This window comes from Pinus tabuliformis, chromosome 1_1 (genome assembly GCF_031772625.1).
Source record: "Pinus tabuliformis cultivar Carrire ecotype Pingquan chromosome 1_1, CPIR1, whole genome shotgun sequence".
Taxonomy (NCBI): domain Eukaryota; kingdom Viridiplantae; phylum Streptophyta; class Pinopsida; order Pinales; family Pinaceae; genus Pinus; species Pinus tabuliformis.
In genome coordinates this window covers 286,043,969-286,188,147 of record NC_142297.1, presented here as the reverse complement: position 1 = coordinate 286,188,147, position 144,179 = coordinate 286,043,969, and the positions used below count along the sequence as shown (strand labels likewise).

Sequence of the window (144,179 nt, the reverse complement as noted above, 5' to 3'; positions counted from 1 at the left end):
ACATAAACTGAAGCAATAGATGTTGAGACTAAGTGTTGCAATGGAAAGATCTAGAAAAATTAGGCTGGTTCAAAAAACACGGCTCTGAAAATAGCTTTCGAATGAAGAAGTTATGGCTTTTTGAAGAAAATTTGATGAAGATGCCGACGAAGTGCGTGAATGTGCGGAAATGAAAAATCCGCCCCCACAAAAAGGAGACTTGAACTCAAGACCTCTACTCTCATAAATTAGCTTTGGACCAAGTGAGCTAAACAAAAAGTTAGAGAGAGAGAGAGAATTAGCTTTGGACCAAGTGAGCTAAACAAAAAGTTAGAGAGAGAGAGGGGGGGGGGGAATGTTTTTGATTTTCTGAGATCACACTAAGGCGCAGCGGAAAAGAGCATACGCATGAGAAAATCCTTCCTTTCTATTTCTTATTTGCCCAGATCGCACAGAGTCGCAGCGCAAAGAGCATACGCAGAAATGAAAGGTATAGATCTGGTAATAAAAAACAAAAAGCTAAATAAACCGAAACCGAAATAAACAGAGAGAAATTAACTGTAAACTGCAAATAAATGTTGTATACCTCCAGATCTTAAAAATGACGTAGCTAGGGCTACCGAAAACCTTTTCGCGTGAAACGAAAGGGGTTCCTCACTGGAACAGATTCTCCCAACACAATAGAGCAGTCCTCTCGGCCCAAAGGTAGTCAGAAATAGTAGATCTAGGAAACGACAGTCAGATGCAGTTCTACCAGCTTCAGATTTGGATCAGCAACGGACGCGACCCTCAAATAGCTTTGATACCATGTAGGAATTTACAGGGTAAGTTCCTCAGACATAACACCAAAGGACACCGCTCACACATAGATCACAGATCAATACACCAATATTTTGATGTGGTTAAAACCCTCAAAGAGGGAAACAGTCCACGGCTTGAGCCAACGTGGCCACTTCAGGCAATTTATTAATAAAAGAATGAAAATTTACATAAGCTTCTCTCATGGATGGTTAACCTAAAAATGACCCTCCATGCTCTTTAAATAGAGATCATGGACCAATCGGGTGTTAAGCCACGGATCAAGTGTCAGTAATACCGAGGAGAGAATGAACCATTGGATCACTACATATCGTGACCGTCAGATTGTAAGTTACAAAATGTACATAGTAAAGAAACACACTTTACCTAAATTTATACTAGAACAAGGTCTACTTAACTATTTCCTATGTGTCAGAATATCCTAACAGATATTATGCTTGTCTTTACTATGTGCAGGTTTTGATCTGGAGATAGCTCAGGGATCTTCCACCTAGCTATATTGCACTCTCCAACAACACCACACTAAGACCAGAGGTAATAAGTCCTTCTTTCTTTGATATTCATTTGTTAAACATAGATATTCATGCATATTTTTGAGAGATGCAAGTAATCTGACTGTCTTCCAAGGATCTCGGGAAGATCCTTAAGGGTTTTTACATCACCAAACACTCGTGCATTAATCCTTATAGCGAGGAGAACTGTGGAAAGACATAGCATACTCAGGAAATATTTTTCCATGGAAAGTATTATAATTCTCCATTGGTCTCGCATCTTTTTGGTGCTCACGAAGAAATTATGCATACACTTGGCATAACTAGCTCTTTCTTTCCATAGTAGAGACAGAATTAAGCCCTTTGCATCCTACATAGGCAATTGTATATTCCTTAAAACTTTCAAGTAAACATATTCTAGATATACTGGATCATAATTATGAATTTATGTCAAATTTTAGGCGTATATGTCCTAAATAAGCATAGAAAGCACGTATTTTTCAGACACACAAGTTCCACATATATCAGTTATCAGCATATGAACAATGACAACCAAATTATTTATCTATTAAGCGGCTATAAAAATTTCATAGGATTGGATTTCCTCCCAGCCATAGGCACCACATTATGTAGGTGCCACTTCTACGTTAGGCAATGAAACAACAAGGGAAAATTTTTTGGTTTTGACTCTGGTATTTCTCACTCTATTCGTCTTCCATAAATTGCTGACAATTAATTCATATTGCATACTTTTCTAGTCATAACAATCCAGCACAACCAATTGGGCCCTTGGGCTATCCCCCTTATCTCCAATGCTCCATTGTGGATTAGCCAAGGAATTTCCATTGATGGGAACTAGGTATTTGTAGTTGTAATTAAATTTTCCTTGGCTCCCAGCATTTTCCAATAACCATTCTTTATGGTTTACACATTTTTGTTAAAGCCACTCTTTATCAATTTAGACTTGGCATCAAGGTATGTCAATATTCAAAGAAGTATATACTATAATGGGAGAATTGCGAATAGGAACAACCATAAAAATAGCCAACCCAACATCCCTTAGCTCTGATGCAATCTTGGCTTCGGTTGCAGTGTCTCAAGGTTCCCCAACGAGGCAATATTTTGGTTCTCTGACATACCCAACCTCATTTCATGCATGAAATGACTACCTTGATGGCTGCATGATTGAATCCCCTCTTCCCAAGAGTTTGTTTAAACCATTTTTGCAACTTACTTACCACGCTTGCTATTTTGGCTTTACCAACCTTATTATGTTGCATGCTTGAAATCTGACCATCTTGTGAATGAGCACTAGTTCCTCCTTGTACACTTGAAGCATTAATTCATGCATCATCTTTAGGGTTTTTCTATTATATTCATGTCCCCTTAGAATAACATTTTCATCAATGTAATTTTTTAGTTATATCAATCATGTCCCAATTTCATAATCATCCACAACACTTGCACAATTCCTTTCTTTGTAAACTCAATCCCTTAGGATATTTAACCTATCCAATGTGATGCCATCAAAACGAGTTTAGGCCTTCAGGGTTCTCTTTCGAATTTTGCAACTGAAGCCAATTCTCACCATTTCTTCTCTCTCGACAAATTCATCATTCCATCCATGTCATATACATATGACAATATGAGTGATCTTCTTAGATTTCAATAATAATTTAAATGGATTCATTATAATAATAAGATTCAGATAATTATATGACATCCTTAGGTTACTTAGTGTTAGACTTGATTGCGGTAATCTTAATCGTTCTTAGGGGCTTACTTCCATTGTCCATCCCTATGTTCGGGAAAATTATACATGCATTTTGTCCCTTCTGACAGAGTCACCATCACATGAATTTTCTTGGTAACCTTCATTCCTTGGGAGATCATGGTTTCCAGTGTCACTAATTCTGGGAACTCATCCATGGTTTCCATGCTTTAGCATTGCATTCAACACAGATATGTTCCTCGTGGAGCGAAAGTATGAGTGTAGAGTAAGTGGTAAGAGTGGGAATGATACCTATTCTTTCCATAGCATCAAATCACCTTCATTGAAAGCTACAATGGTTTTTGAATTAAATATGGCCTCATGAGAAGTAGTGGCATCGAATTCCATTTATGTGCACAATTTTAAATATTCATCCAAACAACCTTATATGCAATGTGCATTGGTCGTTGATTATTATTGTGTAAGCCACTTCAATTTCCACAATTACCTTATTTAGTGTTGCCCTTAAAAGGCTTGTATGATTTTTTCACCTGACCTTTTTGGCATAGTAGATTGGTGACAGTTGGTCAAGTAGAGGGAGTTGGAAATATGGGGTTTTCCTTCATTTCAATATAAAGGTTTTGATATTTATATTCTTAAAAGCTTGTATGATTCTTTCTGTTAGGGTCAGCCTTTGAAGCCATCCATTAGTGAACAAATATGCTCTTACAAAGTGGTCTCAGGGTGTCAAAGTCAAATTTTGTCATTTCAATTAGTCTTTAAGTAAAATTTGGTTACTAGGTATTAGGTCTAGGGTTGTTTTCACTCCTTCCAAAGTCTTCCAAGTATTGGTCCATGTCACCATTCAGATTAGTGTACCATCATTCAAAGAGTTGTCATCATCATTTCAGGTTCCAATGGGTCATTTTACACCTTGTTCGTGCTTCAGTTGTACTTGGGTAAGCCTCATTTCCCTCTCCTAAGGTTTTGAAGGTAATTTTTCTTGGATGGTCAAATCATCAACAAAAATTGTATCCTTATTCTCATACACCTTCCCTTATCCTTAATATACCTTCTTAAATGCTTCCCATCACACATATCCCTCAAATTCATCATTTTCCCACAAACCCTAGTTTATTGCTACAATTTGATAATTTTCTAGGCTAGGTTTGTGTTTTGACCTTTTGGACCCCTTCCCCTCACTCATTATTTTAAATTCCACTTTCCCCTAATTCCTAACATCCCCCCGTACTTCCTAAAATTTTCTCAAGAATTTAGAAGTCCCTTATCCCCTTCGTTTCCCTTCATTTCCACAAATCCCCTGTTCCACTCAGCGGGATAGGTTTTATTCAAATGTTGTTTCTGAGAAAGAGAAGATTAATTTGACAAAAGTGAGATAGATTTTTGTCAATCATTGTCCGAAGAAGAAAAACCTTTTTCATTTTTTACACAAGTTTCATGGCGTGGGAGAAATGTCGAAAATATCATTGGCCTCAGGAGTATTGATGCACTTCTAGAGTGACATTCGGAAAATCAAGATTTCACCTAGCTGGGATGTTTAAATTACTTTCTTGATGATTTAAAAGTTATCTAGATAGAGACATATTTCCAGTGAGATATCATGAGCTTAATTTGGAGTTGAGGAAGACCTTCAAAAGTTGACTGCAACATCACTCTGCATTCAGGCAGTCTCATTCTGCACATTTTGACTAGTCCTGAGAGATTTGACTTTTGTTAGAGAAAATGAGCTCCAAATTGAAAAATTAAATATGTTTTGGAAATTAGACTCAACAACATTTCCAACGAGCTATTGCACGCCCAATTTGGACACCGGGAAGGCCTCCAAAATGTGTCTGCAAAATGGCACTGCGCATTGGGAGCTTGGCACTGCTCATCAGGCAGTTTTCTCCTATGTTAATTTACACTGGTGCTGCGCATTGGTGAGAAGGCGCTACACATTGGCTAGTAACACTTCAAAACCCTCAAACTTGACCTCTAATCACCATCATTGCTACATTTCTCTTCCAATCAAGTAAGTAACCTCACTTTTGATCTCACATAGGGTTTTTATGCTATAATTGTGGTTTTAGCATATTAAAACTCAAAACCCTAGTTGTCTCCTACCAAATTTCTCACCATTTCTAGCTCTTGTCACTTGTCTTCATTTTCCCATTATCATTTGCCCTAAATCTACCCCTTGATCCCATTTTCCCTAACCTATTTTCCCTTTCCCTATTTTCCCTAAGAAACTAATCCCTTTATGAAACCCTAAGCTCATACATCAAAACCCTAGGTCCTCTATCCATCCCTCTCACTCCCCTACCTCACCTCATCACTATTGTTCCTTTCACAAATCTCTTCATACTCATCTTTTTCCCCCATCTATTATCCACCATTCACCATATCATCACCACATCATCCCATAGAGACAAGCATGGAAAGAGAGAGTGACCCTGATTTTGAGGAGGACACCCTAAGTGACAGCGCTAGGGAAAGGAATTTGCAGCAGGTAGATAAAGGGAAAGGAAAGGTCCCAGGAGGAAAGCTTGATGATGATGTTGAGATGGAGTTTTAGCTTGAGGAGCATGATGATGATGTGCCACCTCATCACACTCAGGTAATTGATGTTGAAAGCCTATCATTAGATCAAAGCATGCTTTTGAAAGAGAAAGAGGCTCATATTCGCATGTCAAATGACAAGTTTGCTAGAGCTAGATATATTATCAATTACCTAGAGCAAGAGAATAAACAGTTAGAGGGTAAACAAAGCCAAATGGAGTTAAAGATGCTAAAATTTCAAAGGCAAAGCAACAAAGAGAATATGGTTCCCTTAACTCCTATTGAACAAGAAGTGGAGCATGATAGAGATAAATGGCTTGAAAGAATTAACATTCATCATGAGGGGCTTCTAAAGCAAACAAATAGATACAACAATATGCTAAGGCATATGGCCCACCATTATTTGACCAGGAATAGAATATGCATCAAGAGGATCAAGCACCTTAAAGCAAGATTAAGGAGGGCCTTAAAAGGAAAAAAGAAGGATGAAAATCTCAACATTTTGGCTGATGTTACTTTAGCCCAAAAAAGTAACCCTTGATGTAGCTTTCAGCCAAAATTGGGCAAATTTTGAAACAATTTTGTCATTTTCCAATTTTTCAATTAGGCAACACAGGAAATTCAGGCTGATGCACAGCGCCATTGGCACTGCGCATTGAATTGGTGCATCCTCCTGACAAATGGCTTATAGATTTGGATTTAGCATCAAAAAATAAGAAAACCTAGAAAGTTTCATCAATTTTGGAGAAGATCTGGGCCACCAAAAGGGTAATAAACACCCAAAAAATGCCCTCTCTACTACTTTTTGGACACACACAAACCATCCTTGGGAGAATCCACTTTTGAAGGGGCAAATGACCTCAAAATCAAAAAATTCAAAGTGTTCCAAAAACTAGACAGGCAGGGCTTTCCAGCAAGCTATCTTGGGCCTAATTTGGATGAGTGGGAAGCCTCCAAAAGTAGCCTTGAAGCAGAACTGCGCATCAGGCTCAGGGAATTGCGCATCAGGCAAATTTTGTCAATTTTGTCTACAAGTCAAATTTCGCCTAGTCTCTTCAGCATTTGACTTTTTCTTCTTTCTTGGTAAATTTTGCATGGTAAATGATGTAATATGATGTAAAACACTTGATGGGGTAGATACATCAATGAAAAAGTGATTTTAAACTAAATGTATCAGTTTTCTTAGTTTTAAAGGCAAGCTGTTCCACTGCCTATTTTCTTGTTCCTAGTTTAGATGTTGTTGAAACAGTTCCTTGACTCATGGATTCGACCCCTGATGTATAGCTCAGATGGTTTTGAGGTCTATATGATGTCTTTTCTCAGTCATTTGAAAAGGTTGGACTCTTTTGGAAGTGGTGCACTCATTGTATACTTGTATCAGCAGTTTGGCAAGGAATAAAACCAGGTTTTGCAGCTGTTTTTGTGGGATTCTTATGACATTGAGTTTATGTATTGTTTCTTCTTTGTAATGAGTTTTTCTTATGTTTTATATGTATCCAAATATCTCTTTCTCTTCTAAACTAAATGAATCAAGGTGAATAGGCAAAATACACTAAGCTACACTGCTATGTCTTGGGAATGCATTTGGTTTTCTATGTTTTCATCAGTTTGAAGAGGATTCATGGTTTCTGCATGCCCTCCTTAACTCCTCAATAGTGTTAAATCTACCATCTCATCCCATTTCTAGTACATAAACCCCTGTGTACCTTGCCCCACAGAACATGTCTACATCCCTGATTTGATTTCCCGGACCTAAACTGCCTGCTCCTTTTGATCCAGCAACCAACCATCTAAAATCAACCAAAAACCCTAAAGCTACTATAATTAGCCTAAAATCTACATTAAATTTAGTCATCTCAAGCCCTAATTACCAATATCCTAATTGAGATTGACATGGAGAGAGCCCTCTCCCGACCTAGCTACCAGGTTAAGCATGGTTTGATGTTACCCTAGACCTATCTTCCTTCAGCCTGAGGTAGATCCAGGCTCTAACACTTTCACTTGAATTTTTTTTCATGGTAAACTACGAACAACTGATCAATTAGAGGGAGTTGGCAATCTCGATTTTTATTATAATTATAAGGAACCCCCAATCTTAACACCCTTGAATTATTTTTTTCTCTTTGCCTCCAATAAAGGCCTACTCAAACCTTTAGCCATAGTGAGGAAGAGCAACAGTGACAAGGGAAACTTTGGCTTAGCCCCTTGCCATTCCTAAAGAAAGAAATCGTTGAATCATTTATCAAGACAAAAAATAAAAAATAAAAAATGTGATAAGAAAACGTTTTCTTCAAGGATAAGAAAAACTTGATAGAGGGCCAGTGCTTCAACTTTGTTTTTTTTGTGGATATGCCTAACCCTTGAGCATAATTATGTTCACAGTTGGGGTTTAAGATAACCCGCTCACCCCTTCCTCATGTACATCTCTAAAATATGTATAGGTATTGGAATATGCATTTTCAAAACTTTAGAACAAAAGCTAATAGTGACAACTGGATGGTCAAGCTTAGATATTATAGATCCATGTTAGCACATACAATTTGGATAAGATTTGACACCGTTGAAACACTAACCTCCAAAAGTCAGGTCACTCATTTGAGCTAAATTTGAGACCTGATATCTATCTACCATCCATCTGACTATCAAATGTGGGAAACAATAGACCATTAAGTTTTGAAGGTTGTGATCTTGACCACTTAGAAGAAGAATAATCACCTTTGATGGTATTTTCATTTCAGACTCTTCCATCGGATTTTTAAATGTTTGATTCTGAAAAAGGTTTAGGATGTAGTTTTAATCTTGCACTTGAAGATAGATTTATTCAACTCAAATCGTTTTCTTTGAGTTAAATTCATTCAACACATTTTTTTAAAGGGTGCTAGCTCAATGGAAGAGAAAATATTTTGCAAAGAGGAGGTTGGTGGTTTGATTCCATCATGTCCTAACATGAATTAATCTCTAAAGAAACACAAATATTCATATTCTATATTTTGTTTCTAAATAGACCTTTTTATTGTATCTAAAGAGACAATAACGGGGATTAAAGACATATTGTCTCTATAAAGACAATAATTGGGATTTAAGACATATTGTCTCTATAGAGACAATATATCTTTAATCATAGCTATTGTCTCTTGAAAGTAAATTGCCTTAACTTGTGTCAAAAAAGAAATTGGAAATTGTATTAAATATTGTCTTTAATAGGGTGTCTCAAATTATTGTCTTAAAAAATTGTCTCTATAAAAACAATATAGAACACAAGTATTATTGTCTCTCGAAAGACAAAAATGAATTGTCTTTCAAGAGACAATAATACTTGTGTTCGATATTGTCTTTATAGAGACAATCTTTTAAGACAATAATTTGAGACACCCGCTTAAAGCCAATATTTAAGACAATTTTCAATTTCATTTTTGTCTCAAGAAATTATCTTAAATATTGTCTTAAAACCCCTTTATATATAATAGTGTTATCATTTATTTCAATGGCATATTCTATCTAGTTTTGCTAATTAAAAAACTTATATATTAATTATTAATCATTATATAAAAGGATTCGGATCACATGTATTTAATCAACATTAAATATAACCGTGGAATCTTTTTCTTTTTATAATTTTGGTAAATAATAAGAAAAAAGGGAAAATAAGCTTTAATCCTCTTATTCTTCGAGAGAAAATATCCAAATTTGAACTGAGAATATATCTTTGGATATGGTCGTATATTCATGTAAATATATATAGGTTCGTGGTTATGCTGTGCTACGGAACATAATATATTAGCTACTAAATCTTCCAACGTAACATAATAAATATAGCTATTATTTAGTTAGATCAATATTATAATGTACGCATGAGATGATATGGATATCGATGTACCTTAGTTTAAACTACAACGTACAGTTTATCTAACATCTAAACATTTGATGCTTTTTCACCGTTAAAAGCATTTATCAACAATGTCTGCTATGCAAAAGGAACGAGCATAGTTATATTTTATCCCTTTCGGTGAATGTCTACTATCCACATCAAAAATTTTCTATTGGTTCATACCTGTTTATCACAATAATAAATTGTTTTCTCTACCATTCTAATGCATATTATTTCCTTCCATAAATAGTAGAGCAAAAATCTGACAATGTTCTCCGCTGAGTGAATGTTATCTGAATGTACCTGCAAATTTTCAATGGCCAATAATATTAGACCTTGCACTACGACTTAAGTTTAATTGGAAATTAATAAACACTCTTTCAAATATTTATTTAATCTGATAATCTACTTATAAATATAAGTACATAAATGATTTAGATATAAGCATTCTCTCCATTAATTAGAGAATCTACTTTGATCATATAATCAATTAGTAAAGCAAAATTATAAATATACGTACATAAATGATTTAGATATAAGCATTCTCTCAATTAATTAGAGAATCTACTTTGATCATATAATTAATTAGTTAAGATAAATTATAAACATTATGGCAATTTAGGAATCTAGTTTATTAGAGAATATCCCTCCACTAAAGTAAATCTAACTCTTAAATAATAAGAACATACTTGATGCGGGAGGATTTTCTCTCAACGATCATCTTTGCAAACCCCAAAATAGGTCTTCTAAATTTTACCAAGAGAGTTCATTCCCTTTATCTCACTCTTTAAATTATAATATTTTAAATTAGAAGAATTTGTATACTTAGGATGTTATGCTAAGACATCCTTAAGGGACAAATGTTCAAAGTTCGTTAAGATAGAGTGGCTTTTCATGAACGATTATGATAACATATAAAATGAAAAGCATTTAAAGGAAAGTGTGTGAGACCAACAAAGCAATTTGTCGAGTGAATAAGTCATGGTGAAATTTTTATTTTAGATTTTGGTGGGTTAATTCAAACGGCGAAATTTTGAGCATATTGAGGGGACATTAAGGAGAGCTTCAAGTAAAAGTTTCAAATATTACTTGACTGTACTTTTAAATACATATTCTATGGAAGTAAACATTTGTGATTGGTCCTAAAATTTGCTTCAAACAAGTCGTCTTGGAATTTTTGCTATAATATTTCATGACATTATGTACTGTGCATTTTTGACGAGATGTAGGTGAGATCTTTGGACACTTTTCATCAAAATTTTAGGCATTGCTTCACTATACTTTTGGGTATATGCTCTATAGAAATCAAGGTTTTTAATAGTCCTAAAATTTGTTTCAAATAGGTAAGCATGATTAGTTTCAAAGAATTCTGGAAACACATAGAAATACCTCAGATAAATTTCTTATATTTTGGTTCACTATAATTTCAGAGACATCCCCTATGGAAGTGAGGGATTTTGAGTGATCTTGAAATTTGTTTCAAATAGGTTAACTTAGAATTTTTATGTAACTTTTTTTATCATACTTTTCAAACCATGAATTTTTCATAGATCTTAGGAGAAATATAGAAGTACATAAACGGAATTTATTACTTTTACGTATTATAATTTTGGATATATTTCGTATGGAACCGATGATTTTTGAATGGTCTAAAATCGATTTCAAATAGATGAGCATGTCATTTATTCTATAACTAGTTTTTCAAGACATTTTAGACTATGAAGATTTTAGAAATGTAGGGAGACTTTAAAAAGTTCCTCAAGTAATCTTACAGGAAGTTACTAAAAATTACATTTGGAAGCTCAAATTTTAGATAGACAAATGAAGGTAGAAGGAGTGAGTAGACCCAATTAAGGAATAAGTAACAAGTAGTCCCAGTGAATGTAGAAGTAGAAATAAGGCTCAATGAAGGTGATGTGAATGCTATCATATTTTGAAGTTATATGCACTAAGGAAGAATTCTAATGAGGGTTTTTGCTCAAGCATGGGGATTGGTATCTCTTGTTAAGTTGGTATCTCGCGTTGGTAATTGGTGCATACTAATATTTGAAGTGGTGGGGATTGGTGTCTCCAATAGGTTGGTCCCTACAAATATTTGTAATAGTCTGAATTGGTACCTCTACAAGATTGATTCCTACACGTATTTTTAGTATTGAGGATTATTGTCTCTATTAGAATGGTGTTTATAAATATTTGTAGGATTAGATTGGTGCCTATAGGGATTGCTTTGTACATGAGGTTGGTGCCTACAAAGAATTGTAAAAATATTTTTATAGCTTTCTCTCAAAAAGGGTTTCCACGTAATCTTTGTTCCATGTTATCCAATTGATACATCTCATATGTGATTTTTCTCTTATTGTTCATGAAGCCTTAGATAACTAAAACTTATTTTATACTAATTCACCCCGCCTCTTAGCATAAGTGTGAGATCAAAAATTGGTACGGTAGCATGTTCCTTCATAAATAATCTAAACATTAGAAGGTATAGCTGAGAAGCCCACATGGCTAATCAAGAATGTTCATTTTGGAGCAGAAGGATGTGAACACACTGTTATAGACATTTTTGTGCCTTACAACTCTAAGCATGAAATTTCCATAAGCCAAGGGCTCCTAAGTCCCTAAAAGTGTTGTTCCAACCCCTAAAGGAACAAGGTCAACAAATTACAGCTTCTCCCAAAAGTTCTCCACCAAAAACTGCTCAGAATAAGTCAAAACAGGATCATTTCAGCTGCTCCACTAGCTAAGTGCGTTGCATAGCACCTAAGTCCACTATCTAGATGCGTTGCAACGCACCTAAATGCACTACCAGGGTGCATTGAGCGGGAAATGACAAATGGCGTGTCATTCCGCGAGGTGGAGAGACAATGGAAGCTTCCAGAATCTTCTCCAATGACACTTGCCTCACTGAATTCGACCAAGGATGAGTAAGAGGCTTTCAGTCTCCAAGTGGAAGCAAGAGCTGAAAGAGAGAAGCCACTAATCAAATCATGAGCTGACTCATCCTCCTTGCATACATCTATATATGGATCCCTGATCCCAGAGATCCAGAGGCTGGAATTTTTCACATTGTAAGGAATTGTTATTGGTTTTGAGATACATATCAGAGAATTGGGTGATCTATGCTTTGTTGGGGTTGAAGAAGGGACTTCTTTGCTGGGAGGTTGATGCTGGGTCAGGAATCATCGGTTGTAACTCCTCCTGGATCTTCTTGTATATCAATAAAACTATTTGAGTTTCTTCTCCATGCTTGTGTTCCATTGATGCTTGTTACATTTGTATGGTTAACTTAAATCTGATCCTAAGTTATTTATGAATATAAACCCATGTCTTTGTATAGTTTCCTTCTTCTATGATCTTACAGGTACTTGGTGAAGCTGGACAAGTAAGGGAGCAGGTAGCTGGAAGCTGTCAAAGAGGAGAGAGACTGGATCGAAGGAATAACGCAAGACACAGGTCGGTTCATCTTATTCCTCTTTGTTTATAGTTCATAAAGAAGAATACAAAAGTAGTTTTCTCTGTTTGTTTCTAAGGTAGCTGTCACACCTTAGTGGGATAGAGCAGTTCTAAATAGACACTTTTCCCGATAACAAAATGGCGACTCCGCTGGGGATCATTTCTATTTAGTTTGTTTGTGTTTCTCTTGTTGTTTGTTTCATAAACTTATAACTAGCAATCGAACTGCATTTGCCATTAACAAATGCAAAGTAGACACCTGCTACTTTAGTCCATTCACTCGATCTGTTTATGATTTGAACAGCTGATTCATGGACTAACTGATTGCCCTTGTGATAGCTCTTAGATCCCCCTTTAGATCTATCTCTGATTGTGCATTACTGATTGCTTTTACTCAGCCAAAAACCAAAGATTAAACTGCAAACCGTGACCCAGAACCCGGATAGAACTCTCGTTTGTGCCCCAGCGCAGGCTCTGTGAAGAGGTTCTGCATTTCAATGCACTTCCCGAGAGGGCTACCTGCGCTGCAATGTAGTTTCTCTGTGTAACAGGTGCGCTGATCAGCCTAGCCCTGTCCAGCTGAGGTTCTTTGCTTCATTCTTTCCAGTTTTGTCTCTGATTTTTACAGCCTGTGATCAGTATTTGACTGTTTCAAACCCCTTTTCCTTACTGATATTCTGCCTCATTTGTACAAAAGAACTGTAGATGTTTTTATGTGTTTGTTGAGTCGTTTACAGTTTTCCATTGCAAAAGTATAATAGTTGTACTATCGTCCTTTGATTTAGATCTGTCACAAGTGTCGATTGTGATCATAGGATAAAGTTCATTTGCTGTTGATAGTCGATTATGCTTCTACTTTTTCCTTTGGTTTGAATTTGTGACTTTCTAGTGTCGAAACGAGTATTTATTTCAAAATCATAAAGTGTTGTAATCATCTCTACCTTTTGATTTCGAAAAGAAGCTTGTTTATGTGTGTCGCTTGAAAGCAAATTCAAATTTGTACATCAACTTTCTTTTTAGGCATCAATATTAAGAAAGTGAAAAAAAAATACATGCACGTGCATTTGCATATTGACAGTCTATTTGGCTTGATTTAGGAAAGTGCATTTACAGTTTGCTCTTTGCTCTTTGCGAAAATATTGTGTCTTTCTTTTCCCCTAGTAGCTAGGATTTTCATTGCTGAAAAGAGATAAAATTTTGTTTATCATCTTTAGATTGCATTTTAGGAATTACATCTACATCTCGTGGTGATCCCAAAAGGCAAACTTCATAAGAAATATCAACTTAAAATAAATTCAATGAACCTAACAACGCTTTGGAACTTAACGCACAACATTTAGAGGTCTAGGCTAGAGATGTATTCCGGCGTCGTAAAGCCTGGTAACTGTTGTCCTCACTGATGGTTGGGTGATTCCTCCACTTTGAGACGATAAGTACCAGTACAGACTTGTGCTCCCACGTACCATCGAGTATATATTGGGAGACCCTATAGGCTTAAATCCTTTATCCATAGGAAGCCGTGTCGGCCGCCCTACTGATCGCAATTCACCGAACACAGCATTCGGGAAGATTGACTGCCGTACCGTAAAACGTATTCTGCAGTTTTGCGATTGGTTTGGTACTCCCTCTACCTAGACCTCTAGAGCAGTCCCTTTCGTTCCTTTTCAGACTCTTTAATGGAAAAGGTCCATCTGAGCACTTTTCACTTCAGGCTCATTAAAAATCAAAGGCGACTAGAGTCATATTTTGTTTTTTCTCGACTCTTAAAAACTGAAAAAACAAGTTGTGTCAAAGCGTGTTAAAATTTATTTTAAACGGAATATTCATTACCCTTTTCCTACGTTGATCTTGGGTTGAGAAAATGGAGCCTACCAACCAAGGAATTCCCCTTGGTGGAAATCCTAGTCCCTTCTCCTCTTGGGGACATGTTGGTGTGCCCCATATGGCCACATTGTCTCTTCTAGGACTGACAATTGGTTTGCCTATATGGCTCTTCTCAACCTCTGTCGTTCAGAACACCACCATTCCTGAATAATCGAATCAACAATTAGACGATTCCAGAGTTGCCCACCAGCCTTCTACTTCCTCTAATTCTTCCTCTCCTCGTTCCTCTTCGCTTGGTGGAGCTGGTAAAGCTAAAAGCCAAGTTCCTAAGGAAAAGAAGGAAAAGAAGAAGAAAGAGAAGAAGAAGAAGGAGCCAAAGGCAAATGTGGGAAAACGAGTGTCATCTAACGAAAATCCACACACTGCACCGACCAGGCCTAAATCGCCATGTGTCATTTGCAAAGGAGACCATTTTCACAGAGATTGTCCTTGCATCCCCCGGATACTAAGGGAATGGTCTCCTCGTTTGCACAACTCGGTGTCGTCAACCTCTGATGATCATGTTGAAAGTACACCGTCAACTAGTGAAAGTGAAGCCCCAGGACAAAAAGGGAAAGCTAGATTTCCTTGTAAACTGTGCGAAGGCAATCATGCCGTCCACCGTTGTCCCTTCTTAGATGAGGCTAAAAGAGTTTTGGATGATCGTCCGGTTTCACCGTTACGACTTCCTCCTGGTTATAAAAAACTCTTGTCGAGTCCGTCACTAGTTGAGAATTCGACTGGCCCGCTCAGGTTGCCGGCTGAAGCACCTATCATTGAAGATAAACCAACTGAATCCATACTAGACGAAAGTCAAAAGGTAGAGGCGCAAGTTGACCCGGTCTTGCCTTCAGAGGTTTCATCTTCAAATGATACAGTCACTGAAGAGAACAAGGATGACACTGTCCAAATTCTCTTCATAAACACAGACTCCGACGAACACTGGGGAAATTTACCCATTCCTTTACCGCAGGAAGGAAGTTCTTCCGAGCCGTACCCGGCCGTCTATTCGATCCCACCTCCAAGCAACCTAGTTGTCTCCTTCGACCGGAATCAACTAGGCAGACCCCATTTACCAGCAAGTGTACCATTCCGAATTATCGTTCAAATATATAGAATGGTTATGGCTGGTACCATCATAGATGAGGGGGCTTCTGTGAGTATCCTTTCCTCAACTACTTGGAAAGCGCTTGGTTCGCCATCACTTTTGCCTGAGATGAGAAATCTGACAGGATTTGATAAAGGAACCAGTCGACCTTTAGGGATCCTTCTCGATGTGCCCATAACATTGAGAAGGAAGACAGTTCGCATGAACGTAATGGTAGTTCAAGGACCCTTAGATTACAATCTACTCCTTGGACAAGACTATATTTATTGCATGGGAGCGATTGTCTCCTCACTCTTTAGAGTAATGTGTTTTCCGCATGAATGAAGAGTGGTCAAGCTCATGGACCAGCTTTCATTTCCCGGATCACGCATAGCAAATAGTCATATACCATCCCTAAATGGTCTTTTCACGCAAGAAATGTCTCAATCTCCAGTCCGTCCTCCCGATGAGTGCAAGTAATTCGGAGAGATATGACTGAAACCCAGGGGGCATGCATCCTGGTCTGCTTCGGCAGGAAAACTTCGGGTATAGGGTAGGTTTCCGCGGGAGAATATGACTAGTCTATACCCCGTCCGTGGTTGGAAGAGGGGTTATTCTAGAAAAAGATTCTTTTGTCAAAGTTATGTGAGTTGGCGGGCATCGTCGCTCACCTTTGTTTGTTTCGATAGACATCGTCGAAGAAGTTTTTTGTTTGCAGTGTGAATAGAACAATCTTTGGGTAACCTGTAAGAGGTAGGCCTCTCTCGGTAAAACAAATGTTTTGGCGGAAATGAAGTAGAGGTAACCTTGAAACTCTGTTTTATACCTGGGGGCATGCAAACCTTTTGGAGCGCAAGCAAAGAGTGATTATTTATCTGTTTTTGGATTAGTCGTTTCCTAACTTTCATAAAGAAAGGATGTGGGGAAAAACTCTAAAAGTTGCCATTTTTATGAGACATTCTTATCATATGACTGGATTAATCGAGCAATGTTACCGCAAGGTTCAAGTTCGTTAAAAAATAAACCCGCACCGAGCAAATGTTTCCACCCGCGTTTAAGCTCGTTAAAAAATGAACTATCCTCTGGTAAATAACCACCGTGAATGTAGCACTTCAGCCATTAAAGCCTTGGTCGTGTTTGCACTGTCACCTCCACTTTTCCATTGGCTGATCATTCACATCCATTTGATTGTTTACCCATTTTGAGGAACAGCTACGAAGAGTGATTTCACTAGCCATCCTTGTGACACTGCCGTGATTGGAAAATTCCAAACCTTACCTGGAATCAGCTGCTTCCCATTTTGTCACTAGTTCCTCAAAAGATGAGTCTTCTTTAAGCTCTTTTCTGACTCATAAAATATGAAAAGATTGCCAAGTTTTGGCCTTCCAGCTCGTTAAAGCGATGGGGAGTGCTATCCCTCCTCTAGATTTTAATCTTTTTGGACCTGAGGTATTATTTCACAAAAAGATCAAGCGCTTGTTTTGTTCGGCTCGTTAAAGCTAATCGAAAATTCATCCCTTCTGTATTGTTTTATACTTTTTCGGACTTAAGGGATTAGATGACGAAAAGGGAATTTTGGAGTTACCTTTACGTACCTTTTCAAACTCTCTAAAAATGAAAAGGACCAAGTTATCTTTTTCGTTAGACTCGTTAAAAAGATTAATAGCGACAAAATTGTCTTTAGACGAGAACGAGTTTCACTATCGCTAGGCTCGTTAAAACATAGCGATGGGTTTGCTCGAAGGGAAAATTATAGAACAAGCATATGTTATCCTCCTCAAGCTTGACAAAAATAAAGAGGTACTGGTCAGCAATGACTGGGGAAAAATTGGGAAGAAAACTCAAAGAATCTTTATTGGTAGCAAGTCGCTCTTGAACATGACACTTCCACTCCGTGCTCGAGTCGGGTTGGGTTGTTTCATTCACCGGTCACATCGCCATGGTCTCACCATACCATCCTCATTTGGGGTTAATGCTACCAATCCATCACATAAGTGTCACCAACATGTTCAAGAGAAGTCATCCAGAAAAGCCACCTGTGTCCCGCCCACTACCATACATTATACTCCATTCTTTCATGACCGCGACCCTGAACCATATATCATCAGATCATTTTCACCTCCATCAAAATCATTTGCTCTGTTCCGTGTCATTGATGTGGGATTCATTAAGGCCCTCCTGTGATGGATCACTTCTTGTCAACATCAGCTCATTATCCAAGAAGTTGATCTAGGAACACCCCATTCAGTACTTTGAAGCTTGCATGCCTCAATGGCAAGTTTCTCACTTCCAGCGACAGGTTTACATCAATGACCTTCGACCGAAAGATTTTGCATGGTGTTCGATGCCAAGTCCTTTATTCACACCACGTGAATTGTACTGCAGTACCTTGAGGGTCATTATCACTATCGGTGATTCCTCTCGCGCTTGTTAACAATTTACATCATTGACTAGTAATCAAGCGATGTCTTTCCATGTTCGACTTCAAAACATTTTTCACATGGATCGGCTTGTACTTCGGGTGAAGATCAGATGAGATTGAAGACCCCGGATCTAGTTTCATCCATCCGGGCTGCAATATATATTCAGGAAAATAAAGACATTGAAAAGGATGATGACTCTATCAGAATCATCAGTCTACCATCAGACGATTGTCTGTCCTATGTACATGAAAATGAATTTATAAAGCTGAGCATGGGAATGCCCGCCTTAGCTAGATCATGAAAAAAGTATGAAGATAATGTATTGTATTGTATCTTATTACAGGTCTTCTCCCAGCATTGAAAGAACTTCGGATCCTCCTAATAAAGCATTTCACCCGATAAACAGCCTCATACTTTAGGGAGCAACTGTTATAGACATTTTTGTGCCTTACAGCTCTAAGCATGAAATGTCTATAAACCAAGGGCTCCTAAGTCCCTAAAAGTGTTGTTCCAACCCCTAAAGGAACAAGGTCAGCAAATTACAGCTTCTCCCAGAAGTTCTCCACCAGAAACTGCTCAGAATAAGTCAAAACAGGATCATTTCAGCTGCTCCACTAGCTAAGTGCGTTGCATAGCACCTAAGTCCACTAGCTAGGTGCGTTGCAATGCGCCTAAATGCACTACCAGGGTGCGTTGAGCGGGAAATGACAAATGGCAGTGTCATTCCGCAAGGTGGAGAGACAATGGAAGCTTCCAGAATCTTCTCCAATGACACTTGCCTCACTAAATTCGACCAAGGATGAGTAAGAGGCTTTCAGTCTCCAAGTGGAAGCAAGAACTGACAGAGAGAAGCCACTAATCAAATCATGAGCTGAGTCATCCTCCTTGCATACATCTATATATGGATCCCTGATCCCAGAGATCCAGAGGCTGGAATTTTGCACATTGTAAGGAATTGTTGTTCGTTTTGAGATACATATCAGAGAATTGGGTGATCTATTCTTTGTTGGGGTTGAAGAAGGGACTTCTTTGCTGGGAGGTTGATGCTAGATCAGGAATCATCAGTTGTAACTCCTCCTGGATCTTCCTGTATATCAATAAAACTATTTGAGTTTCTTCTCCGTGCTTGTGTTTCATTGATGCTTGTTACATTTGTATGGTTAACTTAAATCTGATCCTAAGTTATTTATGAATATAAAATCATGTGTTTGTATATTTTCCTTCTTCTGATCTTACAGGTACTTGGTGAAGCTGGGCAAGTAAGGGAGCAGGTAGCTGGAAGCTGTCAAAGAGGAGAGAGATTGGATCGAAGGACTAACGCAAGACACAGGTCGGTTCATCCTATTCCTCTTTGTTTATAGTTCATAAAGAAGAATACAGAAGTAGTTTTCTCTGTTTGTTTCTAAGGTAGCTGTCACACCTTAGTGGGATAGAGCAGTTCTAAATAGACACTTTTCCCGATAACACACACCTAATAGCTCTTGAGTTTGATATTCAGAAATAAATATGATTAGTTATAAATCTCCAACAACTCCACCAATGGATAGAGATGGAAGGAGGGATAATGAGGATAACGTAAAGTCCATGAATGATATCCTATTTTATCTATAAGAATATGTGTTTGTCAAAGTGATGCATTTTAGATCGACAAAATATTTTTGGGACAAAATTCAAAATATCTATGAATTTAAGGGCATGGTTATGAAGGAAAATCTCCAAACTATTTTAAGAAAATTGTAGAGTCTAAAAATGAAAGACAAATAAAACTTTGTATCATATCTCCTTTTTATGGGTGAAATCGTCAACACCATCAGAGGAATAGGAATTGGTGAACAAGTTAAATATTTAGTGATTGTAAACATGGTTTTAACTTCAATTCCATTAAGAATTTATGTCAGGGTATTTTATATTAAATAAATGAAGGAACTTGATGAGTTCAAAATATATGAATTGCATGGGATTGTCATGGAATGTGAAATGAGGACCAAGAAGGAGATACCATTAGAATAAGAAGTATCACTCAAAGCCTTAAATAAGAGAGCAGAGGTCATGAAGCAAGCAAAATCTTTAACCATGAATAAGATATAAACGAAGTATGTTTTGTAAGATAAATAAAAAACACATATGGAAAATACAAAGTTAAGAATCCATATCTGAAGGATGAAATTAGTGATGATGAAGAAGACCATACTGTAATCAAAGGACATAAACATCATCAACAAAAAATGGAGAACCATGAAAATAATAAAGTTCTTATAAGAAGACGAAGATCCTCTACCTAAATGGAAGCAGGGACATGTCTAAATAAATTAGTAAGATTAGCTCTGATAGTGATTGAGAAGAAACTCTATGGTAATAAAAACAAAGATCTGTGAAGAGATAGTAATCTAAACAAATATTTGTGAATTCTCAGGGGCATCTTTTGGAAGAGTTTCCTCACTGTTATTATTTTCATCCATAAGTTCTCCATTTTCCATGATGAAATTATCTTAAGTCTGTTGGGTTTTCCGTAAAATCATTATAACTTAACAAATTAACTAATCCATGATGGATTACTACTAAAAAAGGTTATTTAGATTTTCCAACTCTAAGTGCAGTGTCATGCAAAATAGATTTCAAGAAGAAGGGAATGTTTAGAGATACCTTATGTCTCAAATGTGCCATTATCTTAAGGTGGCCACCTCAAACCATGTTGAATCTTCCATCACAAGTAATATATATTTGAATTATTTCTACTAGCTCCTTCCACGGTTCTAATAACAAATTGGCATTGTATCCCTTCCCCTTCTTCGCTAGTTTTTCTCTTTCATCTAAAAATAATAGAGTTGTGTTTTGTAGTGAAGTGTGTGGTTCATAACACTTCTCTCCTTCCATCGTCAACCCTATGACCTTAGCTATAGCCTCCTCATTCACTTCAACCTATAAACATTTTAGCATCCTCATTCTGTTATCCAAGTTTTGCATTAACTCCAACATTATTTCTCTGTCAAACCCCTAAATCATTCTGAAATAATAGATCCATATTATGTGCTTCAAAATGTTGTGTGCCTCATATGTGGCTCGTAGGTGGCTTATCTCATATCCAATAAATTGACCCTCCATTCTTAGTGCTACAACTTACTCTGGTTGTTCAAAATTGGCCACAATTCTTCATAATACTAAACTTGAATTTTCTAGTTTCTCGCATTCATAATCGATTTTACATAAAGACTCGCGAATAATTGCAAAAAATATGGGCAAGGTGATAGAAAATACTTACACATTATACCTCCACCCCCTTAATGACTCTAATGATCGTCCTCGGTCAATGATCATGTCAGTCGTAATCGAAAGGAAGAGTTCAATAAATTAGTCATTCCAAAAAATAATGCAAGGATAATGGTTATACCACTGTATGATTTGACACGTGAGACAGTAATGAAGTCGTCGCCAAAAACTCAGTGTTGAAACAAGAGATTAATTTTTGAAAATATTCAAGGTTTGATTTAATTATTAATCCAATTTGATACCAGTGCATAGAAATAATGAAATGATAATGAATGAAGAGAAAAAAGTATATAAATCAATGTGGAAAACATAGGAATGACCTTAAAATTTTGTACCCTATCAATGTTAGTATAGTAGAAATTTCCCTTCTATTACAAAAAAATTATAATATATTCTAATTATATAATAAATGTGTAACAACTTCTAAGGTTCCCACAATCCATGATGTTCTAGTGTATTTGAAATATCAAAACATTCTTCTTATAAGAAATTTAAAGCTATTCCTTGAAAGTCAAAGTATGGAGTTCATTTTCTTTAGCTTTGACTTATAGGAGTAATGATGATTGAATGTCATCAAAACATCCCCAAGGTCAACAATGTTATGCTAACTATTATATATTTCCCTTTTACTAGGCATATCCCCACTTCCAATAGACCTATTAGCCCCATTGTTAGTAGGCATGTTCATTATCCTGATGGTTTACTTTCTTAAGCACATTATTTTACTTATCGGGTTGAATTTTTTAGCACATATTTCAACATAATCCCTTTTTCATAGCTATTTTAATTGTAGATAGGATGGAGCGCTTTAGGTAATAACATAAAACTTCCACATATTCATTAATTCCTTCATTGTTATTTTGAAAGTTTAATATAAAAGCTTCATGGGAATGGGAAATGGGCCTCCATGGAAAGTTATGGCAATAATGATCATGTAATAAGGATTGATAAAAATTGATTAAAAAGTGATCCAAATCAAGGATGCATACATTATTATTATTATTGTTATCAAATTTTAAGGTCATGACCAAGCCAGACACCAAATTGGTGTATGAGACCCCCTTCTTTGTGGCACAAGGGACCAACCTTCGTGCAAGGATTTGACTGCTAAGTCCACGAAGGCATACATACTCTACACCCTCTGATTTTTAACTTGTGACCTCTTAGGAGGAAACACATTCTTTTAACCATTAGGACCACTCTGAATTGCATATAAAAGAGCATATTAACCAAGTAACTTAACACATGAAAAAGAAGTGGAAATCAGAAAACAACCATGAGATCGAAGGCACACAAACGATTTGATTACACTTTTGGGCCCTGCTCAAAGTTGAGAGGCCTTCTTTCATTAAATAGAGGCAAAGAAATCAGTTACAAGAAAACTTTCAAAAATGACCCTTATACTTCCATTTCAGATGATGGCTTGAAAATGGAGATGTCTGCTGGAGAAATAGACTGCACGATTGGATTCTTGGCATGAAAATGTGCAAAATCAACTATAAACTTATCGAATTCTGACACTGACACCTATTTACCTATAAAAGGATATTTTCTTCATCTTGGAGATTCCCTCACTCATGGTTTCGTTACCTCTAGCCACTCAAGTTTCTAATGTCAACCCTTCGTGAGTCTGGTTCAAGTGGAAGAAGTGAGGTTAAATATAAGCTCATGGGCAGATTCACGAAAGTATGGGTCGTTGGTCCAATGGTAAGGCTTCACATATTTGGTACGGCCAAACAAGGTTCAAACCCTGCCCACCCCATACTTGGTGTGAAATCATTTTAACAAATATGGCTATATGTATTTTTAAACTCGACAGTTATAATATCATTCGGCATTGGTACGTGGTTCCACTGGAGTTCTAACAGGGGTTGGGCGGGTCCGCCGAGGGTGGACTGCCCACCCTATTAGTATATATGTTATATTTATATTGGTCAAGGATTGTTGGGGGGTAGCGGGGCTGGCAGCCTACCCCAACCCCCCCCCACAAATCTACATTTTTTAAATTTTTTTATAGCACAATAGTTAATTTTTTTTGCCAAAAAATAAGGGATATTAGATAAATTAAAGAGGAAACAAATTATAACATTATGACTATCATTTTCTAGGCACTGTGACTCTGCCAAATTTTTGCCTCCTTAGCAATTGCCACTTGGCCAAGTTTGACAAGAAATTTGACTATCTATAACTTGATCATATGAAATTGAATTTTAGTGTTGTTCACACCGTTGGAATCACGACAATGAACACTATGATGTGGTCATGGTTTCAATTCCATCTAAGGAATTTTATTTTTGAGCTATTTTCAAGGCCACTTCTATTTCTGGATCCACCCAGATCATTCCTCCCCACTAGTGAGATTTTGGACTACCAAAATATTTATCAGTCAATTGGAAAGTTAGGGAATTTCTCTTTCACTCTCTCCTTTCCCATCCATCGAGCCTTACTTGGATGCATTCATTTGAAACGAATATGAAGGTATCACATATCCTTGTCGGGAAGTCCTGGTCTTCCTGTCGAGAATGATGTCCTCTGGTAGCTTGTCCAAGTATTCAGGTGTAAAATCATACACTGTAGGAACTTGACCAACCTCTTTGATGTCCATGATCAACGAAGGCTCATAAAGCTTCAAATTTTCAACGTTCACCACTGAGTACATCTACATGCATGTTGGTAAATGCAAACGAAAAACATTGTCTCTAATATTCTCTAATATGGTGAATGGGAAATATCAGATTGGTCACAACTTCTTCCCTTCCCCATTAATTTTCTCTTTGTTGATGTGGAGCCACACTTTGTCTCAAACCTAGAACTATTGATCAACTCGGTGCTTGTCATGTCAAGCTTTGTATTGAGTTTGATGTTTATCCAACTGTGCCTACACTACCTCATGAATCATCTGAATTCGTTGAATGAACATTCGCACTTTGTCCCTGTCATCTTCCCCACTGGAATATTCGTCCCTCCCAAAGACCATGTCTAAGGGATCCTTTGGAAAATAACCAAAGCACGTCTCAAATGGTGAGATCTGAGTGGATGAATTCACTGCCTGGTTATATGCATGTTGTAAATAAGGAAGTTGCTCGTCCCACAACTTGGGATACTTGCCACAATAGCCTCAAAGTAAGTGTATCATTGTGCAATTGACAACCTTTATTTGTCCATTGGCCTATGGATTAAATGATGTGCTCCTCTTCAACCTGGTGTCCATCATTCTCCACAAACTCATCCAAAAATCTCTAAGAAAATGAGAGTTTCAATCAAACACAATGAATGTGGGCAGCCCAAACTGGACCGATAAAAATTGGGAGAAGAGATGACTAGTCTTCTCTACAGTGACATGCTTTTTACAAGGCATTAATACACACATTTTTCTAAATCAATCCACAATGACATATAAATAGTCATGACCTATCCTAGAAAAAGGAAAACTGCCCACAAAATCAATTGACACACTTTCCCATGGATGACTCGGAACAAGGACTGGTGTGTAGAGCCCAAATTTTTTATTAGTGGGATTTCTAACTGAGCACAGCACACATCCCTTTACATATCGAGTCACAACATTTTTCATGTGAGGCCAATAACACAACCTCTGCGATTGAAACAAAATTTTACCTACTCCAAAATGACCTGACACAAGAGAGGTATGTGCCTCTCTAATTACATGTTTTTGTTCACTGGTGGGGATACAAAGTTTTCCAAGGTGATATAACAAGTTTCCCTGCAAATGGTAATTATCCACCTATGATCCATGAATCCACTTTGCATAAATCTCCAAAAAATCATCATCATATTGTTCACCATAACTTTCAAAAGATAAAGAGGCATTTTGAAAAACTATAGATGCAAAAATAGAAGGGTGAGAAAGCATATCTCCCACTGTATTGTTGGTTCCCTTCTTGTATTTTATTACCAAATGAAATTGCTAAAGGAATCCCATCCATCTGAAATGATCTTCTTGTTGAAGCTTGGTATGCAACTGGAGATACAACCAAGGTTGGTGATCTGTGTGAATGATGGTCTCCTTGCTGATCAAATAGTGCTTCCACTTCTTCACGTTTTGAACCAAGGCATAAAGGTCCTTGTTTTATGTGGGATAGTTCACGAAAACTTGGGAGAATGTCTTCAAATGGTAACATACAAGTTGTCTCTGCTACATCAATAATACTCCCATGGCGTATCCACTAGCATCAGTCTCAATCTCCGAAGGTTGTTGGACGTCAGGTAAGGCCAAAACCAGTGTAGTGTTGATCTTCTCTCTCAATGCATCAAAGGATTTTTGTTACTTTCCTCCCCACTAAAAGGTTTTCTTCACACTCTTCAATGCATGTAAGGGGGATGTAATGATGGAGAAGTTTGAAATGAACCTTCTCGAGTATTGTACTGCACCCAAAAATATATGAACCTATGTAACATTGGTGGGTTTAGGCCACTTTAAAATCACATCAATTTTAGAAGGATCTATTTTCAATTTTCCACCACTGGAAATGTGACCTAAGTAAACCAAAGAGGTCTTACCAAACTCACACTTTGACATTTTGACATACAATTTTTCTTTTTACAAAACATCAAGCACTCTTTTAACATGACTCACATGATCATCCCATGTCCTATTGTAAAAAATAATGTAATCAAGATAGACAAGTACAAAATCATCAATAGAATGCCTAAAAATATCATTCATCACCCTCATGAATGTGGCGGGACCATTGCATTGTCCGAATGGCATCACCAACCATTCAAACGACCCTTGGTTCGTCTTGAATGCACTCTTCCATACATCCTGTTCTGCAATCGTGACTACTTGATAACCATTATGCATGTCTAGTTTTCTGAAATGGATAGAATTTTTCAATTGATCTAAAAAATCATAAATCTCAGAGAGAGGGTATTGAATCTTCACTATTATTTTCTTGAGTTCCTAGTAGTCCATGCACATCCTCCATGTGCTATCCTTTTTCGGCACCAACACAATAGGTGGATCACATGGAGAATAACTTGGCCTTATGACCCCTTCGTTCATAAACTCATGTACCTGCTTCTTTATGTCCTCCGTCTCAATGTATGGCAACCTATACATACTAATGCTAGGTAAAGGGGCATCCTACTGCAAGTGAATCTCACGTTGGATCTCACGCTTTAGAGGCCACCCACTTGGTAGCTGAAAAAGGCCATCACAGTTAGAAGCAATTTCATAAAATTCCTTTTTATGAGTGGGATCACAACCTTGGAAATATTCATATGTCTCAACATATTTTTCTCTCACAACCATGAGCATGCACCTTTTGGTGGAATTAATCAATCTATTCATTTGACCTGCATTTACAATACTAGCACTGCTTTTGGCACGATGAACTCTAACAATCTATTCTACCTAATCTTTTGTGATATGATATTTGTTTTCATTGTAAAATAAAACTACTTTCCTATCATATAAATACGGAATCCCCAATACAATACCACAGATATCTAATAGTACAACAACAAGGTCAACCTCATCTACTAGTTTGGATGCAATCACAAACCTAACTCTACGCTACTTGGTTACATGTAATTTTTCTTTATCACCCACCCAATCAAGCGGATATGGTTTTGGATGAGGCTTGGTCTCTAATCCTAACTATTTAACCAAGGATTATGTAATCAAATTTCCTTGTGAGCCTCAATCAAGCAACATTTTCACTTTAGTATCTTTCATTACAACTATAATAAGGAACAATTTAATTCTCTTTTGTACATTAATTTCAAGAGACTGATTTGAAGAACTTGTACTTGAATGTGATTTAGAATTTTCATTAGCATGAACAGAAAGAGTACCTTGTGTGCCCACTTCTATGATCAATGTCTCCACCAAAATTAGATCCAAGGTCCTGTTGCGCAGTTGCCATCGTCTTTTGCTTTCAATTTTCACTAAATCTCTTTGGCTTCAACTCTAGATGCAACTTCCAACAATGTTCATCATCATGGATTTCCTTCTTGCAATGTGTGCAAGAGTTCGCCGAATTTTTTTTGTCCTAAAGGATTCGTTCTGGTTTAATCACAGATCTATCAACTACATCCAACATAGTAGGATTTGGTCTCATCTCATGTAATCCATGAAAAAAACAAGATTTTAATGTGATAATATTGATAACAATTCCTAGTTCTACCAAAGTATTTGGAAAGCTGGTGCCTTGCACTTTTACACTGACTACAGGATTTCTAGGGTCTTCGTATTTCATAGGATCCACTGGATTATATTGAACAGTTTCCCAATCACATGGATAGTGAGAATATATTTAGGTTTCTTAATAGGCTTCTTAATTCACAAATCCTTGATTATATTTGCATATATAGGCATATATTTAATAGCCTATAAGAGAGGAATCTTGACACAAAGGTTTTTTAATTCCCCTATTAAATTGAATTTGGCGTATACTGGTTGTTTAATTACAATTAATATTTCTAAGAATGGGGGAGGAACACTTATAACCTTAGTTGCATTTTTAGTTTTGTTAGGTTTAGGAAGCGAATATGATGTTGATGGTATAAATTATTATGACCCACCATAGGTTGTAGCTATTGAATATTTTTCAAATCGAATTCGATTTTTCTCTTTCTTATATTTTTCATTTTTTGGTTGCAAAGAATTTATTGGAGATTTTTTTGCAAAAAAAATTCGCCCTGATATTATTTGAATCTCATTACATTATAGAGGGGGGAGTAAATACTTATAAGTATATAATATTTCTAATAGTTGAACGATTCTATTATTTGGGTTGGGGTCGGGTTGTGTGGGAAATTAAGGGTGTACGGTGGTGAAGTGTTTGGGGGTAATTGAAGCTTTAGTTTTGATGGATATAACTATCATGATGATGTTACTATATTAATGCCCCTAAAGGTTGATTAATCAGACCAAAAGGGCATTACCAATTTTCAGGCCATACTGGCCCCTAAGAAACCTAATTTATCCATTAATAAGGGTATTGCATGTTTTGTGGACTTCATCGGGATGGCCCAAAGTATTGTTGATTTTACCATGAAGATCCAAGATATGGTTGATTTGGCCAGGACATTGCCGAATATTTTTGACTCTGCCAGGGTGATCTAGGATATTGTTGACTCTTCGAGGTCGCTCTAGGATACTGTTGACACTTCTAGGTTATTCCAGGATATTGTTGTTGATTATGACCAAGAAAAAACATACAAGGATATTGGGCCATACCTACAGGACGATATTTCCATTGTCATTTCTAGGCCACAACATATGTTGGTTCAAGTTCCTCCCCAACCTCCTTGTAAACTTCTTTTAATCTTGGAAGGGATAGAAAACAATCAGTGGAATGTTATTTTTCACAAATAATGTAGACTTCAATCACATATACTTGGCATTCCTTGTTTCCATGTTTTCAATGACAACAAGGACAAAAGAGATCGAAGGCTTGCTTCACCTCTACCTATTTTTGTTTCACCCACAAAACATCAAATTGTGTGGTAAAGATACTAAGAATACCAGTTTTAAAATTTTCTAACAAAATACCTATTTTTGAACAAGTGACTCCTCCACTAGTAACCCTACAACTTTTACTCAAAGGCTCTTGGATTCCATGCCCTCTCCTTACACTTCCTTGAGAGCACTTGATACACAATTTAACGATACCATCATATTCCGCCTTAAAAATATCTCATTGTTCCATTAAACTAATTTTTTCTATCCATTCATCTTTCATTCCTATGATAAGGGAAGTTTTCAATACTTCTTTAGGACAAGTGGTGTATGGTGACCTGTGTAATTATAATTTATCCTTTATATGTATTCTTCTATAGTCTCTCCTCTTTATAAGGCATTCAAATATTTCTTCTTTTAAATGCCTATACCGACAATTAGGCATAATATTTTGTAAGAAGGGCTTCCCTCATTTCATCCAAAGAATTAATGGTACCACCTCCTAATCCCATGAACCATCAGATTGTTGCCCCTTTCAAAGTAGAAGGCAACAACTTCAATTTTTGGGGATTAGTGGTATAGTCATATCGTGATCATAGAACATAAAATTCGAATATAAATGCATTTGGGTCTTTTAAGGAAAATCTATGAGAGTTTGGAAGACCTTTAAGTGGTATGGATTTCATGGGTATATTTTCCTATGGGACATCGATAGGGAATTATATTCTTGAGGTCGATTTGGATGATTTTCTTACTTGTCCCACCATTTGGTCAAAGATTTTCCGATAGCCCTCTAGAATTACAAATTTAGGAGGCACTAATTGGAAGGGACTAGTGCGCTACTATGGTTTTGGATCTTGTCTAGGCCTAACAACACCACCTAAGTCATGAATCGCATTTCCCTCCCTTGATATTGGTGTTATAGGTGGTTTTTTTTGGCAAGTTGGAAATTTTGGTTACTTGTTTCACCTCTTCCTTCCCTTCAATTATAACAATGTCCCCCACTATTATTATGAATATCGAGATACCCAAGCGATGAGTATTGGAAATTCTCCTCTTCTTTTACTACAAATTTTGAAGTTCTATCATCAATATTAGCTTCCGCTAGAACAGACGAGCCTACCACATGGGTGATAATAGGAATAGATCCTTTATTGATAATGGTTGGGGTCCTACTTAAGCTTGATATTTTTCTTTCCCTCTGATGTCGTTTATAAAGGATGATCTCCCAGGTTTGACTTGGCCCTGGGTTTTGTTACTTATTGCAGTAGTTTTTGGATTTCTTTCTTTTTTATTTCTACCTATGTTTCCCTTTATAATCATGCATACTATATGACCTAAACCTATTATTTGATGATAGAATCCACCACAATTTTATCTAGTGTGCATGTGCATGTTCTTACCTACCATCTTTAATATCTGGCCCTCAAGGAATCAAGTATGCATATACAATGAGTCATTTTTTGATCTAGGTGGCTCCAGACACATGTAGAAGTCCAAGAGGACTCAGGAAGGGTAAAAAATCAAAGTGTTTAGATTATGCTCGAACTAGGATCGTGTTAACTATCTCATCGTCATGATCGTGGGGGTGTGAGCGGTTCGTCAATCCGAGTACGGATGAGGAAGATAGAGGTAGTCAAAGTATGGTTGAATTTTGCTGACTCGGTAGGATTAAAAGAGACACAATTTAGATTTTTTCCCGCGGACAAAATCTGATCAAATCTAGCCGGATTTCGGGAAAAAATGTCGCCTAGTTAAAATGTACCCATCGGCCTAAAATAAGGATTTTAAGAAATGACCATTTTGTTGTTAATAATAATAATAATAATAAATTATACAAAAAAGGGGTGGCGGGCCACCAACCCTGCCACCCCAAACCTTATCCATATACTAATTAATGGAGGGATGGGTCACTACCCCCGTCTCCTTCCCCCATTCCACAAACTACCCTAGCTATGTGCATAATTAAGGTGGTGGGTTGGTCCTTGCGGTGCGGACCCATCCACCAACACCAAAATGAAGACCGCCAATGTGGGCTGGCCCTTGGGGCACCGACCCAGCCTGCAACCACCTGCATAAATGAGTAGGAGTAGGGGACAGGTGAGGTGAGCAGGCGGCCCAAGGTGGGCCCAGCCTAACCTTCCTTCTCATTTAAAAATTTTTGTTATGTAAAAAGAGGAGGAGGCGAGGTTTGACCACCCAACCTCCTCCATAATAAATGCATCCATAACCACTCTGCGCAACGGAGTCCTTGTGAAGTCCGCCAACTTTTTCTTATATACACCTATCATTTCATTAGTGCGCCCAGGCATGGAGGAACTAGGAGCAGGGACAAAAATCTAGGTGAATTTTTAATTAATTTATTTGCGGGTCGAATCATGATTGAGCAAAATTTCCAAGAGGGTGAAATTTTTGCAGTGTCCAAATTGGAGAAACTTTATGTCGATCTTACACCTCTCAGTGACATGAACCCGATGGAGCAATCAATTTCCTGATCTGAGAAGCCAATTTTTAGAGGACCTTGAGGAGGGAATCTTTGAAGAATCTAGGGGGAATCTAAAAGATTCCTTGAGCCCCAGAATTACATTTTCTCAGAATTCAGAAATTTATAGTCCATTTTACACTCTTTGATGCCACCAATCTGATGGTGCATTCAAATCTTCAATTTGATCATTTCATTTTTCAGCCACTTTTCAAAGTGGAGTGTAGGTCTCAGCTTTCATGTGCGAGCAGTCATTTCCATGCGATTTGACACCACGAGATTGATGGTACGACCAACTTCAGTAGTTTCACATCCTTTTCTTCAGATGGCCCCAGGATGTGAGGTATATGCAGTGTGTTTATGTACTTATTTTTTCTATGAGATGCATTGTGTTTTATAGATCCTTGTTTGATGATTGATGTGGGATCTTGTTTTCTTACTTGTTTTCATGATTCCAGCTTGATGTGATGTGGAATCATTTGTGGGATGTACCTGTTGTCATGATTCATCATGTTTTATTTGAGATCCCTTTGTTGTATGTTGATAGGATACTCATGTTGTCTCCATGTATGTTTGCATTGAGATCCCTTTTATGCCATGTTGGCAGGATGCTCATTATCATCATGCATGAGTTTGTGTCACACTGATAGGAGTCCTTTTTGACTAAGAGTTCCTGTAGTAGAACATCCCTTGGAGCCACTCTTGTGTGAGGGCATTTTCCTTGTCTGATAATGACATCATCTCTTATGTACATCATCACTATTTACAACACTTAATGCAACGGCTAACACCATCTTGGCACGAGGGCCCGGAGACGTAGTCTCTCCTTGATGAACTCCGTTATCAACATCTTATGTTTTCATGTGCTGATGATTGTCATGTTCCTCTTCTTTACAACATGAAAATGTATTCATTAATGCTATTTTAAAAATTAAATTTACCACATCATGAAACTAAAAGGTCTTGGAAGGGTCCTTTGTCACACCAGGACCTAGATCAAGCGGTATCAAAGTGGTCTTTGTGTGGATGTGAATTGCAAGCATGAACAATGGAACATGCAGCGATAGAGGATGAAAAAGCGATGTACGAGACCATGCTCAAAACTTCCAAAAGGGTGGAAGTAACGTATGAAACTCTACAAAAAAGACTGAGAAAAAGGAGCGATTGCAGCTTCAGTTGCGAGCCACGAAAGAGGCCTTGGAAGAACTGAATTACAACAAACATAATCTTCAAACACAGAACGCTGAATTGAGGATGCGTCTACATGAAGAGAAAGAGGAGAAACATAGTTTTCCATGATAGCCACAAGCAAAGGATGAGGCCTTGGAAAAGATGCAGCGTGACCCATGTGAGGTAAAAAGTAGTTCTTTGAATTCATGTATGTGTCCTCATTATCATTTCGCTATTTTTAAAAATCAGAAGACATGAATTGGCTGCAAAATGTTGAATAAAATGGGGTATGAAGGAAAAGGCTTGGGTGTTAATAGCCAAGGCATTGTCAACCCCATGAAAGTAGAAGAATTTCCCTGTCGAACAGGACTTGGGTACATCAGAAAGGAAGTTGGGGAATGCACCAAGACAACGAGAAAACCACCAACAATAGATGAAGATAGGCCCTCATCAATTCTTTCCAAATCGATAGAGGAGGTAAAAGATGTTGATTTCCTTTGGGTTTCCTCTTCACATAGTATGATTTCTGTTGGAGATTTGGAGATCTCAATTATAGGAAAAAACATGAGGCTCCTTACAAGGACGAGGCACAAGGAGGAAAAGGAACTTGGTGTTAATAACCAAGGAATAACTCAACCATTGGAGGTTGTGTAGAGACCTCAATTTGCAGGCTTGAGATACACCAAAGGAGAATGCTCGAAGGTGTCAGATTCTTCTAAGACATCATCGAAATCGTCAAGGAAAGAGAATGATAGGAACACATCCCCATCATCCCATGGCATTGTCCATTGTAGGGAAAGAGTTTAGGAAAGTTCTTATCACCATACTTACACCAGAGAAAGCAAGGAAAGGCATAACCAATCTTTAGATTCGAATGTTCATTTAAATTATAATCATGTTAATACGAACATAAAACATGGCATTGAAATACATGTACCTTCTGTGGATTACATAACCATACATTTTCTAGGTGTTGGAAAAGAATGGCAACACACAAAAGGATGAGGCGTGCAAGATCCTCTCAACAGTAGGTAAAAAAACATGTTAAGGAAATCCGGAGGAGGAAGAGGTATTGTAGTCATTGCGACGGAAATGGCCATCAAAGAGCCACATGTTGGAGGCTCCATCTAGAGTAATGCCTTACAGACAAAAGTGTCGGTGCATGAAACAAGTGAAACGATTGTTCGACAAGAAACACCACCACAGGGAGATGACCCATTCACCTTGATAAGGGAAAAATGGTTTCTATATATGTTAGTGTTTCATGGTCATGCTTTTGTAAATCGTTTGTTGCATTTTAAAATGCAAAAGTGATGATGTGCTTTCCATCACTTGTTCAACAACAATGATGTCTAGTCTTTTTTTTTTTTGCATGACAAACTGTGAAAGTGATGCATCGTGTTTCCATCATTTGTCAAAGAAACAATAGTGTTTGTCCTGTTGTGTGTGGAGCCTGATTATCTTCTATATTCAAAGGTTTCAGCCAGATGTATACCCCAGGAAGACTGTACACCCCTCCACGCAAGGGGATGCAGGGGGAACTTGTCCCCTCTGCGGGGGTTCGGGGGGGCTAATCCCCCTCGGTTGGGGGGTCCAGGGGCCAACAGTCACCCGGCGGGGTTTCGGGGGTAGCGTCCCCGAAGCTAAAAATAAGTGTAAAATTTCCTTGTAAAATTCTAGTAATTTCTAGTCAATCTGGGCAGTTCATTAGGTGGATGACCTGACGGTAGAAGGTATGTTTAATTTAATGTTTTTTTCCCTAGAAGGTAACCCCTCACTATATATGGGAATTGTATTGCATCTATGCATATCTGTTTCTGAGTGAGGAAGAGCGAGGAGATTGAGAGTGAAGAGGGTGTTACAACAGGATCTACTATAGGTTTTATCTCTTTAGTTTGCTGGATCATATAAAAGGAAGGACTGGTTGTTTCTCCATGGACGTAGCCCAAACTGGGTGAACCACGTATATCTGTGTCTCTCTTGTTTTATGTGTTTTCTGTGTTTATATTTCTGCAATATTTTATGTGTTCCATTGCTCCATAATATATAATTCTCTAACATGGCCTTATTTTTATCATGCGTTGGAGTGATAATGTGTTTTTCATCACCTGTTGAAGCAACAATGGTATGTTGGTCTTGTTTTTGTAGCTGGGGTATTTCGTCCATCTTGATGTAAGCTTGACCACCAAGTATGTGTTATAAACTCATGGAAAGTATGGGATGCTTGGGTCATTAGTTGGTCATGAAAGTTAAGCATGTAATTTGCAAAAAAATGTACTACAGGTTGCAGAGGTTGTAGGTGTCAGCTCATCTCTTAAGGCTCTGAACAACAAAGGTGAAGCAGAGGGAAGCTAGACCTTTTCAAGACACATGTGATGTAGACAAGGTATAGAGAAGTTGCATATTATTTTAATTCTTTTGGTGTCCAAAAGATCCTCAGTGGGGAGGATTAATCCAGGGGGCTCCACACACATGGAGAAGTCCAAGAGGACTCAGGAAGGGTCAAAAATAAATGTGTTTGAATTATGCTTGAACCATGTTCATGTTAAATATCTCGTTGTCATGATCGTGGTGATGTGAACGGTTCGTCAATCCGAGTTCGGATGAGGAAGATAGAGGCAGTCAAAGTTTGGTTGACTTTTGCTGACTAGATGGGATTAAAAGAGACATGATTTGGAAAATTTCTTGTGGATGGAATCCATCCAACTCTGACCAAATTTTGGGAAAAATTGTCACCTAGTTAAAATGTGCCCTTTCGGCCTAAAATCAAGATTTTAACAAACGACCATATTGTTGTTAATAACAAAAAAACAATTATAAAAAAAAGGGTGGCGGGCCACCAACCCTACCACCCCAAACCTTAGCCATATACTAATTAATGGAGGGGCGGGCCACTACCCCTAGCCCCTCCCCCCATTCCATCGATCACCGTAAATAAGCGCAAAATTAAGGTGGTGGGTCGGCCCTTGGGGCATGGACCCAGCCTACAACCGCCCGCATAAATGAGTAGGAGTAGGGGACAGGTGAGGTGGGAGGGCCACCCAAGGTGGGCCTAGCCTGGCCTCCCTTCCCATTTAACAATTTTTGTCATGTAAAGAAAGGAGGAGGTTGGGTTTGACCACCCAACCTCCTCCATAATAAATGGATCCGTAACCACTCCGCCATACAGAGTCCTTGTGAATTCCACTGGATTCTTTTTTATATATAAAACTATCATTTCATGAGTGCACCCAAGCATGGAGGAACTAGGAGTAGGCATGGAAATCGAGGTGAATTTTTAATTAATTTATTTGCAGGTGGAACCATGATTGAGCGAAACTTCCAAGAGGGTGAAATTTTTGCAGTGTCCAAATTGGACAAACTTTATGTCGATCTTACACATCTTAGTGACACGAACCCAATAGTGCAATCAATTTCCTAATCTGAGCAGTCGATTTGTAGAGGCCCCGGACGAGGGTATCTTTATGGAATCAAGGGGGAATCTAAAATATTCCTTGAGCCCCAAAATTCCATTTTCTAAGAATTTAGAAATTTGACAATCGATTTTACTCTATTCGGCACCACAAATCTGATGGTGCATTCAAATCTTCCATTTGATCATTTAATTTTTCGTCCACTTTTAAAAGTGGAGTGCAGGTGTTATCTTTCATGTGTGAGCGGTCATTTCCATGCGATTCAACACCGCGAGATTGATGGTACGGCCAGCTTTAGCAGTTTGACATCCTTTTCTTCAAATGGCCCCAAGATGTGAGGTATATGCAATGTGTTCATGTACTTCTTTTTGCTATGAGATGCATTGTGTTGTACATATCCCTATTTGATGTTTGATGTGAGATATTGTTTTCTTGTTTTCATGATTCCTACTTGATGTGATGCGGAATCATTTGTGGATGTACTTGTTGTCATGATTCATCATGTTTTATTTGAAATCCCTTTGTCGTATGTTGATGGGATACTCGTGTTGTCGCGATGTATGTTTGCATTGAGATACCTTTTATGCCATCTTGGTGGGATGTGCATTATCATCATGCATGAGTTTGTGTCATACTAATAGGAGTCCTTTTTTACTGAGAATTCCTGTAACAGAAAATCTCTTGGAGCCACTCTTGCGTGAGGGAATTTTCCTTGTCTGATAGCAACATCATCTCTTATGTACATCATCACTATTGACAACACTTAATGCAACGGACTACACCACCTTGACACCGATCCGGAGACGTAGTCCCTCCTAGATAAACTCCATTATCAATGTCTTATGTTTTTCATGTGCTGATGATTGTCATGTTCCTCTTCTTTATAGCATGCATATGTATTCATTAATTTTCTTTTAAAAATGCAATTTAACACATCACGAAAGTAAAATGTCTTGGAAGGGTCCTTTGTCACACCTGGACTTGGATCATTTGTATGGTAGCATTCCTTTTTAAAACCGCCCTTGAAACGACGCCAAAATGTTGGGACTATTGATTGTTTAAAATAAACAACTATTCATCTATAATTAACTTATCAACCAAGGGATTCTTCTTTTTATTTCAAGGCAGTCGATAAAATCTATGCAAAGAACTACCAAAAACCATTGTTGGTGTGATATGAATTGATTTAAAATCATAATCTTTTCTGTAAAACGTAAATTGATCGTACCTATCAGGAAATCACCACAAGCGATCAGAAAGAAAACTCTATATCTAAATCAAATCAAATAGTGCTTGTGAAACTGGAATTCAAGTGCAAAACTAGTTTCTTGTCTTATTCTTAATGAAGCTTAAATCAAGTAACAACTAAAGAAATATTTTAATTCAAAAATTTCAACTATTTTATTGTTCTCCAAATGACCCAACATCTGTTAAATAATATTAGCATCTAAAGAAACAACAAGAAGAAACCAAAGGAACAACTACCTATTCGTGAAACACAAATTAAAAATGATCCATTAAATCCTACTATTATGTAAAATATAAATAATATTTCCAATAATGATTCGAAAGGTAAACAATGCAAAATTGTAAGCATGTAATACAACACTTCATCCATGAAGTAGCCCAAAACCACCATGTGTAAGTCTGCCTTCTTAAGGGAACTTACATCAAGATATAATCGATAAAAGCTAAAACTAATTCACAATTGTTTTCATTACGATCTTCAAAGAACAAGTATAATTAGGACTTAGTTCACTATTTTATCTCAAAATTATAACTTTTCACCCCCTACCAGAGGCGACTTATTTTGTTTTTATAATACAAAAGGAAGTTACAATAGAAGATATACTAGATAAGGAATGTCTTAAGTATCAAATATTCTTAAGGCGATCTTCCTAAGTTAAGATGAATCTTCTAGCTTCACAAGAAAACAAAAGTTTTGTTACTGGAACTAACTCCATATCTAGAAACAAATCCTTTTGAATTAACCAATAACCTTCTTGGATGCATTCACTTTATACTCATATTCATAGTCCCTATTTGTAACAAAATGTTATTCAACATATTGCTAGCTCAATTTATAAATAAAAAAACCTTGTCCATACTGTTAAAGCATAGTTGTATAAATAAAATGATTGTACCAAGGTCTAAACCATATTGAGCAAGAGAATATGACTATGAATCAAGAAGGATAAAATATTGATATGAAAACTAAGAAATTGATCACAATAAGTATAACAATTGTGAGTCCCAACAATAAACAATAATTAAGAAATCCACAAATCTGAGGAGAAAGAAACCCTCAAAGTGTAGATTTTAGATTTTCTAATATAGTTTAGTAGATCCATTATGACAAATTGTCTAGTGAAATATCCACAATAGTTTAGAAATCACTTAATAATTTTACTATGAGAGGGTTATGACATGAAAAGAAAAATTATAAATTGCGGTCATGCTTTCCATAAGAAAAACAATAATTTTCTAGGTGAGAATTATTGATCATATGGTAAATATAAAGAAAAAATTAGAGCTACTGTAAAGATCCCTATGGAAGGACAAAGACACTTTACTGAAAATAGACAACTAGAAACCATAATCTATTAAATTTTTACAACATCTCCAAATATACAATGCTCATTTTGGTTTAGTTCCTACCTAGAAGGGTAGTTTGTAAGGAACTTCCTTCATTGTCTTGAAGGTTTTTCTATTAAATTATGTGGTCGGAAATAAGAATTCTACTATGATTTCTCTAAGCCCTCCTTTTGAGGAATATATCATCGAGAAATATTAAGAGGTGCCAACATTTGAGGGTTGTGATTTGGACATCAAAAGCACCCTTTACTTTTACCAATCATTTGGAATAAAATTTTACCTCAATGGTTTCTATACTCCTATATCAAACTTTTACGACCATATCTATTTGTATTAAACAAAGCATTGTGAGATATATCCGTGTTGCTTGAAATATATATTTATTTTCTAGTTCTCAAATATTATTTATCATTTGAATATTTTGAGGACTTTCTTTCTTTTAGGAAAGGGAATGTATCTTAAATATCCCATGCTTCCAAAATCTTGAGCCTGCTACTATGTCTATTACGAAAAGTAAACTTCAAAATTTATCATTGCATTTCAGTTATTTATGATTTTTTGATGATATTATGAATACTATGGGTGAATACATAAAATAGATATTGAGTGGCTTAAGTCAGACTTCTTCACATATAGTTTAGTATGTGTTAAGATCAATACCAATGAGGGTCTACAAAACAAGTTAATAATACAAAAGGAAAATTATAAATGGATTAGGGTTCTAAATTATAAGATTTCATTTTTCTCTATTACATCTAATAGTGAAAAATCCAATTTGTGGACTCTTGTCTCCAAGAATGAGTTTCACATAAAAATGAATAAAAAATGAATAAAGGGTAAATACCTTGGCCAATGCAGTTACAATTATGTGAGCAATTGTACGCACATAGTGAGGATTATTAAACTACAGAAATTTAGCTACCAAGGACATGTTTAGAAAAGGATAATAATAGAAATCTAGAAGTGCAAGTTGAAGATTCAAACATTCCCTCAAAGGATAGATAACAAATAAAGAATTCAAGGCCTCCTTCCTTTAGAGTATGGAAGATGAAGACAACTAGGAGGAATGGACTCACTTTACAAACTTAACAACTTTGATTCAAATAATAAATTGATACTCTATATACATCTAAGAAATATGAATTCAATATTAAAATTAATTGAGCCCTCTATAGGAGGAGGGTGGGATGAGGTTAAAAAGAACAAGGAACAAAGGGGAGTGTTAAGGATTAATTTTCTGTGGGAATATAATGAAGTCCATTTACATATGTAACATTAAATTTGTAAGTTCAATGAGCACGTGAAAAATGTAAATTGTGACTTTTTCTCTCTAAAACATATTAATTTGATTTTTTTCATAAGAATAGGTTATTGATAAATATTATTAATGTACAAATCCCAATGTCTCCTTCTGATATCCTTTAGTTTTTCAAGTTATAATTTGTCTCCATAATCTTTTTGGATAGAATGTAGAAAGGCATAGAAGTATCTCTTGTTTTCTATTTATATCATATTTATTTTTTCTTTTCATTAATGATTTGTAATATTTTATCTTGCTAACTTTCCGGAACCATCACAAGCTTATCCATGTATTTTATAACATTTTTACAATCATTGTCATAATCGATGGTTAGCCATCTCATTTTCCTTCTTACAAGTATTTATTTCTATGTATATCACACCTATCTTTATTTTGATTAGTGCTTTGTAACATTTTATCTTGTGAACTTGGAAGGATTCATCACAAGGTTCTTAATGGCTTTTTCAAATCCTACAATCTTTGCCATATTCCATGAAATCATCACACACAATATTTTCATTCTTACAAACAAAGTCAATGTGTTGTTGTATGATAGAAATTTATAATATTTCTTTTCTTCTTATTAGGATATTAATTTCAATTTATAAATATTTAAAAAAACAATATAAAATAATGTGATTTTCTTTCTTAAAATTTTCTCCTATAAATTTTTTATATACTATAAATTTTAGAATTAAAATTTAAAATATAACATATGCTTAGCATGTCAATATTCATAATTTAATTATATGCTAAAATATATGTCAAAATTAATATAATAAACACAATTTTTAAAGAAAACTAAAAAAAAAAACATTTTCATATCTATATATATAGATATATATATATATATATATATATATATATATATATATATATATATATATATATATATATATAATTTTAGTTAACAATGGTATGTTCTATGCTTAGCACAATTACTTTAATGTTCCTTTAGCAACCCAATAACAATTTCCAATTTATTTTTCGAATAGAAATCACATTAACCATTAATCACATTGAAAATAAAAATAGACATAATATGAAACAAAATACAGAAGACAAGCCAAGAGAAGAGGACACTAGCTTTGGAAAATGCTAGGGAAAAACTCCAATTTGAGGAAAACTCTTTGATTAATTCTAATTATTATTATATCAAATGTTCGGTAGAGAGATAAAACAAAAATGTAAAGTTGACTTTCCAAATCACAGTCAAAACAACCCTGTCAAATCTACAGTCAAATTGGACCCTAACTAGAAAGTCAAAGATGGTCAACGCAATATAAAATCTTCCTATTTGGAGTTTTCCCATGCCCAGTGAAACTCAACCTAATAAGGTTGTCAAAGTTAACCCAAAACAATCCTGAAAACTCCAGTCAAATTTGGTCAACTCTAGGGTGACCTCTACACTTAGGTCTATGGTCAACCTTGTGGTCAAAGTTCCCTAAAATTATCGGTTCCTCTGCCAAACAGTATGACCTGCCAAAAAACAAAATTCCCACAAAATCGTAGCCAAAGGATGAGTTAAAGTGCTCAGTAAACGTTGGTCAAACCCTACAACATTTCTGAAATTTCGGCCTTGTGATTTGTCTGAAATTCGTCCTCCTTTGCCACATGTGTGAGAGAGAGAATTCTCAATAATTATATGAACCACTGAGAGAAGGAGAGAGAAAAATGTGTTAGTGATGATGACGCAAAATGAGGTAAGATTTCACTTGTGTTTATACAAGTCATTGAGGGTGAAATGACACATCCATTGGGCTTCATAAGCCTACATGATGATGTGACTAACCTAAACAATTTGCACATGGGTGGGCATAAATTCAAAATCACACTTCTGATTGTCCAAATTACATGATCTTTATATCAATTTTGGTCCTCTCAAACAAAGGAATTTAATGAAATCATAATCTCCATCAAATGAGTTGTATAAAGTGGAAGTTGGCTCTAGTTTCCAATTTTAACACTCCCTCTAAACTAGGGATAATTCCACCTATGAATACATCCATCGTCATCGATCATCATGCCATCCTATTGTCATGTACCATCTTTGAATCTCATCTCATCTCTGCTCTGATGAACACTAATGTGAATAATGAAGAAGAATAGATTGAGCGTGAGTGAGAAGACCTAACCACTCTCCACTGACAAAAGTCAGTCCAGAGGTAGAACCTCAACCATGCTTGATGCCAGATCAAGTTGTTGAAAATCATGCATCCTAGACACAGTGAGTACTAAAATACACGATGCATCAATCTGTAGTACTATGGTCCCTATTCACTTTTCCCAACTCATTAGATATATGGGAGGTACTTCCCATGAGTCTCGACTACATGGGTAGGATGTATGCTAGGGCATCAATAGGAGAAGTTGAACCACTCATCCTGCTCATATGCCATAGGAGAAGTTGAACCACTCACCCTATGTATATGTCGTCAATCATAGGGGAAGGTGAACCACTCACCCTATACACATTTTTCATCAATCATAGGGGAAGGTGAACCACTCACTCTACACACATGTAAACCATCATGGAGTATCATAGGGGAAGGTGAACCACCCACTCTTTACACAACACACCAATAGGGGGAGGTGAATCACTCAACCTATGGTCGCTCATAGCTCCTGTTAGTCCTTACAATCTCCTAGGCTGAAAAGGAAATCGACAAGGGTAACCTCAAACCACTTTAGCTTAGTAGCTAGCCCTACTGAGCATGAGAGGGATCTCTCTAAGTCTCTTATCGGTGATATGGATTTAAAGGAAATGAAGTTTAGGTTAGATATGTGTATTTGTTTGTTTATTGTGAAAATTTGGTTTTTTAAGGACTCGCTAAACTTAGGGTTTGGAGCCACAAGTAGGTCTAGGCTGTGGGAATACAGGAGAAAACATAAGAAGGAGCTAGATTTTAGAAGCCATGGTGTAATTTGAACATTTGTCAGTGTAGTATAGAGGATATAGTCTGGAAGAAACTAATGAGCATAAATAAATATGATTTCATTAGCTTAGGAAGACAAAACACATAACCATGAAAACCAGATAATAGAGCTTGAAAACAAGAATTTTGAGTATTTATCACAAGGCATTCATAGAAAGAAGAGATATAATGTAGATAAAGATGTTTAGACCATGAGAAAAAAAAAATAATGAAGTACAAACACCATGAACTCAATAGGCTAGAGTTCCTTGAAAATAGTTGTAACCTGTATCTGTATTAGCTGAAAGATGATTATAATGCAAGCCTCCTTCACAAAAAATTTAAACCCCCTTCTCCTGAAGTGAAATAGTACTTATAGACTCTCCTATACCACTTTCCCACCTTCGGGAGTCGAATTCCTTGGTGGAGGAAATGACTCGAGGATTCTCTCAACCAACAGGTAAGAGTCAGAAGGTGCAACTCAAACACCTCATGAAGAGTTTGTTTAGGAGTTTGCTTCTTTTATGAGGCCTAATAAACATAAAAACAAATTATGATGTACATTTATTCATTCCTACATCACCTAGCCTCGTAACTACTGCCATTACATAGAGAATCTTGACTTTGACCAAGTCAGACTAGAAACTAGAAATTTTACACAGTGAAATTTTCCAAATAAAAAAATAGAAAGTGCAGAAGCGCAACACCGACTTCAAGCTGATTTTTAGGTCCCTTCCAGGGGTCAAAATGCAAATATGAGAGAACATTCAACTAGCCCTTCAAGTCTAGTTTCCAGAACAGTTTGAACTTCAAATTTTGGAGGATTGGAAGAGCCTAAAAAATCCATTCTCCCAAGGTCACTCCAGAAGTGCAACGCCTATCAAAAAATGGTCCAGAATGCTAGTTTTTTTGCCACTTTTTTGCATTTTTATCCAAAACTAAGCCACCTCTACAAAATCTGGGAAAATTCGTTTTTAGAGGATGGCAAGACCTTTCCAAAAATGTAGACCTTCCTTCAAATGGAGGCCTGAGGAAAAAGCGCAGCACCAAGGCACTGCGCTTCTGAAGCAGCTGAATTTTTGAACTTAGACCAAAATTTTCCAAAAAACACAAAATGCTCAAAATTTTGAGGGAAGGTGTAAAAATAAGTTTGTTATAATTTCATGGATGCTTCAGCAAGCATCTCCAAGTTTTCCCCATCCCTTTTATCTTTGTTTGGCCTCCTTGAGCTTGTTTTTAATTTCTTTTACTTTGACATTGGCGATCATGTTTTGAGCTTGATAGTGATGCACCATGTGTCTAAGCATTTTATTGTCTCTTTTTGCCTTCTCCAGGAGCTTATCCAAGTGTTCGTTCACCCTATTGAGCCAATATTCTTTATCTTAATGTACCTCTAGGGCAATCCTTTCCTCTAGGTCAAGGTCTTTATTCAATAGAATTTGCTCTTGCTCTTCTTGCAATGCCTTCTTTAGGCCCATTGTTCTTGGACCTTTCCTCTTTCCTGTACTTTTGATCCTTCAGGCTTTCTTGGTTCTATGATCTTCTTAACTTTTCCAACCCACTGCAATAACTTGGCTTGTTTTTTTTCCATGATTAGTTGTTTAGTCTTAAGCTGAATATTTTCATGCTCAAGGAAGCAAATGATGGAATGAGGGAGTTAGGGAAGGGAGATGATGATAGGGGAATTTTTGGAGATGGATATGGGTGGTAGAAAACTTAAGAAGCTTAAATGGAGTGAAATGAGGGAAATAAATGATTAGGAGAAATTGAAAAATAGAGCTGCTATGAAATCTACTCAAAATGCTAGGTATGAGCTAGGGTTTAGGTAAGGGTGAGGAAATTTGATGATTGATAAGTTATTTAGTGAATCAAAAGGAATTTTAAACATGTACAAAGGTTTGAGGTGGAATATTTACATGTTTCCAATATCAACACTAACCAAACTATCAGTTACACTAGTGCTTGCAGCATGAGAATTTCACCTAAACCCTAGATCAAGAGAAATTGCATTTGCATTCATCTTGCCAAAGGAAAAAGGTGAGAAAAAGACTTATAATTACTTGTGAGCAAGCTTAGAATAGCAATAAATAGTTTTTCAAGATTCAAAATCAAAATTTGGGTGAGTTTAGATGAGTTTTGGGCTGCTCTGGCACAAGCGCAGTGTAGTTCACAAAAGCATAGTGCAGTTCACAGAAGCGTAGCGCAGTTCACAGAAGCACAACGCCATCCTCCAAACCACTTTTGGGGGCCTTAAAATACTCCAAATTGAGAGATTGATAGCTCATTGGAAATAGCTTGAATTCTGCTATAAGATGGACACCTCAAGAATGTAATTTGGACACTCCATGAGTGAGAAAAATTGAGTTTCCCAAGGTCACTCGAAAAACTTAGGCTTTCTCTAACAAGAGCGCAATGCCAAATTACAAAGCACTTTTGGGTGCCTTCCACTAATCCAAATAACAAGCTGAAGGTACCATTGGAAATCTTAGGATGTATGCTACATAATAGAGTCCTTAAGAACTGCCACCACCTATTCCAAACCCTTGAAAAATTGTCTTGAAGTCAAGTTGTCCAGAAGTGCAGCAACTCTCCCATAGCAAGTGTATTTTGGGAATTTATTTCAAATCATAACACCTGTGCATAAAATGAAGGAGGTTTTTGTTCCTTGGACTATAATGGACACAAACCTCTTTCACTTTTATAAAATTCTTCTCCATTCGGTTGGAAACATATTTTGAAGAAAACATGTCCCTATGAGAAATGATGAGGCGAGGTAGTGTACTACAACATTGTCTTATTTGAAATAAAACATTACCTTTACCTTTATTTTGCCTTCCCTAAGCTGCTAACTCCCTTTACCCACTTAATCACATGATGGACATATTTTTGGCAACATATGGTATCGTGATGACACATGGAGTGAAACCCTAGACCATGACCTAAAATGAGGAATTTAACCATTTCATGACCCAAGACACTTAAATGAAGATATGATACCTCGAATAAGTCAATGAACATGATGAGTGATGAATACCATGAGTAAGTGAAGGGAGCAGCAGTGACCTAGACACAACAACCAATGATCAAATTTTTATTTGAAGATTCATTGAAATGAAAAAAATTTGACTTGACACCCTAATAACACCTTGTAAGAGCATATTTGATCTAGGTGACATGATAACAAGACTGACACTAACAGCTCCAATAAGTACCCCAAGCCCCGAGGAACTCCCAGAGATTAATGTCTAACTCAAGCAATACTCTCATGGGAGGGTCTTTCCATTACTCAAAGTCTCTCTCAAAAGGCTAAGAATTTAACCTTTCCTAAGGGATTCGTGAGGATATCTGTGACCTCCTCATCGTTCATGATGTGTTGGAGCCTTATTTCTCCTTATTGTACCATATCCTGTATAAAGTGGTACATATCAATGTGCTTGGAGCAGTGTGGAACACGAGATTCTATGAAAGGTGAATCCCACTCTAGTTGTCATAGAATATCACAGTGGTATCTAACACGTGCTCAAATATCTCACGGAATATTTTCCACAACCAAACATCTTTACAATAGGCCATACTAGCTGTAACGTATTAGGCCTTAGCAACGCTTAGAGCAACCGATTTTTGCTTCTTTCTCATCTAAGAAATTGAAGCAGACCCTAATAGAAGCAACATCTAGATGTGATTCTACAATCCACCACACTAGCAGCCCCGTCAACATTTGTATATGCATGTAGCCTCAAATTCCTGGCAATGTATCTCAGTCCATAGGTGATTGTGCCACGGAGATATCTCAAGAGATTCTTAGCAGCAATCTAGTGTATGTCATTAGGCTCAAGCATAAATTGACTCAATATGTTTATAGAAAATCATATGTCCATACGAGAGTTTACCAAGGACATCAGGGCCCCCACAAGTTATATATTTTCAAAAGGGTTTGCTAATTCGGGCCTAGCAACACTTCCACATAGCTTCTTAAAGTTGAGTTCCATCATAGTATACACAAACATGCAATCTACCATCCCACATCTCTTGAGTAGCTTCATAATGTATTTTCCTTGAGAAAGGAAAATATCACCTAGATTTTTCCAAACCTCTACGCCTAGGAAGTAGTGCATTAGACCTAGGTCCTTTATCTCGAACTCAGAAGACAAATCCCTCTTGCATTGATAAATGAGAGGTTTTTCACCTATCAGAAATAGATCATCTACATAAAGGAACAAAATGAGAGGCATGTCCTTTTCAACCTTGAAGTATAGGTTATAATCAAAATCACTCCTCATAAATCGTAGCTTCCTAATATAGTTATCAATCCTCTCATACTAAGCACTACCAGTTTGCTTCAACCCATATAGGGCTTTCTCCAACCTACATATGTGTGTCCTTCGATCTTGTACTTCAAACCCCTGAGGTTGTTCCAAGCAGACTTCCTCCTTAAGTGAGCCATGAAAGAAAGCAACCTTAATGTCCCTTTGATGTAGGTTCCATCCTTGAGAGGCAACGAGTGAAATAATAGATTGGATAGGGTATATCAAGAAACTGGGGTAAATATCTCATCATAGTCCACTTTTTCCTTTTGGGAGAAGCCTCGAGTAACGAGTATAGCCTTATATTTTTCAAAACTACCATTAGCTCCATGTTTGATTTTGTGGAGCCATTTTTATGTGATGAAAAGCTTGTCCTTGGGTGTAAGAACCATGTCCTAGACATAATTCGTCAATGCGTACTCATTCATCACATCCTTCCATACTTGGTGTTTTACGACTTCTTCAAACGTGCATGGTTCATCTTCAACAATAGTACTCATAGCAGCCAAATATCATTGGTACCTTTTCAGCTTCTTACTTTCACAAAATGTCCCCCTTGGAGAAATATGTCTTTCATCATCTTCGAGAGTATCTTTAAGCCACAAACGTATTTTCTTGAGGTAAAGGGATCACCAGGAGGTGGATCAATGGGATCCATCAGTCCTTCAACATTGGGCATAGGCTAATGTGTTAGAGGTTCATCTTTCTTTTCTGCAACATCATCATTTTCCTTCCTTGGAATGGGAAGATTTATGGCTTTCCCAAGAGAAGTCTCTTCATCGAAGGTAACATCATGGCTTACTTCCTCATTTATTTAACCAGGTAGAGAAATTCGATATGCCTTTGAATTTTCACTCTAGCCCACAAGTATACCTTTATGCCCAAATTCTTCTAAATTGTTTCTTTTCTCTTTAGGCACATGCAAATACATGCACAACCAAATATTCTAAAATGAGAAACATCAGGTTTATTACTTGTGAAAAATTCTTTGGGTGTCTTGAAATCCAATGCTTGATGGAGACTCCTATTTTGAACATACAGGATAGTGTTGGAAGCTTATCTCCATAAGAACTTCGGTAGACCTTGATCATGGAGCATGGCATGGGTGTCTTCCATGATTGTTCGATTTTTCCTTTCAACAACTCCATTTTTCTCAAGAGTGTATGGAATGGTTTTCTCCCTCTTAATTCTAGCCTCTCTGCAAAATTAATTCAATTCATTTGGTTCATATTCGATTTTGATGTTAGTCCTCAATACTTTGATCATCTTCCATGTTTGATTTTCCACCAAGGATTTGAAAGAATGTAACCATTTGAAGATTTCATCCTTCTTTTTCAAGAAATAGATTCATGTTTTGTGGGTGAAGTCATCCACAAAAGTTTCATAGTATAAGTATCCTCCAAATGATGTTATGGGAAACATACCAGATAGGTAAGAATGGACCAATTGAAGAATATTAGTAGTTTGGCTTTCACTTCAAGGGAATGGTCCCCTTGTAAGTTTCTCTATTATACAACCCTGGAAAACTCCTTCATGATTCATGTTAAACTCAGGCATACATGTGGCCATCTTCCTTACCCTAGGTAAGACTTTGTAATGAAGGTGGGAAAATCGCTGATGCCATAATTTAGATTGAAGAGAAATATCGAAAGTCAAGGCTCCCAAAGGACTTCCTCCAACTTGATAGATAAATTCAACCCTAAATCCAATTTTAAATGCATATTTAGGGTTTCTTTTCAAAATACATACCTTTCCATCAAGGAATGCTACTTTCAAGCCTTTATCTTCCATTGCAGAAATAGACACCAAGTTCTTCTTCAAATCGGGTACATACAATACTTCTTGTAGATGAATGGTTTGAGCTTGATTTAAGTGAAGAGTGATACTACCTATCCCTTTCACGGGATATGTTGAATTATCTCCAAGTTTGATCCTCAAATTAGTCTTCTTTTCAACCAAATTTTAGAGGGTCTCCTTGTACCCACTGAAGTACCTTGAGGCTCCACTATCAATCAAGCAATGATCCAACATATCCAAACGAGAGGTAGTAGATAGAGAAAATATAATATAAAATTCATTTTGTTTCTCTACAACATTACTTTCCTCATACCTGGAATTTCTAGTCCTTTTGGGAGGTTGACCATTTCCATATCGAGCAACTCGATCATTCCTATTTCCTTTATTTTTGAACCTATTGTTTCTTTGATTTCCATTACATTTGTAATTGTTTTTATTGTTGTCACCATCCTTTGTAGTATCCTTCTTGCGAGGACACTCTCTAGCATAGTGGCCAAACCCGCTAAAATTGTAGCACCTTCCTTTCCTTCCTTCTTTGAATGAATTCTTGAACTCCTGACCCTGTCTCCTTGGACCAACATTATTTTTGTTCTTTGCATGAGCAGAGAAAGTAGTAGGTTCATTTCTATTAGAGGGATTATCTCTCTCCATCATCCTAGTCTCCTCTTGAGTGCTTCTAGCCAATAACTCATTGAAGCCACATATCCTGTCATTGTTGGGAATGGTGGTGAAAAATACATCCCATGGTCTTGGAAGGCATCCAAGAGCAATAAGAGTGAGCTCTCTGTCAGAAATAACTTCTCCAATAGATATCAAGTCATTCTTGATTTGAGTTATTCTCATGAAATAGGATTGGATGGACTCCCCTTTATTCATTTCAATATCCTTCAAACTGTTTTTAAGAAAGAGGATTTTATTTTCATTGTTTACTTTGAACATCCCAACCAACTTATCATTCTTTTCCTTAGATGTTCCCAAATTATAAATATAGGCAACCAAATGCTTTTGAATGGAGTCTATGATAATTTTCTTATCTTTAACCTCTCCTTTCTTATACTTTATATTCACAACAACAAGTGCATTTGAAGGAGGCTCCACCACTTTTCCCTTCCCTTCACATAGTCCATTTCATCATGATCTTCCAAAGTCAAGTCCAAAGTCATCTTGCGTGCATGATAGTTAGATTTTTCATTGAGCTTATCCTGAGTATTGAAGTGAGATGTAGAAGCCATTTAGGCTTGACCTTGTCCAACATATCTCTCTTTTCTATTTCTTTTCCTTCTCTTGTTTGGGCTTTGTCTTCACTTGGGATTTGATACCATGCTAATTTTAGTTAACAATGGTATGTTCTATGCTTAGCACACTTACTTCAATTTCCTTTAGCATCCCAATGACAATTTCCAATTTAGTTTTCCAATAGAAATCACATTAACCATTAATCACATTGATTGTAAAAGTAGACAGAACATGAAACAAAATGCAGAAGACAAGTCAAGATAAGAGGACAACATGTTTCGCTAATGTGAGAGAAAAGCCCCAATGTGGGGAAAACCCATTGATCAATTCTTATTATTATATCAAATGTTCAATAGAGAGAGAATAAAAAAAACTAAGTTGACTTGCCAAATCATAGTCAAAACAACCCTATCCAATCTGCAGCTAACTGGAGTAAAATTTAGCCCTAACCAAAAAGTGAAAGATGGTCAACCCATCAAAAAATCTTCCTCTTTGGAGCTCAGTCATACCCAGTCAAACTCGGTATGATAACGTGGTCAAAATCAACCAAAAATAGTCCTGAAAATTACAAACAAACTTCGTCAACTCTACGGTCAAATCTGCGGTCAACCCTGTAGTCAGCGCTGCGGTCATAGTGCTCACAAATTCTTAGTTCCTGTGCCAAACAGTATGGCTTGCCAAAAACGAAATTTTCGCACAAAAATCACATTCAAAGTATGAGTCAAAGTGTCCAATCAATGTTGGTCAAACCTTGCAACAGTTCTGAAATTTTGGCCCTGTAATGTGTTTGAAATTCGTTCTCCTTTGCCACACGTGTGAGAGAAAGAGAATCCCCAATAGTTGTACGAACCAATGAGAGAAGGAGAGAGAACAATGTGTGAGTGATGATGATGCCAAATGAGGTGAGAGGTCACCTGTATTTATGCAAGTCATCAAGGGTGAAGTGACATGTCCACTAGGCTTCATGAGCCTACATGATGATGTGGTCGACCTGAACAATTTACACATGTGTGGGCATAAAGTCAAAAACACACTTCTTCTTGTCCAAATTAGATGATCTTCATATCAATTTTGGTTCTATAGAAAACAGGAATTTAATGCAACCATCATCTCCATCAAATAAGCTATCTAAAGTGGAATTTTGCCCAGTTGCCAATTTATATATATAGATATATATAAATAATCATATTCAATATAATTTCTATTTTTAAATAAAATGAAAAGAAAATTATGATGTATTTTTGTTTTTTGAGTGTTAGATATGAAATATATTTTATAATTTTTATGAAATTTCTTTTTTAGTGAACCTTATTTTTATATATTTTATTTATTTTTCATAAAATTAATAATTTAAATTATTTTAAAATTTTCCGAAAACCCTAAAAACAATTGAATGAAAAAACATCCCCTCCCCTCCCCTCCCCCTCCCACTAATATATAACTAAATTTTTCAATATAATTCCAACTAAATTTAAAAAAAAAAAAAAAAAACATACAATTTCCATAACAATATAATTCCAACTAAATTAAAAAATAAATAGAATATGACACCATTTCAATACCAAATATTTATTAAATATCCGACGCTCATTTATTGTGTATTTTAAAATCATAACATTAGGAACATTTCTAGATCATAGATTGGCTCATTCTACAATCACAACATTATATGTATTCCAGAATCATAACATTATTGGCTCATTCTAGAATCATAACATTATGAACGTTTCTAGGTCATAGATTTCCCAAGATATTTAAGTAAATTTTCTTGTGAACCTAACTTATTTATGGTCCATGTTCGATTATCACCATATGCTAGTATTCGATATCTTCCATAAGTTCGCATGTCACCAAAACTACGTAAGCCCCATGTTTCGTCATCTATAAAGCCATATGGGATGCGAAGCTCCCACGTATAAAGAGAACATATTAAGCCATATCGGATGCGAAGCTCCCACGTATAAAGAGAACACATAAAGGAGAATTGCACATGGTGTCTCGTGGCATCTCTCCGCAACGTCCACCCTTAACTTATACCCTTCCCTTTACGGCACAACAGAAAAAGGATTAAAACTCTAAAACTGTTCACGTGTGAGCCATGGTCCTTATCGAACAAACCCTAGGGTAAAAGTCAAAACCATTTGCGTTTTCATTACCATTCAACTCCCTTTACATGAATTTCACATGCCAAAATTCTGGACTATGTAATTCGTGAAGAGCTTTCAGGAAAAGTCGGTAAGTAATGAGAGTTGATCATTATCCAGTCTCCGGCCTTCTCTCCATTATAAATAGCCGTCACTACAAATTCCTTTTCGACAACATAGCCCGCGTTGAGGAGTTTCCCTTTTGGTTCCTGTGCGTCCCGAAAGTAACCTAGAGATATTAATTCAGTTCTTGTGAGTTCGACTTTGTTTCATAATAGTTTTTCGCTATGAGCGTGCAAAGAAAATACATCGATATGTGCCATGTTGTGACGCTGAAGCAGTTCGCGAGAAAATGGAAGAAGCTGGCCAGCGTCCGCAAGGCGGCTCAGGCTCTGGGCGGGAAGCTTCTTTTCTGGCGGTCGTGCCGGATGACTTATGTGTCCGGTGACACACTGGTCGATGTCGTCGGGTTGAACGAGTCGAGCAACAGGCATCGTCGGTCGTTGTCGGCCATCCCGCCAGACGTGCCGTTGGGACACCTGGCGGTGTACGTTGGACAGCATTGCAATATGCGATTTGTAATCCCGGTGGCCTACTTGAACCATCCGGTGTTTAGGGCACTGCTAAAGCAGGCCGAGGAGGAATTCGGCTACGCAGACCGCGGCGGACTTGCGATTCCCTGCGACGTGTTCCTGTTCGAGCACATTTTACAACTCTTCAGCCGAAACGGCCTCGCCGCCGTGAGCCATCTCGACTTGGAGGCGGTTAAGAGCAATTTCTACAACGAATAGAATTGCTCATGAGGCGAATGGAATACCGTTCGGCAAGGAATCGAGACGTCTTCTTCGTCCCTTCGCAAAGAAATCCATTGTCTAATACAACTCCCGGGTGTAGAACATTGAGAGCTCGGCAATGGACACTGTTGAGCCATAAGTAATTGATTCTTATACCACTGCTGATATACGTATTCTTATACCGCTGCTGATATATATATTCTCCTCTTTAAGGAATTATGTGGGCGAGGAAGGACGGCCAATCAGCTGGAAAAACCTGCTGTTGTTGCAGGCGCTGCAATGATAGCTTGCAGAAAACTTGAGCAAATGCACCCCGGGTGTTCAGTTGTTTGGCTATAGCTAAATCATTTTCTACAACTGTTGATATAGGCATTCCACTCTATAGATAATTTATAAAAAGGCCCTCAGCTGGAAAAGCCTTCACTTGTTGCAGGCCCTCCAATGATACCTTACAGGAACTTTGAGCAAAGACATGTCGGGGTTTCAGCTGTTTGTCTAAGTTAGAAATAATGGAGAAATGGTTATGTGGTTGTAACTTAGCTTCTTAGTTTAGGAGTTGTTCTTAAAATTTAGGAAGTTGTTTTCAGCTATCTATTTTCCAGTCATGTATTTAATATGTAATATTCATTCATGTAATGTAGAGTGAATGAGAGAGAGAGTCTCCTCCTTGTTTGAGTGCAGTCTCCAGGTGATGTACAAACCTGTGAGCTGCAACTCCTTTTGTTGATTCAAAGTTTGATTATTTTTATCTTGGTATCAGAGCTTAGGGTAGAGGTAGCCTTTTTTTTTGGGGATGTATCATTAGTTGCACATCTGTAGTGGTAGGAGTACATGTAAAGGTATCTGTGTGATCAGGTGGAACTGCAGTAACACCTGGAGCGAAAAGGCGTCAGATCACTGATCATCTCTGAGCTAAAGGAATGGTTGGAACGATTTTTTTTTTTGGAAGGTGCATCAATTAGCACGAGTTTTTAAAGAACAGTCGCGCCCATTAGCGCGGGTTTGAGGCTGATAAGCGCGCCAGAGAAATCAACGACCAAATTGGCACGGATCCCTTCTGTTGACATGCACATGAAATTCATCTCTATGCATCTTCCCTAATGCACATCCATCACATTCCAGTTTGATATTATGTAAAGCAGGAAGTCCATTGACCAAATTGGCGCAAGCTTGTGTTCTGTTTTTCGAAGCATCCCTTTTAATTAAAATGCAATGAGAAGCGAGTGTCAAGAACGCTTGACCACTTTCGAAGTATCTTTCATCAAAATTATGATTATTAATTAATATTAAAGATACTTACAAATTAATTTATTATTCCCTTAGGTAAGTATTAAGATGGACTAGCCCCAAGGGTTAGCCCAATCGGTCAAGACGGGGCCTCGCCAAATGGGAGGTCACAGGGTCAATTCCCGAAAGCTCTTGGGGTCAGGGCTTGCACTAGGAACGATGTGACAAAAAATGTTAACAAATAAATATCAAATCATGCTTGATCATGGTTGACTAAGGTTGATTATGGTTAGCCATAGTCATTCATGTCAATCTTATTCAACCAATCAAACATGGGAAATCATTATAAACCATCATCAACCTTAGTTGACCATGAATAATCATGGTAATCTATTATCAGCCATAGTCATCATATAGTCAACCATGGTCAATATTTTCAACCTCAATCAAGCATCAGCAAGCATGGTCATCTTCCATCAACCATAGTCACCATATTCGTCATTTATAAAGCTTGGATAATGTGATCGACCATAGTTAGCTATGGTTATCATGTTTTACTATGATTTCTTATGGTTAGTCAATTATCTAGCTCGTAGATAACTATGGTTAGCATCATCAACAATAGTTGACCATAGTCAACTTTAGTTCTTCATAGTCATACATGGCCAGTTATAGTCAAAGATGGTAAACAATGACCATGGTCATCTTTGATCAACAATAGTCAACCCTAGAAAACCATGGTCAATCCATTCTCAACCATGCTCAACATGGCAAACCATGATCAACCATGATTAGAATCGTCAAACATGCTTAACCAAGGTTGTCATGGTTGAACATGGACAACCATAGTCATCTATTGCCAACAAGGACAACCATAAGCTATTATAGAAAATTATTTTTAACCATTTGTGAAATTGGTCAAAGAATGTTCATTTCATAGTCAACATAGACAACCATAGTCAATCTCAAAATGTTATAATCAACTATAGTTAGTTGCAGAAAACCGTGGCCATCCATAATAATCTATATGTTAATTACAATAATCCTTAACCATAACTTGAACATAAGTAGCTATAGTCAATCATAATATAGCATGATCTAATAATTCTCTTTGCACACCTTCACCACCATCTAACATAATCACATTAATAAATAAGTAGCTATAGTCAATCTTAATCTAGCATGATCTAATAATCTTTTTTGCACACCTTCACCACATCTAACACAATCACATTAATAAATATGGCTGATAAAATCATATTAATATGCATTCATCATACATTTTAATCACATATTCTAATATAATTATTTTTAACCTGATATAAAACTTATATATTAATTATTATTTAAAAGGATTTGGATCACATGTATTTAATCAACATTGAATTTCAAAACAGAATTTCTTTTTAATAATTTTGATAAATAATAAGAAAAAGGGAAAATAAGCTTTAATCCTCTTTTGTTGAACTTAGAAATTATCCAAATTTGAACTGAGAAAATATCTTTGGATATGGTCGTATATTCGTGTAAATATGTATAGGTTCGTGGTTATGCTGTGCTACATAACGTACTGACATACGTTTTTAAGTCCACTTTGTTTGTAATAAATAATCCAAATCATTGTTGTGAATTTCTTTTCCATTAATTTTAATTGCAGTTGTAACGTAAGTAATTTGTTTCCTCTAGGCAGTTCAAATATCCATGAATGTTTCCATTCCCAATAACTGTATAAGATATTCAATCTCCTATTCATAATAGGCAGTGCTCTTCCAACTAATCCATTGAATTAAAGAAAGAAATAATGTGACAAAAAAAGTTAACAAAAAAATATCAAACTATGCTTGGTCATGGTTGACTAACGTTGATTATAGTTAGTCATAGTTATTCACGTCAATCTTATTCAACCAATCAAACGTGGGAAATCACTATAAACCATCATCAACCTTAGTTGACCATGAATAAGTGTGGTAATCTATTATCAACCATAGTCATCATATAGTCAACCGTGGTCAATATTTTCAACCTCAATCAAGCATGAGCAAGCATGGTCATCTTCCATCAACCATAGTCACCATATTCATCATTTATTAAGCTTGGATAATGTGATCGACCATAGTCAGCTATTGTTACCATGTTTCACTATGATTTCTTTTGGTTAGTTAATTATCTAGCTCGTAGATAACTATGGTTAGCATCATCAACCATAGTTGACAATAGTCAACTTTAGTTCTTCATAGTCATACATGGCTAGTTATAGTCAAAGATGGTAAACAATGACCATGGCCATCTTTGATGAGCCATAGTCAACCCTAGAAAACCATGGTCAATCCATTCTCAGCCATGCTGAACTTGGCAAATCATGATCAACCATAATTAGAATTGTCAAACATGCTTAACCAAGGTTGTCATGGTTGAACATGGGCAACCATAGTCATCTATTGCCAACAAGGACAACTATAAGCTATTATAGAAAATTATTTTTAACCATTTGTGAAATTGGTCAAAGAATGTTCATTTTGTAGCCAACATAGACAATCATAGTCAATCTCAAAATGTTATAATCAACTATAGTTAGTTGCGAAAAACCATGACCATCCATAATAATCTATATGTTAACTACAATAATCCTTAACCATAACTTGAACATAAGTAGCTATAGTCAATCATAATCTAGCATGATCTAATAATTCTCTTTGCACACCTTCACCACCATCTAACACAATCACATTAATAAATAAGTAGCTATAGTCAATCATAATCTAACATGATCTAATAATCTTCTTTGCACACCTTCACCACATTTAACACAATCATATTAATAAATGTGACTAATAAAATCATATTAATATGCATTTATCATACATTTTAATCACATTCTAATATAATTTTCTTAACATGATTTAAAACTTATATATTAATTACTATTTAAAAAGATTTGGATCACATGTATTTAATCAACATTGAATTGCAAAACAGAATTTCTTTTTTAATAATTTTTATAAATAATAAGAAAAAGGGAAAATAAGCTTTAATTCTCTTATTGTTGAACTTAGAAATTATCCAAATTTGAACTGAGAAAATATCTTTGGATATGGTCGTATATTCTTGTAAATATGTATAGGTTCGTGGTTATGCTGTGCTACGAAACATAACGCACTGACATACGTTTTTAAGTCCACTTTGTTTGTAATAAATAATCCAAAATCGTTATTGTGAATTTCTTTTCAATTAATTTTAATTGCAGATGTAACGTAAGTAATTTGTTTCCTCTGGGCAGTTCAAAGATCCATGAATTTTGCCATTCCCAATAACTGTATAAGATATTCAATCTCATATTCATAATAGGCAGTGCTCTTCCAACTAATCCATTGAATTAAACTCCAAAAACATTGAAAATAAATTATCATAAAATTGGCCACAAACGCTAACTGCAAAGGTGAAAATGCGTAAATCAGTATTTCATGTCACATGGAAAACATATCCATTCAACTGAGCCAAGAATATATGATACGTGAGTCGTCATCAAATTAATCACAGGAGCCTTAGAGCCAAGAATATATGATACGTGATTCATCATCAAATTAATCGCAGGAGCTTTACTCATATGGCCGGCATGTTTGGTAAATGCTTGTTTTTTCTGTCATTTGGAGTGCTCAATATAGTTATCATTTAGTTAGATCAATATTATAATTTACGCATGAGATGATATGAATATCTATGTATCTTTGCTTAAGCCACCAAGTACTGTTTATCTAACCTTTAAAGATTTAATGTTTTTTCACTCTTAAAAACATTTATCAACAATGGCTACTATCCGAAAGGAACAAACATAATTATATTTTATCCCTTTGGGTGAATTGTCAAGTATGGCATGAACAAATGTTCCACATCAAAAAATTTCTATTGGTTCATACCTGTTCTTCACCATAATGAATTGTTTTCTCCACGATTCTAATATATATTATTTCCTTCCATAAATAGTGGAGCAAGCATCTCAGGACCATGTTCTCTGTTGAGTGAATGTTATCTGAATGTACCTGCAACTTTTCAATGGACAATAAGCACTGCGACTTCAATTTAAATTGAAATAAATAAACACTTTTTCAATTATTTATTTAATCTGAAAATTGGTATAGATATAAATACATAAATCATATAAGTACCCTCTTAATTAATCAGAGAATCTACTTTGATCATATAATCAATTAGTTAAGGAAAATTATAAACCTCATATAAATATAGGAATCTAGTTTATTAGAGAATATCTCTCAACCAAAGGAGATCAGACACCTAAATAATAAGAACATACTTGAGGTTGGAGGATCTTCTCTCAAAGATCACCCTTATTGAAACAAACCCCATGAAGGGTCTTCCCAATTTTACCAAGGGAGTTGATTCTCATTATTAGATTCTTTAAATTGTAATATTCTAAATTAGAAGAATATGTAGTTAGAATGCTATGCTAAGACATCCTTAGGGGACAGATGTTGAAATTTTGTTAGGATAGCGTAGTTTTTCATGAATGGTTATGATAACGTATAAAAGAAGAAAACATTGGGAGGAAAGTGTGTGAGAGCAAAAAATTAATTTGTCGAGTGAACAAACCATATTGAAATTTTTATTATAGATATTTTGGTGGATTGATTCAAATAGCGAAATTTTGAGCATATTGAGGGGATATTGAGGAGAGCTTCGAGTAAAATTTTCAAATATTAGTTCACTATACTTTCAAATATATATTCTATGGAAGCGAACATTTGCAATTGGTCCTAAAATTTTCTTCAAAGTACTCATCTTGGAACTTTTGCTATAATTTCTTAGGACATTTTGTACTATGCAATTTTGATGAGATGAAGGTGAGATCTCTGAATACTTTTCATCAAAATTTTAGGCATTGCTTCATTGTAATTTTGGGTATATGCCATATAGAAATTAAGGTTTTTTAATATTCCTAAAATTAGTTTCAAATAAATCAATATGATTAGTTTCAGAGATTTCTAGAGACATATAGAACATAGTTACCGATCAAACAGGAAAATGACCTAGTACCCATTTTTTTGAGGTAACAAAAAATCATTCGATTTTGAAAAATGCTGACACCATAATACACCTTTTGTTTTGGAGCATATTTTTGACACTTTAAATTTTTTGATGTGTAAAATATGAACAATTTTTTGAAATGTTAGTGATTTTCATGCTGAATTTGAAAAGTATCGATGCAACATCAACACTTTTTTCTCGAAGACTTATTTTTTACACTTAAAATTTTTATATGTATATCATTTTTTTGTTAGTGATTTTCATCTTGATTTTGAAAAGTTTTCATGAGCATCAAACCTTTTTGTTTAGAGGTTATTTTTTACACTTTAAATTCTCCAATGAATTAAATGTAGACAATTTTTTTAAATGTTGGTGATTTTCTCTTTTTTGGTCAAGTAACAGTGGAGCTTTCAATTAACCGAAAAAAATATTGCATATAGTACACGTCTTTACAAGTGTAAAGGAAAAGAAAAGAGAAACCCGTTGATGATAAACAAACAACGGGGTCAACAAAACCCAAAACCTTACACACAAAAACAAAATTAGACCCATGGTAATTATTCCTAAGTGTTTAGACTGTTGATCTCTCCCCAATTTTTATCACTCAATTTTTATTGGTCAATCTCCTCAATTTTTATCGCTCAATCTCCACCATCGATCTTACCTTCAATCAGATGGTTGATATTCTCTTCGATCAACAGAGTTTCATGATGATCCTACACCATGGATCAAAACCCATTTGATCCGACGGTCCTTAATGATATCACATCAGAAACTTGCGCGACACTTACCCGCTTCACGGAGCCAATATAGATTATAAACCTTGGTATATAAAACTTCAGGTCTGCTCTTAGAATTAACCTCCGACCATTTTAAAACCCTATATCCATTCGATAATGAAGGTCATCAAATCCTATGGCCTGCGGCCCTTCAACTAGCACGTTGTTTACCAAATACTCAACTCCCATAGTTAGCTACGACATAAGGATTGACTGTGGGATCGACGATTAAGATTTACTATGGCACTTCAACCAAGCTCAAGATTTACTGCAGCACTTCAACCAGGCTGAAGGACTTCCGCTCTCTCCTACTCCTGCTAGTCTTCCTCTTACTCATTATTCATGGTCTGGAAGTACGCCATGTCTCTGGCTGCCTGTCGTTGACAATCATCACACATTTTACCAGAGGGTATAGAATCCCAATCGTACCGAATATAAATTTCCTTACATAGCACTCCTTCATTCGCCAGACAATCAGCTAACATATTGGCTTTTCTTCGTACATGAATGAAGTTGACGTTTCTCAGGGTTCCCAAGTGAGAATGAATACACTAAAAGACCTACGAGAGCCTCCAATGTTTCGACACCTTTCCAGGTTCTGTTCCATTACACATTTTCTTGGCCGCATTAATGACCAATTCAGAGTCAGCTTCAATGATGGCATTGTGTAAATTTGACTCCATCAAAATTTCTAGGCACTGGTCTAAGGCCATGAGCTCCGCCATGTTATTAGTGGCAGTGCCCAAATGATTGTGAAAGATATACTTTATGCGCCCTTGCTCATCTGTTATGACACCACCAAATCCAGCCATCCCTGCGTTGTCCTTAGAGGCCCCGTCTATATCTTTACCAAGAGTTGTTTTTCTCACACCCTTGACAATGCCTTTGGGAACTAGATAATGGAGACCCAACTGCAGTAGTATGCGAGCATCCTGGGACGAAAGAGGGTCCTCAGAAATTTTCCACATAAGGGCTCCTACTATATCTTTGAGTTGTCATAAATTTGGGCAATGATGTTCTGCATCGAGCCTGTTTTGTTCTTGAAAATACTGCCATTGCGTTCTTTCCAGACATCCCAGATAATAAAGCCTAGAACCAAAGTCCAAGCCTTGTTAATGATTTCATTACTTGAGAAGTCTTTCCTCCAATTCTTCAAAGTATTGGTGATGCCGAGTCTGTCCCTGTCAGTTTACCCGAAGACTAAGGCCGCCCAATCCCACAAGGCAGATGTGAAGGGGAAGATGTTTAGTAAATGTTCCATCGTCTCCTCCTGTAAGCCACATAGATGGCACTTGGATGGGCCAACAAAGAACCTTTTCAGAAGATTCTCCCATGTGAGAATTTTCTTTTGGTGAACCAACCACAATAACAGCTTGATTTTCATCCATTGTGAGTTCTGCCAAAGGTCATTCCAAACCTGATCAGGGTTTGGATAATCGAAACTTAGGGCAATGTGTTTAGCTTCTTTGAGGTTGAAGGTGCCTTCAGTGTTTCGACCCCATCTCAGTTGGTTAGACAAGGATGACACTAAAATCTTCCTCTGCTCCAAGTCAAGAGCAAGAGAATCCTCCTGGGCCTTCAAAGAACTCTCTTCACTATAACCAAGATCCTTCCATATTCTCCATTTACCATTGTTCATTACCTGATCCCAAAAGTCACTTAACATAAGTAAACCTTTGTTGTCAGTGTCATTTTTGAGATCAGTTAGTTCTTCCCTAAACAAATTTGGTTCCTAGTGCCAATTATCCTCCCAAAGTCATGCAAGGTTCCCAGCTCAGATCTCCCAGAAACTATGCTTCTGGACAATGGCTCTATTCTCCCAAGAAAGGTTCCAAATGTGGGAGCCCTTGATGAGCCCTGACATTCGGATATGATCCCTCTCCTGCCAATTATTTGCATATTTCTACTTCCAGAGCTTGGCCCAAGGGGTGGTCGATTCCTTGAGCCATCTCCACCAAAGTTTGGCTCCCGAAACCCTGCTGAGGATTTCAGGGTCATGAAGCCCCAAGCCACCATGGGCCGTAGGTTTACAGAGCGTGTCCCAAGATACCAAAGCCCATTTCCTTTTCTCTTCCCCTTTGCCCCAAAGAAAATCTAGTTGAATACTGTTGATTTGTTGCATAACTCATTTAGGAGCAGGAAGATCTAAAAACATGAAAATGGGTATAGCCTACAAGACAACCTTAGTGAGCACAAGACGCCCCCCCACATTCAAAGACCTACAGGTCCATTTCCTGACTTTGTCCTGAATTTTATTACTTACTATCTCCCACACTCCCTTGCTCAGAGGTTTGTCAGTAAGAGGCATTCCAAGGTACTTAGAAGGTAATTGATCCCTTTGAAACCCAAGAATTATGGTGAGGTTCCTCTGAATAGCAATGTCAGTGTTAAAAAAGAACACCTTTGATTTGTCAAGGCTTACCTCTGTACCAGCGGCCAATGCAAAGTCGTTCAAGATTTCTTTGAAAGCTCTGGCTTCCTTGACTGTAGGAATTCCCTACAACATTGTGTCATCAACAAATTGTTGATGAGTAGAAGCAGCACCATCCGGAGTAAGTTTCAGACCCTCGATTCTTCCTTTAGAATTTTCCATTTTGATCGCTCTGCCAAGCCTTCCATCATGAGAAAAAAGAGGAAGGGGGAGAGCAGATCCCCTTGTCTGAGACCCCTATAAGGAATAAAGTTTCTAGAGGGAGAGCCGCTAAGTAGAATGGAGAAGCTGGTCGTGGATACAAGGGCCATAACCCATCTTATCCAATTGTGGTCAAAGCCATAAGCTCTTAGCACTTCCTTGATGTAAGATCGACTTAGCTTATCATATGCTTTCGCTAGGTCAGGTTGCATGATCATACCAACTTGCTTATTGCTCTTAAGAGAGTGTACGACCTCATGAGCTTGTATGATGTTGTTGAGAATCTGTCTTTCTTCCACAAATCCAGTTTGCTCCTCTGAGACGAGAGTAGGAAGGAGAGGCTTGAGTCTATTAGCAATCACTTTGGAAATAATTTTGTACACCACATTACATAAGGCTATGGGTCTGAATTTGTCCGATGTCATAGCTTTTTCCTGGTTTGGAATCAAAGCTATGAAAGAGGCATTAAGAGCTTTCAAAACAGTTTTGGATCTTCTAAAGTCTTCCACAACATAAAGGATATCTTGTTTGATTGTTTTCCAGCAATCTTTGAAGAAGTCCACATTGAAGCCATCAGGGAAAAGAGATTTCCCATTTTTCATCTCATTGATAACTTCACTAACCTCCTCTTCAGACACTATCTTGTTAATATTGTGGTTGTCTTCCCTGGTTACAAGCTTAGGAATGAACTTCGTGAATTTGTTAATGAACTGAGATCTATCAACGAGAGGCTCCTCTACTATGCTAAGGAAGTGTTGAACTAGGACAAATTCCATTTCTTTGTGAGAGATGAGCTCTTTCCCTTGAGAATATTTAAGTTTTGAAATTCTTTTATGAGATCTATGATCCAAGGTTGATCTATGAAAGAACTTTGTGTTTCTTTCTCCTTCTCTAATGCACTGCACCCTCGATTTCTGTCTCCATAAAATCTCCTCTTGCATGCACCAATCATCCCATTCGTTCTGAAGAGAGTTAGCCTGAATTTTCCATTCCTTAGTAAAACCTTCTGAGATGATGATATGATTAATCTCTTGGAGTTTCTGCTCAACTTCTCTTTTGGCTTTAAAAATATTTATTTTCTAATTTTCAAATATTATTTATCATTTGAATATTTTGAGGACTTTCTTTCTTTTAGGAAAGAGAATGTCTCTTAAATATCCCATGCTTACAAAATATTAAGCCTACTACTAAGTCTATTACAAAAAGTAACTCCAAAATATATCATTACATTTCAGGAATTTATCATTTTTGATGATATTAGGAATACCATGGGTGAATACATAAAATAGATATTGATTGGGTTAATTCAGACTTATTCACATATAGTTTAATACGTGTTAAGATCAATATCATTGAGGGTCTACAAAACAAGTTAATAATACAAAAGGAAAACTATAAATGAATTAGGGTTCTAAATTATAAAATTTCATTTTTATCTATTACATCTAATAATGAAAAATCCAACTTGTGGAATCTTGTCTCCAAGAATGAGTTTCACTTAAAAATGAATAAAGGGTAAATACCTTGGCCAATGAAGTTACAATTTTCAGACCAGGAGGTAACTCCTCAAAACTAATCATGATATTCATTCAGTTTGGTCATTATTATATACATGAGGGAGAGACTATCCATTTCATTTCCCGGTGACTCTTCATCTTTTCTATTATTTATTTACATCAATTACAGTTGTTCACCCAATCCCTATGATTAGGTGTCAACATTCCCCCCATTAATCTGAAGGGATGTTGGTGAGTCCAAGCATCGTTCTGAATCTTTTGAGCTTTTCTCTTCCAAGCGCTTTGGTGAACATGTCTGCAATTTTCTCATTAGTGGAACAATGGCAGAGATGGATTGTTTTGGCCTCAACATGATGTTGAATAAGATGATATTTAGTATTGACGTGCTTCATTCGATCATGGAATTTTGGGTTCTTGGCCAACTTTATTGCCGAGGTATTTTCAATCATGAGTGGAGTCGTTTGTACTTGTTTTACCTACAAATCTTCAAGAATTTTCATGAGCCACACAATTTCTTTTGTTGCCTCAGATGTTGCCACATATTCTGCCTCTATTATGGAATCTGCTGGAACTAATTGTTTTTGTGATCTCCAGCAAACAGCTCCTGATCCAAGACTCATAGCATAACATGAAGTAGATACCCCAATTTCTTTGTCTCCATCAAAGTCTAAATCAGAGTATCCAATCAAGCTGAAGTCGCCCACCTGTGTATACCTGATTCCAAAGTCTTGAGTTCCTTTCAAGTACCTTAGAACTCTTTTTGCAGTAGACTAATGTCCCTCACAAGGTTTTTGTGTAAACCTGGAGAGGATTCCAACGGCAAACAAAATGTCTGGTCTGGTAGTAGTTAGGTAGTTGAGACTTCCTACAAGTTGTCTATACTTTGTTGTATCCTCAAATTCTTTTCCTTCAATGGATGTGAGCTTTAAGTTTTGTTCCATTGGAGTAGTAAGAGGATTGCATTCTGTCATGCCAAACCTGTTCAACAGATCTCCAATGTACTTCTTTTGAGAAAGGAATATGGACTTCGAATGTCGAGTTACTTCAATACCAAGATAGTAATGAACATAGCCCAAATCAGTCATTTCAAAACCTTTCCTCAATTACTTCTTTATGGATGCAATGTAGCTTTCATTGTTCCCTGTCATCAAAAGTTCATCTACATATACCACAAGATATACAACTCTTTGCCAACCTTCTTGACAAACAAAGTTGCATCTTCAAGATCATAATTTTTGAAATTGAGTTTCAAAATATGCTCAGATATTTTTTCATACCAAGCTCTCGGTGCTTGTTTGAGGCCATACAAGGATTTCACAAGTTTGCACTTTATGTTCATGTCCTTTAATAGCAAATCCTTCAAGCTGGGACGTAAAAACATTCTCTTTTAGATCTCCATTCAAGAAAGCAGTTTTTACATCCATTTGATGGACTTTCCAACTGTTCTCAGCTGCTAGGGCAAAGAGTGTCTGGATGGCAGCCCATTTTGTTGTGGGGGAAAATGTCTCCTCATGATCGACCCCTTCCTTCTGTGCAAAACCTTTTGCCACAACCCTGGCTTTGTGCTTGTCAAGTGAGCCATTAGCTTTATACTTGTTCTTGTAGACCCACTTGCAGCCAATTGATTTGGTTCCCAATGGAGGATCAACCATCTTCCAAGTGCCACTCTTTATCAGGGCATCATACTCCTTTTGCATCACTTCTTTCTGTTCATCATGAGAAGCAGCTTATTTCAAGGAAGTTGGTTCAAAATCTGTAGACAAATTCAATTCACAATCATAAGAAACATCCATATCAACAAGTGAATAAGAGTCATCTACATCAGCTCCATTTTTCCAGTTTGAATTTCTAGTTCGTGTCTTTCCAACCTCATTAGGATGAAAACTTTCAAGTGTATTTGTCAGCCACTTTGGGGGACCTTTCTCAGATGGTATAGGCTACTTCGTTGATTGAACTAGGAATGAATCAAGATTGAGTCTCCCAATTCTATCAATCACGTCACTTAAAGTATCATCCGTTGTTGGAGTTTCATGCGGGGGAGGGAGTGCTTCAGGAGAAGATTCCACGAGTTGATCTAGTATAGGAATCCCCCCTTCACGATGTGGAATATAATTATCAAATTCTTGAAATGATTTTGCATTTGCGATCAAGTTGCTTCTCAACAACATTGTCAGTTTTTGATGATTAAAGAAATATTACCTCTCTAGATATAACAAACTTTTTATTGACTTTATCATTGAGACGGTATTCTTTGGAGGTGTTTGAATACCCCAGGAAGATACACTTACGACTTCTTGCACCAATTTTGTTTCTATGTGCCTTTGGTATCAAGGCATAACAGGTGGAACCAAGGACCCTAAGATGCTTTACTAAAGGAATGTGCCCATACCACATTTCATAAGGATTTTTGTTTCCGATAGCATTAGATGGACATATATTCTTTATATATACAGCACATAGAGCTGCATCAACCAAAAGCATTACATTTACATTTTTGAAGAACAACATGGAGCATAACATACTTAAGATTGTCCTATTCATTCTTCCAGCTACATCGTTCCGTTGGGGATTATAAGGCATAGTTGTTTGATATTTGATCCCATGTTGGCGAAGATAGTTTTCAAATTCATTTGAAGTGTATTCTTTTCCATTATCAGTGTGAATAGATCCAATATGAGACTGTGCATCATTTTCAATCCATGTATGAAAGTTCTTGAATGTTTGAAAAGCATCAGATTTGTTCTTTAATAAATAAACCCAACACATTTTGGTGTAGTCATCAATAAATGTCATCATATATTTATTTCCATTTATAGAAGGGACAGGCATTGGGCCACATAAATCTGAATGAATGAGTTCAAGTTTTCTATGTCCTCTAGAGTGTGAATCATGAAAGGATTGTTTGTTATGCTTTCCTAGAATGCAAGCATCACATTGCTTAAGTTTCCTAGAAATTGTAGGCAAACTAGTCACACCATTTTTCTTCAACAAGTGGAGGTTGTCATAGTTCAAATGTCCGAATCTAGCATGCCATAATAAACTTGATGGAAGTGTACCTTCTTCATAATGATAATTGTATGAGAAATGTTGTGCATGAGCAGAGGTAACCCGTAGCTTGAGAAGCCTTTCTTCTTCTATCCCCTCATGACAAGTGAGTGGTTAGATGCTTTTCTCACCTCAAGCTTGCCATCAAACATATGAATGGAGTGACCTTGTTGGCGGATGTGGACCAAGGACAACAAGTTTCTCTTCAGTTGTGGGAGATATAGAACATGATGTAGAAGAAAGTCTGGAAGACTAGGAAATTTAAGCTTGATTGTGCCAAGCCCTGATGGCTTGAGTTTTGATTGGTCTGCAAAGTATACTACTCCATCAACATTATTAGTAAATTCTTCAAAAAAAAAAAATCTATGATTCATGTGGCAAGTTGCTCTTGAATCAAGCAACCAATAATTTTTCCAAGAAGAAAGTGAGGCATTAAATAAGTCTTCATTTACTCCAATATTACATTGTGCCACAACATAATGAGCGGATTCAGGTGCTTTACCTTTGTCTGTGTCATTATTTTTACCTTTGGGTTGGCTTCTTTGCTGCTCAATTTTGTCCCAAGGTAGCTTGCATGTGGAGGCATCATGTGATCCATTTCTTTTGCAGCGTGATCCTTGAGAGTTTTTGCCCCCCCTTGCCTCTGAAATTTCTTCCTCTTCCTCTTCGACCACCTCTTCCTCTGTGAGAATATTGAGCAAGATTATTTTCTCTTCAAGCAAGACACACAGCCTCTTCAGAAGATTCAAGGATTGTCTTCTTTCCAAAAGCTTTCTCTCTTTCAACAAATTTTTTCACAAGAGAGTCAAAGGTAATATCTTTGAGATTTCCATTTCCTTGCAATGACTCAAGATGATTGAAGTAGGATAAAGTTCCTTGAGAAAAGAGACCAGAGAAATATCCAATTCAACCTTAATGACTTTGATATCATGCATTATAGATTTTACTTCAAATGCAAGAGCAAGAGGATCATTATTTTGTAATTCAAGAGTGAAGAGGTTAATCATGAGTTGAAAAACTTGAAGTGCAGAGTGTGAGTCATAGAGTTCCTTCAGGTTTTGTAAAGCTTCGAAAGCATTTGAAAATGGAGAAATATGGCGACTCACCTCTTCACTTACTGATGCTGCAATCAATGCATAGGCCTTGTTGTTCTTATTTTCCCAAATGGCAAACTCCTTGTCTCAGGTAGGTTGTTCTGGCTCTTTGTCTCTGTATCCAACACACACTACTTTCCACAACTCATTGAAAATGAGGGTGTGTTTTGTTTTCCTAGACCACTCAGGATAGTTCTCCTTGCCAGTGAGAACTATTCCCACAATAGATATGATTGAATGCATTGCAAAATTTGTGTACTGTGAGAAAAAAATACTTATGTTGCAAAATTTTACTAATAAAACAAAATTGATTCTGATATATGGAGACAGAGGTATCACTGTACAAAATGTAATACCATACACCGCAATATCATTCAGCGTAATAACATTCACCATTCACCAACTCTAATATTCAATGCCATATACATATACAATGCAACAAAAACACAACATTGCAGCAACAACGATATATCCCACAACAATATATAAATATTCACCTAATTTGAACCAAAAATACCATGCCAGAACACAGCATTGCCAAAAAAAGCCACAAAAATATATTCACTGTGTATACATCCAGAAAATCTCATCAACAACAATAACAATCACAAAAATACCGCTGCTAGAACACAGCATTACAGCAACAACGATATATCATGGAGCGGTCATAGTTCTGTCCCACTTACCACGATCCCACACAGCATTATCATTCACCTTACGGAGGCCGTTCTCCTCATCGTGATGCTAGACCTCGAGCAAATTTGTATGCAGCTACCGCACCAGCTTTCAATGTCAAGCAGCCCAGCGTGGGAGGAGGGTGTGTTTAGCCGCAAATCAAACTCACGATCTCTGTTGAAATGAATGCCAAGAGATCACCAAGGAACAACTCCGTAGTGACGGTAGCATTCACCATGGAGGAGGGTGTGTGATGGGGTATGGCCAAGGTGAGCAGCGCAGCGTGGGAGCAGCTACATTCAAGGCAGCATGTGGGAGTCGATTGTGTATGGAGGAAGGGTCGAACACAGCTCTGGGAATATTACCATAGTTCAATGTAGCTCTGGGAATATACATAGTTCAACGCAACTCATGGAATATACATAGCCATTGCAATGCATCGCACTAGAGCTCAAGCCACACATACTTCAAAAAAATTATAATGCATTGAGGGTAGACAGAGGATGTAGCGAAAAAATTTGGGACATAGGAACAATATTACAGAGATTTTACAAAGATTTGACAGAGATGATAGTCTACAAAAATGCAAAATGGAGGCAGGAAGGAGTTACAAATTAAAGAGGGAAGCCAAAAATGATGTTGGCTCTGATACCATGTCAGACCAGGAGGTAACTCCTCAAAACAAATCATGATATTCATTCAGGTTGGTCATTATTATATACATGAGGGAGAGACTGTTCATTTCATCTCCTGGTGACTCTTCATCTTTTCTGTTATTTATTTACATTAATTACAATTGTTCACCCAATCCATATGATTAGGTGTCAACAACAATTATGTGAGTAATTGTACGCGCATAGTGAGGATTATTAAACTACAAAAATTTAGCTACGAAGGACATCTTTAGAAAGTATAATAATAGAAATCTAGAAGTGCTAGTTGAAGATTCAAACATTACCGCAAAGGATAGAGAACAAAGAAATACTTCAAAGCCTCCCTCCCTTAGAGTATGGAAGATGAAGACAACTAGGAGGAATGGACTCATTTCGCAAGAAATATACATCTAAGAAATATGAATTCAAGATTAAAATTACTTGAGTCCTCTATAGGAGGAGGGTGGGATGAGGTTAAAAATAAGAAGGAACAACGGGGAGGGTTATGGATTACTTTTCTGTGGGAAAATAATGAAGTTCCCTTTACATATGGAACATTAAATTTGTAAGTTCAATGAGAATGTGAAAAATGTAATTTCCATTAAATGTTTGAATAGAAATTGCGAATTTTTCTCTCTAAAACAAATTAATTTGATTTTTTCATAAGAATAGGTTATTGATAAATATTATTAATGTACAAATCCCAATGTCTCCTTATGATATCCTTTAGTTTTTCAAGTTATAATTTGTCTCCATAATCTTTTAGGATAGAATGTAGAAAGGAATAGAAGTATCTCCTGTTTTCTATTTATATCGTATTTATTTTTTCTTTTCATTAATGTTTTGTAGTATTTTATATTGCTAACTTTCAGGGAACCATCACAAGATTATCCATGTATTTTATAACATTGTTAGAATCATTGTCATAATCGATGGTTAGCCATGTGATTTTCCTACTTACAAGTATTTTTTTCTATGTATACCATACCTATTTTTTATTTTGATTAGTGCTTTGTAACATTTTATCTTGTCAACTTGGAAGGATTCATCACAAGGTTCTTAATGGCTTTTGTCAAAATCCTACAATCCTTGCCATATTCAATGAAATCATCATACACAATATTTTCATTCTTACAAACAAAGTCAATGTGTTGTTGTATGATAGATTTTTTTTTCTTCTTATTAGGATATTTATTTCAATTTTTAAATATTTAAAAAAAAATAGAAAATAATGTGATTTTCATTCTTAAAAGTTTCTCCTATAATTTTTTTATATTCTATAAATTTTAAAAGTAAAATTTCAAATATAACATAAGCTTAGCATGTCAAACTTCATAATTCAATTATATGCTAAAATATATGTCAAAATTAATATAAACAACACAATTTTAATAGAAAGAAAAAAAAAAAAAACAAAAAAAAACAAAAACAAAACAAAAACAAACATTTTTAGATAACAATGGTATGCTCTATGCTTCACACAATTACTTTAATGTTCCTTTAGCAACCTAGTGACAATTTCCAATATATTTTTCAAATAGAACTCACATTAACCATTAATCACATTGAAAATAAAAGTATACATAACATGAAACAAAATGCAGAAGACAAGCCAAGAGAAGAGGACACTATATTTGGCCGATGCTAGGGGAAAACTCCAATTTGGGGAAAATTATTTGATCAATTCTATTTATTATTATATCAAATATTCGGTAGAGAGAGAGTGTGTGTACAAAAATTCAAAGTTGACTTTCCAAATCACAGTCAAAACAACCCTGTCAAATTTGCAGTCAAAGTCGACCCTAACCAGAAAGTAAAAGATGGTCAACGCAATAGAAATTCTTCCTCTTTGGAGTTTTCCCATGCCCAGTCAAACTCAACCTGATAAGGTGGTCAAAACTAACCCAAAACAATCCTGAAAATTGTAGTCAAACTTGGTCAAATTTATAGTGACCTCTATAGTTAGGTTTGTGGTCAACCATGTGGTCAAAGTGCCTTGAAATTATCGGTCCCAATGCCAAATAGTACAACCTGCCAAAAAAAAATTCGCACAAAAATCATAGCCAAAGTATGAGTTAAAGTGCTCAGTCAACGTTGGTCAAACCCTGCAAAAGTTATAAAATTTTGGCCCTGTGATTTGTCTAAAATATGTCCTCCTTTTCCACACATGTGAGAGAGAGAGAATTCCCAATAGTTGTACAAACCAATGAGAGAAGGAGAGAGAAGAATGTGTGAGTGATGATGATGCAAAATGAGGTGAGATTTCACTTGTGTTTATATAAGTCGTTGAGGGTGAAATGATACATCCATTGAGCTTCATGAGCCTACATGATGATGTAGCCGACCTTCACAATTTGCTCATGTGTTTGCATAAATTCAAAAGCACACTTCTGATTATCCAAATTACATGATCTTTATATCAATTTTGGTCCTCTCAAAGAGGGGAATTTAGTGCAATCAAAATCTCCATCAAATGAGTTGTATAAAGTGGAAATTGGCTCTAGTTTCCAATTTTAACACTCCCTCTAAACTAGGGATAATTCCACCTATGAATCCATCCATAATCATCGATCATCATGCCATCCTATTGTCATGTACCATCTTTTCATCTCATCTCATCTCTTCTCTGCTAAACACTGATGTGAATAATGAAGAAGAATCGATCGGGAGTGGGTGAGAAGACCTAACCACTCTCCACTCACAAAAGTCAGTCCAGAGGTAGAACCTCAATCATACTTGATCCCAGATCAAGTTGTTGAAAAGCATGCATCTTAGAAATAGTGAGTATGAAAATACATGATGCATTATCGGTAGTACTATGGTCCTTATTGACTTTTCCCAACTTGTTGGATATATGAGAGGTACTTCCCATGACCCTCGGATTACATGGGTAGGATGCATGTTGGGGCATCAACAAGAGAAGGTGAACCACTCATCCTGCTCATATACAATAGGAGAAGGTGAACCACTCATCCTATGCATAGGTCGTCAATCATACGGGAAGGTGAACCATTCACCCTACGCACATGTATCATCAAACATAGGGGAAGGTTAACCAGTCACCCTACACACATGTCAACCATCATGGAGTATCATAGGGGAAGGTGAACCACTCACTCTTTACACAACACACCAATAGGGGGAGGTGAAACACTCACCCTATGGTCTCTCATAGCTCCAATAAGTACCCCAAGCCCCGAGGAGCTCCCAGAGCTTAATGTCTAACTCAAGCGATACTCTCATGGGAGGGTCTTTCCATTACTCAAAGTCTCTCTCAGAAGGCTAAGAATATAACCTTCCCTAAGGGCTTCATGAGGATATCTATGACCTCCTCATCATTCATGATGTGTTGGAGCCTTATTGCTCCTTATTGTACCATATCCCGGATAAAGTGGTACATGATATCAATGTTCTTGGAGCAGTCGTGGAACACGAGATTCTACGAAAGGTTAATCACACTCCGGTTGTCGTAGAATATCACGTTGGTATCTAGCATGTGCTCAAATAGCTCACGAAAGATCTTCCGTAACCAAACATCCTCAAAATAGGCCATACTAGCTGCAATGTATTAGGCCTCAGTGACGCTTAGAGAAATCAATTATGCTTCTTGCTCATCCAATAAATTGAAGTAGACCCTAATGACAAGCAACATATAGATGTGATTCTACAATCCACAACACTAGAAGCCCAGTCAACATTCGTATATCCATGTAGCCTCAAATTCCTGGCAATGTATCGCAGTCCATAGTTGATTGTGCCATAGAGATATCTCAAGAGATTCTTAGCATCAATCTAGTCTATGTGATTAGGCTCGACCATAAATTGACTTAACATATTTACAACAAAGCATATGTCCATATGAGAGTTTACCAAGGACATAAAGGCCCCCACAAGGTATCTATTTTCAAAAGGGTTTGCCAATTCGGCCCTAGAAGCTATTAGGGTCCCACCCTAACCCCCTTATTTATGTAGTAGGATCGAGACATAGTTATAGTTAAGTAAAGAGTCAATAAAGCCCATATTAATAATTTTATGTGGTTAACCCGCATTTAATGACGAAACCATAGTTAGTTGCAAATGGGCCATGGTATTAGATAGATGGTATTAATAAGAACCATGGTATTGCTCCATGGCATTGGATGTACGAATCATATATAAAGGATGGAGACTCCCTATGAGGAGCATTGTGCCTTATTTTGTAATCGAGCTCTACTCTATTGGAGGTTACCCCTTCGAAGAGGCAAGTGAACATTACTTCTTGAATAATAAAATACTTGTTGTTGTTTCTCACTGTTCTATGTTTTGGGTATATTTCTTTGCATATTTGGTATTCTATTATCTTCTTTCAGGTTAAGAGCATAACAAGTGTTATTAGAGCGCTTTCCAGGGCCGGTGGGATCTCCAATTTTTAGCAAAATTTTTTTTTGGCTAGAGACGTGTTCCGGCGTCTTTAAACCATGGCATATGTCATTGAGCGCATAAACCTACGGATTTGGGAAGGCATGCATGCAAGAAATACAAGAGGTGGTCACACTTGTTGGACTCCCCTGTAACCCCTATGGGTACCCCTTCGAGTAGTAGCGCATTAGACAAAACCGCGCACGAACTGTCTTCCAAGTACCCTCTGGGTATATTGGAAGCCCCCTAGCTTCTTTGAAACCTCGCCATAAAGAAACCGTCGGCCATCTCGTTGCTACAGTACACCAAGAATAGCACTCGGATAGATTACTTGCCCGTATGATAGGGTAGTCGGGTTGTACGGCTAAGGGTATGGTTGATCCTCCTTAGTTAGTGCCCTGAAACATTGGGTCGAGTACTACTGTCAGACCCTTATGTATATTGCGATCTATAGCACCTGACACTCCTCGAGACCATAGTTCCCTTCTCTATCTCTGGATCATGCATAATCTCTGCCAGATCAGATCTCGCAAGTGGGGGTTTTACAACAGCAGCCGCAATCAGTCCCGTCGTTCAGATTTATCAGAACAACCATTCAGATCTATTAGATCCATCAGATTCATAGCAGCAATCTATTCCATCGTTCAAGATCTCTCCGATCAGCCATTCAGATCTCTTAGATCCATCAGATCTACCATCCAGATTTGAGTCGTTGTGTGGGTTCCTATACCTGGGCGTGATTTTTGCAGGACTTTTGGCAGCATTGACATTTTGGAGATTCGGTGACTGCAATATTCCTAAGCAAGGAGTAAAATTCCGTTAGGAGTCTGAGACCCCCTGGAGTGCTTATTGGTGACTTAGCCCATAAGAATCAGGATGAAGAGCTGAGCAAGGTGGTACCATTCAATTGCTAGTGCCAAAAAAAATTCGGGCAGTCCCAAATTTCAAGTACATCGGATCGGTGCATGGTCAAAACTAGAGCTCAAGCTATGACCAATGAGAAGATCGACAAACTTGAACAATCCTTGAAAGACATCCAAGACTAGCTGGTGAAACTAACTACAACACTCTCTACGGGCAAGGCGGAAGCCCGCGAGGAGGCATATATTGGCAATGAACATAGTGAGGGTGAGTCTAGCCACTCTCTTCACCTCTAGGGCACCCATCAACAATCCCGTCCATGACCACCGAAGCTGGATATGCATAAATTTGATGGCTCTCACACGGCAGGATGGATAGCACAAATGGAGCAATATTTCAATCTGAATTACATTTTGGATAATGCCACTCAAATTATGGTGGGAAGCATGTACTTGGACAATGAAAGATGGCAATGGTGGCAATGTGCAATGGAAGTCCCTTGACTTGGGACACATTCAAAAAAGCTCTTATGGAGCGCTTTGACCATGACTCTGCTTTTTTGGGTCGTCTCACTAAGCTTTGATAAATTGGCACAATGGACGATATATTACAGCCTTTGAAGCCTTAGCTTTCCGTACTTTAGGTCTACAAGATGAGTTCTACATGGAATGTTTTATCAGTGGTCTTAAAATGGCCATACAAGCTCACATCCTACTGCACCACCCTCCCACATGGTCAGAGGTTTGCAAGGAAGCTCGTGAAGTTGAACGTGCGTTAGCGGCCCAATACAATCGCCCAAATTTCACCTCCAAGGGTCGCCCCCCACAGGCTCACAACACTACCCAAACACTTAAGGTTCAAAAGGTGTCACCTGCAGAAATGGCAGAAAGAAGAAAGCAGGGATTATGTTACTACTGTGATGAAAAATACTCCCCCGGTCATAAATGCAAGGAGCCCAAATTCTTTCAAATTGATGCTACTGATCACATCTCATCGGAGGAAGCCCCACCACTTGAGGAACCATAGGAGGAAGAAGAGGACAACCAAAAGGACCATGTCCCTGAAGAACCAGTTATTTCGCTGCATGCTTTGGCAGATATTTCTTCACCTCAAACTCTCAAAATCAGAGGTTTTATTAAGCATCGCCCAGTGGTAGTCTTGATTGACAGTGGAAGTACACATAATTTTATCCATCAAAGGGTCGCGAAAGCAGTGCATTGTTTTGTACGAGCAGTTTCTAACTTCCAAGTCCAAATTGCAGATGGGGGAACAATGAAATGTGACAGCCGCTGTGAAAATGTCAAACTTCAAATGGGGGATTATCAGTTAAAGACCCACATGTTTGCCATCCACATGGGAGGGTGCGACATTGTCCTTGGTGCTGAATGGCTTCGCACACCGGGCCCAATCACAATGGATTTCCAGGAGTTATATATGAGCTTTAAGCAGAACAACCACACACATACCCTCCGCAGACTCCAGGCGGGATCTACCTCTATCATCAACTCACATAGGATGGAAAAATTGTTAAAAAAGTGCCATCATGGAGTTATAGCTCAACTTAATGCCATCCAGGCCGTTGAAACTAATTCTCTTCCAATTCACCCTGAGATGCAACAGATCTTAAATAAGCATCTGCCAGTCTTTGACAAGCCTCATGAGCTTCCACCCTCAAGAGGGGAACATGATCATAGCATCACTTTGGTCCTAGGGTCCCAACCACCAAATGTGCGCCCATATAGATATCCGTTCGCCTAAAATAATGAAAAAGAACAAATAATCAAGGAACTTTTGGAAGCAGGCGTCATTCGTCCCAACATTAGTCCTTATTCATCACCGGTGGTCATGGTGCTCAAGAAATATAGGGAATGGCGTATGTGTCCAGACTTCAGGGCCCTCAATAAGTTGACAGTCAAAGATAAATTTCCCATCCCGGTTGTTGATGATTTGCTGGATGAACTAAATGGGGCTCAATTCTTCACTAAGCTTGATCTTCGTTCAGGCTACCACCAAATTCGCATGAAAGAATTCGACATTCCAAAGAATGCTTTCTGAACTCATGAAGGCCATTATGAGTTTCTAGTCATGCCATTCGGTCTTTGTTATGCCCCATCTACTTTTTAGAGCCTTATGAACCACCTGCTCAAAGCATATCTCAAAAAATTTGTCCTTGTTTTCTTCAATGACATCCTCATCTACAGTATCTCCTGGGCCGCACATCTTCACCATGTAGATCAACTCTTGCACCTGCTCCGTAAGCACAAATTATTTGTTAAGATGTTCAAGTGTTCTTTTGGCATGGAAGAAGTTAAGTATTTGAGCCACATTGTGGGGTGTGAAGGTGTCAGGGTGGATCCCAAAAAGATCTAGGCAATGCAGGATTGGCCTCAACCTAAGACCTTGAAGAGCCTGAGAGGATTTTTGGGTGTCAAGGGCTACTATCGTAAATTTGTCCGCAATTATGGTCACATTGCGAGGCCCCTCACTCAACTGCTCAATAAAAATTCATTCCTGTGGAATGATGAAGCACAACAGGCCTTTACAGCTCTCAAAAATGCCATGTGTTCCACTCCAGTCTTAGCACTACCTGACTTCACCAAATCTTTGTCATTGAATGTGATGCTTCGGGTATGGGTATTGGGGAAGTCTTAATACAGGAAGGTTGACCCTTGGCCTTCATAAGCTAACAACTAAGTGGGAAGAGTCTGGGACAATCTACCTATGAGAAGGAGATGATGGCCATCTTACATGCAGTAGATACCTGGCGACCTTACTTGTTGGGGTGACACTTCCAAATCCGCACAAACCATCAAAGTCTTAAATATTTTTTGGAGCAACGCCTGTCCTCACCACAACAAAATAAATGGCTCGCCAAAATGTTTGGATGTGATTGTGAGATAATTTACAAGAAAGGGCGTGAAAATATTGTAGCAGATGCATTATCTCGCCAATTTGAGGACGAAAGTACCATGCTGGCAATTTCTGAGGTTCCCATTCCAAAATGGATTGAAGAGGCTCGCGGAGAATGGTTTTCACATCCCTGGATCTCCCAACTCATTACTCAATTGCAGGTGGATCCAAATTCCACCAAGGGCTACTCATGGTAGGATGAGATTCTACGCTATAAGGACAGAGTTGTACTATCACCAACGTCCACCCTCAAAAGCAGCATTTTGGTGGAGTTGCACTCATCCCCCACTGCAGGACATTCAGGGTTTCAGAAGACATATGCTTGCACTCGAAGATCATTTTTTTGGACAAGAATGAAGAAGGACATTCTTATTTTTATAGCGAAATGTGATGTCTGTCAGCGCCACAAAGGAGAGACTGTCAAAGCACCAGGCACATTACAACCATTTCCCATCCTGACATCAATATGGATAGAGGTTTCTATGGATTTCATTACAGGCCTTCCAAAGTCAGGAAACAAGTTAGTCATCATGGTGGTGGTGGATAGACTTTCTAAGTATGCTCATTTTTGCGCTCTACCCCACCCTTTTACACCAACTTTGGTCGCTCAATCTTTCATGGATCAGATCTTCAAATTGCATGGCATGCCCACTTCCATTGTGTCTGATCGTGACCCGGTATTCACCAGTAATTTTTGGTAGGAACTCTTCAGGCTACAAGGTACCCAACTAAAGCTCAGTACTTCCTATCATCCATAAACTGATGGTCAAACTGAAGCAGTCAACAAATGTCTAGAAACCTACCTTAGGTGTTTCACTTGAGAAAAGCAACATCTCTGGGTACAGTGGTTACCTCTAGCTGAATGGTGGTATAACACCAACTATCATGCCACCACCAAAATGACTCCATATGAAGCATTTTATGTTCAACTCCCTCCTTCCCCTACTTTTTATATCAAGGGGTGCTCGAAGGTACAAGCAGTGGATCAACTCCAACAGAACCGAACAACCATGCTCGCCCATCTTAGAGAGAATCTTCATCAAGCTCAAAACTGCATGAACCAACAGGTAGATCAACATCAATCAGAATGCCAATTTCAAGAAGGAGATCAGGTATTTTTGAGGCTGCAACCATATAAGCAAACATCACTCAAAGACAAGGGATGTCAGAAACTATCTCCAAAATTCTACGGATTGTATCAAGTACTTCAGTGCATTGGAGAAGTGGCCTACAAGCTAGCTTTGCCACCCACTGCAAAAATCCATCCAGTTCTCCATGTCTCATGCCTCAAGAAAGTGATTGGGAACAATTGCAAAATTCAAACCAATCTACCTGAACTGGATGAAGAAGGGTCAATCTGGCTCCAACTTGAACAGGTCCTGGACACACGCGAACGACACCTGCATGGCCGCATGATCAAGGAAGTCCTCGTCAAGTGGAAAGACACGTCTCCAAAAGATGCAACCTAGGAGCCAGCCACTATTATTCAACAATTTCCGCAGCTTCAGCATTGAGGACAAGGCTATTCTTATGGGGGAGGGCATGTTAGGGTCCCACCCTAACCCCCTTATTTATGTAGTAGGATCGAGTCATAGTTATAGTTAAGTAAAGAGTCAATAAAGCCCATATTAATAATTGTAAGTGGTTAACCCACATTTAATGATGGGACCACAGTTAGTTGTAAATGGGCCATGGTATTAGATAGATGGTATTAATAAGAACCATGGTATTTCTCCATGGTATTGCATGTACGAATCATATATAAAGGATGGAGACTCCCTGCGAGGAGCATCGTGTCTTATTTTGTAATCGAGCTCTTCTCTATTGGAGGTTGCCCCCTCGAAGAGGCAAGTGAACATTGCTTCCTAAATAATAAAATACTTGTTGTTGTTTCTGACTGTTCTATGTTCTGGGTATATTTCTTCACATATTTGGTATTCTGGTATCATCTTGTAGGTTAAGAGAATAACAACAACACTTCCACATAGCTTCTTAAAGCTGAGTTCCATCAGAGTATACACAAACTTGCAATCTACCATCCCACATCTCTTGAGTAGCTTCACAATGTATTTTCCTTGAGAAAGGAAAATATCACTTGGCTTTTGCCAAACCTCCAAGCCTAGGAAGTAGTGCAGTAGACCTATGTCCTTCATCTCGAACTCGGAAGACAATTCCACCTTGCATTAATAAATGAGAGGGTTTACACCTATCAGAAAGAAATCATCTACATAAAGGGACAAAATGAGAGGCATGTCCTTTTCAACCTTGGAAGTATAGGTTAAAATCAACATCACTCCTCGTAAATCCTAGCTTCATAATATAGCTATAAATCCTCTCATACTAAGTTGTACCGGCTTGATTCAAGCCATATAGGGCTTTCTCCAACCTATATATGTGTGTCCTTTGATCTTGTACTTCGAACCCCTGAGGTTGTTCCAAGCAAACTTCATCCTTAAGTGAGCCATCAAAGAAAGCAGTCTTAACGTCCATTTGATGTAGGCTCCATCCTTGAGAGGCAATGAGGGAAATAATAGATTGGATAGGGTATTTTGAGAAACCGAGGTAAATATCTCGTCATAGTTCACTTTTTCCTTTTGGGAGAAGCCTTGAGTAATGAACATAGCCTTATATTTTTCAAAACTCCCATCATCTCCATGTTTGATTTTGTGAAGCCATTTTTATCTGATGACAAACTTGTCCTTAGGATTAGGAACTATGTCCTAGACATAATTTGTCATGGTTCATCTTTACTAACAGTACTCATAGCAGCCAAATATCCTTGGTAGCTTCTCGAATTCTTACTTTCACGAAATGTCTCCCTTGGAGCAATACGTCTTTCATCATCTTCGAGAATATCTTTCTGCCACAAAGGTAATTTCCTTGAGGTAAAGGGATCGCCAGGAGGTGGATCAATGGAATCCATCGACCCTTCAACATCAGGCATAGGCTCATATGTTATAGGTTCATCTTGCTTTTCTGCATCATCATTATCATTCTTGGAATGGGGAGATTTATGGCTTTCCCAAGAGCAGTCTCTCCATCAAAGGTAACATCATGGATTACTTCCTCGTTTATTTAACCAGGCAGAGAAATTTGATATGCCTTTGAATTTTCACTCTAGCCCATAAATATACCTTTATTCCCAGATGCTTATAAATTGTTTCTTTTCTCTTCAAGCACATGTAAATACATGGACAACCAAATATTATAAAATGAGAAACATCAAGTTTCTTACTAGTGAAAAATTCTTAAGGTGTCTTGAAATCCAGTGCTTGATGTAGGCTCCTATTTTGAACATACACGGCAGTTGACTATGAATTAACATGGTTGACTATAGATGATATCCACAAGTAAATCAATACAAGTAACCAGCATAATACTTATTTGTAAAAATCAAATAATATTAATTAAGGATTATAATGTAAATATAATTTACGAGCTTAATACTTATTTGTAAAAATAAAATAATATTAATTAATAATTATAATGTAAAAGAGGATAGTTCGAAGGTGATTAAGCGTTCGTGCCTGTGACTTCTGGAACATTTTAATAAAGGATGATCCTTCGAAATATGACACACAAGCTTGGAATTGCCTAACGGATAAAGGTACTGCGTAACACAGCGAATGTTTTATCATTTCACGCAAAACGAAAATGCAAAAAGTCAAAATGTAAAACCATATGCTCATATTGAGTTAGAAGTTGGGAACTAATATGAAATGGTACAATTTCTATTTCTCGCCACGCAGTCATAAGGAAAATACAGGGCATGCTCTATTTATATAAAGATTTGTATGAGATTAAGCGGGCTTTTAAATGGCTGCGATCATTTAGATATTCGATCTTCTTCCAAAATCGTTTGCACAAGTTGCTCGCTGAATTCTTCAGTGGTGTAGTCCGGGGTCTGCAGAAGAATAATATTATTAGTTTTAATGGTATTCGTTACCTGTACCCTATTCTTACGGCTAGGTATGCAAACTTGTGCTACCTTTGTATTTGTGAATATTTGATACAGTCTGTGTTTGTAGTTGTCTAATAACTGCTACAACGGTTTGAAGCCGAACAACTGAAACCCCGACATGACTTTGCTCAAAGTTCCTCCAAGGTATCATTGGAGGGTCTGCAACAAGTGAAGGATTTTCTAGCTGAGCACCCTTTTATTCACCATATAAATTATCTATAGAGTAGAATTCATATATCAGCAGATGTAGAAAAATGAATTAGCTATAGCCAAACAACTGAACACCAAACATGCCTTTACTCAAGTTTTCTGCAAGCTATCATTGTAGTGCCTCCAACAACTTCAGGTTTTTCCAGCTGATTTCTCGTCCTTCCAGCCCCATATAATTCCTTATATAGGGGAATACATATATCAGCAGCAATATAAGAATCAATTACTTATGGTTCAACAGTGTCCATTGCTGAGCTCTCAATGTTCTACACCCGAGAGCTGTATTAGCCAATGGATTTCTGTGCGAAGGGATGAAAAAGATGTTTCCATTCCTTGCTGAACGATATTCCATTCACCTCCGACGAGCAATTCCATTCATTACAGAAATTGTTCTTAAATTTCTCAGGTTGAAATGCCTCACGGAGGCGTGGCCGTTTCTGCTGAAGAGTCTACAATGTGCTTGAACAGCAACTTGTCGCATGGAATCACAACTACAGCTTGGTGTGCGTAGCCGAATTCCTCCTCGGCCTGCTAGAGGAGTGCCCTAAACAATGGGTAGTTCAAGTACGTTGCCCCGATTGCAAATTTCCTACTACAATGCCATCCCACGTACACCACCATGTGTCCCAATGGCACATCTGGCAGAATGGGAGACAACGACCGTCATTGCCCATTGGTCGACTTGTTCAACCCGATGATATCGACCTATGTATCGCCAGACACATAAGTCACTCGGCACAACCGCGAGAAAAGCAGCTTCCCAGCCAGAGCCTAAGCCACATTGCGGACGCTGGCGAGCTTCCTCCATTTTCTCGCGATCTGCCTGAGTTTCACAACATGCTGCATCTCGACGAATTCCCTTTGCATGTTCATGGTGAAAAAGTTTTATGAAACAAAGTCGACCTTACCAAAACTGAATCAATATCTCTCTATTACTTTCAGGATGCACAAGAACCAAAATGTAAACTCCTCAATGCGGCCTATGTTTTCAAAAAGGAATTTGTGGTGAGGGCTATTTACTAGAAATTGTCCCAAAAGGTACAAAGAGAGGCCGATAGGATTATTAAATTGGAATTGTTGAATTTTTCTAGAAGAGTTAATTGGTTTGTGGAAAACCTTGTTTTTTTGGACTGGATCACTCAGAGAGAGGTAAGAGGAAAGGACAACACTGTCTACAAATCCTCCATGTCTCCGAAGGAGATGAGTAGTGTCCCGTGACCCATTAATGCATTGTCTTCTCGGGAGTGCGAGGTAAGACTAAAGAAAATCACTAGCTATGGATGTTTCATGTCTCCATAAGGCCTTGATAAATCTTCGTTTATTTTGTAAATACAATAATTTGATTGCATTTTAACAATGTAAATACTAAAAATGAACCCATAAAGAGCAGATAATCAAGAAGGAAACACTTCAATCACAGACTGGAAATCAGGAATGGTGATTATTTTATAACGACTGAATCCACCTTCTAATAAAATTTATTCCATTCTTTCTTTGTTCCTTCCTTCCCACCAGAGCAGTGCGCCACCATTACCAGATCAAATACTAGAACTAAATTAGGATCCAGAACCGGCTTCTCTTTCTGGCCACCATTATTATTATCACCGCCTCTGTGATTAGAGTCCAGCGCCACTACATCAACAATAATGAGCTTCCCCGTCGTCTCTGGGATCACCTTCCTACAACTCTTCAATATCTTGATATAGTCCTTTTCAAAAAGGAATTTGTGCTGAGGGCTATTTATTATGGAGAGAATGTCAGACATTGGATAATGATCAACCCATTACTTACCGACTTTCCCTGTAACTCTCTACTAAATGCGTAGTCAGGAATCTTGGCATGTGAAATGCATAAAATGTTGGAAAAAATAATCTCAACCACCGCAATAAACACTCTTACACCAGCCATACTTGTCAAGCATTTTTGCAAGTTTCTTCTCTGTTTGAAGATGGAAGGTCTGAAGCCACACGCAAAGCATTCCAAAACGCAACAAGGAATTTAAAGCATTTAATTTTGCTAAATAGATATGGGCATGCATTCATTCAGTGACTATTGCCCACACTCCACAAACACTTTGGTGATTCTGATCACACTCAACAACAACATCATATTAATTATTTTGCTCTGTCATGAATGAATTAAATGTAAAATCATACGTTGAGTTAAATATGAATGTAAAAGTCATTTTGTAGTAGAGAGGGTAAGAGAGTAAAAAAAAGAGCTAGTCTCGGAGGAGAAAATGGTGGATCAAATTTTCGTGGGCATGTGAAAACAACAGTTATTGTGTTTTAGTGTGTGTTATTCCATGTGAAGTGTTTTGTTTTTACTTGGTGAATGTCTCATGTGAATGGTTTTTTGTTTTTACTTGGTGAATGAGCTGCAGTCTCATGTGAATGTATTTGCAAGATTTAGAAATCAATCCTAAGTTTTATTTTTGATGCTCTAAGCTTTTACCTTTGTTTTTGCCATAAGTGAATTCTGTGTATTTATTAAGTCTCTGCAATAGCTTTGTGAAATCCCAAAATCAGCTTAGTGAATGTCATAGACCTCCATGAAATTACCTCCGTGGTGGGCGAAGGCGAGTTGCGCGAAAGTAGCTTCGTGAACCTCTCCGCATAATTTTTCTTTCAATTTTTCTAACATGGCATGAGAGCGAGTTAAATATTGTTTGTGTAAAAACAAGTGTTTTTACTAGCAGTAAGAATTCTTTTGAGGGTAGATTGTTTTTTAGCATATTTACCAACAAGTAGAATTTTTTCTTTACTCTCAGAAATGGCAACATCAAGCACAAGATTGACTAATCCTCAAATACCTCAGTTTAATGGCAAAAATTATTATTATTTGGCTATTACAATGAAGGTGTTGCTTTCTACTGAAGATTTTTTTGGATTTGGTGGAAAATTGTTTTCAAGAACCAGTAGATGTAGTAGCATACAATGCCTTATCTCAACAAGAAAGAGATTTTTAAGGGACAATAGGAAGAATGACTCAAAAGCCCTATTTTATATTTTCCAAGCAGTTCATGAAAGTATTTTCCCAAGGGTTGCAAATAATGAAGTCCAAGCAAGCATGGAACACCCTCTAGAAAGCCTACCAAGGCATGGAAAAAGTCAAGACAACAAAGCTACAAATGTTGAGGGGAGATTTTGAAACACTTTGTATGAAAGAGTATGAGAATATAGACTCATTTTTTACACATGTAAGTGGATTGGTTACTCAAATTAGGTCTGATGGCGAGACACTTGAGGAAAGAGGAATAGTTGAGAAAGTTTTGAGAAGTTTGCTAGCAAGGTTTGAGGCCATTGTTATGGCCATAGAAGAGACAAAGGATCTCTCACAGTTCTGAGTGGATGAGTTTAATGTATCACTGATTTCTCATGAACATAGATTGAATAGAGTAGCAAGCTCTTCATTGGAGCATGCCTTCAAGACACAAGTGTCAATTGGTCAAGGTCAAGGCAAAGGAAGATCATATGCTATAGGAAGAGGAAGAATCCCACAAAGAGGTGGAAGAATGATGCAAGAGCATGTCACTTAGAGGGAAAAATCTTCAAACATATTCCAAAAATCCAAAAAAATCTACAGGAAAGGGAGTGGGGTCCTTTAACCAATAGTTTCCATGATTTCTTAGTTTAAGACAGGGATAGAATTAAGAATAAAATATTCTATAATAATCGCCCATAGATAAGTGATAATTAATTTTATGCATGAATGCTTTAAATCACTCTATGTAAAATCATGATTTTGTAAAGGGTAATGGCCGAGGAGACTTTATCCAATGATTATAAATAAAATGATGGGAGGCTCAGAGTTGGAGTCGGGTTGGAAGAAATATTATCTGAAGAAAACCCTCTCTCTGTATCTGATTGTAAGGTTCTCTGTTAACTATAATTTGTACTGATATCTAGTTGCGATTCTTGCTTTCTGAAAGTGGCTAATGGAAATTCAGTTCAGTTTTTGCTCTTAACATTGATTTTAAGCTTGTTAGTGTGTTTTTCCTTACGTTGGCTCATCTAATTCCTCTTACATTCACTGTTAAGATTCCATGCGGAAACTCTATTTTACAGGGAGAATTCTTGAAATTACTTAGCCGCTATAGAGTTCTGGACTTAAGATTTTATAAACTCTAGTTCATTACCGTATCAGGTCCGAACCAATATTGCATCGGAGAAGCACAAGAGGAGTGAGAGAGCCTTTGGAACCGCTGAATGTCAAAGCCCCGAGAATCCGGACCGGAAATATTCTAGAGAAGGGCAGAAAGGGATGTCGGGTCTGCGAGGATGATCGCATCGCAAGTTCAGAGAGGGAGTGCCAAGTCCTTGGTGTAGCAGGATCGTCGATTGCGATCTCTAATATATACATATATATTATCGTATCAGAGGAAGGAAGGAAGGAGAGCCATACAAAAGCGCTGATAGTTTATTTTATTCCTTTGGAACAAAATCCCTGCTGATTGTGTATTTTTCCTGGGAAACATTGTTTTCTTAGTTTTAAAGCGCCGATAGTGTTTTGGGTAATTCCTTTGGAATTATAGACCCGATAGGAACAGAGGATCTGTTTGTCAAATAAAAAGAATTTATGTTCTGGAGGAAAACCATTATTGTAAATGACTGATACACCGATAAGTGAAGAAGAAGGAATCTGGTCTGAATTTGAAGAAATTGTGGATAGATTTATGAGGCTTTCCATATCGCTTGCAACTGGGCCACCATTAGTTGTATCAGAGCCACCATCTGACATTGGATTTAATCTCGGAAGCAGGAGAAGGAAAGTTACTATGGCTTTCAGATTTGGAAAAGGACGAGGACGTGGTGGAAGAGGACGGCGTGTTGCAAATGTTGAAGTAATGGAAGTTGTTCAACAGATGCAAGCTAGATTGGATGCATTAACAATAGGCAGGAGCATCGATGATGGAAATGTTAGTGAACCTGAGATTGAAGCTGTAGAGGAGGAAGCTGTAACAGTTACTCCTGAGATGAGGTTCTTTCAGTCAGTGCTGAGATCCACAACCACACCAAAGACTGAGGTATCAATATATGAAGGAGGACTGAATCCAGAAGAATTAATAGACTAGATTGATGTCATGGATAAATTCTTCTATTATGAAGAAACAAAATATGAGAAGAAAGTCAAGTTTGTTGTCACCAAGTTAAAAGGCCATGGAGTGCATTAGTGGGATGGTGTACAGGCAGAAAGGAAGAGACTTGACAAGTAGCCAATCAAGAATTGGAGCAGCATGGTAGCAAAGTTAAGAGGTAAGTTTCTGCCAAGTAATTATCAGCAAACCTTGTTTATACAAATGAAAAATCTAAGGCAGAGATCTTTGATAGTGAAAGAATACAGAGAGGAGTTCTATAAGGTAAGCATAAGAGCTGGAGAAGACCAGGATATAGATGAGAAGGTGGCTAGATATATGAATGGTCTCAGGATGGAAATTCAAGATGAGTTAAGTCTACTGTCTCCTAAAACAGTAGATAAAGCTTATCAAATACCACTAAAAGCTGAAGAAAAACTCATGAGGAAACAATCTGCCAGAGGGAGAGATACTTTCTGAGGAAGGGGAAGTCAAGTTGGTAGAGGGAGATCTACAACACCTAAATATGGAGCTAGTAGTAGCTCAACCCAACATGCAGTCACAGGAGGTGATGCAAGAGCTAGTGGGAGTTTTTCTAGAGGAAGAGGAGGCAGAGGAAGAGGCAGAGAAATAAGATGTTACAAATGTAACAAGCTGGGACACAAAGCTTTTGAGTGCCCAGAGAATGTAGAAACAAATAAGAGGAATGCCATTGTTTCTCAAGATGAGGGAGAAGCACCAGCAACAATAGTAACAGAAGAAGAAAATATACCATAGAGAGGAGAATCTTTGGTAATTAATAAAGTTTTGCTCAAGCTAGCAAAGGAGGTGGTTGAACCATCAAAAAGGAAGACTCTATTTAGGACAATGTGTAAAGTCCAAGGGAAATGTTGCTAGATGATCGTTGATAGTGGCAGCATTGATAATTTGGTCTCTACAGAAGTGATGGAGAAATTGAAGCTGAAGAAAATGAAACATCCAACACCTTACAAGGTGTCATGGTTGTAAAAGGGACATCAACTATTAGTAAATGAACAATGTGAAGTGGAACTTCAGGTGGGAAAGTATAAAGATAAAATTGTTTGAGATGTGATGCGAATGGATGTGTGTCACATATTGCTTGGAAGACCTTGGAAATATGACAAAGGAGCCATGCATGATGGGAAAAGAAACACCTACAAGTTTGGAAAGTATGGTGTCAATCATATGTTGATGCCTCTGCAAGAAGAAGATGTACGAGGAAAGAAGACTGATCTAAAAACTCTTTTACTTGGAGGAAAGGAATATTTGAAGCAGATTGAAGAAAATGAGGTAAATTTTGTTATAATTTGCAAGCCCAAGGTAATAATGACTTCTACTAAAGTTTCTGATTTACCCATTGAAATTCAAGAAATGTTGGAGAAATATTGTGATATTATTGTTGATGATTTTCCTAATGAATTACCACCCATTAGAAGAATCAGCCATCATATAGATTTGATTCTTGGAGCAAGCCTACCTAACAAAGCAGCTTATAGAATGACTTGTACAGAAAATGAGGAGGTTAGAAAGCAGGTGCAAGAATTGCTTGACAAAGGGCTAATAAGAGAAAGCTTGAGTCCTTGTGTAGTGCCGACAGTGCTGAGTCCAAAGAAATATGGAGGCTGGAGAATGTGTATAGATTCAAGAGCCATTAATAAAATCACAATCAGGTATAGATTTCCTTTGCCTAGAATTGAATATTTAATGGATTGCTTGAGTGGAGCAAAGTACTTTTCAAAACTAGATCTTAAAAGTGGGTATCATCAGATAAGAATAAGAGAAGGGGATGAGTGGAAAATCGCTTTTAAGACAAATGAGGGACTGTAGGAGTGGAGAGTAATGCCTTTTGGGTTGTCAAATGCACCAAGTACATTTATGAGGTTCATGAATGAAGTTCTTAAAGAGTTCATTGGTAAGTTTGTAATAGTATATCTGGACGATATATTAGTTTACAACAGGTCTAAGGAGGAGCATATGAGGAATTTGAATTATGTCTTACAAAGGCTACGGCAAGAGAAATTATTGTTGAATTTGAAGAAGTGTTCATTCATGAAAGAACAACTACTGTACTTGGGTTTTGTTATTTCTGCTGAAGGGCTGAAAATGGATCCGGAGAAGATCAAGGCAATCATGGAGTGGAATTCACCTACGAGCGTTTTTGAGGTAAGGAGTTTTCATGGTCTTGCTAGCTTTTATAGAAAATTCATCAAGAATTTTAGTAAAGATAAATGCACCCATTATTGAGACCATAAAGAAGGATAAACAACCATTTAAATGGACTGTTGAAGCTCAGAAGAATTTTCAACTGTTAAAGGAAAAAATCACTGAAAAGCCTATTTTAGTTCTGCCTGATTTTAACAAAACTTTTCAAGTGAAGTGTGATGCCAGTGGAGAAGCAATTGGGGGTGTATTAAGTCAGGAAAACTGCTCAATAGCCTATTTTAGTGAAAAACTAAATGATTCCGAAAAGAAGTATTCTTCTTATGATAAATAATTCTACGCAGTTGTGTAGTCATAGAAGAAATGGAGGAATTATTTAATGTCAAAAGAATTTATTCTTTACTCAGATAACTATGCATTAAAGTTTATAATGTAGTAGCCAAAGCTCAGCCAGAAACATGCTAAATGGGTAGAGTATCTTCAAGGTTTCCATTTTGTTTTGAAACATATAAATGGGCAGTCAAACAAAGTTGCAGATGCCTTAAGTAGGAGGAATGTATTATTTCAAGAGAGTCAAATCCAAGTGTTGGGTTTTGATTTTCTTAAAGAACTGTATGAGACTGATTCAGATTTTAAAGAGGCATTTGAGGCTTGTAAAAACATTATTTTGATGGATAGAAGTACATGGTTAGATTACTTCCTACAAGATGGACTGTTATTTAAGAAAAATCAGCTGTGCATACCAAACTATTCAATGAGAGAGAATTTAATCAAAGAAAAACATAGTGGAGGACTTGCAAGACATTTTGGCATAGAGAAGACCTTTGAACAGTTAAGCATATTTTATTTTTGGCCAAAAATGAAGTCTAAAGTGGAGAAGTATGTGAGGACTTGCAAAATCTGTCAATATGCAAAGGGAAGGAGCCAAAACACAGGTTTTTATATTCCATTACCAATTCCAATTAGACCTTGGGATATGGTAAGTATGGATTTTGTGTTGGGCTTACCAAAGACTCAAAGACATAATGATTCAATTTTTGTTGTAGTGGACAGATTTTCAAAAATGGCACACTTTATTCCATGTTATAAAACTAGTGATGCTTCTCACATTGCTAACTTGTTTTTTAAGGAGGTTGTAAGATTGCATGGATTTCCCAAAAGTATTGTCTCAGACAAGGATTCCAAATTTTTTGGACATTTCTGGAGGACACTATGGAAGAAGCTGGGAACTAAATTAAGTTTTATTTCTACCTATCATCAACAAACTGAGGGAAAGACCGAAGCGGTGAACAACAGTTTAGGCAATATTTTGAGGAGCCTTACTACAGAACATCCAAAGCAATGGGATTGAGTGTTAGCACAAGTTGAGTATGCATATAATGAATCACCTAATAGGAGTATAGGATAGAGTCCATTCCATATTGTTTATGGAATGCATCCAAGACGAATATCTAATTTGAGAAACTTGGGAAAAGAAGAGATGAGAAGGGCAAAGGGTGAGGATTTTGCTTCAGAAATATGAGAAATACATGAACAAGTGAAACAACAGCTACATGATAGCAACATTAAGTAAAAAACTAGAGAGGACATGAGGAGAAGAGAGGTGAACTTTGAAATTGGATATCTGGTCTTAGCACATCTCAGAAAGGAGATATTTCCAAAGAGGGAGTATAATAAATTGAAGTTCAAGAAAATTGGGCCATGCAGGGTGTTAACAAAGTTTTATGCAAATGCCTATGAGATTGAGCTACCCCCTGATGTTGGGATATCACCAATTTTTAATGTTGCAGACCTATACAAATATGAAGGCGAAAATGCAGATGATACAACACAAGATCAAGAGAACCAAGAGATTGACTGGGTAAAACAATTACCAACAACAAAGGAGTTGCAACCAGAAATAATTTTGTACAAGAAGGTGTTTAAAAAAACAAGGGGACAAGAGTACTTCTAGAATTTGGTAAAATGGAAGGATATACCAACCGCTAAAGCTACTTGGATTACAAAAGATATGCTATAGAAACTGGGCAGTTCTGTACAAGAGCTCATGGACAGGAGCCCATGAAGAATTTTGTCCTCAGGAGTTTGATGCAGGAGCATGTGACTTAGAGGGAAAAGTCTTCAAACATATTCCAAAAATCCAAAAAAATCTAAAGGCAAGGGAGTGGGGTCCTTTAGCCAGTAGTTTCCATGCTTTCTTAGTTTAAGACAGGTATAGAATTAAGAATAAAACATTCTATAATAATCGATCATAGATAAGCGACAATAAATTTTATGCATGAATGCTTTAAATCACTCTATGTAAAAGCATGCTTTTGTAAAGGGTAATGGCTGATAAGGATTTATCCATTGATTATAAATAAAATGACGGGAGGCGTAGAGTTGGAGTCAGGCTGGAAGCACTATTATCTGAAGAAAACCCTCTCTCTATATTTGATTATAAGGTTCTCTGTTAACTATAATTTGTACTGATATATGGTTGCGATTCTTGCTTTCTAAACGTGACTAATGGAAATTCGGTTCATTTTTTCCTCTTAACATTGATTTTAAGCTTGTTAGTGTGTATTTCCTTACATCGGCTCATCTAGTTCCTCTTACACACATTGTTAAGCTTCCATGCGGAAACTTTGTTTTACATAGAGAATTCTTGAAATTACTTACCCGATGTAGAGTTCTGGACTTAAGATTTTGTAAACTTTGGTTCATTACCGTATCGGGTCTGAACCAATATCTCATCAGAGAAGCACAAGAGGAGGGAGAGAGCCTTTGGAACCGCCGAGTGCCGAAGCCCCAACAATCCGGACCTGAAATATTATAGCGAAGGGTGGAAAGGGACGTCGGGTCCGCGAGGATGATCACATTGCAAGTTCAGAGAGGGAGCGCCAAGTACTTGGCGTAGCGGGATCGCCAACTGCGATCTCTGATATATACATATATATTATCGTATCAGAGGAAGGAAGGAAGGAGAGCCATACAAAAGCACCGATAGTGTATTTTGTTCCTTTGGAGCAAAATCCCCGCTGATTGTGTATTTTTCCTAGGAAATGTTGTTTTCTCAGTTTTAGAGCGCCAATAGTGTTTTGGGTAATTCCTTTGGAATTATAGTCTCGATAAGAACATAGGATCTGTTTTTCAAGTAAATGGAATTTTTGTTCTAGAGGAAAACCATGAGGCTATCAGTTTAATTGTAAATGACTGATATGCCGATAAGTGAAGAAGAAGGAATTTGGTCTGAATTTGAAGAAATTGTGGATAGATTTGTGAGGCTTTCCATATCACCTATAACCGGGCCACCATTGAAGCAGCCCTTCATGCTCAAGTGGAAGAGGCAATAATCAAAATCCGAGTCAAGGCCGAAGCCAAAATCAAGCACAAGGTTAGAGGTATGATAAATCTCAAGTCCAATGTCATTACTGTAAGAAGTATGGTCATTATGCAAATGAATGTAGAAAGAAGCAATATGACATTAGTAACAAACCAAGTGTAATTTCACAAGAGAAAATCAGAACCATGATATCATGTTTTTAGCTTGTAATGTAGCATAAGAAAAACATAGTGGTATATGGTATCTAGATTCAAGGTGTAGCAACCACATGTCAAGAAACATAGAAATGTTTTCCAATCTAGATGAAAGTGTGAAATTTGAAGTGACATTAGGGACCGATAGCAAAGTCTCTATCATGGGAAAAGGAAGAGTTAATATCCTAACAAAGAAGGGGGAGAAGAATTACATCTCAGATGTTTACTTTGTCCCCGGTTTGAAACATAACCTCATAAGCATTGGACAACTCATACAAAAGGGCTACAATGTTTTTTTCAAGAATGATGTATGCACAATTTTGGATAGGCCTCCAAGCAGATAGCTAATTGAAAAGGTTCATATGACAAACAATAGAATGTTTCCCTCAAAATTAAAATCAGATTTGCAGAAAGAAGGTGAAAAATCACAACTTTCAATGAACTCACAAGAAGATGGAAGAAAAGAGGCAGTTGTCACATAAGTAGACTTTCAAGTAGAGGTAAAAGATGAAAAATGGTTATGGCATTTGAGATTTGGAAATCTCAACTTTGGAGGTTTGAATTTGCTACATAAGAAAGACATGGTGAAGGGTTTACCACTCATAGAAAAACTAGACAACATATGTGAAGGATGTATCTTGGGCAAGCAACATAGAGAGACATTTCCAGTAGGAAAGTTAGTAAGGGCAAAGGCAGCTTTGGAGATTGTCCACTCAGATTTATTTGGACCAATGCAGACACCACCAATTGGTGGCAGCCACTATGTATTGACCTTCATAGATGACTACACAAGGAAGACATGGGTCTTTCTCCTAAAACAGAAAAGTCAAGTGTTTGAGTGCTTTTTCCAATACAAGGCTCTTGTTGAAAAGCAAAGTGGACACTACATGAAAGTCCTCAGGACTGACAAAGGTGGAGAATACATCTCAAATGATTTCCTTCATTTTTGTACGGAGCATGGAATCCACAAGCAATTTACAAGAAGGCATACACCTCAGCAAAATGGTGTGGCAGAAAGGAAGAAAATGACCATTATGGAGATGGCAAGGAGTATGTTGAAGGCAAATCATTTTCCAAATGACTATTGGGCTGAAGTTGTTGCATGTGTAGCATATATCCTAAATAGTTGTCCAACCAAAAGTGTCCAGAACATAGTTCCTGAAGAGGCATGGAGTGAACAAAGCATGGTCTCACCCACATGAGAGTTTTTGGATGTGTGGTTTATGCACATGTCCCAGATGAGTTGAGGAAGAAGTTGGAAAAGAAGGGGGATAAATGCATATTTGTTGGATACAGTGATGAACCCAAGGCATACAAACTCTAAAATCCATTAACCAAGATGGTCATAATCAGCAGAGATGTGCATTTTATAGAAGAGGAAGCATGGGATGGAATTTTAGAGAAGACAATCAATGTCAAAGCATGTATACCACATGACGAGCAAGAGGAATTAACAGCAGCAAGTAATTCCTCAAAAATGACTCCCTCTACACCTATTAAAGTGAAACAAAGTAGGCAGCAAGCAACACCATAAACAAATAATAGGACAATTTTGCGCAGCCAAGAAAGTGCTTCTCCAAGCACACCGTGAAGTGCAACACCAAGTGATATGTGAAGCCCATCTTCAACAAGCACAACAAGACCAAGATTCAGAAATTTAAATGAAATTTATGAGCAAGATGAAGTTGATAGTAGCGTTGGCTTGAATTCCTTATTTGCCTTGTTTTGTCATGTAGATGACCCAACCCATTTTGAAGATGTAGTCAAAGAAGAAAAGTGGGTTGTGGCAATGGAGGTAGAAATAGAAGCAATAGAAAGGAATGACACATGAGAGTTAGTGAGTCTTTCGAAAGGAAAACATGTCATTGGAGTAAAGTGGATCTATAAGATCAAAATCAAAATTGAGGGAAAGATTGAAAGGCACAAAGAAAGGTTAGTTATCGAAGGATATAAGCAGCAACATATTACACGAAGATGTTCGCACTAGTCGCACGGATGGAGACAGTGTGCGTAGTTGTGGCGATTGTCACACAACACAAATGGAGAGTATATCAAATGGACGTAAAATCAACATTCTTGAATGGAGTGCTGAAAGAGGAAGTGTATGTTGCGCAACCACCTGGTTATGAGGTTGAAGGCCAAGAAGACAAAGTGTAACGGTCGAGGAAAGCTCTTTATGGGTTGAAGCAAGCACTGTGCGCATCGTACAACAGGATAGATGCTTACTCGTTGGACAATGGTTTCGACAAATGTGACGGTGAGCCTACTCTCTACATCAAAGAGAGAGAAGGTAAGATTCTCATTGTCGTCTTATATGTAGATGATTTGATTTTTATAGGCAGTGATGATTTCCTCATCGCTGATTTCAAAGAAGTAATAAAGAGTGAATTTGAAATGACTGACTTGAGATTATTAAGATATTTTTTGGGCATAAAAGTGAAGCAAACTGAAAAAGGCATTTTTATCTCTCAATCGAAGTATGTGGCAGACATTTTGGAGAGGTTTAAAATGCTGAACAAAAAGTTTGCACCAACTCCAACTGCCATAGGGTTGAAGTTGAGCAAAGAAGATTGCAGTAGCAATGTCAATATGACATTATACAAAATCATGATAGGCAGCTTGATGTATTTGACCGCCACTAGGCCAAATATAATGTACGCAGTGAGTTTGGTGTCAAGGTTCATGGAGACACCCAAGGAGACACATTTGAAAGTAGCGAAAAGGATTTTAAGGTATGTCAATGGGGCAAAATAGTATGGAATTTTGTACACAACAATAAGCGATCCTAGTTTGGTTGGTTATGTTGACAGTGTGAGCAGGCAGTATCGATGACAGAAAGAGCACGTCAGGATATGTTTTTCATTTGGGCTTCGGAGTCATTTCATGGGCCTCCAAGAAGTAGCCAATAGTGTCATTGTCAACAACAGAAGCTGAATATGTCGTAGCAATAGTAGTAGTGTGTCAGGTAGTTTGGATGAGAAGGAAGTTGAGGGATCTTCGTCATGACCAAGAGGGAGTGACAACTATTTTTTGCGACAACACCTCAACAATTGCTTTATCAAAGAATTATGTCTTCCATAAGAGGATAAAGCATATTGATGCTAAATATCATTATATTAGAGAGTTTATTAACAATGGTGAAATTGTGTTGCAACACTGCAAGTCACAGGAACAATTTATTGATATCTTCACAAAGCCATTGGCATGTAAAAGTTTTGATTATCTTAGAAACTGTTTGGGAATTGTCAATGGAAGCAATTGTGATTAAGGGGGAGTGTTGGAAATAATAATCCCAACCACTGCAATAAACACTCTAATAGCAGCCATACTTGTTAGAAGCATTTTTGCACGTTGCGTTTCTGTTTGAAGATGGAAGGATTGAAGCCAAGCACAAACTATTCCAAAACGCAACAAGGAATTTAAAGAATTTAATGTATTTTTCTAAATAGATATGGGCAAGCATTCATTCAATGGCTATTGCCCATACTGCACAAACACCTACGCGGTTTTGATTACACTCAACAACAACACCATATTAATTATTTTTCTCTGTCATGAATTAAACATAAAATCGTATGTTGAGTTAAATATGAATGTAAAAGTTATTTTGTAGCAAAGAGGATAAGAGAGTAAAAAAAAAGAGCGAGGGTCTCTAAGGAGAAAATGGTGGAGCAAATTTTGGTGGGTGTGTGAAAACAATAGTTATTGTGTTTTACTATGTGTTATTCCACGTGAAGTTTTCCTTTTACTTGGTGAATGAGTTGTAGTCTCATGTGAATGTATTTGCAAGATTTAGAAATCAATCCTAAGTTTTATTTGTGATGCTCCAAGCTTTTACCTTTGTTTTTTCCATAAGTGAATTATGTGTATTTATTAAGTCTCTGCAATAGCTCCGCGAAATCCAGGTCCGCGAAATCAACTTTGCAAATTTCATAGACCTTCCTGAAATTAGCTCTGCAATGTGCAAAGGTGAGCTGCACCAAAAGTAGCTTCGCAAAATATTTTACTCTATCTCTCCACATAAATTTTTCTAACATAGAAAAGGTGTTGAACAGTAATGAAAACGCAAATGATTTTTACTTTTACCGTAGGCTTTGTTCAATAGGGACCATGGCTCACATGTGAACACTTTATAGTTTTAATTGTTTTATCTTGTTCTGTAAATGGAAGGGTATAAGTAATGAAGTCATGGGAAAAGTTGTTGGGGATGCACGTATTCTATTGGCTTATTCTATTTTATTAATGATATGAAAAGATGCTTATATAAACAATCTAGGATGTTGAGGGTGGTCTATGCAGAGAGACACCATGTGCACTTCTCCTTTATGTGTTCTCTTTATATGTGGGAGCTTTGCATCCTGTATGGCTTTATAGATGACCCGTCAATGGTTATACCTAGACTTGTATACCGAGATGACAAAATAGGGTGCTTACGTAGTTTAGGGTGACATGAGAACTTATGTAAGATAGCCTAAACTAGCATATGGTGATAATGGTGTTGGAAATAATACTGAGAGGGGGGGGGGTGAATTAGTATTAGCAAATCAATAATCATTTCATTTCCATTATCAGATTCATATATTCTACTTCAGTTAGGGCAACCCGCGTGTATACGCAACTGTGTTTAATGCAACTAGTGTATATCTAGTAAACTTATAATTCAGTTAGTTGATCTTCAATGAGTGCATCAGAGCATTATTAACCATATGAATAGTAAATAGGTGCAGTAAAAAAAAACAGATCATCACACATAAGAAGCACACATGAACACCATGATATAAGGTGGAAACCCATTGTGGGTGAAAACGAACTACTACAATTCGTCTTTATCTTCTTTTAATAAGAAACTTATTTTTACAATATTTCTATACTAGTTCAGTCTTATACCAGTATGCAGGCTTCTACCTGTAAAAGGCTACAACCTTCTCTCATTCTCCATATTCCCCTGGAAGGGAGCTACAACCCCCTTAGCTCTTGTACTAGCTGATGTACTAGTACGTAGGTGCTGGCCTGCAGAAGGCTACAACCTTCTCTTTTCTTCCAGGGACCACGTTTCATAAATTTTCAAACTAGATCCATAAATACAAAACAATCACTACTGCAATACAACCATTAACTCTGAATCACCCAACAACTGAATCACTGAAACCCTGTCATCAAAACACAGTCACCAGAACACAGACTAGAGCCCAGAACTCTGCAACAATCACTAGAACCAACAACAACCTAAAATATCAAATCTCATAATGTATATGCTACTTGACTGTGTCAAACCAGCGTGTATACACTCTTTCACTAGAGAGAACCCACATACAGATCTAAAAATAATTACTTATACCTTCGCTACAATTTTCAACTTCAGATATACCCAGAACATAAGATATAAAGGATAAGACATGTGTCAGTATTGAGATCTATTCATGATCATACCATATAGTGATAATGCATTTTAGTCTTCATGATCCCGGTCCATCAACCTTTATCAACCGCATAGGTGTCTCCTTAGTTTAGATCAAGCAAATCATCACAAACCCATAATGAGAATACTAGATCTCACACTTCATCAGATATTCATCACTTGCACACTTGCACTTCTTGGCCTAATGATCTTCTCCTTATATAGGTTTAGGCCTCTCTCAATACCATGGTCCAAAACCACGTAGAACCAATACCTTCGACCCAATACGCAGGGTCAATACTTCAGACCAAATACCATGGACCAATACCAAAATACCATGGACCCAATACCACGGGCCAAAAATTAGTTTTCCAACATGTATGCACCTTTCCTTCTGTGAAACTGTGTGTGTACATATACGTGCCTTTTTTTCTTCTAACCCGTGTGTATACGCGCTTTCATCAAGGTTAACTTGCGTATACCTCTCTTTAATCATTAATTCTTTGCTCTTGACATGCTGCACTATGATCTATCATATGAGTGAGTTGCCATCAAGGACAACACCTGTATCATACCTGTATCATAATGCGAACAATCTACCCCTTTGGACTTGATGGCAACAAACAAACCAAGTCACTCTCCCCCTTTGACATCAAGGGAAAAGGGCAGACCAAGGCATTCTCTTCCTTGATATACCTTCTGTTATCCATACTCCTCCTGAGTACTTGCTAAAATCTCTAATTTGTTGTGTTTTCCATGCTCCCCCTGACTGTAGGCAAGGTCTGCAAAAATATGTTCTATAAGAAATAACATGACTCTATACATCATAGATGACCTTCATATCCCAACCAAGTGGGGAGATACCAAATTTTTATACATGACTCAAAAACAAGAAGCATTACATCATCCATCCCATGCATAGTGGGGTAACAAAATACATCATATGATTTACAAAGACCAAGGACCTAAACAAGACCTTGATAGTTATCAACACCATGATAGTTATCAACAACTATCATACACCTTATGATCTACACCATAAGCATCTATCACTAGCATCGAGACCTGTAACCTGCAATCCATTCTCTTGGTCAAACAACAATCAGTAGCAAGATGTGTTAATAAGCATCATCACCAAAGACTTCTAACCATAATGCCAATAATGCATTATTCGAAGCATATGCTCCCCCTAAGCCTGTGCCAATCATCATATACCATGACCAAACCATTTCCTGAGTCCGTTCTGCTCCCTTTTCTTCAGAGCTCCATATACGCGACTCTACAACCAGTAACTCACGTATATTTGTGACTTATCTTCATAATATATGCGTATGAAAATTGGAATACTAAAGGTCTACACTTTCAGTTTCCCCTGTGTTTGTTATGTCAGCTAACTAAGTTGTGCCACATCTTTCTGTCTCTAATTTTGTCTTCTTCAATACCTGGAATTGTGATGATGTATGATCCTCTTGCTTTGGAGTTCGAATTTTGCTCCTGCATTCCCTTACTTTATGTCCAAACTTGTTACATGCATAACATCTTACATTTTTCATATTCCTCCTATAGCAGTCAATGGCTTTGTGACCAAACATATTGCAAGAAAAACAATATCCCTTGAAGTACCTGGAACGTGATGATCTTTCTATGTGACGGTCTTGAACCATTCTACTTCTGCATCTGGCTGCAACATGTCCAAGATTATGACATACATAACATTCAACATTATTCATCGGAGGAAATAATCGTCTATCACTTCCACCATTAGGAACAAAAGATTTCCTTGGTTGCTGCTGGGGTTGACCACTTATCTCCTTGTTGATCATTTCAGATTTTGTATTAGAATTCCTTTCCTCACCCTATGAGCTAGATTCACCTTCGACAGTTTCATAAAAACCAAGACCAGTTTTAATAGCAGGGGATCTTTGATTACTAAGAATATCATCCAAAATCTTAGTACTGTCTTGAAATCGTAACATTTTATCCTTTTCTTCTAATTTACCTTTTAAGATATTTACCTCAACCTGATGTTGTTTTTCCTTTTCCAAATATTGCTTCCTTATGTTTCCTCTATCTTTTCTTCCTTCTTCCACCAGTTGTCTTAATTCGAGCACTTCATGTTCTTGTTCTTCAAGAGCTTCTTTATTTTGCTTCTTTGATTCTTTAAGATCTTCTTTTAAAGAGAGGATATCAGATTCAAGTATCTGAATTTTTATGCTCTGATATTTTTCTACATCCTATAGCTGCTCACTTACTTTGGTTACTGTCTCCAGTTGTTCTTTTAATCTGGTAACTTCTTCTATTTCTACGTCCTTATTTTCATATGCCATGAGAATTCTAATGTCTTCATCACTATTGGATGAGTCATTACTTTTATCATGAGTATAATAACTTCTATTACCTTCTTCGGACATCTTTCCTTTGTTATGAGGGCATCTAGCAGCGTAGTGACCAACTCTACCACAAGAAAAGCATTTGAAAGGTAGCTTACCTTTGAACCTTCCAGATCCCCATTCAAGATTCTTGACAAAATTTACCTCATATTCTTCTTCTGAAATGTATCCAGATTCACTGAGTTTTTCTTTTCCATTTGCTGATACATTAAATGCGATTTCTCTCATATCTAATGGTCCTCCTTTCCTCATCTCAAAAGCAGTTAAGATTCCGTGAAGTTGTATCATAGTGATTTTCTGCAGATCCTCCTTTTCTTCTATGGCAAACACTTCGGATTCAAATTTAGCAGACAAGGATCTCAAAAATTTCTCAACTAAGACAACTTCCTTAATTTCTTTACCCAAATTCCTCGTACAACTGACAATCTCATCTATACGCAGGAAGTAATTAGCTATGCTTTCATTACTATGCATATTAAGAGTTTCATACCGTATTATGAGACTTTGAAGCTTAGCACGTTGTAGTGGTTCTAGCTAGGGTACTAGACTAGACTCTATATTTAATATCGACCGAGATGCATAAGCTTAGAGGCGTGGTCTAAAATATATAGACATAAAGAATCTCTGGCCAAGTGATTAGGATGTAGGATACAAGGCTTCTTTACGGAAGACCGGAATATGTAGCCTATCATTCACACACCTAGATTACCCTACTGATATGCTTGATTACAGTGCTTGTTATGAGATGCACCTATCAAATCAAACCATGAACCTAAGTACTGTGTATGACTGTAACAATGATTTTAACCTCCTTACAGAGATATCACTCAGAAAACCCTTGTTTGGTAAACACACACAGCATGCAAAGATATTTACACTATCAAACTATATAAAGAAATCATAAATGAACTGTGAAGCAAAACAGAGTTTATGATATAATGTCTCTATGAGTCACACAGGGATCGAATCCCTTACAAGACTCCCTTCCAGATCCTAGTGCTGACCATTCAACATAACCATAAACCATTCATAAGCGCACACAATATACATGCAATGAAAATCAAAGGCTATTTAAATAAAAAACTATGTAACTGTTATGCAAACCATGAATTGTATAAATCGAAAGCTATGTAATTTTACTGTGATGCAAACCATATGCTATATAAATCGAATCCAATATAAATGTTGTGCGAACATGTGATAACTGAAATGTAACAAAACAAATGAACAGTATACCAATCGAAGAACGCAGGGCCCATCCACGCCTAAGGGTATACTGGTTATAACTGATCAGCTATCAAATCAACACAAGAAGTATACACACGTCGTGACTGTGAATAGGTCTGTGTATTAACTTAAAACTCTGTTCTGAGAAATACGATTCAACAATTCAACAACTAAACTCTAAACATAACCCTGACTGTATTTACATATGCGTACGCACAGCCATGTCATCGATACAATGAATGTACATTCGGCTATTGCCGCTTTTATCACATAAGCCTTTTCAAAATGTTTCCATGCCAAGTGTTTCAAAAAGAACAAAAAAAAATAAAATGAAAATGGAACGATGATGTTTCTGCTTTTGTCTGTCAGAGTGCCCTGCTTTGACTTGAGTTGACCGCATACATAGGAGGCTCGATTTGGCTGGGAGATAGGTGTTTGTCCATGCTTTGACATTCTACTTTTCGCCCATGCCTTTCGTTCTAGCTCATCTGCTGTGCCACATGTGAAACGATAAGCTCATTACAGGATGTGGGTACTTCCTGTAACCAAGTCATCAAAAACTTCCAATTCTTGAACATAAAACCCCTAAATTAATTTCTATGCAATTTAATAACTATAAAACGATTAATAATCAATATTCAAGGATTTTGAGGGATATATGATGAAAATGTATGGATAAATGACATGTTTTTGGGAAGGAAAAAGGGTCTTGGGATGATACCAACATCTCTCCCCGACTTAAGGACTTAGCATGTCCTCATGCTACCCCAGAAGTACTCCCCTTGAACTCTATCCCTGCATGGATCTCTGCTGCCTTGAGCAAGGTATCTACATTCTTCTGCACCTGGTGATCTTTCTGTCCCTTGAGCTCCTACTTTAACTTTTTATATTTTTCTTTAAGAGCCTTCTTCTGATTGTACCACTTAGTGGCCCAGTTGGAAATCTCAGTTTGCTCAGTTTCCAACTCACTGATTCTTTCCTTTAGCTTTTCATTTGTTTTCTGTGTTTCTTTGCTTTGCGCCCTCAGCATCTCATTTTCCCTTTTAATAACTTTTTCCAACATGTTAGCTTCCATGAGCTCTTCCTTCAATTCTTCAATTTGTTTTTCTAATTTCTTCTGTCTTTTGGTGGGAGGTGGTGAACATTTTTCTTGTTTGTTATGGCTCTCTACCTCTATGTCAACTTCTGGTGCTGGTAGTGAATGGTCACCACTCCCAACATCCATTTGTGCAGGTGCATGAGATTCAAACTGGTCTTCTTGCAGCTGAGTTTTTCTTGCAGCTGAGTTTTTGGTGTCCTCCTTGTTCTTCGTGAGTAGGTGGTAAAATTTTTGTCTTTCTCAACCCTCTTGGCATCCTCTTTTTGCATGTTCCTGGTCCTTATGCTGCCCACAGGTAGAGGTGCTCTGCTAGCTTTGGACACTGGAATTTCCTCATCAATGTCCTTCATAAACCCTGAATCTTCTTGCACTTTCTCTTTTTCCTCCTCATCTCTGATTTGATTGACAACTAAGAATTCTTTCCATGGCTTCTCTCGCTTCTGCAACTCATGTTCAATCAGGATTTTAATTAGGCAAAAATGGTACAGGCTTTTGTCTTCATTCCCTTTTTGCTTCTGGATAGTTTTGGCCATCTATGTTAAACTTTGCAGCAGAAAATATGGCACACTGATTACACATTGTTTCTTTAAATGGAGGAGTAGCTTGATGTGGTATAGATAAACAATACTATACCTACCTTCACAGGTTATGAACTTTTGAATAATGTAAACCATTTCATCCCAAGGATGAACTAACCAGCTTCTTGGAACACCCTTCTTCCAGTTTACTGAGGAAACTCTAGATCTGGACATGAACTGTGTCCATGATTTCTCCTTAAATTGTTTGGTTTTAAAGTACTTCTCTCCCTCGGGACTGAGTCCAGTTCCCTCAGCTATGGTATCCTCTGAGATTCTAAAGGAGAAGGTGCCTATTAGGGCCTTTTCTCCATTAAAGGTGAAAGAAAATTGTTTGGTGATTTCCTCATTACTCCCATGGAATTTTTCCAGAAAAGGTAACCACCGTGCTTCTCTAAGAATCTCAATGCAATCCTTATGGTATTGTGAGCTGTCAAATGTACTGGGTTCGACCCTATTAGTCATGGTGATGGCAGAGGGTTGTGCCTCTAACCCTTCTCTTTCTATACTCTTTAAAATTTAAGCACAGAAATGCCAAGTGGGTTACCTGATATATATCGCTTCCTTCGGTCTTCAATATGGTGCTTGGCCGGTCGATATGACTGTGATGGGAGTTAGAAGTAGAATGGTGATGCTGTCCCTTTTCGGCGCTCACCGGTTTCACTGTGTAAACCGACCCCAAACGGTGATATTCTCCTCGGCGCTCCTTGCTTCAGATTTTCACTTTGTAACTCCACCAAATGATAATAATCTCCTCGCACTCATTACTTTTGATTCTCACTTTGGAAGTTATGGGAATCGAGGGTGGAAAGGGTGATGAAATAACCCTGTACTCACTTCACCATATAATCATTCATTTAAAAACAGAGTGTTGTACGCTTGCATGCATGTTATCACAAGAATGCTGAGAGCGTACCCATAGTGCTGGGCTATAATGCTGGGTGGCAAAGTTATGATTCGGCTGTGTGTGGGGTAGAATATATAAGCCGCTTATTATGATTTGACTGTATATAGGCCGCTTCCACATCTATCTCATCATTTGCATTTAAAAATACACAGCTCACCACGTGCCCTTTTCAATGAGTATTCGGTCACATAGAGAACGTTTGTATGCCTGTAGGGTATATGACAAGGTGGATGTATTGGTAATGGTAATGGGTTTTTGGGGTATGGATAGGTTAATGTAGGGGAATGATGAGAATTGGTGGGATAAGGGTGATATATTGATGCATATAGGTATCCTTGAAATCAATTACAATAGCTTATAGTCACCAAAGTTACATTAAAAACCAATCTAGGAAATTAAATGTTTATGAACAGAAATACATTACTCCTTTGTTGATCATTTGACACGCTGAGTTGCTAATTATTTTTTACTGTTCTTTTTGACAGGTCCTTTGAGGGAGGTTGAATGCACAGGTCACAGGTCTTTGAGAAATTTTTTTGAAGATATAACAGGTCCCTTTGAAAGATTTGAATGTACATTTCCCTTAAGAAAACTGAATGTAACAGGTCCTTTGAGAAAACTGAAGGTGTTCATGCAGCTCTTTATATTGTTAAAGGTTCACTGAGCTTGCCATTTGCTGAAGTGTTGGTGCCCAAATCCTTGTAGAAGCTTGGTGGAAGTCTGTTGAAGTAGCCTTTGATGTCAAAAACTTTGTTTTAACAGGTCCCAACTGAATGTTTTAAACAGGTCCCATTACTACTGGTTGGAATGTCTTAACAGGTGTCAATTGCTTTAACAGGTCCCTTCTGAAAATCTTAAACAGGTCCCATGACTGCTGGTGTTGGACTACTAGTGTTGGTAGCATAGATGTCTAAACAGAACAGGTCCCCCTGCAAAATATTTATAACCAGGTCCCTTTGAAATAAAATCATGACAGAACAGCTTATTTGCTAAAGTCTGAAATTACTGCTGGTAACAAGCTGTTGTTGGAAATTTACAGTGAAATATAGAATAAGAAATCTGAAGTATTTACAAGGGAGAGATAAAAGTAACAGAACAGGCATGCCGATGCCTCTCTCCCCGACTTAAAGGTTGACTTGTCCTCAAGTCATGATGAAACTGAGAAATGAAACAATGAACAAGAGAAAGAGAATTCATACCCGCCAATAAATTGGTTTTCAGGTAGGAATTCGGGGTTAGATTGTGCCAGATACTGGTTTTCACATCTAACCCATTATTATTATTTTTTTTAGTTTTAGTTTTATTTTTTTATTATATTTTCTTCTTCTTTTTTTTCTCTTTTTGATTTTGAAATTGAAAGGAAATGAAACTAAGGCAGTGATACAGCAGCTAAGGGCTGCAGTATCTCAACCTCTTCTTGCTGAGATAGTGTATGGAGAAAATCTTGCTTGCTGATGAGCTTGTTCTACAGCTTCAGGCAATGACCGTTGACTATGAAGGAATGACCTTCGCCATCAATAGTTTGGAGCTTTACTGAACCATTCTCATAGGCCTGAACAATTTCATAGGGGCCCATCCAGTGGGTGGTGAACTTAGCTTTATGATCCTTGAATTTTGAATCAAAAAGCAGAGCCCAGTCACCTTCCTTGAAGTGCTTCTTCTTAATGTGTGAATCATGCCATTGCTTCCTGTGTTGTTGCATGAGGATGCTGGTTTGTTCTGCTTGCTGCCTCATCTCATCCAGCTGGTTCAACTGCTGGATTCTCTCTTTTTGTGCTTGATCGAAATCAATTAGTAAATCTGCAGCTAATTTAAAAGTGTGAATTTGAAATTCAATAGGAAGCATGACATCCTTACCGTACACCAATTGGTATGGTGTAAATCCGGTGGTATCTTTCCAAGTAATCCAGTAAGACCAGAGTGCCTCTTTGAGCTTTTCCTCCCAGTTTTTCCGGTTCATTGCAACAGTTTTGGTAATGATCCCCTCCAAAGTCTTGTTGGTTGATTCCACTTGTCCATTGACCTGTGGATGGTAGGGGGTACTTTTCCTATGCTTTATTTGGTACTTGTCTGTGATGTCCTTCATGAGCTTGGAGGTGAATTGAGTACCTTGATCAGTGACAATTTCTCTTGGCACTCCATACCTCAGAAAGATCTCCTCAAAAAGGAAATTAACTACTGTGTGTTCGGTTGCTCTTACCAGTGCTTTTGCTTCTGCCCACTTGGTGACGTAATCAGTACATACTAGGATGTACTTCTTACCATTAGAGGCTGGGTTGATAGGTCCTACAAAGTCCAGAGCCCACTTATCAAATGGTTCCAAGTGAACTTGGGGCTGAAGGGGCATCTGATCGATAGCTGTTGGTCTGCCCATTCTTTGGTAGCTGTCACAACTCTTTACATACTTCTTGGCATCCTTGAAAATGGATGGCCAATAGTATCCAAGAGTAAGAACTTTGAAAGCTGTCCGCTTTGCTGCAAAATGCCCACCACAAGGTTCATCATGGCAAGATTTTAAAATGTCAATTACCTCATCATTTCGTACACATCTCCTAATGATCATATCAAAACCAGTGTAAAAGAGATCGCCATTAAGCCATGAATATCTAGCACTTTGTTTGATTAGTCTTTTCCTCTCCTTTACAGTGAAATGTGGAGGTGTTCTACCTGTAGACAAGTAATTAGCTAAATCAGCAAACCATGGAGTTACTATGGAAATTTCAAATAAGTGCTCATCCGGAAAAGAATCCTCAACAGGAACAATCTCACCTGGATTTTGCAGTCTAGACAGGAAATCTGCCACCTGGTTTTCTTTGCCTGGTCTATCTAACACTGTGATGTTAAATTCCTGTAACAATAGTAACCATCTGGTAACTCTGCCACTAGTTATTGGTTTATTCATGAGATGTCAAATGGCAGAATGATCAGTATGTACAAAGACTTCATAACCAGTTATGTAATGGCGGAATTTATTCACAGCATAAATGATGGCAAGTGTTTCCTTTTCTGTAACTGTATAGTTTAGCTCGACAGGGGTGAGATTTTTACTAATGAAATAAATTGCATATGTACAAGATTCTTCTTTTTGGCCTAAGGATGCACCTATTGCAGTGTCAGATGCATCGGTAAAAATATGAAATGGTAAACTCCAATTAGGCCCTCTCAGGACTGGTGCGGTAGATAGTTTCTTTTTGAGTTGTTCAAATGCATGTTGGCAGTTCTCAGTCCAATTGAAAAGTACATCTTTGGCTAAAAGTTTAAAGAAAGGTAAGGCTATCTTGCTAAAATGCTCAATGAATCTGCGGTAATAACTAGCATAGCCAAGAAAACTTCTTACCTCTCTCTGATTCTGTGGAATAGGAAAATCGACAATAATCTGGATCTTGGCTGGGTCAACCTGAATGCCTTGAAAAGAGATATAATGGCCCAACACTATCCCTTCATTTAACATCATGAAGCACTTTTCGTTGCTGAGGGACAGGTTAGCTTCAATACACCTTTTCAAAACTCTCTATAGATTTTCTAATGCATGTTCAAAAGAATTGCCATATACTGAAAAATCATCCATATACACTTCAACACAATCATGAATAAAATCAGCAAAAATAGCTAACACAGCTCGCTGAAATGTAGCTGGAGCGTTACAAAGTCCAAATGGCAAAAAATTGTAGGCATAGGTACCCCAAGGACAGGTGAAGGTGGTTTTGTCCTGGTCTTCAGAGGCAATCTGGATCTGGTTGTAGCCATTGAAACCGTCAAGAAAGGAAAATGATGATTTGCCGGATAGGGTGTCTAACACTTGATCAATGAATGGCAGTGGGAAGTAGTCTTTGAGCGTTGCTTTATTCAGCTGTCTGTAATCAACACAGATGCACCACTTGCCATTTTTCTTGGGCACAATAACCAATGGGGATACCACTGACTGTCAGAAATAGGATATATAAAGTTGACTCTCAAAAGTTTTTGCAACTCTTCTCTGACAATGTCTTGGAGCATGGGGTTCATTCTTCTTTGCAGTTGCCTCACTGGTTTAATGGTGCTATCTGTGTAGATGTGGTGAGTGCATGTATCGGGGTGAATCCCATGCATTTCAGTGTAATCCCAAGCGAAGGCTTTTTGGTACTTCGTCAAGAGTCTAATCAATTTGTCTTGTTGAGATGAGTCTAGGTGGTTGCCTATGTTCAAAGTTTTCCCTGGACTGATCTCTATGACTTGACTCTGCGTATTGGTGATGGATTGAACTGGAAAGATGTCATGAAATGTAGATTGCAAGGAGTGGATAGTGCATGTTTCTTGAAAGTTTTGAGCCAGAAGTACATCTGCAGCATTATATTGTTCATTTCTCAAATTTTCAGATACATCAGGTTGAGAAAGAAATAGTTCTACCAAATCATTATTGTCTTCGTGGAAATCATAGATCTGGTCAATGTTAAAAACAGATTGTACTTCCTCTTTGTGATTAAATTTATCATCAAGCCACAAGTTATGTGTTACTGCAGGTGATTGTGCCGATGGATAGAGGGTGAGTTGTTTCCTTTCGGTTCCTCTAGAGATAATCATGTTACCTGATCGGCATCCAATAAATGCATCAGCAGTCGCTAACCATGGTCTACCTAGAATGATAGGATGTCCTCCTAGATTGGATTTGGGTTGAAGGACTAGGAAATCCACTGGATACTCCCAAGAGTCCAGTGAGACAATGATATCTTCCAAAATCCCCTCAGGAATGACTTTGGACCTATCAGCTAGTTCAAGAACAATCGTGGTATGTTGCAAATTCATAAGCTGGAGTGTTCTCATGGTTTCAAGGGTCATGACATTGATTGCGGCTCCTAGATCTATCAAAGTGTTTGGAATCCGTATGTTGTTAATGATGGTGGTCACTTTTGGAATGCCTGGATCAACATACTTCTCCATGAAGATGGTATTGGTCATAAGGCCTGCTAAATTTCCTAAAACATGAATGGTCTGAGGATCAATCCTCTTCCTAGCAGGTTTCTTGAGACACATGTCTTTGATGGCTTTGGTGTAGATAGGAATGTCCTATATAGCTTGCAGCAAAGGGATTTTTATGTAGACATTTTTAAGTTCATCCAAGACATCAAATTGTGGTGGAGGCAGTGGTGGTTTTACTTGAACCAAACGGTCTGGAAAAGGTGGTTGCAATGATTTCATCTGTTTGTCCTTGGTTTCACTGTTTGGTTTTGTTTGAGTTGTCATTTCATTTTCTTTTTCTAAGTTTTCTTCTTGTTGATCTGTTATTAGAGAATCCTTTTGGAGCACCCTACCAGACCTCAGATTAATGTTTTGCGAAGGCAGTGTGGAGTAGGAGGTTCCTTCCTCTACATTATAAGCTGGCCTCTCTGTTCTATTGTTCGGATTTGGGACAGTTTGAGCAGGTATTTGTGTGGGTCTGGGAGGTTGTGGGTTAGTTGGAAATTGAAGTTGTGGTACATTTACTTGTGGAGGAGCAGGCAAGGTCTGTTGAGAGGGTTGGGGCTGATAAACAACTTGCTGAGGGTGCTGCTGATATGGCTGTGAGTGTGATGGATATGGCTATTGGTACTGCTGATATGACTGTGGGTAAGGTGGGTATGATTGAGGATATGGATGGTAGGATTGGGAATACTGTTGAGACGGTCTCCATTGATTTTGTTGTTGGTTTCCATGCTGCCATGGCATAGGTATATTCCATGAGTTTTGTGCATACATCTGATCATTCATAGGAAATTGCATATTTTGATTAGGAAACATACCTTGGGGTGCTTGCCTTGGCTGCCATGGTCGCTTTGCACCCATGTAGTACACGTTCTCCATCTCTGTGCTGGCTGCCATGTTACAGTTCTGCAAAATTTTAACTTTAGGATAGTTAAACATGTCATGATGCTCAGTACAGAAAGCACATACTTGGATATTCTCTAGAGGGCAGTCTTTTAATGCATGTTTCTTGCGACACTTGGGGCAGAAAATAGCCATGATATTGTCTTCTTCCTCCTGTTTCTTTTTGGCTTTTAAGGTATCAATTTGGTTTCCTAGAGTGCTCAACAAATCTTTTTTGAACTCTTCTAAAAGATTACCAATTTCAGCCCGGGTGACACTAGCAGAGGCAGTTTTTGTGACCCTAGATGACAAGGTTCTCTTTCCCATTTTGGCTTTACTTCTTGAATATTTTTCACAGAGTTCAGCTATTTCTTCAAAGGGTAAGGCAGAGATGTCACCTTTGCCCATTAAGTTGAGATCATCCATGTATTCTTCCCAGATACCTTTCAAGAATATTGTGCGAACTAGATCAGGAGGCATTGTTCGGTGTTTAGATTTTTGCAAGTTATAGACAAACCGTTCTAGATATTCTTCTAAGGTTTCATCCTCCTGCTGACTCATTCTAAAGATGTCATCTTTAGAGTCCTTGGATCTGCAATAAGGCTGATATTTCCTCAAAAATATTCTCCTCATGCCATCCCAATCTACTATGGCATGCTCACCTAGCCCCATAAACCATTTCAAGGCTGTTGCCTTTAATGTGGCTAGAAACAATCTGAGTCTATGAGCATCATCCGTATAGCCATAAGTTCGACATACAATGTCAAACTCGAATAAGAATGAGTCTGGATCCTCCGAAGCCATACCATAGAAATTGGGTAGCACGGATGGGGGTATATGTTTCATTTTAATCTCCTCATCCTCCTGTGGTTCTTGTATAGGGAATTTAAAAGTTGATTCCTCCTCCTCTTGATGGGGAACTGATCTAGATCCTTCCTCAGCCATTCTAATTGGTGTCTTGGTGTCTCTTGGTGGAAAAGAGAGAAAGGAAGATTGCTTGGTAATGGTACTACTTTTCCCTTGTGTAGAAGATTTAGGAAAGTGTTGTTGCTGTGATTTATATGCAAATAGAGTTTCCCTCTCAGCAAGAGTAATGTGCTGTCCTGAATAAAAATTTTCTGCCAATGTTTGAATATCCTCCTCAGATGGTGTTGTATTCCCTGGAGAGTCTGCTCCTGATGATGATGGGTTAGTTTTGAGATGGTGGGGGGTTCTTACAAATCTCCCTTAATTGTCCCTAAGTCTAGGCATAAATGAACATGATTTCTAACTGTGTTTTTGTTTGTTTTTGTGTATTGAAAGTTTTTTTTTTCTCTTTTTGTTTGAATCCTTTAAGTACGCCTCCCCGGCAACGGCACCAAAATGTAGTGGTTCTAGCTAGGGTACTAGACTAGACTCTATATTTAATATCGACCGAGGTGCATAAGCTTAGAGGCGTGGTCTAAAATATATAGACATAAAGAATCTCTGGCCAAGTGATTAGGATGTAGGATACAAGGCTTCTTTACGGAAGACCGGAATATGTAGCCTATCATTCACACACCTAGATTACCCTACTGATATGCTTGATTACAGTGCTTGTTATGAGATGCATCTATCAAATCAAACCATGAACCTAAGTACTATGTCTGACTGACAATGATTTTAACCTCCTTACAGAGATATCACTCAGAAAACCCTTGTTTGGTAAACACACACAACATGCAAAGATATTTACACTATCAAACTATATAAAGAAAGCATAAATGAACTGTGAAGCAAAACAGAGTTTATGATATAATATCTCTATGAGTCACATAGGGATCGAATCCCTTACAAGACTCCCTTCCAGATCCTAGTGCTGACCATTCAACATAAGCATAAACCATTCATAAGCGCACACAATATACATGCAATGAAAATCAAAGGCTATAGAAATCAAAAACTATGTAACTGCTATGCAAACCATGAATTGTATAAATCGAAAGCTATGTAATTTTACTGTGATGCAAACCATATGCTATATAAATCGAATCCAATATAAATGCTGTGCGAACATGTGATAACTGAAATGTAACAAAACAAATGAACAGTATACCAATCGAAGAACGCAGGGCCCGTCCACGCCTAAGGGTATACTGGTTATAACTGATCAGCTATCAAATCAACGCAAGAAGTATACACACGTCATGACTGTGAATAGGTCTGTGTATTAAATTAAAACTCTGTTCTGAGAAATACGATTCAACAATTCAACAACTAAACTCTAAACATAACCCTGACTGTATTTACATATGCGTACACACAGCCATGTCATCGATACAATGAATGTACATTCGGTTGTTGCCGCTTTTATCACATAAACCTTTTCAAAATGTTTCCATGCCAAGTGTTTCAAAAAGAACAAAAAAAACTAAAATGAAAATGGAACGATGTTGTTTCTGCTTTTGTCTGTCATAGTGCCCTGCTTTGACTTGAGTTGATCGCATACATAGGAGGCTCGATTTGGCTGGGAGATAGGTGTTTGTCCATGCTTGGACATTATGCTTTTCGCCCATGCCTTTTGTTCTAGCTCATCTGTTGCGCCACATGTCAAACGATAAGCTCATTACAGGATGTGGGTACTTCCTGTAACCAAGTCATCAAAAACTTCCAATTCTTGAACATAAAACCCCTAAATTAATTTCTATGCAATTTAATAACTATAAAACGATTAATAATAAATATTCAAGGATTTTGAGGGATATATGATGAAAATGTATGGATAAATGACATGTTTTTGGGAAGGAAAAAGGGTCTTGGGATTATACCAACACACGTTATACTTGATCATCTCCTTCATAGCTTAGAATGATTTTGTCCATATTTCTTTGGGTAATTTGAACTGCATGACCTTGAAAAATTCTAGTTGTGTCAAGCTTCCCAACAAGACAGTAATAACTTTGGCATTGAGTTCATAGTGCTTTCTATCTATTGTATCTATAGGAATTGCTGATGGATATGTATATCCTCCTTCCAGGATTCCCCAACATCCTTTCCAAGTGATTGTTGATATGATGTGGTTCTTATCTTCCAGTAGACAAAATTTCTCCCATCGAAGATTGGTGGTCTAATGGATCCCTCTCTTTCCTGATTACTCATCCTGATGGATCTTCCTTCAAGCGATCAAACTTCTTTTGAAGGACCTGCTCTGATCCCAATTGTTGGAAATAATACTGAGATGGGAGGGGGGGGTGAATCAGTATTATCAAATCAATAATATTTTCATTTCCATTATCATATTCATATACACTACTTCAATTAAGGAAACCCGCATGTATACATGACTGTGTTTAATGCAACTAGCATATATCCAGTAAACTTATAATTCAATTAGTTGATCTTCAACGAGTGCATCAGAACATTATTAACGATATGAACAGTAAATAGGTGTAGTAAAATAGAACAGATCATCACACATAAGAAGCACACATGAACACCATGATATAAGGTGGAAACCCAATGTGGGTGAAAACCACCTGCTGCAATTCGTCTCTATCTTCTTTTAATAAGAAACTTCTTTTTACAATATTTCTGTACTGGTGTAGTCTTATACCAGTACGCAGGCTTCTACTTGCAGAAGGCTACAACCTTGTCTCATTCTCTAGATTCTCCTAGAAGAGAGCTACAACCCCCTTAGCTCTTGTACTAGCTGATGTACTAGTATGTAGGTGTTGGTCTACAGAAGGCTACAACCTTCTCTTTTCTTCCATGGACCACGTTTCATAAATTTTCAAACTGGATCCATAAATACAAAACAATCACCACTGCAATACAATCATTAACTTTGAATCACCCAACAACTGAATCACTGAAACCCTATCATCAAAACATAGTCACTAGAACATAGACTAGAACCTAGAACTCTGTAACAATCACTAGAACAAACAACAACCTAAAATATCAAATCTCATAATGTATATGCTACTTGACTGTGTCAAACCAGTGTGTATATGATCTTTCACCAGAGAGAACCCGTGTACAGATCTGAAAATAATTACTTACACCTTCACTGCAATTTTCAACTTTAGATATACCCAAAACATAAGATGTAAAGGATAAGACATGCGTTAGTATTCAAATCTATTCATGATCATACCATATAATGATAATGCATTTTAGTCTTCATGATCCAGGTCCATCAACCTTTATCAACCGCATAGGTGTCTCCTTAGTTCAGATCAAGCAAAGCATCACAAACCCATAACCAATATTCTAGATCTCACACTTCATCAGATATTCATCACTTGCACACTTGCACTTCTTGGCCTAATGATCTTCTCCTTATATAGGTTTAGGCCTCTCTCAATACCATGGTCCAAAACCACATAGAACCAATACCTTGGACCCAATACGTAGGGTCAATACTTCGGACCAAATACCATGGACCAATACCAAAATACCATGGACCCAATACCACAGTCCAAAACTTAGTTTTCCAACATGTACATGCCTTTCCTTCTGTGAAATTGCGTGTGTACGTATACACACCTTTTGTTCTGCTAACTCGCGTGTATACGCGCTTTCATCAAGGTTAACCTGCATATACCTCTCTTTAATCATTAATTCTTTGCGCTTGACCTGTTGCACTATGATCTGTCATCTAAGTGAGTTGTCATCATGGACAACACCCGTATCATACCTATATCATAATGCCAACAAATGGAACATTACCCATAAATATTTTAGGTTCACATGAAAAGGTGATTGGGCATTATTATATGATTTCAAGTTTCAATATTTCCTGGGGAAGCTTCAATCTAGATGGTTAGGCCCTTATGAGTTTAGTGAAGTATATGGCAATGGGACAGTGCGCTTCACTACCATCAAGAACACTGGTGTTTTTTCTTGTCAATGGTCAGCAATTGTGCTTATATAATCAATGAGTCACAACGAATTATTTTCTTCATAAAGTCACAAATGATGTAGATTTGAACATCGTAAGTCCCCACACCTGCAACTAGGTAACATTCTTTCATTTTTTCTTTTATATATATATATATATATATCTATATATATATATATATATATATATATATATATATATATATATATTAAACATTAAAGCTCTATTTCTTATTTTTATTTTTCATTGTTTTATTATTATTATTTTACTTCTTTTTTTATTGTTTAAATACATATTTGTTACTTCTATCTAGAGTTACAATTGTTGTACCCTTAGTTACAATTGTTTTAGCCTAAGTCACAATTGTTGTTATCTGAGTCACAACCATTGTTTCTTTATCCACAACTTTTGTTTCTTTACTTAAATTGAAACAAGAATGTTGCTATTGTATACTAGCAATAGTTTTTCGATATAATGATCTATTGACTTTTATTGTATAGCAACCAACTAACAAAATAGAAAAAGAGATAGATGAATGAATTCAAAATTATCCTCTTTGAGGGGGACACAAAATGAAAAATTCTTCGATGATTCAAATAAAAAAATGTGCTTTATATATCTAGGAGTCTAAGGGGTCACAATATAGTCAGAGTTGAAATAACAATAATAATGTAAGGGCACAACAATAACAATAGTGGGCTTCTATGGGGCACAATAATAACAATATGGGGACTACATCGGCACAAAAATAACAATGTGGGGGCTACACTAACAATAAAAATGAGGTAATACACTATTATAATAAGGACATAACATGCCCCTCTCCTTCAAAAAGTTGGTGTCCTCAATGCTTGAGTATTTCTGGATGCTTCTATATAAAATTCTCATCCTCCCATGTGGAATCTTCAGCTGGTAAGTTCTTCCACTTGATGAGATAATCTGAAATTGATTGATTTCGTAGTTTTCAAGTTCTTGTTTCTGTGACTGCTTTAGTTTCCATTATGATTTTTTCTTCCTCATCAAGTTCTGGAAATATTGTTTGAACTAGGAGCTTGTCACCTATAACCTTCTTTATCCAAGAAACATGGAAAATTGGGTGCACTTGGGAAGATACAGGAAGCTCCAATTTGTATGCCATTGTACCAATATTTTCCATAAACTCGTAAGGACTATAATACTTTGGTAATAATTTATAATCCTTCTTAGCTTGCTTGAGGGACATTGGTTTGCATGGGTGTAGCGGTAAAAATACCCAATCACCTACATCAACACTTCTTTCGCTGCGATGTTGATTTGTCTGTTGTTTCATTCTATTCCACACCAAAGTGAGGTTATCCTTTAAGAGTTGGAGAACTTCTTGTTGATACTCGATGTGATCTTTGACTACTCGAACCTTAGAATGATCGATGTTTGAACCTCCAGTGAACATAATTGTGCAACTACGCCTTGTTGTTCTTTCTTTAGAAGCTTTGTCATGTGATTAGAGCTAATTATCTTTCTTGGTTTCCCTTCGATAGCCCTTAATTCAACTTCCTTTCCTTCCCAAAAAAAATCAAGAAAAGTTCTTGAAATTTAAAATTTATCGTACCCAAATATTGTACCAATTGGACTCCTAGTACAACATCAACACCACCCATTGGAATGGAAAGAATTGGACTATTCAATCAATATTATCCCATCGATAGCTTCATATTATGGCACTTTCTAGAGAAATTTATGGTCACTCCATTTGCAACCATTTCTTGAAACTTTGGTGTTGGATATAGGAAGCAATTCAATTCCTTGCCTATCTTACAATGAATAAAATTATGGGTACTACCCGAATCAATCCACACTATTACCTCTTTCTTCCTGATATTTACTTATCTTGAGAGTTTGAGGAGTGGTAATTCCTACCAATGGATTACAAGATATGGTCGGATTCATTTATTCTTTGTTTGGGGTTATTCTCTTTTTTTACATTTCTTGTTCATTTTCTTCCTCCTCTTCAAAATCTATGTAAATTAATTTCTTCTCAACACACTTATGATCTTTAGTGTATTTTCTATCACAACTGTAACAAATCCATTTCTCTCTTTCTTCTTACAATTGTTGTGGTGTCAACGTTGTAGGTTGTGGAAGGCTAGGAGCAACAACACTTCCATATTTATAGTTGTGAGTGGTAGGCTTCCCTGTTTCCATAATTTTTCTTTCAATTTTACTTTCCACCCTGAATGCCTTCTATAATGAATCAGGTTCCCAAAAGTGAACCTCAGTTGTATGTTATCCTCTCAAGTCCATATGCATACATCAATCATGTGCTCCTCTAGAATATCATTTACCCTTATATTCAATTTTTGGAAGTCCTTAATGCTCTCTGCCATTGAACCCTTTCGTTTGAGATTTATCAATTTTCTAAAGAAGGTGTTTCTCTCTGTGTAATGTGATATCATTTCCTCCATAAAAATTGGCCATGTGACAAGTGGTTTACGAGAACAAATCCATTGATACCATACAAACGGATTGGGTTCTAAATACAAAGTTGCAATGTGTACCTTTTATGAGTGTTGCACATTATGAAGATCAAAATATTGCTCCATCTGTAGTATCCATGTTACCAGATCCTTGCAATCAAACTTCCTCATATTGATCTTTGGAATATGGTGGGGTTTCAATCCAATGTTAGAGTCTATGAAATCATGATTAGCATTTATTTTTTTCTCATCATGAGTTTTATCTAACACGTTTTCTCCATTAGGAAGGCTTGTAGCAACTTTGTCAAACCTTCCTTCAAATCTTCCATGTCTGCTTTTAAACCATTCTTAAAATATTCCATGTTTCCTTTGATGCCATCATTCAAAATTTCCATATATTATTTTATACTATTCTTCAAACCATCCATGTTAGCTTTCATTTCATTTTTGTTTATTCTTTCAAAGAGAAAAAATTGTTGCGCTTGGTCTCGTAATTTTGATATATCATTTTGCATTTATTCCTCTTCTTCATGCGTCAACACAGAGATTTCTGGTTTCTTAATAGGTGTTTCTATTTTCTTGCTTCGAGGCATTTTGAATTCAAACAATGATACCTATGCTTCACTATGCCCTTTGAATCACTTCACACCGCTTTTTCAAACAAAGCTAATGCAATTTTAAAAAAAATACACACCCTACTCTTACTTTTAGGAGCTGGACCTTGAAATGATTGTAGCTCTATAATTTCAGATCTATATGTTCTAAAAATTCTTCCTTTGGTATCTCTCTGAGTCCTCTTTCCAACCCCATAAGTCTTATCGATATTAGATTCTTCAATAAAGAGTTATCCCACCACGATGACCTGATTATGGACTAGTTCAGTAGAGCAAAGTTGTATAGGATGCCAAGTGTCATTATTTCAACCTTCAACCTTGAAATTTCTACACAAGAAACTACAGTTTGTGCAATTTCAACCAGTTTTTACAGAATTTAAATATGATGCCCGAGACGAAATTTATGACGGTTTTCCCTAGGTCACCTATTTGAGATAGAATTTTGGAGCCCACAAAAACCCTAACTTCCTCAGAGAATGTCTCTAAAAATATATCAAACCAAGATTTGAAATTTTTACATGAATTTATTTGCAATTTTTTCTCCACGTGTTAAATTTTCCAGCTTCTGAATCCTCGTAGAAAACAAATTATGACAATTTTCCTTAGGTCACCTGTTTGTGAAAGAATTCTGGAGCCCACAAAAACCATAACTTCCTGAGAGCATATCTCTGAAAATATATCAAACCAAGATATGATATTTTTACACGAAGTTTGATGAGATTTTTGCTCCACATGGTAAAATTTTAATCTTTTGAATCCTCTTAGAAAAAAGTTGTAGAGAAAATGCCAAGATGACCTATTTGAAGAACCAAAACCCTAAAATCCAAAGTTGTTATACCAAATGTTATGCAACCAGCTTACAAAATAGAAAAAGAGATAGATCAATGACTTCAAAACTATCCTGTTATAGAGGGAAACCTCTTTTACAATACATAAATAAAAAATTCTTCGATGATTCAAATGAGGAAACCTCCTTTCTATATATAGGATTCTAATGGGTCACAATATAATCAAAGTCGACATAAGAATAACAATGTAAGGGCACAAAAATAACAATAGTGGGCTTCTATGGGGCACAATAACAACAATATGGGGACTACATCAGCACAACAATAGCAATAAGGAGGCTACACTAACAATAACAATGAGATAATACACTAGTATCATAGGGACATAACACTTATTTAAAAAAGGTGATTATAATTGATTGAAGAACCTACCCTTTCACTCTCATAATTCATTTTAAAATCAATAGAGGGAAGCAGACTGTGTTACTAATTATTTTAACCATTTAAACTATTAATACTCTCTTCATGTTAGTTACCCTTTTTCAAGTAGTTTTTAAAGTAATTTCTATCAATCCTTATTACATGAGAATTAGTGCCATAACCTTCCATGGGGGCATTAATGACTACATGAAGTTTTTTGTTATTCCCTAAAATGCTCCATCCTATCTCACGTTAAAATAGCTATGAAAAAGGGACTATGGTGAAAGATGTGCTCAAAAACGCAACCCAAGAAGTAGAATAATGTGCTTAAGTAAATAAACTCCTATACCATCCATATTCCACACACACACACACACATATTAATCTCGAATAGGAATATGAAAATAAAAGTAAAACCATCGGGGTACTAAACAGGCTTGCTTGCAGTGGGGCTATGCATATATGGTACCAAGGTAAACTCATCAGGGTAATAAAAAAGGCTGGTGGAAACAGGTCTATATCGGGTAAAACAGAAATATGTAATAGTTAGCACAACATTGCTGACCTTGGGGGAGTTTTGATGACATTCAGTCATTATTACCCCTATAAGTCAAAGCTAAATAAAATGAACTCCATACTTTGATGTTCAGGGAATAGTTTGAAATTTATTATAAGACTAATGCTTTGATGTTTCAACTATACTGGAAAATCATGGATTGTGGGACCCTTAGAAGTTTTTACACTTTTCTTATATAATTAGAATTTATTATAATTTTTTTGTAACAAAAGGGAAATTTTCATTATATTGTTGATGGTGTTGGACCCGCCAACATGATAGTGGATCTCCCTAATAAGTAGTCCCAACTAGACCTCATACCATTTGGTGTAGGAGTCCCAATGATCGGTTGTACAGTATCACCTTGATCGCAGTTGCACACAGAGGTAAGTAAGAGTCCTTGTTGGTAGCAAGGGTGTGACATGTACAACAAGCCAAGGAAGGGTCATGAATGGTTATAACACATGGAAAGTGGAATGAGTGCGCCACTTGGAAACCTGTGTAAATACACAGCTTGGAAGGGAACATGTTATCGGGAAAAGTGTCTATTTAGAACTACTATATCCCACTAAGGTGTGACAGCTACCTTAGAAACAAACAGAGAAAACTACTTTTGTATTCTTCTTTATGAACTATAAACAAAGAGGAATAGGATGAACCAACCTGTGTCTTGCGCTAGTCCTTCGATCCAGTCTCTCTCCTCTTTGACAGCTTCCAGCTACCTGCTCCCTTACTTGCCCAACTTCACCAAGTACCTGTAAGATCACAGAAGAAGGAAACTATACAAAAACATGGGTTTATATTCATAAATAACTTAGGATCAGATTTAAGTTAACCATACAAATGTAACAAGCATCAATGAAACACAAGCACGGAGAAGAAACTCAAATATTTTTATTGATATTCAAGAAGATCCAGGAGGAGTTACAACCGATGATTCCTGACCTAGCATCAACCTCCCAACAAAGAAGTCCCTTCTTCACCCCCGACAAAGCATAGATCACCCAATTCTCTGATATGTATCTCAAAACCAATAGCAATTCCTTACAATGTGCAAAATTCCAGCCTCTGGATCTCTGGGATGAGGGATCCATATATAGATGTATGCAAGGAGGATGAGTCAGCTCATGATTTGATTAGTGGCTTCTCTCTGTCAGTTCTTGCTTCCACTTGAAGACTGAAAGCCTCTTACTCATCCTTGGTCGAATTCATTGAGGCAAGTGTCATTGGAGAAGATTCTGGAAGCTTCCATTGTCTCTCCACCTCGTGGAATGACACTGCCACTTGTCATTTCCCTCTCAACGCACCCTGGTAGTGCATTTAGGTGCGTTGCAACGCACCTAGCTAGTGGACTTAGGTGCTATGCAACGCACTTGGCTAGTGGAGCAGCTGAAATGATCTTGTTTTGACTTATTCTGAGCAGTTTCTGGTGGAGAACTTCTGGGAGACGCTGTAATTTGTTGACCTTGTTCCTTTAGGAGTTAGAACAACACTTTTAGGGACTTAGGAGCCCTTGGTTTATGGACATTTCATGCTTAGAGCTATAAGGCACAAAAATGTCTATAACAGTTGCCCCCTAAAGTATGAGGCTGTTTATTGGGTGAAATGCTTTATTAGGAGGATCTTAAGTTCTTTCAATGTTGGGAGGAGACCTGTAATAAGATACAATACAATATATTATCTTCATATTGTTTTCATGATCTAGCTGAGGCGGGCATTCCCATGCTCAACTTTATAAATTCATTTTCATGTACATAGGAGAGACAATCGTCTGATGGTAGACTGATGATTCTGATAGAGCCATCATCCTTTTGGTAGGATGATTATCTATGCTGCAATGCTATACATTTCAATGTCTTTATTTTCCTGAATATATATCGCAACCCGGATGGATGAAACTAGATCCGGGGTCTTCAATCTCGTCTGATCTTCACTCGAAGTACAAGTCGATCCATGTGAGAAATGTTTTGAAGTCGAACATGGAAAGACATCGCTTGATTACCAGTCAATGATGTAAACTGTTAACAAGCGCGAGAGGAATCACCGATAATGATAATGACCCTCAAGGTACTGCAGTACAATTCACGTGGTGTGAATAAAGGACTTGGCGTCGAACACCACACAAAATCTTTCGGTCGAAGGTCATTGATGTAAACCTGTCGCCGGAAGTGAGAAACTTGCCATTGAGGCATGCAAGCTTCAAAGTACTGAATGGGGTGTTCCTAGATCAACTTCTTGGATAATGAGCTGATGTCGACAAGAAGTGATCCATCATAGGAGGGCCTTAATGAATCCCACATCAATGACATGGAACGGAGCAAATGATTTTGATGTAGGTGAAAACGATCTGATGATATATGGTTCAGAGTGGCGGTCATGAAAGAAAAGAGTATAATGTATGGTAGTGGGAGGGACACAGGTGGCCTTTCTGGATGACTTCTCTTGAACATGTCGGCGACACTTGTGTGATGGATTGGTAGCATTAACCCCAAATGTGGATGGTATGGTGAGACCATGGCGATGTGACCGGTGAATGAAACAACCCAACCCGACTCGGGCACGGAGTGGAAGTGTCATGTTCAAGAGCGACTTGCTACCAATAAAGATACTTTGAGTTTTCTTCCCAATTTTTCCCCAGTCATTGCTGACCAGTACCTCTTTATTTTTGTCAAGCTTGAGGAGGATAACATATGCTTGTTCTATAATTTTCCCTTCGGGAAAACCCATCGCTATGTTTTAACGAGCCTAGCGATAGTGAAACTCGTTCTCGTCTAAAGACAAGTTTGTCGCTATTAATCTTTTTAACGAGTCTAACGACAAAGATAACTCGGTCCTTTTCATTTTTAGAGAGTCTGAAAAGGTACGTAAAGGTAACTCCAAAATTCCTTTTTTGTCATCTAATCCCTTAAGTCCGAAAAATTATAAAACAATACAGAAGGGATGAATTTTCGATCGTTTTAACGAGCCGAACAAAACAAGCGCTCGATATTTTTGTGCAATAATCCCTCAGGTCCAAAAAGATGAAAATCTAGAGGAGGGATAGCACTTCCTGTCCCTTTAACAAGCTGGAAGGCCAAGGACTCAGAAATCTTTTCATATTTTACGATTCAGTTGAAAAGAGCTTAAAGAAGACTCGTCTTTTGAGGAACAAGTGATAAAATGGGTAGCAGCTGATTCCAGGTAAGGTTTGGAATTTTCCAATCACGGCAGTGTCACAAGGATGGCTAGTGAAATCACTCTTCGCAGCTGTTCCTCAAAATGGGTAAACAAACAAATGGAGGTGAATGATCGGCCAATGGAAAAGTGGAGGTGACGGTGCAAACACGACCAAGGCTTTAATGGCTGAAATGCTACATTCACGGTGGTTGTTTACCAGGGGATAGTTCATTTTTTAACGAGCTTAAACACGGGTGGAAACATTTGCTCGGTCCGGGTTTATTTTTTAACGAGCTTGAACCTCGTGGTAAACACTGCTCGATTAATCCAGTCATATGATAAGAATGCCTCATATAAAAATGGCAATTTTTAGATTTTTGCCCCACATCCTTCCTTTATGCAAGTTAGGTGACGACTAATCCTACGAGTTTAAAGGGTTAGAGGTCCTAAAACTTTAAAAAATAAATAGTCGCCCATCGCTTACACTCCAAAAGGTTTGCATGACCCCAGGTATAAAACAGAGTTTCAAAGTTACCTCTACTTCATTTCCGCCAAAACATTTTGTCTTACCGAGAGAGACCTACCTCTTACAGGTTACCCAAAGATTGTTCTATTCACACATCAAACAAAACACTTCTTCGGCGATGTCTATCGAAACAAACAAAGGTGAGAGACGATGCCCGCCAACTCACATAACTTTAACGAAAGAATCTTATTCTAGAATAACCCCTCTTCCAACCACGGATGGGGTACAGACTAGTCATATTCTCCCACGGAAACCTACACTATACCCAAAGCTTTCCTGCCGAAGCAGACCAGGACGCATGCCCCCTGGGTTTCAGTCATATCCCTCCGAATTACTCGCGCTGATCGGGAGGACGAACTGGAAATTGAGACATTTCTTGCGTGAAAAGACCATTTAGGGATGGTATATGACTATTTGCTATGCGTGATCCGGGAAATGAAAGCTGGTCCACGAGCTTGACCACTCTACCTTCGTGCGGAAAACACATTACTCTAAAGAGTGAGGAGACAATCGCTCCCATGCAATAAATATAGTCTCGTCCAAGGAGTAGATTATAATCCAAGGGTCCTTGAACTACCATTACGTTCATGCGAACTATCTTCCTTCTCAATGTTATGGGCACATCGGGAAGGATACCTAAAGGTCGAATGGTTCCTTTATCACAGCCTGTCAGATTTCTCATCTCAGGAAAAATCGATTGCGAACCAAGCGCTTTCCAAGCAGTAGAGGAAAGGATACTCACAGAGGCCCGCTCATCTATGATGGTACCAACCATGACCATTCTATATATTTGAACGATAATTCGAAATGGTATGCTTGCTGGTAGGTCGGGTCTGCCTAGTTGATTCCAGTCGAAGGAGACAACTAGGTTGCTTAGAGGTGGGACCGAATAGACGGTCGGGTATGGCTCTGACGAACTTCCTTCCTGCGGTAAAGGAACGGGTAGATTTCCCCCATGTTCGTCGGAGTCTGTGTTTATGAAGAGAATTTAGACGGTGTCATCCTTGTTCTCTTCAGTGACTGTATCATCTGAAGAAAAAACCTCTAAAGGCAAGACCGGGTCAACTGCCACCTCGACCTTTTGACTTTCGTCTAGTATGGATCTAGATGGTTTATCTTCAATGATAGGCGCTTCAGCCGACCACCTGAGCGGGCCAGCTGGATTCTCAACTAGTGACGGACTCGGCAAGAGTTTTTTATATCCAGGAGGGAGTCGTAACGGTGAAACCGGATGATCATCCAAAACTATTTTAGCTTCGTCTAAGAAGGGACAATGGTGGACGGCGTGATTGCCTTCGCACAGTTTACAAGGAAATCTAGCTTTCCCTTTTTGTCCTGGGGCTTCACTTTCACTAGTTAACGGTGTGCTTTCAACATGATCACCAGAGGTTGACAACACCGGGTTGTGCAAACGAGGAGACCAGTCCCTTAGTATCTAGGGGATGCAAGGACAATCTTTGTGAAAGTGGTCTCCTTTGCAAATGACACAAGGCGATTTAGGCCTCGTCGGTGCAGTGTGTGGATTTTCGTTAGACGACACTCGTTTTCCCCCATTCGCCTTAGGCTCCTTCTTCTTCTTCTCTTTCTTCTTCTTTTCCTTCTTCTCCTTAGGAACATGGCTTTTAGCTTTACCAATTCCGTCAAGCGAAGAGGAAGGAGGAGAGGAAGAATTAGAGGAAGTAGAAGGCTGGTGGGCAACTCTGGACTTGTCTAATTGCTGATTCGATTGTTAAGGAATGGTGGTGTTCTGAACGACATTGGTTGAGAAGAGCCATACTGGCAAGCCAATTGTCAGTCCTGGAAGCGACAATGTGGCCATATGGGGCGCACCAACATCTCCCAAGAGGAGAAGGAACTAGGATTTCCACCAAGGGGAATTCCTTGGTTGGTAGGCTCCATTTTCTCAACCCAAGATCAACGTAGGAAAAGGGTATGAATATTCCGTTTAAAATAAATTTTAACACGCTTTGACACAACTTGTTTTTTCAGTTTTTAAGAGTCGAGAAAAAACAAAAGATGACTCTAGTCTCCTTCGATTTTTAATGAGCCTGAAGTGACAAGTGCTCGGATGGACCTTTTCCGTTAAGGAGTCTGAAAAGGAACGAAAGGGACTGCTTTAGAGGTCTAGGTAGAGGGAGTACCAAACCAATCGCAAAACTGCAGAATAATTTTTATGGTACGGCAGTCAATCTTCCAGAATGCTATGTTCGGTGCATTGCGATCAGTAGGGCAGCTGACATGTCTTCCTATGGATAAAGGATTTAAGCCTATAGGGGTCTCCCAATATATACTCGATGGTACATGGGAGCACAAGTCCGTACTAGCACTTATCGTCTCAAAGTGGAGGAATCACCCAATCATCAGTGAGGACAACAGTTACCAAGCTTTACGACGCCGGAATACGTCTCTAGACTAGACCTCTAAATGTTGTGCGTTAAGTTCCAAAGCGTTGTTAGGTTCATTGAATTTATTTTAAGTTGATCTTTCTTATGAAGTTTGCCTTTTGGGTTCACCACGAGATGTATATGTAATTCCTAAAATGCAATCTAAAGATGATAAACAAACTTTTATCTCTTTTCAGCAATGAAAATCCTAGCTACTAGGGGAAAAGAAAGACACAATCTTTTCGCAAAGAGCAAAGAGCACACTGTAAATGCACTTTTCCTAAATCAAGCCAAACAGACTGTCAATATGCAAATGCACATGCATGTATTTTTTTTTCACTTTCTTAATATTGATGCCTAAAAAGAAAGTTGATGTACAAATCTGAATTTGCTTTCAAGCAACAAACATAAACAAGCTTCTTTTCGAAATCAAAAGGTAGAGATGATTACGACACTTTATGATTTTGAAATAAATACTCGTTTCGACACTAGAAAGTCACAAATTCAAACCAAAGGCAAAAGTAAAAGCATAATCGACTATCAACAGCAAATAAACTTTATCCTATGATCGAAATCGACACTTGCGACAGATCTAAATCAAAGGACGACGATACGACTATTCTACTTTTGCAATGGAAAAATGTAAACGACTCAACAAACACATAAAAACATCTACAATTCTTTTGTACAACTAAGTCGGAATATCAGTAAGGAAAAGGGGTTTGAAACAGTCAAATACTGATCACAGGCTGCAAAAATCAGAGACAAAACTGGAAAGAATGAAGCAAAGAACTTCAGCTGCACAAGGCTAGGCTGATCAGCGCACTTGTTACATAGAGAAAGTGCATTGTAGCGCAGGTATCCCTCTCGGGAAGTGCGTTGAAATGCAGAACCTCTTCACAGAGCCTGCGTTGGGGCAGAAACGAGAATTTTATCCGGGTTCTGGGTCACGGTTTGCAGTTTAATATTTGGTTTTTTGCCAAGTAAAAGCAATTAGTAATGCACAATCAGAGGTAGATCTAAGGGGGGGTCTAAGAGCTATCACAAGGGTAATCAGTTAGTTTATGAATCAGATGTTCAAATCATAAATAGATCCAGTGAATGGATTGAAGCAGCAGATGTCTACTTTGCATTTGTTAATGGCAAATGCAGTTCGATTGCTACTTCTAAGTTTATGAAACAAACAACAAGAGAAATACAAACAAACTGACTAGACACGATCCCCAGTGGAGTCGCCATTTTTTTATTGGGAAAAGTGTTTATTTAGAACTACTCTATCCCACTAAGGTGTGACAGCTACCTTAGAAACAAACAGAGAAAACTACTTTTGTATTCTTCTTTATGAACTATAAAAAAAGAGGAATAGGATGAACCAACCTATGTCTTGCGCTAGTCCATCGATCCAATCTCTCTCCTCTTTGACAGTTTCCAGCTACCTGCTCACCAAGTACCTGTAAGATCACAGAAGAAGGAAACTATACAAAAACATGGGTTTATATTCATAAATAACTTAGGATCATATTTAAGTTAACCATACAAATGTAACAAGCATCAATGAAACACAAGCATGGAGAAAAAACTCAAATATTTTTATTGATATTCAAGAAGATCCAGGAGGAGTTACAACGGTGATTCCTGACCCAGCATCAAACTCCCAGCAAAGAAGTCCCTTCTTCACCCACAACAAAGCATAGATCACCCAATTCTTTGATATGTATCTCAAAACCAACAGCAATTCCTTACAATGTGCAAAATTCCAGCCTCTCGATCTCTGGGATGAGGGATCCATATATAGATGTATGCAAGGAGGATGAGTCAGCTCATGATTTGATTAGTGGCTTCTCTTTGTCAGTTCTTGCTTCCACTTGGAGACTGAAAGCTTCTTACTCATCCTTGGTCGAATTCAGTGAGGCAAGTGTCATTGGAGAAGATTCTGGAAGCTTCCATTGTCTCTCCACCTCGTGGAATGACACTGCCACTTGTCATTTCCTGCTCAACGCACCCTATTAGTGCATTTAGGTGCATTTCAATGCACCTAGCTAGTGGACTTAGGTGCTATGCAACGCACTTGGCTAGTGGAGCAGCTAAAATGATCTTGTTTTGACTTATTCTGAGCAGTTTCTGGTGGAGAACTTCTGGGAGAAGTTGTAATTTGTTGACCTTGTTCCTTTAGGAGTTAGAACAACACTTTTAGGGACTTAGGAGCCCTTGGTTTATGGAAATTTCATGCTTGGAGCTGTAAGGCACAAAAATGTCTATAACAGAACACACAAGGAAAGATGCATCACAAACTGGAAGGCAGGCGAACCAACAATCCAAACTGATGGTTAAACCAGAAACACATATCAGTAAGATTCATTCATACATATAAAGAAAGATTCTATACATATATATGTAAGAAAATAGATACATATATCATTCGAGTAACCAAGTTAACTAAAATACAATAACAACATATGCATGAAACATGTTGGCTCTGTTATATTAAGAAGTGAAACTTCCAATCGTATATTACAACCATGACCAACCACTAGTCCCGATAATGGAACATTACAGTCACTGCCACCTACTCCTAGAAAGAAATGTACTAGATTTGCACTGTGGAGAAGCCAAGGCTCATTACAATACTCTCCAAGATTTCTCTAAGAAACTCCTATCGGAAGCTTGGCTCCCAAAAATCCTCTACAATGAGTTATGAGGTACTATAAATAGCAAAGGGTGGGGTCACCTTTGACATTCCCCTTTGTGACTATTCACCTACCCTCATGGCTCTTCAACTACTCTATGACTGTTACATTCAACTATCGACACTTAGAATTGCACTTTACAAGATATTACATACAATCTTCACATGTACCCATGTGAGACAAAATAGGCTTGAGCAAGCCATGCAAGACATTACTAAGACTCAGAAAACTGTGACAATACCAACTCTTCAACATCCTTATGATGGTTGACCATGGTGAACTGATGCCAAACTTGGTAGTTCGCGAAGGTGTCTGTGTACTCTGTGGTGACATCTTTCATGAAACATGTTGGTTCCTCTATCCAACTCATTTTATAGCATGTGCATCATCGTCTTGAGTGTTTCTGAACGAACGACATACTGATGCAGAGTGTCTGTGCTGATCGCCAAGTCTGCACTGGTGGCTATCTGCATCAACTTGTCAAAGTACGTGTCCGGCGCCAGTCGGACTTGATTCTTCGTCTTTGCCTCGGTGAGTGTCCCAATAGATGGGATTCCATGCACATGCACAACAACATCCATTATGAACACCCATGCATGGGAAGCCTAAAAACTGGTGATGAGCTCCAAGAGTTCCTCATAGTTCCAGATCTGACTCCAGATGCGTGCCTTCAACTTTAACCCCTCGGGCTTCATCAACTTGGGAAAGTGTAATGGGGCTCCCTTGTATCTCATTGTCCATGTTTGCATGTGGTCGACAATAGTATGTAGATTTGAAAAGATACGTGCTCTCCCAGCACAACACTACTACAAATTGTTGAGATGGATAAATACCTTGTGCACAGTACAAAATATCGAATAAAACATCCGCATGAATGTCTAAAGGGATGATACTTCATCCAGTATCGCCTTCTTCAACTCTACTCTGGTGGATATTGTAACCTATTCTCCTCCTTGCTTGGTTTTTTGTAACTCCTTAGCCATTCGCTAGTTCTCTACTATAAAGAAGCGAACACTCGAGTTGGTGGCTTCGACATATGATCTGGTAGCATCGAGCAATGTTGCTACATGTTTGCACATAAGATGCGATCACTCATTCCTCAAACTGCATAGGAGATGTGTGGACATCTGGGGTAGACACTGTATGCGAATGCACAACTCTATGTTGTGACTTTTCGAATGATATGATGTGCATCTCTACTTTCAAAGTGTCTCCAAGGATCTCAGTATCTCCTTGTTCACCTAGGACTTGCTCGGATTTCGGATCTGGTGAAGCCGGTGGGTCGACCTCTTGGTTTTAAGGCATCAGGGCAATGTCTTGTTCTAACTCTGGCTGCTCCATCTCCATATCCATCTGCTCAAGTATCTGTTCAATCTCTTGAACGAAGTCTTTCTCCTGTGACTTCTCACCCTGTCTGCTTTGTGCCAGCTGATCAGATGAGTCTACCACTTGTATGGGTGCAGTTTAATCAATCTATGCATGATCCACCTGCTGCTGCGTCTCTCCCTACTGCGCTTCCTTCTCTTGTCTGCACAACTCTTGTTCTTCTCAGAGTTTTTGCTTCAACTCTTGCAACTCCTTCGCTGTTACCTCCATCCTCTATTTATCTCTCTCACTTTGAGTGTTCCCCTTGTTGCGTTGTTGCCTATTCTCCTCTATCTCCAAAGTTTCTTTCTCTACAAGTGGGTTTTCTTTGAAATTTCATCTTTGTTATGTCTCTGCACTGTCAACAACCTTTCTCTTGCCTTTGTCACTCACAGGTATGTTACCCTCTGTTTTTACTCTCCTAGATGCTGTTGCGCTAATGATTCCACAGCGATGTCGACTGGTTCATTGGGTCTATAGAAGTTGTGATAATATTTGCATGGGTCTTCCTCAGCCTAATGACATGCCCTGTGGATCTAAGAAAATTGCACTCTCGCACAGTGATCCTTTACAAAAAAATGTGGGTTGTATGGATTGAAGCTTTTGGTGCCGAAATAAATCTTTTGAACTCTTTTGTCTTGGCATCAGCATGCTTGAGATTCTGTATCTCATAAAACCCAATCCACAACAGAAGAGTGGGCCAGGGTGCCTTCTTCTTCCAATGCAGTCTAGTTGACAGTCCTATCGAGATGTCGCATGAAACTTCTTACATGATGATCTTGTCCATGGAAAACTTTGGTAAAACATGTTGAGGCTTCTTCGCGTTGTCATCTATATGAAGGTGCCGAAAGGTGAGGCATACCAATCCACTATGTCAATCAGTGCCTCCTTCAAGGTGGATCCTTCTCAAATATCATCTTGTACAAAGGCCTAAAAAAATGATTTGACAACTGGGTGATGACTACGCAGAAGCTGCATTTGGAAAATAGTTTGCAATAAGTATGTACAGAGGTTTCCCCTAATGTCCATACCCACTTCAAGCTTGGGAACTTCTAACAGGCATAGATTGCATCCAAGATGTATGTAGACATTTACATTTCTACTTGATGACCTTTGGGCGACTTTCGGGCTCTTGTCACCTCTTCCTCCAACTTGTGAGCTAGCATGTCAAACTAGTTGCACGTTTTTCCTTCACTGGCCAGTTCCTCCAGCATGATCACCCAACTTTGTAGGAAGGTCTCCATGCTCTCTTCGTCGTACAAGTGGCATGCAAAGATGACCAAGTACTGATATGCCTTCTACAGTATCTTCGTCTTGTAAACTTGGTTGGGTGTCATCCTTAACTTGGTTAGCTCCTTCACCCAGCTCTTCAAGATATCCCTAGAGTTTGCATTGCTCCTAGGTATGTTGAAGGGTGTTTCCATTATGATCGTTAGCTTCGGTAAGTGGTACATCTGTTGACAGTCCTGCAGCCTGAAGGTAGCAATCTCTATCCCACTGAAACTGCTTAACACCGTTGTCTCGAGATCACTGTGCGAGATGATCCAATGTATCATGTTCACGCATGGAAACGCGAGATACCTACATGAAATCCGGTACAAGCCAGACTTGTGAATGTTCACATAGGCCCCGCAGTCTTCAAGATCTTCCTCAAATGTGGCTGAGAATGTATCATTGGTATCCTACCATTTCAGCTTGATGTCTTTGTCTACGAGCGGCTTGGTGTCTTTGTAAATCGACAAACTCATAGACATTTTCTCAACTACATCTCTAGTTGTGATTCCGTCAGTGTCCTTTGACCCTGCTCTCTTGGAGGTCATTCAAAAGGCCGGCAAGGTTGTCGGCAGGGTAGTTGACTTCTAGAATTGTTCAATGTGCAATCCAGCCTGACCTTCTAGGTGTTGAAATTGGTAATGCACAATTTCAGTCAGCAATGCATGCAAGCGCAAGGACTACATTGCGCAATTTTGGGCCAGTAGAGCACTACCTCTTTGAATTGTGCAAAGTAAGCCTAGAGGATAGTGTCTGGCCAGATTTGTGCATTTTGTGGGAGGAAGGTAAAGCCTCCCCTCTCAAAAATGAGTAATGTTGTCCGAGCAAGGCAAGGCCTAAGCCAAGGTTTCCCAGACCCACCGACGAGTGACTGAGAAAGTATGAAGATTTGAATGCATGGCGAAAATGAGTGTAGGCAAGAGTGAATGATCATGCACAAAAATAGGGAATTCAAGATTCGTAAAATGAGAAAACATGCATGTGTGTGAAATGGTTTGCTGAATCAATGACAGTTAGTGCAAAACAGTGTCATGTGTACAACAACAGTGAGATGTAAAAGAAAACTAAAATGGTGCTTATACAGGCTAACATGCATGCAAACGACGATAAGTGTTCACAAAAATCAAGCAGACAACACTCACACAAGCCAAAACACAAAAAACAACTAAAATGATGCAAAATACAAGTAAAGAGGACTTACCCGGAAATAGCTGAGATGGATGTGCCAAAGACTTCTAAATGTGTTGTGGGATGTCAGAGCTCGAAGATCGATGTGAAGAATGAGCTCTAAAGCATCAAATAAATAAGTTTGAGGCTCATGACGCATATGCCAAAAATCTACGAAAAAAAGACACTTGGAGGGAAGTTTCTAAAACGATCTTTGCATGTAACCTCCATCTCCTAAAAATATATCCCTAAAATCTAGGGATGCATGTTTCTTTTTTCTATTTCAGGAAAAGCAACCCATGCACACGAATCTAGTTTGCTAGGTCCTGGGTGGATCCAGTTAACCTGAAGGCACATGCAACAACCTGCAAGACTAGGAGAGGGATTTGTGTAATTTTTGGGCTGAGCTGGGTTGGTTGTCCCTAAGGGATTGCGTAATTTTTGGTATCAGCAGGTGACTGCTTCCCAAAATTGTGAAATTTCTAGGTTGAGCTGCAGTGCCGGGCTAGATTGCGCAGTTTTCTCAAATAATCATGTTTGACTGTTCTATGCAATTTTAGAGCTCAGTAGACTGCCCAGCAGATTTGTGCAATTTATGGAGGGAAGGCTGGTTAACCTCCAAAATTGTGCAATTTTCTGAGGGAGTTGCTCAGTCAGCAACTAGCTTAAGTCCATAATGGCAGCCTGTGAAGGGAATGAAGCAAAATGACATGCACAGGCTGGAAAGCCATTAAAAAAAAATGAATCTTATGTACTTAATAGTGCAAGACATGCTGCTAAGGACTATTGGTAGGGAGGCTCCAAAACGAAACTTATGAAAAATTTTGGATGGTGGTTGTAGCCGCTACAACACTTGGTGACACACTGGTAAAACTATAGATCTCTGAATGGACCTTGTTCATGGAAAGCAAGTCTAACACCTCTGGAAGTATTTTTTAGTTCTATGTTCATCTTGGTTCCCACACTTGTTTTATTGTAAGATGTAGCATCTGCCATGTTCTTAATCGGTCGACACACATTCCAAGCCAAGCCAACATAGTTGTTTCGATTTGGATGAGGGGTATATTGGTGCGCAAGCCATATGGTCATCACAGTTTCAGTTTCATATCCGATATTGCCCCGCTGCCAGCAGGCCTATACAGTATCCCAGTGGAGTCACGCAGGAACACAAGCATCGCTCCACTACCAGCGAGCCTGGTCAGTACCCCGGCAGAGTTACTTGCATCACCTCTTTGTGCAAGAATCCTTTCTCTTCTTTCGCCTTATTCATTTTTTATTTTTTCGAAATTTTTCACGTTTTCATTCTTTTTATTTTTTATTTTTTATTTTTCGTAACTGTGCATAACACGTATTCGTTTGAGAGGCAGAAGAGGGATCCCGACTTATTGAGAGTAGAATAGGTCTTTTGATGCAGGAGCATTCAGCCCAAGGAAAATCATTGTAAATAGTAGACATAAGGGGTCATGCATTTTAGGTAAAATAGTTTCTAAGTCTCAAGTTAATTTAATATTTAGGCTTTTTAGTGTGATTTTAATAGATAATGGAAGAATATGTAAATGCTCTCAAAATAAATGAAGACATGAGTGGTAGGAGTCAAATCCAACTCTCTAGGAGCAAGAGAGAGCTTTTATGAATCAATTAGAATAGATATGGACCATTGAGCTGATAAGGACACTTTTCTACTTTAAAACAGAGAAAAGATGGAATAAAGTCTCAAGGAGGCTTATATGCCATGTATGCATGCATGTAGAGCTTTAGGATTTTGTAAGAGGATTGATCAGACCTTCAATGATCCGATCCAATGTTTCCATATATATATATATATGTGTGTGTGTGTATGTAAGCCTATGGGCAGAGGAGGAGGCCACAAATAGTAGAAATCAAGCATGTGTGTGTGAGAAAGACCGAGGAGTCTCAATGTAACCAGTGTTTTACATTAATACATATATAGAGTTATTTATGGATGTCCCAAAGGAATGTGAATTGAGTATTTTAAGTATTGTTTTATGAACTCGTAGGTTCTGTTACATGAAGTGTTCAGGTAGAGTTCTGCGGAACACGCAGAGGAGACATGGAGGACTGTTTGAGCAAAACAACGAAGTGAAATTGGGCGACATAGAACCCAAGTGGAAAGCAGAGGTGTAGAATGATTAGAAGAATCAAAAAGGGGTATTTGAATCCAATTAAGGAAGGCGGAGTTGTAAATAACAAGCTGAGGAAGAGAAGCACGATTCATAGGAATCACAATGGATTTCTAATCCAAGTAAAGAATAAGTAGAGGAAGAGTTGCACAGTTCAGTGGAATCGAGAAGGATCATCAAATCAAATTGGAGATCAGAGTGGTGCAGAAGAAGTGGTGAAGGATCTGAACCTTCAGAAGAACCAAATCACCTAAAAATTTAAGAAACAACGTAACTTTCTAAGTAAAAGAAATTTCCAAGAAGTGAAGGGTGAAGCTCAGCAGCTATTGGATCAGTTAGATCAATGTCTGAGATTGTGTTGCATCGGCAGAGAACCTTTGTAAGTTATCGGAATGTGTCTTGGTGATTTACACAGAACAAATAGTGATTAATTGTTGCCCATTGGATCATGGCCAGATCAACAGTCACTATTAAATCGCATGTCGGTGATCGGAGGCGACAACGGTCAGCATTTATAAATATTGTGATATCGCCGATAACGATATATCGGCGATCAGGAGTCGGAGCTTGGGATATCGTACAACGATAAGGACACGGACTTGATGGAGGTTATAGTAGTGCATTTGTAATATTTGAAATCTGTAAGGAGTAGATTTCCTTTGTATTCACATATGTTTAATATTTCAATAGTTTATATGGCTCGACCCTTTTTAATGCGAAAGCATGTTTAGCCGATCTGATAGTCATATCGGAGTCAGAGGAGGGGTGATAGCATATATATGTATAACCATGTTGAACATGCGATGGCCGATTGCAATGAGGTATAGCCTCGGAACCCGTGCCAAAGCTGTATGGTAGGCGCGAAAAGGTAAGAAGTGCAGGCTTTTCCTTTGTAATTGGAATTAAGAGGAAAGTAGCACCGATAGTGGTTTATGTGCTTTATATATATATATGATCCCATGTTATAAGGGGAAGGACATATATATATGCGTGGATGAAAGGTTCCGAAGTGTTTTGAGTCCCGATAGAGGGTTACAGCGAGGTGATTGAAGTTCTGATTCAAGGAATTTATAAGAGGGCCACTTGACCATTTATGGTTTGTAGATTTAACTCATTCGTTGAGTTAAATATCCTGGGACAGGTATAGATGCATCATTGTGTTGAATGCATATTGTGGGAATATGTGCGGATGGGTTTTGACCTGCACCATTAGTGGTATCAGAGCAGATTTGTAATCTGTAAGAGGGAACTTTGAAGTTATTGGAAGACTGTAGCAGTTCTAGTAGTGGACTTAGAAACCAACCAGAGGACAAGCCATTCAAAGTGCAAAAGAATGGGAGAGCAAGATCATGCATAGATCTCGGAGGTAAGACAATTTTTTTTTATCACAAAGTTTAATTGAAGATTGTTGTTGCAGATAAAGCATCTCAGCGGAGGACAACAAGAAGAGTTGTGAGAAGAACCAGATGTGTTCTTGAAGACAGAGTAAGGAGAATAATCTAAAAGAGAAGTGGCAGTGAACCTGAAGAATCCAACAATAGATTGGATAGAGAGGACAACTGAAGTGTTCTCAAGAGGAAGTGAGAGATTGTAGAAGCCTAGAAGGAGCAAAGGTGTTGCTCAAGGGGAGGTTCCCAACAGAGGACCTGTGCTTACCAAAATACTAAGTGAGGAGAGATTAGTGAGGTAAGATTGCAGCCAAGAGGACTAGCTATTGTAGAGGCTTGTTGCAAAGGAGGTCATGAAGAAAGAAGAGAAGAAGATGACTATTGATAGTCATAGTAGAGGTTTAGAGAGAAGGCACAATAGAAGATATGAGAAGAAGGATGCCAATGAAAATGGCAAGAATAATAGTCAAGAAGAAATTGACAAAGAGGTTGTTGAATTAAAAGAAAAACTCAATGCATTAAGGAGAATGCTTGAGGAAATCCAGAGACTAGGTTGGGACTTGAGGAAGAAGCCAATAGAATGGAATGAGATGCAGAGAAGGCTATAGAAAAAGCAGGTGAAGTGGCTGATGGGAAAACTCAAGGAAGCTGAGTTGGAATTGGAAATGGAAGAGTCCATTTGTAAACCAGAACAAGGAGAAATTATGGGAGAAAGTGAAGATGAAGAATTGAAGATTGAAACTTCAAGTGAGGCCAAAGGGTCTAATGATTTTAAAACTAACAATTTTTGTATGTTTGCAGGTGAAACAGGTGAAGGACAATTTGCTGATATTGTCATGAAGGAGAAGGAAGACAAGCAGAATCTAAATTATGTTTTGAAAGAAGATGAGATAGATAGATCTCATATACAGCTGGAGAAAGATATCAAGCAACAAAGTGAAGGGCTTGAATAAATTGAAGAAGAGAATATCAAGGATTTTCTTAATCATATGAATGATTTAGAACAACAAGAAGATGTGATAGCTGAAACATCAAGTGAGACCATTGGGTATTATATTTTTAAAACTGATAGTTTGTGTATGATGGTTAATATTGCAGGAAAAAGTAACCATTTGAAGATATCTTCAGAAGAGAAGATAAATAGCAAGAAACTATGTTAGTTAAAAACATGGTAAGGGATCATCAGTTCACCGTGATGATTGGTACAATAAAACTAGCCATGGAAGTTGTTGAGGAAGAAGGACATCTACTGAAAGATGTTAAGAAAGAGGAAGTCTATGGGAAAGACTTAACAAAGGGGGAAAGAACACTAACAAAAGAGTGTTTTGTAGAGGATGAGAAATCTTTAGAATCTTTCAGAAGTATGGAGAAGTATCTTTTAGAAGATAAAAACTCTGAAATAAAGGAGGATGAAGAATGTAGCTTAAATGAGAGAAACAATGATTTATTGTAGCAGAGGGAACTTAACAATGCATGGATGTGTGAAGATGTGAGAACACAGGAACAAGTTCTTGTGGAAGAAGGAGATGAAGTTCAGTCGGAAAAGTTGATATGTGAAACAACAGTTGAGCCTGTTGAACCTTATGATTCCCAAACTAGTAATTTGTGTGGAAATGTAGGAAACATAAGTGATGATGAAATAATGGAAAAGTGTCACAGAGAAATTGCATCGCTGGAATATTTGCTGGAGAATTTAGAGTATGACAGTATGATTGCAGAAAAAGAAGTTCACTATGGTGGACAAGAACAAGAAGACATCATTAGGACAAATGGTTTGGAAGAGAGACTAATAGACAATCTCATAAATTCTTTTGAAAATTTAGATCAGCATATTGATGTGTTGACATATGAGGAACAGAAAACATAGCAGCAAGCTAAATTGTTGCCAGAGAAAGATAAGGCAAAACGGCCTTGTGATTTTGATTTTAACAAGTGTTTTGAGTGTGTAGGTTTTGTTGCAAATGCTGAAGAATATTTTTCATAGCTAAGCCAAATAAAGGTGAAAGAAGAGAATTCTATGGAAGAAATCAATCCATGGAATGGAGGAATTAATTTGCTGGAGAAAGTGCTCAATAGTCATGATTTAATCATGAAAGAGGGTAAGGATGATAGGGAGGTAGAAAAAATGGTATCAAGCCAAGCAGGAGTCAGCATAGGAGTTAGCATAGTGAGCAAGGAAAACGTGGAGGCAAAGTATACAACAATTTCTACAACGGAACAAGCAAAGTCAGCATAGAAGACAGCGACAGTAACTTGGAACAAAGAAATATAAGCAGAAAATGGACTAGTCCAAAGATGAACTGGAGACAGAGATTGAAGAAATGTGGGAGCTGATGGTGAAGCCGTTCAAATGGAGGAAAATGATAGCAGCAACAAACAAGATCAATTAGAACTTGAACCTAATTGACAAGAAGAAGAGGACATCGGACATACAGCAACAATAAAGGAACAAAGGAGATGGAAAATTACAGAACAAAGTGTGGGATCCAAGAAGACCATATCAAAAGACACATGATCAGGATATCATGAATACTTTCCACTTTGGGAGTTTGATGCAGGAGCATTCAGCCCAAGGAAAATCATTGTAAATAGTAGACACAAGGGGTCATGCATTTTAGGGAAAATAGTTCCTAAGTATCAAGTAAATTTAATATTTAGGATTTTTAGTGAGATTTTATTAGAAATGGGAGAATATGCAAATGCTATAAAAATAAATGAAGACATGAGTGGTAGGAGTCAAATCCAACTCTCTAGGAGCAAGAGAGAGCTTTTAGGAATCAATTAGAATAGATATGGACCATTGAGCTGATAAGGACACTTTTCTACTTTAAAACAGAGAAAAGATGGAATAAAGTCTCAAGGAGGCTTATCTACAATGTATGCATGCATGTACAGCTTTAGGCCTTTGTAAGAGGATTGATCGAACCTTCAACGATCCGATCCAATTTTTCCATATATATATGTATGTAAGCCTAGAGGCAAAGGAGGAGGCCAAAAATAGTAGAAATCAGGCCTGTGTGTGTGAGAAAGACTGAGGAGTCTCAATGTAACCTGTGTTTTACTTTAATACATATATAAAGTTATTTCTGAATGTCCCAAAGGAATGTGAATTGTGTGTTTTAAGTATTGTTTTATGAAATCATAGGTTCTGTTTCTTGAATTGTTCAGGCAGCGTTCTGCGGAACACGCAGAGGAGACATGGAGGACTGTTCCAGTAGAAAAATGAAGTGAAATTTGGCGACATAGAACCTAAGTGGAAAGCAGAGGCATAGAATGATTCAAAAGAATCAAAAAGGGGTCTTTGAATCCAATTAAGGAAGGCAAAGTTCTGAAGAACAAGCCGAGGAAGAGAAGAACGATTCATAGGAATCACAATGGATTTCCAATCAAAGTGAAGAATAAGCAGAGGAAGAGTTGCACGGTTCAGCGGAATCGAGAAGGATCATCAAATCCAATTGGAGATCAGAGTGGTGTAGAAAAAGTGGTGAAGGATCTGAACCTTTAGAAGAACCAAATCACCGGAAAATTGAAGAAACAACACAACTTTCTAAGTAAAAGAAATTGTCGAGAAGTGAAGGGTGATGCTCAGCAGCGATTGGATCAGTTAGATCAACGGCTAAGATCGTGTCGCATCGGTGGAGAACCTTTGTAAGTTATCGGAATGTGTCTTAGTGATTTTCACAGAACAAATGGTGATTAATCGCTGACCATTGGATCATGGCTAGATCAACAGTCGCAATTAAATCGCATGTTGGCGATCAGAGGTGCCAAGGGTCAGTGTTAATAAATATTGCGATATCGCCGATAGTGATATATCAGTGATCGGGAATGGGGGCTTGGGATATCAGAGAGCGGTAAGGACACGGACCCGATGGAGGTTATAGTGGTGCATTTATAATATTTGAAATACGTAAGGAGTGGATTTCCTTTGTATTCCCATATGTTTAATATTTCGATAGTTTATATGGCGCAACCCTTTTTAATGCAAAAGCATGTTTAGCCGATCCGATAGTCATATCGAAGTGGGAGGAGGGGTGATAGCATATATATGTATAACCATGTTGAACATGCAATGGCTGAGTGCGATGATTATAGCCTTAGAACCCATGCCAAAGCTGTGTGGTAGGCACTAAAAGGTAAGAAGTGCAGTCTTTTCATTTGTAATTGGAATTATGAGGAAAATAGTGTCGATAGTGGTTTATGTGCTTTATATATATATGGTCCCATGTTATAAGGGGAAGGACATATACATACATATATATACATATATATATATATATATATATATATATATATATATATATATATATATATATATATATATATATATATATATATATATATATATATATATATATATATATATATACATATATATATATATAGATATATATATATATATATATATATATATATATATGCATGGATGAAAGGTTCCGAAGGGTTTTGAGTCCTGATAGAGGGTTACAGCAGGGTGATTGAAGTTCCGATTCAAGGAACTTATAAGAGGGCCAGTTGACCATTTATGGTTTGTAGATTTAACTCCTTCATTGAGTTAAATATCCTGGGACAGGTATAGATGCATCATTGTGTTGAATGCAGAACGTGGGAATATGTGTGGGTGGGTTTTGACCTGCACCATTTTTCCTTCAGAGAAGTAGTTTATATATAGATGTGATGTGCTTGTTAAGTTTTTACCCCTCACCTTACTCTACTTGACTAAGCTGACAAGGATTAACCCAAAACACAACCGGCTAGAGTAGGTGATACTAGTTAGCATGCAAGCATTGTGTTTTCACCAAGCTTCACTTTGAACAACACATATTTTCCATTGATGTATCACAGACTGAAGACAATAAGTTCTCCATACAGAGGCAAGACGATAGATAACCAATTATTGATAACTGCACAAGTCATCTTGTACTTTACCCAGCTTATTTCAAGAGTTGCACACAGTTTAATGCAAAACTATCATATGAACGTAAACAAGAAAACAAACAACAAAATGAAGAAAAAGTAGAAATAGATGCGTAAGAAAAGCGAGGAAGAAAACAAGTAGGAAAGCAAGTAAATGAAAAAAGTAAGAAGAAAACCGGCATGTAAGCAAACACCACTCCTACTCCTAAGCTAACGGTGCATGGGTCTACTCATGTTAAGTGATACTTCCAATGCAGCCACTGATGCATTGGTTGACCCATGCTGGTAAAGGCATGGTTCGCGACCAACACAACTGTGCAAACCACCAAACATGAAATATATAACAATGAAGACAAACACACTCCGAACTTAAAAGAGTCCACAAAACATAAGTGAGTGAAATCGCATGACATGCAATCCATGCACTTACCATGATGTTGTGCGACACTGCGTGCAATTGTTAAACATACACATACTCTTGACTGTGACATGCAAGCAAACGAAAGAGACAAAGAAAACTTGTGTTGTGCACGTGTGCTTGCTATGTAAGATTCCTCCAACGCATTAGCGATGGGATCATGTAGTTTGAGTGGAGGAAGCATAATTCGTGTGTGAGATTGATCTTCAATGCATATAGATGAGTGATGAGGAGCCTCGAGTGTTTCAAAAATTTCCTGGTTGGAAGTGAAACCAACCTCAGGACAACGAGGACCTGACATAATCATCAACTCAGGCTGAAGTGCATTGATAGTCTGTGGGGTTTCGACTTCATCAACAGATAGATCATCATAAACATGTGGCTTTGAAAAATCAACTACGATAGAATTATCATCATGATTGAATAGAGGGGTAAATAGATAACGACAACTACAATCAACAAAATCAATGATTTCATTGGTATCCTCATGATCTGATGAATAAAACAGAGGGGTAGATGAGAAGACGAAAAATTCACGCTCTGTGTTTCCATAAAAGTTAGATGAAAAATCAAGTGGATTTTCAAAGAATGATTTTTCCTCTCCGTTGTCAGATTATGGACTGACATTTGATGTGTTCTGCGAATGATCAACAATGGGTGCATCTGTAGATGGAGATACACATGCAAAATAAGGGATGGTAAAATCACCAAAGTTGTGAAGTGATGTTGGGAGGATGTGACAGTTGAACGGATGTGTGCGCATGTTCTCCGACATCACTCGGTAGTGGTGGATTTGTTTGATTAGGGGACAATGGATAGTCACTTGTGACAGTCACTGTGTCCATTTGTCATTGTGCAGCTCCATTGCTGAACTATGCTAAACGGGGCTTGAGTTTGGACTTCTTCTTGGGATTGACAGATTTGGTAAGACAATATTCAAATTTTTCCATGAGATATTAGAATTTCATCTGATTTTAGGAACTTCAAACTGCAACACATGGAACCGGTCCGAAAATTCCATAGGTGATTCTTGTAGGGTCTTTCGTTGTCTAAACAATTTTTTGTCAAGGGGTTTTGTATCAAAATGGTGGAAACTAGATTCAATGAGATAACAAAAGTTCTCAAGTGAGTGCACGCTGCCAGGTGGCAGACTCCAACACCACCGATGTGGGGATTCACAAAGTGTGTATGCAAGTAGTAGGTTGCCCTCTTCATCAGAGAAGTCATCTGCATCATCAAGAAATTCGTAGAATTCTTTTAAGTACACAGGTCAGGCTACTTTTCCTTCACCATCGTACGTGAATTTCGACAAGAGATCACCAAACTCCCTCGTGATGTCGAGAGGTTTAGCATGCGAAATCCATCACGGAGGGATGAGTTTGACAGTATCCATGATAGATGTGCAAAGATTCAAAACAAGATGAGAGGACACATCTTGTGATTTGGCCCTCCTTCTAGTGCAAAAAATGTTGACGGTGCTCGACCTGCCAACATGTCAGGGGATCTCCCTATTAAGAAGTCCCAACTAGACCTCAAATCGTTTGTTGTAGGAGTCCCAATAGTGGGTTGTACGATATCGCCTTGCCCATGGTTGCGCATAGAGGTAAGTAAGATGTCCTTGTTGGTAGAAAGGGTGTGACATGCACAGAAAGCCAAGGAAGGTGCACAAATGGTTGTAACACACGGAAAGTGGAATGAGTGCACCCCTTGGAAACCTGTGTAAACACGCAGCTTGGACAGGAACACACGAGCAACGATGCATCACAAACTGGAAGGCACGTGAACCAACAATCCAAACTAATGGTTAAACCAACAACACATCTCAGTAAGATTCATACATACATATACAGAAAGAGTCTATACATACATGCATAAGCAAACAGATACATATATCATTAGAGTAACCAAGTTAAATGAAATACAATAACAACATATGCATGAAACATGCTAGCTCTGTTATATTAAGAAGTGAAAGTTCCAATCATAGAGTACAACCATTACCAACCACTAGTCCCGATAACAGAATGTTACAGACACTGCCGCCTACTCCTCTAAAGAGATGTACTAACTCTGCATTGAGGAGAATCCAAGGCTCATTACAATACTCTCCAAGCTTTCTCTAAGAAACTCGTATCACGAGCTTGGCTACCCAAAAGCCTCTACAATGAGTTATCAGGTACTATAAATAGCAAAGGGTGGGGTGACCCTTCACATTTCCGTTTGTGAATGTTCACCTACCCTCGTGACTCTTCAACTACTATATGACTCTTACATTCAACTATCAATACTTGGACTTCCACTTTACAAGATATTAGATACAATCTATAAATGTACCCATGTGAGACAAAATAGTCTTAAGCAAGCCATGCAAGACATCACTAAGAATCATACAACTATGCGAAGACCAACTCTTTGACATCCTCATGATGGTCGATGGTGGTGAACTGATGCCAAGCTTGGTAGTTCGTGATGGTGTCCATGTACTCTGTGGTGACATCTTTAAAGAAACGAACTCTTCCCTCAATTGCATTCAGGTACACTAATTTGGCTCCTCTGTCGAGCTCGTCTGATAACATGCACATCATGATCTTGAGTGTTTCCGGACTAGCGACATAGTGATGCATAGTGTCTGTGTTGATCTCCAAGTCTGTGCTAGTGGCTATGGACATCAACTCGTCAAAGTACATGTCCAGCTCCAGTCGAGCTTGATTCTTTGTCTTTTCCTCAGTGAGTGTCCCAATAGATGGGATCGCATGCGTGTGCACAAAAACA

The 144,179-nt window shown here is 37.8% G+C and overlaps 1 pseudogene; it reads left to right on the top strand.

Moving 5' to 3' along the window:
- The first annotated feature begins 52,592 nt into the window (after positions 1–52,592).
- On the top strand, positions 52,593–53,096 carry LOC149212659 (auxin-responsive protein SAUR20 pseudogene; annotated as a pseudogene).
- Positions 53,097–144,179: the final 91,083 nt, after the last annotated feature.